Below are 107,523 nucleotides of genomic sequence, written 5' to 3'. Positions count from 1 at the left end.
TTATCATGGGCACCTTTTTGATGATCCTGTTTTTTGTGTTTTTTTTTGCCACAAAAAAGTCTTGAATAAATTTTTTACAGAGAATATATATTATTTTTACATGATTGTAAAGATTCCGAAATTGTGAAAATTCCTTAGATTCAACTATATTAAGTAAAATCTTTTGTTACATACATTATATTCATTTATGTTATCTACAGTAAAACCTTTCTAACTCGACAATTTGTGGACCCAGAGTTTGTTGAGTTATCCAGGACTTTGAGATGTGAATGCTGCGCAACGACTGGGCGGACGGCATGGTACTTCCACCATTCTCCACTGGTCTCATGGTCTCCGTCGAAGTCGGACTCACAGTTTTAGATCGCTGACTTTCCTATGGTCCGTGAGGTTGGCGAAGGACTCTGAAGGATTAACGTCCCTTCCACCAGCAGGGCCCTACCTACCCCATGGCGAGTGACCCATGTGTGTGTGTGTGTAGGTGTGTCTCTGTGTGTGAGGGCTGTAATCCCTTTATATATATATATTTTTACTAGCGGAGCACCCGTCCTTCGTACGGGGTTGGCATATAAGTATAAAATGCTTATTGCAGTTATACTCAAGCTTTGCGTTTGCAATGGGGGAGGACACAGTTTGATAAAATTTGATTCATAAATTTACGGTATGATATAGTGTAACACATCTACTATTGTCATAATGTTCTACTACTGCACCTTAACAATAGAAAAAATAAATTATCAAACATTCGCACAATATCACAAATTATTAATTAAATTAAAATCTCAAACCTAACTATAAACAATCCTACCTTGACAGTTCTCATTTTGTATCACAGCGTTTTGTTGCTGCTTAAGTTCAAATTAGCTGTTGTCATATAATATGCAAAAACAAAATAATAATAGTGCTGCACCCTGTTGTTAAACCTTATAACTTTTTAATTATTAAACTTTATTACTATTACTATTTACTATTATTTAACTTTTTAAATTATTGGTTTTGTCAATAAAATTTCAGTGATTGCTCTTCCACTCGGGCAGATAACATGTGCGTGACCAGAGTTTGCTATTGAATTGCAGTAATTTGACTACTAAAATGTTTCTCTATAACTTTCTCTCAAATCCACTAAATGGTACAGTAACTCTAATCTACTAATTTAAATGGTCTCTCGAGTCTCGATAATCTAGCTTGCCAGTTGCCGTTTAAGCCAGATTATCGAGATTCGACTGTGTCGTATGGCTTTTATAATTAGTTGCCAAGTAAGTAAAATACACCCCCGCCGCAGCAAACCTGCAGACTAAGAGAATTTTTATTTGCCTGATTGGATTTACACTAAAATGTCTCCTTAAAAACATCACATTTATTCCCTATTTAAATAACATTAGTTTAACGAGTACTTAGTGCTGCAATAGGGAGGGTAAAAAGGTGTTTTAGCGAATTTCCCATATAGGGAATAAGCTATTACCGTAGTACTCATGGTAAGACCTGGACGCGGGACCGATTTTTTTTTTTCATTTTGAGGTCCCTAGAGGCCAAAAACACCATCCGTTCAAATTCATATATATATATATATATATGTGTCCGTTAGCACGGTAACTCGAGCAAAAATGATCCGATTTTGATGAAATTTGGTACAAACGTGTAAACCTACGTTTATTCGAACGAGTTCGCGATCCAGCATGATCGGACCATGGGAACGGGGGTTTATGGGGGGTTTTATGGGGTAAAAATAGTTTTTTCCCATTTTTGACCCAAAAAACATAAAATTTAGCAATTTCTTTCCAAACCATTTTGTAGAGCTTAAAAAAACAAATAATTTAGTACATTGAAGCGTTATTATGCGCCTAATGGTTACGGAGAAAATTCCAAAAAATTGTAAATTTAAAATTCCCATGTTATTCTTATGGAGAATAAGTAAATTGTTGTAGTTTGCTTGTTTATGAACATATTTTGATCAAATTTGGAAAATGTTTTTATTTCTTACTAACTATTAACATTTTACAAAAAAACAGTTTTACCCTCCCTGATGCAGCAAACCTAAGTACTAGTTAAACTAATTCTATTTAAATAGAGAATAAATGTTATATTTTTAAGTAGACATTTCAGTGTAAATCCAATCAGTCAAATGGAAATTCGCTTAGTCTGCAGGTTTGCTGCGGCGGGGGTATTTTTTGTTTTTTTTGTAAAATGTTATAGTTTAGTATGAGACTAGAGAACCCGTGAGGCTCAATGAGCCGCATAGTATGAAACATAACGCCAAGAAAAACATTAAGCTTAAATTCGAATAGTTTTAGTTACATCTTAGAGTTGTTTGAAAACTTATTAGAAACTAATTTTAAATATCTCTATTTGCGTCGTCAAGGCTCACTTACATTACCGGTATTTCTGCTCTCAGTTTTAACTGATGACTTCTAATGAATGCTAAACTATCTGCTTCAATTCGAGGTAACATGCTGCAACAAAGTGTTTCCAGAATCGAGAACTTAAGAAAACCTTATATGCCTTACTGATAACCTGTGTTAAATAATTTAAGTCGAGTCATTTTATTTCTTTGATTTGAGACATACACCAACCTACTCAAACAAATTTTCTCCGTAGAGAATCCTGAAAAATGGGGTGATATCAACCATTTCATGTGCTACATGTTTTAACACAGAATACAGTACCTAATACAAAAAAATCACACTTATTTTAATAAGGAAATAAATTGAAAGAATAACAAACAAATAAGTACAGCTAAGGTATTTTTTTACATTAGGTATAAAAGTATATGGAAAGTTCGCTTTAGAAATGAATTACGACCTTAAAGGGCAATTTACGAAATAATGGATAGTTTAGATAGTAATGGAAGTTTGACAGTTTAACAGTTTGCTACAAACACTTGTTTGAAATGAAACATTTACTACATAGTCATAGTTTTTTTGTACATAGTTTGTACAGTAAATACTAAATAGCGTCATATTTAATACAATACTAAATCTAATTAAAATCTAATAATATTTACAATTTACCAAGCAAAAATGAAAAGTAATAACAACAATATTTATATCTACAGTAGGTTATATCTGGGAGGTGGAAAATTCTTCTATGGAGTAAGGGGCCAGTTGTATCAAATATTCTGTCAGCAATTTCCTGAACTTATTTAAATTATTTTCTCTCCTTTTGTTTTCTGGAATATATTTAAGAAAAGTATATCCCATGTAGGTTGGTTTCTTTTCAAAAAACTTTAATCTATGTGGCAGGATAACCTCATTTCTCTTTCTAGTATTATACGAATGAGCTGGGGACTTAAAATTGATAGTTGTACAATTCTTTGCAATGAGAGTAGTTTCATTAATATATTGCCCGTAAACAGTTAAAATATTTAGATTTTTGAAATGTTCTTTTGCTGATGCATCATACTCAAACTTAAGCATGATCCTTATTGCTCGTTTTTGCTGTTTTAATATTTTTTCTAAATTTAACTTTTTTGTTGAACCATACAGCGCTATGCAGAACAATATATGAGAGTGAACATGGGCAAAATAGATATTTTTTAATGTTTTCAGATCACAGTAATAAGACATTTTAGATAATGCGTGAATTCCTGAATTAATTTTAACCAAAATTTTATGCACATGTTCGTCCCAATTCAGATTCTGATCAACTGTCAGACCTAAAAAATTTATACTTTTTTCGTGTTCAATGTTATGGTTATCATGTATTATTAAAGGTTCTGGAAGTAGTTTACTTTGAGCTGTCTTGAACATTACAAATTTTGTTTTTTGTGGATTTAAAAGTAAATTGTGATTTATCAAATAGTTTCCAAGGTTTTCCAATTCAATGTAAGAACACACTTCAGTTTCTTCTTGTGAGGCAGTTGATAAAACGAGATTTGAATCATCAGCGTAAAGACACAACTTACTATTCAGCTTATAGATTAATGCGCTGTTTACTCCTCTCAGGTAGCAAAGAAAAAGCAAAGGCCCTAGAATTGATCCTTGAGGTACTCCAAACCTGATTGGCTTACAATTTGATGCTATTTTAGTAATTTTATATCTTTAGTTAAGTGGGAAATTTCTACATACTGCGATCTGTCATGGAGGTAAGAACTGAACCAATTTAAAGCATTTTGAGCTTAAAGCATTTAAAGCTACAAGTGTACATGTTGCTCGAAATCGAGCAATTGCGAAGAAGTAAAGTACGGTAGTTGTTTAAAAACAAATAACTTATTTAAAACCTAATAAAAGTCATAATTTCCAATGAGTTTAAAAGACTCAACTCATAAGGCCTGTTCACACCGGCGTAGCTAGACGTCTGCAGACGTATTCGGTGTATTAATACGTCGCCAGTGCACTGTTCACACCGCAGCTACGTCTGACGGCTGCGTAGCCGGTGAGCCGGCTGTCGTTTGTTTATTTTATTATATTATATCATATTTGTTTATACCCTATTTGTTAATTTATTGTTTATTTTTATTAGTGTTTCATGAATTTCAGTTAAGATTGCCACGGTTCAATTGCAGCTTTTATAGTACCCTGAAAAGTCTGTCGATTAATGTGTTAATGTTGACAAAAATATTTCACTCTAACTTTTAGGCCGTATATAGTAGACTATAAGATTTGCACTATATTATAATATAACAAAAAATTACCAGAAAACATGCAATAATTTTGCTCATCAATAAGGATTACATAATAAAATAGTCTATGGTGTAAGTAAAAAGACGTAGTAGGCCTATGTCTAGAAATAATTCATTAATTTTTCATAAATGTCAGCCCACTATATGAACCACAATAAACCATATTAAGAGAGAGACATTGTTTTTGATAAGGAGATTTGCAAGCATAAACAAAAAAATTTAGTGGACACTAGGTACTCTTATGATGAAGTATTATTATATTGATCATATAAAGTTGTCTTAAGATTGTTATGTTATAGTCTAATTTGAATGTGATAGATTAACGCGATTTAATGATTTTTTAAATTATAGTGAATTTTTGAGTAATAGTCCAACATTTACCACTTATAAATTAATTATGAGGTGGAGGGAGGGTGGCGGTGACATGGTGACAGCCCGGTGTGCTAGTGCGCATGCGCGTATTCGGCGATGCGAGCTACGCGTAGCTAGCCGGCGTAGCGGCAGCGCCGTAGCTTCCGTAGCTCACGTATTAATACGCCGGTGTGAACACTCCCTATGAATTACATTAGGAGCTACGTCAGCTACGTATTTCGAAAAAGTATTAATACGTCTGGCTACGCCGGTGTGAACAGTCCTATAGATCACGTACCTAACAGTTCCATGCAATAAACATTTCTTGTAAATATTTTATCATTTTACAAAAGCTGATCTAGTTTTTTAGTGTATTCTACAAATATTTCCCACTTATAGCCGCATTAGGTTGTCCATGTTGATCTTCGTCAATGATAATGTAGTCTGCATGGTACTGCCCATTGTTGCCAGTACGTTTACAAATTTCTGTAATTTTTTTACAACAAAAACATTTTGTTTACATTACTTAAGAACTGCCTGATTTTCTGCATAACCTCTCTATCACAATTGTATTTGCTTCAATTGGCAATAATTTGGCTAGTTACTGTTATAATGTATGTTATATAATTGAGTACACGTATATTCAATTATATTCGTGTATACTCAATGGATAAATTTACCTGAAAAAATGCAGGATTGAAAGGCCTAATATTGTTCAGATGGTTTTTTGTTTCCCTTAAATGTGAATAATGCGAATCCTTCAATAAAAGTTTTATTAAAGTTTTTTGGATGTAGTCATATTATTTTAAAATCTCTTGACTTTTAATAAAACATATATTTAATGTCCTTGCCGTAACAGTTTAATTCAGCCTTAGAGTGTTTTCCTTTGCCAATAATCATAAAGTTAAGTCCGTGTTTCCTACAAAATAGTAACACTTCGACTAACATCCTTGTTCATTTTTTGTGGGAATATTCATACTGTAGGTGTTCTTCATTATATAGGAGGTAAAATATATCAAATTGCCAAGGCTTTCTCGATTATTTAAATTGTAAACTAAAGTAGTACATTTATTTCGTTTCTATTCAAGCAAAATCAGTTAATGAACCCAATGCGTTTCGTTGAATTGAAAGATAAATAACAGCAATTAAATTATTCAGCTGATCAAAATGTAAACAATTATGTTCTTCATAAGGAAAACATGGGAACCTTTAAAGCCACTGGGGCAGAGCTTAAGGGACTTTTTCATAAATGTAAGGCCAGTTTGCAAATCTACTCGACACGCTCTTTCCAATGAGACGTCAATGGATAAAATCGGTTAAGAAATGGCGGAGGAGTTCAACCGACAATGTTTCATGTAGCGTATCTATATAAATAAAATTAGAGTTTTGTCTGTACATTGCTCAGAATCATAAACTTTTAGGTTATTTTTACGTGTTATACATTAGAGAAACCGAAACAAGTCTCATCTAAATTTCTGTCTGTCTTCCAGTCTGTTACGACCCAAGAGCCATTTTACGCGGCCTACTCCTGAAAAACGAGAGTACCTATCAAGTTCCAAATCATTTTAATGCATTCACTGGATTGGCGAGATTGTCTTTAGCCATTAAAATATGGCGTCACCACTTTGTAAACAAAATTACGGACGTTTAAAAACCCAATTTTGTGCGATTTTTGTAAAGTTTTCTCCCAATGTTTAGCACATATTCTTCTATGAAATAACGAACAGCTGTTCAAATCAAGATTATTTCTTCTAGCTGTCACTGATATGTTTACATTGAATGTTGTTTACAAATACCCATCACGTTTGTTGTTTACCATTTCCGATCACGTTTTGAAAGCAAATCCAAACCAATTAAGATTAAAAACGTTTTTCCTTACATAACGGATTTAATTAATCGCAAGTGCAATAATTTGTAGGGTAACAGTAAATGAAAATAGAGATTCTTTGTGCATAAAATTGTTCTTGAGTTTTGATAACCGGGAAATAGACCTTGAATCAGTGTTGTATATTGCTGGGAAACTTACATTTTTTAAATGAGCGTTTTCAGTCAAGACTCGGCACACGACCGACGCGCGTCTACTTGTCCATAGTAAAAATAAAAGTAGGCCTACCGTGTATTTATGTTTTATTCGTTATGTGTATAAGTGTACAGTTCGTGTATGTGTTTCAAAAACTCCAAGATGCACCTAATGGGGAAGCTCAAGACCTTATATTAGGACTGATGATGGCGATTTAATTTCGCCGAAATGCATCTCCTGTAATAGGATACATTAGGATCGACCGGCGGACACAGGTAATTTAGCCTTTTATTGATTGTCATACCGATCCGGAACAACAACAAACGACATAAAATGAAGTTATGTATAATAAATAGTTTGGCCAGCATATCTGAAAATATGCAAACCAACTACTGTTCTTTATATAAGAAGGTTTCAACTGATACTATAAGATCCCCGTGCGTAGAACGGGTACACAGCTAGTTAATTATAAAGATGAATGCATTTTTCAGATTTTATCAAAATATGTTCATAAACAAGCAAACAACAACAGTTGACTTATTCTCCATAAGAATAACATAGGAATTTTAAATTTACAGATTTTTGGAATTTTCTCCGTAACCATTTGGCGCATAAAAACGCTTCAATATACTAAATTATTTGTTTTTTTAAGCTCTACAAAATGGTTTGGAAAGAAATTGCTAAATTTTAAGTTTTTAGGGTAAAAAATGGGAAAAACCAATTTTTACCCCATAAATCCCCGTTCCCATGGTCCGATCATGCTGGTTCGCGAACTCGTTCGAATAAACGTAGGTTTACACGTTTGTACCAAATTTGATCAAAATCGGATGATTTTTGCTCAAGTTGTCGCGCTAACGGACACATATATAAATATATATATATATATATATAAAATCTTACTAATATTATAAATCTGAAAGTGTGTGTGTGTTGCTCAAACACCCATAAACTACTGGACGGATTGGGCTGAAATTTGGCATGATGATAGCTCATACATTCCCGATTAACATTAAGGCACATTCTTATCTCAAAAATCCTTTCGGGCTCCGCCCCAGTGGAAGAGCGATCACTGAAATTTTTTTGACAAAACCGATAATATTAAATAATTGGAGTTTAGGAGTGGGTGGTACAGTGACAGTTTTTTATTCTGACGCCACCTGTTACTACTGTAGGCCTAGTGTATTTTAACATTGCGTGTGATTTTGTTTAGGCTATGACTTTTTCTAAAATGGGATTGAGCCAGGATACTGGATGGTCCAGATTACAAAAGTATCACTAATCTCACAAACAAGTCTAATTGAGAAAAGAGTAGACTTCAAAGAAATAACAATAATTATTTATACATTTATTTGATATAGTACAGATAAATTACTTATACAGTTAAAAATCCTATCTCTTCATATAACGAAGATACCAGATGTAGGCTGTAAAGATGCTGAGAGAGTACCTAAAACAGACAAGGAAACATTATCACAACTAATGAAATACAAACTTAGTTTAAAAGTCAAGGTATCATCAAGCACATAATATTTATATATGTGCTCGATGCTTTGTATTTAATTGATGAATGAAAAGAAAACAAATCCAACTCCAGTTAACACATATAACATTTTCAATTCCATCAAAGGCCAATTCTAAAAATCATTTCCATCTTTTTATTGAATAGTTGCAAAAGCATAATACAATACAATACAATATTCTTTATTGTTAATTCGTCAAGAATTACAATAGTGTCAATACAATAGTGAATTGTACATGTTAATTTTCATAAAATTCCTTTATTGAGTAGAAGGGTCTTGCAATTAGCCACTTCTTCAGCTCCTGGTGTAGCTTGTTGCCAGTCAGGTCTCTCAGGTAGTCAGGTAGATGGTTCCTCAGCTTGCAGCCGGTGTAGGAAGGTTTTTTCTCCCAAAGAGTTGTTCAGTGAACTGGTAGTGCAAATTTGGAGCCATGACGGGTGTTGTAGTGGTGCAGGTCTTGGTTTCTTGGGGGGTTTATTTCATTCACATACTTAATGGTTTCAAGTATGTAGAGAGACACCACTGTGAGGATTCCTAGGTTTACGAATGCTAGTCTGCAAGTCTGTGGTGGTACAAGGTTGGCGAGGGCTCTTATGGCTTTCTTTTGAAGGACAAGAATTCGATTCATATTTTTTGTTGAAGTTCCTCCCCACACTGTCAAGCCATATCTAAGATGCGACTCTACCAGTGCGAAGTAAGCTGTTTTGGCCACAGAGAGTCCGCCTATGTAGTTTATCCTTCTGACGACATGTATTCCAGTACTGATTTTTTTGCTTAGGTGGTTGATGTGCTCTTTCCATGTCAGTTTGTTATCAAGGATAACACCGAGAAATTTTGTGTAGTTTTCTATTGTTACATCCTCTAATTGAGGGACTATGTCTTTTTTCTTACTGAAATTCAGAGTTGTAGTTTTTGTGGGGTTTATTGCTAAGTCATTGTTCTTTGAGTAGAGGATAGCTTTATTTAAGATCGATTTTGAATTAAGGTAAAGGCTTTGGGCTGTGTTGTCCTTGATCAAAATGGTTGTGTCATCTGCATACATGATTGCAACAGCATTTTCACTCTCAATTTGTTTGGGGAAGTCATTAGTCAATAAGATGAATAGAATCGGGCCTAATACAGAGCCTTGTGGAACTCCTCTTGTCAGCTTGCTTTTTGAAGATTTGAAAGTTTCTGTGACTTCTTTTGATGAGTTTTTCAGTTCCACGACTTGTGAACGTCCCGTTAGGTAGCTTTTGAACCATTCTAGCGCAGAGTTTCTACATAGCAAGAATCACCCTTATTGCAAAAATATATAAATACGAATCACTAAATGAAAGAGAACACTCAATAATAGTGAACTGTGCTAAAATTGCTACTGTATAGTGGTGAATGTGATTTCCTCATTAGAAGTAAACATATTTGTTAGAAATCAGGGCACTCTTGTCAGTGGCTCAATCCATATGGAAAATTTGGTTCTTTCTAGGAATTTCACCATTGAAGTGCCTAGAAAGAACCAAATTTTCCAAGGAATCAGTACAGACTTTTAAAAAGACAGACACATCCACACATCACTTATGCTCCACACAGTTAATTGTGACATTTGTGATTTCCCAATATTGGAACATAGTGGAAGTAAGTGAGTGTCAATGTCATAAGACTACTAACTTTACGTGGCCGTTGTAAACAGAATGATAAACAATACTAGACCCCGTAGTAATATACTACTGAGAATAGGATACCCTAATAATATTCTTGTAATGTTTCAGCTGGTAGAAAGAGTAAATGAAGTATAGCTGATCTAGATAGTAAATTACTAAGAATACTGTACGTCTGAACTGTTAGAACGATTATGTGAAATAACGCTTATTATATCTTCCAATTAACAGTGAGCATCACAAAATAGTAAGATTCTGTGCTAACTATTAACGGCATGAAATAACTGAATTTAGAATAACCCAGCAGTAGAAAGACCAGCTTTAACCTACTGGACAGGCAAGTAGGTGACAAAAATTACTTATTTTGCCTATTACCAAAAGGTTTAGAAACGTTTCTCACTATTTTTGCAAAATATGGTAAGAACTTTAAAACTCTTAACAATAAGAACTATAAATTTCATTTCCCATCCCTACTACATACCAGGTAATGATGTACGATAAATGTTCATTTCGTATCTTCATGATGGTCTGGCCTCCCCACAACTTTCCAGGGATGGAATGCTCTTCGGTAGCATCAATCCAGATTGGTAAACAATCCTTTTTGTTAGCTATATCTTTAATATCTCTACAACAAAGAAAAAATGTACAATACTCTTTATTCATCTTATTATTCAACTTTTAAAATATTTTATGTTTTTTATTGTTTAAGGGCATATTATAAAGTAATGTCCTCTGATCTGTTAGTACAAACAAATAGTGATTGATTTTTCTATCTGTGATATAGGGGCATGAATCACCAGCATCTTACAGTACATAGAGAGCAAAAAGGTCTGAAAAAAAACATGTCTAGTAACAGAACCACTTACCATCTTGTATAAGTATTTACTGTCTTGTGAGTCAACAGTATTAGTGTAAATATGTGTCAATATATTTATTTTGAAAAAAATTCAGGTAATTTAATGAACACGCAAATGCTGATCAAGATGTTATTTAGCAAAAAGGCTTAGCCAAGAGTATTGGCATGTACTCTGCTGATAAAAATAATAAATTATAGCTTTATACGTTATGCTTAATAATACATTTTCAAAGAGATCTTTCTCATTACACTGTTTAAGCTCAATACCGATAATGCCAGATGTCATATCTTTCGTCAGTACTGGGCCCAAAGCCTGCTGGTGGTTCTGAAAGTCTTATCACTCCAGTGAGGGTTAATTCTTCTCCCTTAGAGTTGCTCCACACTCGATCTTTCTTCTTGATAGTCTTTGTGCGGATCCATCCTCTATTGACGAGAATTCTATCACTGAAAAAGTTCAAATCAAGATTTATAAGATTCCTTGGTCCTAGTCAATGTTACTTATGTTGCAACTAAGTTACTCATTGTATGAGTGCTAGAAAAAGTAAGAATTTTTTTGGAATAAACAAAAAAATGTGTACAAGAAGAAATAATTACTATACAGGGTGTCCTGTAAGTAAACAGCCAAACTCCAGAAAATATTTTTATGGGTAAAAAAAATTAAAATCCAGAAATGTTTTTTAAAATGCCTTGTTAGCAAGATATCCAGCATTTTTTTTTAGTAGCCTATTTAGGAGTCATAAAAAACAAAGAAGAAAAACGAATTACCCCGTGTCGGAGAGTACGAAGGGTGTTACTAGGTTGTATCCCAGCGACTCTTGACCTGAAGGATGGATAACATCTCTCTTGACCTCACCATGTACAAAGCAAGGCTTGGGTCCGTAGAAGAGCTCCTCACTGTGGTCGAAGCGGCCCGTTACTGTCACCTTGCAAAATTCCATACCCGCGACTACTTCTGGACTTCACTTACCGAAAACAATTGTAAAACAGTTAAGGTAAAGAAAAGCGGTGAATATTTTTAACATGAATAATTTTGTTAAAATAAACATACAGAGGGTTACTTCTAAACCTTGTCCTACTTAACCGATTTATACGATAGAGTTGTAATTTTAAAGCTTATGGCTCCAGGGGAGGCAAAACAGTTTATAAAAAATTTAAGTTGAATATGCAACAATTATTGATAGAGGTACGCAATTTATACTCTTAGTATAAATAACTTGTTTTTGAATTTTCATGACATTACAGTTCAATAATAAGAATACAAAACTGAACAGCGTAAGGTGTTCCTTTGAAAATATTTTAACCATTAAGATATAGGCTAGTAGGCCTAAACAGTTAATTATGATGCAAAGCTAACATTTAGTTTAAGAGACATATTTCTTAAACTTAATATATTAGTCAACTCACTCTAACGGGAGCGGAACTGGATCTGATCGTTGTCTTTCTTCCATAGTTTTTATCAGCTCTTCTTTCCATTTCAACCGTTTAACTTGCCATGTCCCAAGACCAAATGTTATTGCTGGTATGATCTGGAAAAAATAGATTTCTTTTTATAAACCTCAAAGTTTGTAGAATATACATTGAAGGGAGGGTTAATATTTTTAATTCTTTAAATGATAAGTTGCATGACTTAGGTTTGGCTTAGAAAAAGTAACAAGGTAAAATTAACTTTTTACGTAGGTTTATTTAGTCTTTTGTCCCTATTTCCGAGAATGTTGCGGGTTTTAAAAAACATAACCCATAAACAATGTTAAGTTTCAGAAATTCAGAAAATCTTTCAATTATCCAAAAACTTGAATAGGGCAGAATAACTGAGTTATTTTTTTGATAGGTAGAGCTGTTCTTTCCATTTCAACCGTTTAAACTTGCCATGTGTCCCAAGACCAAATGTTATTACTGGTATGATCTGGAAATTAAAACAGTTCCTGGTCGATTAACCAAGTTTATACTCAACAAATTAGTAAGCTCTCCTTGTCCCTACAACCTTAAGGATATACTGAAACAATATACCAAGGCAGCTTATTATAACATGAAACAAACTCATGTTATCCTTATACCAACAGGAACCGGATGTTTTTCAAACTGATAGTATGCAACTCTGTCAAGAGGGGTGAGGAGTGTAATTTGTTGCTGTATATTAGGCTTTTTTATTATCATGGAGCATTAACACCGCATGTTTGCCTATAATGAGTATGTACAAAATGGCGAGCATTATAACAACGGCGCAGAGAGTTTTCTAGTTCCCTTTCATCTTAGACACGACCATATAGTTTTCAGCCGAAATATAATTCTCAAGTTGATTAGCAATTTGAGGAAAACAGGATACAGCCTATCCGAAAAAAGAAGATGCTTCGCCGAAAAATAACTGTTAGACCCTTGTTAGGTGCCATGGTTTTGTACATTTACACGAGATTTAGGGTCACCGATTTTCTTGAGTATAGGATTATAGCTATGGTACTTCCTCTAATTCCATAACCGTGTTTATGCACTCTTACCTCCAAACCATATGTATATGTGACACTGTATGCTTAACACCGTAAACCCCACCCCTAACCAACTAATATTTATTTACCAAAAGCAGTTAGGGGGTAAGCCCTAGTATATGAAACTAGTCCATCCTGATCCTCTGCCTTTAAATGTTCTTGTAATGTTTTCAAATGTTCTTCAAAACATTCATCCACAATTGATTTGATATCCGAGCAAACGTAATGGTTCAGCTTTTTGTTAAAAATCCTCTAGGCGATGTTTCATTTTGCATGTTTGTAAACATAGCACCAAAACTTTATAAAATGTAGGCTAATCTTTTAGCTAGCTTAATCCATGGCGAGTTTCTGCCATCTACATGATCCTCTTGACATTGACTGCCTTGGTAGTTCTGGGTGGGATTACTGGTTTGGTTAGGTAATTTTTATTCATTGATCACTTTGACGATTGCAAGACTCTGGCGTATAGGCCTATAGGCTACATTATAAAATGTCTATTAGCGACAACTGGTCAGTCAATATTTAGAATTAAGTAGGGCATATGTACTTACCAGTAGTAATTTACCTCCCTTGTTATATGTAAACTTGGGGTTTATATAAGGAATTGGATTCTTCACTTTTGGAGGAGATTCTGCTGGAGTACATTTGTGTCTCACTTGAATGGATTTAACCTCTCCTTCTCTTTTTATTGCCTGTGAGAAAAAAATTAGTAAAAACTAAATTGGTCAAAATGTTTAATAATCAAAGAAGCTAGCCTAAATGGAAGAGGAACTTCATTTTTTGAAGAGAGTTAAGAATTTATTTTGAACCTAAGTTTAAAACAATATATTTATGTCTAGGCCTATATTATTTTTTTCAAGCTTTCTCATAAAAGAAATAATGTCATGTTGGGTCCTTATATTTAAATATCACATCAGATTACATTCTATTTAGGCTAACTCTCCATGGTTGTATTTGGTTCAAAAACACGATCGGTTCGGTGACACAAGTTTTTTTTTTTTTTTAATTGAAACGTTAGACAAACAATGTTTTATAACTTAAATATTATATCAACAGAAAAAGGTATACAAACTAGTACAATCAATTTTTGAAACATTACTTATCGTGTTTAGCACTATTTCAAAAGTGCAAAAACAGTCTGGATTCATTAGTGTTCTCCCGATTTATTAGAACCAAAACTTCACCTTACTAATCCAACCTAACTTCAAAACACTTACACAGTCACGAATCCACATAACACCCCGACCTACCTACCTCACATGCCTAAATAAGAACTGATTAGTTCACAATAGGCCTAATCAACGTTTAGTTGGATTTACAAATGCTTCAACTGCATTGTCCTCTTTGTACAAACTTAATGTTAGTCATTATAGGTTTCTAGACGACCCTTTCAATTGTTCATGTTTGTATTAGTATCAAGGCGGCTCCAGACATGCGCCAATCGCCAAGCACCGAATCGAGAGTACAAGAGACTCCCTCTTAACCAGACTACTCGGGACCAAGGCCAGTCAGAATAACGGTTTTTTCCCAGTTAAGTTAAACCGAGTTCCCCAAAACTCGTAAAAATGGACTATTTAAATCCATACTGTAGGTCCTACAGAATTTGTCTTAAATTTAGGAGAGCATTGTATTTAGACACATAATCACTGGTCTCAAATCTTTCCAACGAGAACAGTCGTTTCAGTACCGCCCACTTCCTGCCGATCTAGTCCGGTTAAACCGATGTGCTGATATAGTATATTACGTTACTAGTCCTGAAAATAAGTGTTTACCGGACGAGTGTGGTCGTTCCCGTGCGAGACGAAGTCGAGTACGGGATTACCATACGAGTCCGGTACACACATTTTGGACGAGTTACGTACGATAGTTTACGCCATACTACTAAATCCGTACAAATCCTTATATATTTCCACCAACTAAAGGACTAAAAATCACTAGTCATAACCTCTAAGAGAGGTTATGTTTTTGTTTATAACCACTCACTGCCACCTAAATACAGTATAATCAGCTTCAGCTGATTGGTGTCCGGCAAAACTCATTGCAGCACAGTAGTACGCAATGAAACCCCATTTGAATAAGCTGGCGGCAAACAGCTGTTTTCTGGACTAAATCCTTGCGTGGGAAGTTCGTCAAAATAATGTAGTGTGGCGTAAAAAATTTTCTGGTTAAAGAGATGTCATTTCTGCCGAGTGTAAGGCTAGTCCGGTTAAACCGATGTCCGGTTAAAAGGTGTCCGGAAAAGAGGGAGTCTACTGTAGTGTGGATAGATGTTTGCCTATAAGTCATGTATGACAAGCAGCAAACATTCATGCTCGTGTTTTCCCATTCATTGTCCGGAAACAAATATTTTTGCAATTCCCGAAACAAACAGTTGCTCGGAAAACAATATGTGTGTTAAAGTCTAAGTTTAACTTACTCGTTAATCGGCGAATTGTAAGACAACTAAGTTAGGTCGCCGACCATAAAACTTAGTATTCCGTACTATGCGAATGGCGCATGTTTGGAGCCGGCTTTATCACAATAATGGTGACAGAGACAAGTAAAACAAGAAGCATTTACAGTAATAAAATTGACAAAGTTAGTTTATTCTGTGTTCGTGACAGCAGAAGAAAATATTGCACCATTGTTTTCAGGTAAAAATCTAGTTTATGATATATAAATTACTATAAGTTCCCTTGGTCACCTTTTTAATATGCATAATAAACGATAATTGTAGCCCCTATTAGGCTTAGGACACAGAGTTAAGTCGAGTTTATATAATTTTAAGCTGTTTTATTACTTACATTGTACATCCATGTATCTGGTAGGGATTTAAAAACTTTCTGACAGTTACGAATCCAACATTTCATACTCATAATACGATGGATTATAAAGAGATGAGATTGATAGTAAAATAATTACTTGCTATGCTAATACTAATACTAGTTAAAGAATTGAGGTTAAAAAAGCAGTAGCAGACATTGAGATAAGCTAAGCAAACTCAAATCAATCCAATCCAGTACTCAAACTGTTAATGTTCTATTTCTATGTTTGCTGGGCTCGGACTTTACAGCTAAAGCTTGTGATCTTGTGATGATATCGGGCTCGGGGTTTTTTTTAGTGTGGCCTTGGCTCGGGTCAAAAGCTATAAATAATAATTATATTATTTTACATCAAATATCAGAGGTTGGCGACATAGTATGGTTGCAACTTTTGCCATATAGGTATTTAATTAGACCGTGTATATGGTATATGGTATGGTAAGACCATAGACTAAGGGAGTATATTTTATCTATGGTAAGACTAAACGTTAATCTCTTTACAATTTTCATTCGTAGACTTAAGGCCGGTGTCATCAGCTTATTGCTGGATTTTTGAGAGAGCCGTGTCAAATCGGTAGTTACACTACTGTCCGCGAGAGTAAAGAAGTCCCTTGAGCCAGAGCGATACGCAGCTATGTTTGGAGGGTATCGCACACTATTTGCAGGCGCTAAGCATCTGGGTGCCTCGTCTCGATGTCTGTAAACAACTGTTGTAAACATAATTACTCATATCTTTGTTTTGGTAAGTGGATTATCATCATATGGTCACGCCATTTGATTCAGTGCAGTCTCGTATGATTGCGTATTGGAGTTCTGTTTTGTTTTGGACAGTCCTTGCAGCTATGGATTTATCAAAATGTGGTGCTACTATATATATATATAGTGGAGAGAGGGATTTAATTCGACGGGTGATCGAGTGTTGTGACAATGAATGTAAAGACAAAAAGTGATCAGTGCCGATAGAAAATGCAACAGAACATGCCGCAAACTATTGTAAAATGTCAGAATAAACTATTAAACGAATTAGAAAAACCTGCAAACAAACTCCGGATGTAAAACTCTGTACACTCGGGAAAAATTGCAAGAAGGCTGATCATTATTTATAGACCCACTTTCACTCGTGTTTTGAACGTTACTTTTCAGAAAATTTAAACAGTTGATAAAGCAATACCAAATATTTGTTTGTTTACGTCGGCAAAATCTAAAAAATACTTTTAACATTCTTTTGCCGTAGTAAATAATGTAATGATGGATTTTCGCAGGTGATAAACATGGAACAAAAACGTTATTTCACAGTAGTGAAGCGAAAAAAAACTATTATCTGTTTTGAGAGAAAGGATTAATTTTAAATGGATCGAATGGGCCCTTCGGCGTCTTTTCAAAGATATGGGGTTAAAGTGAAAGAAATGCGATTCCAAAAGAAAATGTTTGATTGAAAGGCCTGACATTATTAATTGGAGGTTTAAGTATTTGCGAGAGATGATAGGAAGCTAAGGGAACAGAATAAGAAAATTTTCTACCTGGACGAAACTTGGATGGGCAATAATTTAACGTTCCAGAAATGTTGGCAAAGTGTAGACGTGGATGGTGTGTTACCTGATATGAACGCGTCATACCGCGTGAAGAGTGAAGACGGCTCTAATTGTCCCGCGAAACGTTCAAGCGTAACGCCTTCAAACTGCGAATAGGCCGGAGCTTAGGGGACTTCTTTTCTCTCGCGGACAGTATATACATTACTTTCAGTGCCTGGTGGTTCACCCATTTTACGATGTGTCATCCTCAGTGGTAACTGGTAAAGCAAAGCTGAGACAGGAGCTTCAACTGAAAATGAGAAATGAGAATACTAATTTCAAGTGGTCTCCCCGGAAAACCAAAATTGTAGAGATATTCTCTTATACAAGTAATAGCTGCCCCCCCCCACACGAACGGGGTTGGGGGTTTCCTAATTTGTGTCACAGTCCGAAAACTGCAATTGGTTTCTCGATATTGTGGGAACTCGGTTTAGTTTCTGTGAATACTTATCATTCGATTAGACTCGATTTCTAATACAATTGCTAAATACATTTTTATTTAAGACTAATTAATTGTGATAACTTGGTTTAGGTTTCATTTACCCGTGAATACCCGGGTACTGATCGCTCAGAATTATTATCATAAATACTGTATTTAGTTAGATTAAATCTGATCAATCGCAATTTGAAGAATTCGGAAAAAAATCTACTCGGTATTACCATATTACACATTACAGGACGAGCCCACTTATTTCTCTTTTGGTCTTCCCCAATCGTTTGCTCAATGCTCGTAGTAGGTTCGTTTTGTTTTGTTCCTCCAGCTCCAGTCCAGTCCAGTCCAGTCAGGTCGTCGTCGTACTCCAACTCGTAAAGGCTGTCGTCTTGTCTTGTCTTGGTATTTGTGTTGTCGGTTACTGTCGTTGTCAGTTGAGCGTCATTTTATTAATCTTCTTGCATTTAGAATTGTTGTGAATTCTGACTTAGGTCCAAGTAAGTATGAAATTTAAATGAATCGAATAAGGAATTTGTATTTTAAATGTTCTTATAAATTGGATTTGATTATTTTAGGTAAGGTTGTGAATTGTGCTTAGCCAAGCCTGCTAGTTTCAATTAGGCCTAGGCCTACTTAGATTTATCCTAGGCCTAGGCTATAGTATGGTAGGCCTTTATAATGATTTATTGCAAACTCTCTGGAGCCTTCCTTCTCTAAGGATTAACTATTAAGTAATTCATTCATTGTTAAAATTTTGTTAAGTGTAAACCCTTTTGTCCTCAAGGATTATAAATGTTTAAGATTTTAGGAATTTAATTTCTGTTAGCCTATTTTTCCATACACAGAGGATACGCGTCCGATAACCGGACGTGGATTAGGCGTCCGGCAGTTACTGTTATAACCTAACCTAACCAATCAAACTTGCTGATAATGACAAAATCGAGTGAAGGTTAAATTCTTCATAAAATAAAATTATAAAAGTCAAAAATTCTAACAAAAGACGTATAGTTAAGAAGTAAAACATTCAAAGCAAAAACTTAAAGTTACCGATAGGATTCGAACCAGGGACCTCTTGCATATCCAGCCGAGCCCTCTATCCACTAGGCCTACACCACAAACTCCGATGGCTGAATAGCAAGTCGTTGTGGTAATGGCGTTCCGGGCCCCCACAACCCGGTGACGCCACTGCCGGACGCCCAATCCACGTCTGATTAACTTACCGGACGTGTAACTCATCCTCTGTGTTTTCCATATTCTATAGGTGAAAAAATAATTTCTTACTAAGCTAAAGAAGCTTAAAAGACTTAAAAGAAAGAGCTTAAAAGAAGCTTAGAAGATTTTACTGATCCTTAGAGAAAGTGTCCACCAGAGTGGACACTCTCTCTAAGGATCAGTAAAATGTTGCATAATTTTTCATCAAAGGCCCAGCTTTCAAAGGATCTTCCTGTGTTGTCCTAACTTATCCAAGCTTTTCACGGAAAATTATATGTGGTCCCCTATTTAAATCGCAGACAGATGAACCCACGAAATACTCTCGAAAAAGACAACCAAGGCGGATTGAAACAATTATAGGCTAACTTGGATACCTATTGTAAGTTAACTTGTATCTTTCTCTTAGCCACAGACTCAAGGCCCTAACTTAATCTTCTCGGGGCTTATCATAGCCTACATGGTAGTCAACCATACTAACAATAATAATAAATTGTGCTTTTAATTCTCTCATTTTATTAATTATTATTAGTTGGGGTACGGCCTAATATAGGTATAGGTAGTTAACTCATTTGTTTTGTTGTTTATTTAGTCACTAACATATTTTTACAATATTAACTTAAGAGTGCTCTCTACCTCAGCTCGGGCTTCAGTAGCTATGTTGCGCCATTGAACAGCACTGCGAGAAGCGCTTGCAGACGTTCACGGCAACTGCCTTAGTTTACAGAAGAAAAGTTTTAGAAGAAAGAACAATCTATGCGACCCTGGTTTTAGAATTTTGAAGTAATCATTCTATAGTTAAAGCAGTTTAAAATTAACGTTTTTTGTCTCAATAGAATTTAAGCTTTTTGTCGTAATAGAATAGCTGTAACATTACTGATATTAACAAAGGTTTATTGGTAAATTAGTGCCAGGACTTAAGATAAGTAACTTAAAAGTCAAGTTAATTCATTCGGTTAGTTTAGTAAGGCTATGCAAAATAAAGATAGATGAAATGGATCAAAAATAATGTCAGCATCATATTTTAAAATGCACTAAACAGTCATTTGTTACGTTTATTTAGATCTAAAATGTATCAAATATTGCCAAAATTAAATCAAATTTTTATTTTTACTAATGATCACAAGCGATACAAACTGCTCATAATTGCATCTACTCAGTGAGGAGCTCGGAAATATATTCAGAACTGAAATCCCTAATGGAGTGTTAGGAAGGATCGTGGAAGCTTTACTGTGAATGAAATCATCTTGTCTTTGACCAAGTGACCCGTTTGTATAGGAACGGTAATGAAAAAAAACTCACCATACAAACATGTAAATATGTACGGTACAGCTAAACTTACTTAAATGCAAAACCAGCAAGAGTTGAGCCTTGTCTAGGAGGTATCCATGTGGTGTGTTTGTAAACTATAAAGAGTTACCTATTTTGAATAGGTTAATTTGTACATGTATTGAAATTCGATATATTTACTTATAGTTCAAGATAAATATGACTCCTATAAACATGTCGCTCTCCCCATCTTTAAGAACTTTAAAATATGAAATGGTTATAAATATTTTTGTTATTGTTTACCGTACCCTAAAAGGCCTATATTTGTTATCTGTGTGCAGAGTAGGCCTACTGAAGTTGTAACCTTAACCATTCTTTGTTTAGGTATTAATGTCAAAGGTCACAGACGTTTTGGATTTTAAAGAACTTGAAAAGGAGTTGAAGGAAAGTATAAAAGAGGATGAAAAATATTGGAGGGAAAACGACGCCAAACTGCGAGCTGTGAATCAAAAAGTTGCTTCGTACGAAGAGTTTAGGTAAGATGATATTTTCAGACTCATTAGAGATTGCACTGAGTTCAGCTGTTATCCAAATTAAGTGCCTTTTTAGCAAACAGTAGGCTTGGCTTATTTTTTAAATTCCCATGGTATAATGGTTTAAGTTTGCTTAAATGGATATATGTATTTTGATTAAATGTATTGTATTATATTATAACTGCTGAAATGTATCTTAAATTGAAGAATTCGAAAATAAATCAAATTATGTTTTTTGGTAAAGTAATACAGAAGATAAATATATGCCGATGCTTGATGTGAAACCTGTGTGTGCATACCTTCAGTTTGAGACCTCAATCATAATAATCGGTTGGGTAGAAGAGCCGAACGAACTGGAAAAAGAAAAACCAAATTTAACTCTGCCCCTTAAACAATTATTATACATAGGGAGCAAATTTAATTTACATTTAAGCCGAGTGGGACTGAAGATAAATAGGTCTTTGGTATCATACGGAGGCCACCCTAAAACAGCGCGCTGCGGGGGTTATGTTAGGTTGGGTTATCATAAATGGATTTTCCTCGTTTCGTTATGAATCTAACAATACCAGATGGGTCATACTTTCACACGCCAATCCCCTCCAAGTAAGCCAAGGTCAGGTTGATGACCGGAGTGTGCGCATCACCTGTCACCGCTTGTATCTTGGGGTATTTGGGGGGAGAAAGTATGACTCATCTGGTATCGTTAGATTCATAACGAAACGAGGAAAGTCCATTTATGATAACCCAACCTAACATAACCGCCGCAAGGCGCTGCATACCTACTTGGCGGAGTATAGCGGCGGCGACTTATTCAACTCAATCCTCGCCATCATTGCTGCCTTCTGGGAAGCTGAACTCAAAGGCCGCTAATTGTAATCATGTCAAATTTGGACAGTAAGTCAATTTAAGTATGTTCTTTCCAATAAAGTAGTTATTTTTGGTCTCCAGTAAAAAAAATCCCTCTAAAATAAGTGGCCTCTGGATAATACCAAAGTACCGATAAATATATGTTGTTTTTGATGTGAAATCTGTGCTTGCATACCTTCAATTTGAGACCTCTATCATGAAAATCGGTCGGATAGAAGAGCCTTAAACGAATTCGGAAAAGAAAAACCAAATACTTATTTAAAAGATTTATTTTAAATAGGAAATAAATCAGACATGTTAAAGGAAATAGTTCATTAAAAATCCAATCAGGCAAATAGAAATTTGCACCTGCAGGTGTTGCTGATCTGAAAACATTTTAATGTTATTCTTATTGTCCAATAATATTTTTTCTGGTTGTTTTAGAGATATTGTGAAAGCTGCACACCTGAAACCGTTAGATAAATCAGATCGTCTCGGGCCAGACAGTAACTCCAAGGGCTGTATTTGGAATACCTTTGTAGAGAAAAAAACTGATTTATCACCTCTTCAAAACATGGAGGTTAGTTTGTTCAACCGACAGTTGTACCTAAAATAGTCCTATCATTTTTTAGTAGCCTATTTTGATTGAATGAATTAATTAAAAAACCTTTTTAGGTATTTAGAACAAATTGGTCGCTTCTTACACCTTGTAACTAGTTCAACTAATTCAAACAAATCCTTTAGTTTAACAGCAGCTTGGAGCTGATTACTGCAACTATTATAATAAGTAGGCTGTGATACAGATGACGACTTACCAGCGATTAACATTTCCAACTAATTAAACTAAATTCCATTTTTAGCCCTTGAACTGCTTAGTAAAGACTAAATTAAAACATACCTCGTCTTGCAATTCAAATAAGTGTTTTTTTTTATCCTCTACATGTTTCGCCATGTTGGCATTTTCATGTTATAAACAGAGTATGACCGACAAACTGGTTTCAAAATTAAATAATAAAACACAAAACCAAAAACTAAATGTTACTGGAAAATCTTAAAAGAAATTCATTTGCATTGATACAATTAGTGCAATTCAAATAGTGTTTTTTTTTTATCCACTACATGTTTCGCCATGTTGGCATTTTCATGTTATAAACAGAGTATGACCAACTAAACTGGTTTCAAAATTCAATAATAAAACACAAAACCAAAAACTGAATGTTACTGGAAAATCTGAAAAGAAATTCATTTGCATTGAATATAGCCAAACAGCCTAGAATGGACTCCACAAAATGCTGAAAAAACTCTGACTCCATCTGACCTTCAGAACAACAAATAAAACCAAACAGGCACTATCCCATAATACAAGTGAGAAGAATGAATTAGATAAATCGGGGGTATATAAATTAAATTGTATGGAATGCCCTAATTTTTATATTGGACAGACTAGCAGAACTTTTACTCAGCGCTTCAAGGAACACTACCCCGACCCCAAGACTAATTTAAAAAAACCAACGTTTGCCCAACACATAATAGATACTAATCATTTTGTAGACAAAATAGAAAACAGCTTACAAATTTTACACATTTGCAACAAAGGGAATAAGCTAGATTCTCTGGAACAGTTTGAAATATACAATAGCTACAATAACAAAGAAACAAAACAAAATATTTTAAATGAAAAATTAAATTTCAATTTCCATGCAATATTCAATACAATCATCTCACATAACTCTGGACACAAGCAAGTCAACCTTTGTACCCCTGAAAACAGAGAAGCCGAGACTTCTTTGTTTTCCTGCCACTTCTGTCTCTGTCAGTGCCGTGATCGGGTTGCAATAAGTGTTGTAGGCCAGAGGCCTACATGAAATGAAATGAAATATTCCTTTATTGTCACAATTCATTTCAAGTTTTCAGCAATGCTGATGAAACAGGTGACATTATCCATTATTAAAACTAGATGAAAATGTTTTGTTCGTGCGTGTTAAATGTATATACAGGTTTATGTTTGAATGTAAATTTCAACAACTTGACAAGTCCAATTCGGATAGTATAATGTTTCAATGTTTCTGTGTACCACTTGAAAATGCCAACATGGCAAAACATGTAGTGGATAAAAAAAAAAACACACTATTTGAACTGCAAGACGAGGTATGTTTTAATTTAGTCTAATCAAACTAATTATAACCTGGTAATAAATTGGACAGAATAATTAGATTAGGTGTTGACATATTGAAAACTTAATTGTTAATTTTTAACTTTTAACTTAGTTCCAGTTTGGGTTTATCGTTTATCTGTCCTCATCACACAGGCGTATGTTTTTTAAGAGCCACCTCCTTCCTTCTCATCAAGCTTTGATACTGATAGCACAAGTGTGTCAATTGGATGATTAGCCCATTGCTGTATGAATGGGCCTTTGATAGCGTTTCTTGGGGTATTTGTCACTTGTCCTAGCTTAGAATCAGCTGGAAAATGTCAATAAATAATAAATACTAACGTAAAAAATAATTTTAATATTCAAATATTTTTTCTACTAATTGTGATACACCGTTCTTGTATTTTGAATGGATATATCCCGAGTAATTTGTCAATGTACCTAAATATTTACGCTAAATTGGTGTTGTTTCTTGATCGATGAATAGTTTAAAACAATGTCTATAACCTAAAACACTTTAAAATGCATAGCCACCTGTTTGACATGAAACTAAAATCAATTCCAATGTTTCACAGATTGAAAACGTTTTGAATGAAATCAAGAACGATGATGAGTCGCTGACTGGATATCGATATGTGAGAAAGTTCAGCGTTCTTCGCACAAATGAGGAGCGATACAAACTGCTCATGAAAACCGGAAGTGAGGAGCTTGGGAATATATTCAAAACTGAAATCCCCACTGGAGTGTTAGGAAGGATCGTGGAAGCTTTGATGTGCTTCTCTCCGACTGTGAATGAAATCATCTTCGTCACTCAAGTCCTGGAAATACTAACCAAAACCAAGAGGTGAATACACACATTTATTAAATAAGTTAGTGGAAGTATGGAAAAGAAAACATGCGAGCTTGAGTAGTGGTTAGAGCGCGGGACTTCAGTCCTTGAGGTCCCAGGTTCGATCCTTGCCAAGTGACCAATAGATTTTATCTAAGTGATAATGCCACAACCCCTAGGTCTAGCCTGAAGTATGTGAAAAAACAATCCCTGGCTCGTGCCTAGCGTCCTAGGGGAACAATTTTTTTTTTTACCCAAGTCTGGGACTGTACTTTTCCATTATTTAAGGTCCCAAAAAAATAAAAAATAAGCAAAAAAAATTTTTGTCTAAATTACATGACCTATATTTTGCCCGTACATGGGGCTTCTTCAGCAGAAAGAAGTAGAATGGCAGTTGATAAACTGGCGAACATCAAGCAAGTTATTGTGTTGGGAAGTTTCTTTGTTCTTTCAACTAGCCTACCTGGTGGGACTTTTCTTAGGAAAGTTAGTTGTGTACCAATTCCTTTATCCTTAAAGTAGGTATTCCTAAGGAAAGTGGATTTTCCTCCAATAACCTAACCTGTTTGTATAAATTGCAATATTTATATGTCCGTAGGTCTGACAACTTTTGTGATAAGTCTCAGATTTTTTCTAACATAGTTGGTTTAAAGACAAGTAGTTATACCATTCTGCTAACAAGGTTAGTTTTGTTTAAGGAAAGGCTCTAGGCCAGGATTTTAAATGGTAGAAAAAGGAGGATAGCAGCTAGCTTACCTTGAAAGTGTGGGTAGGACATAGAACAAGTAAAAAAATATTTTGCACACAATATTTCGTCCCCTAAGGGACTTTGTCAAGTGTAGAGAGAGTTTATAAATTACAAGATGGCTGCTGTCATGGCTGATGGCTGTTGACATCAGCCATGACAACAGCCATCAGCCATGACAGCAGCCATCTTGTAATTTATAAACTCTCTCTACACTTGACAAAGTCCCTTAGGGGACGAAATATTGTGTGCAAAATATTTTTATACTTGTTCTATGGCCTACCCACACTTTCAAGGTAAGCTAGCTGCTATCCTCCTTTTTCTACCATTTAACATTCTGCTAACAAGTCTAGTTAGATTACAGATTTATTCTTGAATTCCAGATTCAACATAACACTAGACTTTTTAACCCGAGAAGAAAAGGATTTCTGCAGCAAAATTATGAAGAAGCTGGAAGAAAGTCTAAAAGACAAACAGCAAGATTTGGCAGAGCAAGGAGTAACAGAATGGACAATAACTACGCTTAGGTCCAAGTACAAGGTGTAACTTGGCTATGTAACATTCTTAATGTAACATTCCTGTTGTTGTTAATGTAATCTTATGTTTTTACTGTAAATAATTGCTTAACAGTTTTATTTTCACTTGTTAGCACAATAATACGTTTTACTAATTATTGTAGTGCCATTGTGTTTATTCTGTGATTTTTTTGTGTACCTCTACATATTTTACTGTTTTTAATCCTCGCTTTTATGTTTTCTCAAATTTTAGTCAATGTATATTTTATAATTATGCTCGTTTGCTTATTTTGTATGTCTAAGAGTTCAGCTCAATACAGAAAATGTGGATCGCTGTGATTTTAACTTTAATTTAACTTTTTTCAGCTGACTTGTAGATTTAGCTCAGAGAGGAAGCTATGTTTTTCATTCAAGTACAATTATCTATTAAGTACTCGATCCATGGAACTGAATTATTTGATTGGAGTACATACATTTTTTATTTTATCGCCTCCACGTTACTAGTGAATACATACATTAAAACCCTACTAATAGGGATATTCAATAATCTGACATTGGTCGAAGGAAATTTGTTAAAACTGAACAAGCCTTCTGGGTGCTTTCAGCTGTGAGAACTGAGGTGAACTTGCTCGAAAACTCCTTGATACCTATTAACACTTTTTACCTTTGACTATTTCAATGCTATTCCATTATCTTTGCAATTTCGGCACTTTATGCTGGACTCAGTGTAATTTGACAGTTTCCGTCATCCCCAGCGCTGTGTTATAACCAAGCGTGCTCTTGATTAGCGAGGGTCTACTGTGAGTACGGCAAATAACTGTTTGGTAAACATTTAAGGAAACTTTCAGTTTGAGATAATCCAACATCATTGTTCCCTTACCAACATATTATTTCTAAAAAACTGTCAATATTTATATTTAAGAGTCCTTGGAGGCTAGCGGCTATCTTGGATGATTTCAAACAACTGCCGAAGAGTTATTTATCATCCAATAATATTATTTCAAACACTAAAGTGGTTATAATTTAAATATCTAGGACACTGTGTGATTATAAATGTTCGATGTAGTTTTAAAAGGTTTTCTATGGAAAGTAACGGCCCTCTTGGATTTGCCCGCCATCAATGTTAATTTTGTCAATTTTAAACGGCCCCTGAAGAGTTATTTACCATATCAAAACATTTTTTTCAAATACCAAAGTGATTGCAATTAAAATATCTAGTGCACTCGCTCTGTTGGATAGAAATTTTCTTTGTAGTTTTTTAATAGTTTTATGAGTTAGAGCGCCTAGGCTCCAAGGACTCTATAGAGTATTGGAAACTAAATAGGCGTTCAAATACCTAGGAAATTTAATAAATGTAGTAGGTTTTATTTTTTAACAATTTCAGTGGTAAATGACAATCTACATGTTGATTTAAGACACTGCTGATCTGTGTCTCGTGTAGTTAATAAATGTTAGTAAAATTGTATTGTATACATATCAGAATAATTTAAATACCATTAAAATCAGAAAAGATTGTAATTACTCGTTTGAATGATTTTTTTTCTCATTCAATTGGGCAACTGAACAAATCCAGGTTATAAAAATCATTCCACTAGGAATTAGTTGTGAACAAAAAAGGTTTATGAGAGAAAAAAATCCTTGTATATATGTTTCTAATATTTTATATTTAAAAATAATTTTGCCAGTAAACATGTATTTTTATCAGAACAATAAGACGATTTACCTTAGTTAAATATTAAAAGACTGATGTATTGATTCGTAAGTATAAATATAGTAAATTGTAATTTGTAAGTGTGTTGTAAATTGTAAATTAAAGAGTTCTGACTCAATTAATACATTTACTGTGGTTTTAACTTACAATGATTATAGATCATCTTTGCTATTCACGTTTTTAAGTTATTTCGCATTTAGGGAATAAGCTATTACTGTAGGTCTCATGGTAAGACCTGGGCCCGGACCCATTAACTTTTTTGTTTTGATGTTCCCAGAGGCCAAAACCACAATCCGTTCAAATTCATATTTATGTATTGTTAGCACAATGACCTGAGTAAAAACTTAAAATGATCCGATTTCGATGAAATCAACTAAAAGCATATGTGCCTATTTAATTTTATATAAACCTTACAATTTTAAGGAAATATTTTGATAAAAATCCTATCAGGGAAATTCCCTTAGTCTGCAGGTTTTCTGCATCGGCAATATTATTGTAGTTTTTTATCAATTGTAAAGTTTTTTTTTGTTATATATTTAACACAAAACGAATTTGTTTATATTTCTTCCTGATTATCACATCTATTATTATTAGGAGCGTTTGATTGCATACACTATTTGATGTTTAAAAATTTAAAACTAAATCAAGTATGTATTACCACAGTAAATGTGTAAAAAGCTTCTGCTTTTTTAAAGATTAAAATATCTTTCCTCAAGAAGAAATACTAATTGCTCAGTTAATGCATACTTTAAGTTGAATGTTTAGGTATGAGACATAAAATATTCTCTTAACGTTAACGTATTTAACATTCCTAATTTTCTGTTATTTTTTATGATAGAAATGTTTTATTAATATAATATAGTTGTTGTTTGATTGTAATAAACACTTTAAAAGTCTTTTTTCTAATTTATTTCTCCATATTGTTAACATGAAATTTAATTTAGATAATTGGGATAAGCGATAAGCTAGCCCTGATGACTACGTCACATGTAAGTATTGGAATTCCCGTTCTGACTTAACCGACAAAACTATATCAAATAGGGAGGAAAATGACTCATGGTACAGTAAAACTTTCGTTAAAAAAAGGACAAGAAAGTTTAGCAAATAATTACACACTAATTCAAGACCTAATTTATTTTGAGTAATTTTTATTCTCACCATTATTTCTTGTTTATATAATCTGAAATGGAAATCATAATATTTTTAGGGGTACCTATGTGCATTACTTAACCACTTTACCCTTTGAAATTCATTTTTTGTTGGTTTTACATGCGTGTATTTGTCCAGAAAAATTCTAAAAGTTACTTAAAACACTACTTACTTTTGGCAACATTTACTGATTGCATATTATTATTAGATATAAAGTATTATTATTATAATAGGTTTATTCAACAACAACGTAATCCGGCTAGCAACTTGATCCCATGGTAGCCAAATACGAGGGGTTCTACTGTAATCAGTTCTTTTTAACAGCATGCCATGTGCGTAAAACTACAGCTATCAGAATTTTTCTTTTGTTTAAAATTTGTTTACCAGCATGATTTATTCATAAGATACAAATACATGTATACATATGTTTATAATGTACACAATTTTTTACTTAAAAATTTACTGTTCTTTAAAATCTGCATTTCTACAAGATAATGTACGTAGGCTAAAAGGCCAAACCTCGTCTAAATTATTATAAGTATATTTTTTTCAATACATTATTTCATTGAGGCCATGCGTTTCTAAACTTCAAATTTTTAGTTTATGAATTTTAAATTTAGTTTAAAACTTTACAAATTGACTAAGAATAATTGATTCAATATTTCAAACACACGCCATAAATCAAATGGATTTCACTGGTTGCAATTGTACTGGCATTTTGGTTTGGACAAGAAATGGGAATGAAACACCTGGTTTAAGTTAAGAGCTAAAATTAGAAAAGAATAGCCAAGGTGCCTAGGCCAATGGCTGGGCTCGTGCCAGTGAGTCCATTGTACCAGGCCTAGGTCAGTGATGGCCAGCATCCGGGAAGCAATAAACCAGCTTTTCAAGCAAGGTTTGTTATTCACTACTTTTATAATTGATTTTGATTTAAAATAGGATCATAAATTGTATTAATTGCATTATCAATTTAAAAACCCTAAACTATTTAAGGTACCTATGTTACTAATTTACTGTGGAGGAAAAAAACATGGAAGAACACTTTGAACATGTTTTTTTTTTAAAGTTGGAAAAAATGTGGATATAGTTTTGTAAACTTATAAAACAACAACCAAAACAATAGTCACAAGGGGATTTTCTTATTACCGTTACCAATAGGAGTTAATGCACACAATATATTTTAGATGATTTTAATATTGTTTGCAGGCCAAAAAATGTTTTTGAAAATTAGAAGATTTCTCTGTAATATTAAAACTGTATTTTCTCTATGTCTGTAACCTATTAATTCTAAAAATATTTTATAAAATGTATTTCCATGTTTGTTATTTCTACAATGAAATAGCTTCATAACTCAATTATAAAACAGCCAAAGCCAACATACAGTACTTGGTATCCAATGGATGGCACAACATTTGTTTCTTAAACATATGGTTACTTGTTGAAAGCTTAACACGTGATTTAAATAAATTAAGAGTTGCCAAAAATAGCAATTTCTGGTCCATCCTAAAAAAAGCGTCTTTAAATCATCAATTGACAGTAAAAAAATGTTCGTTTGGCTAAAAAACCGCATCTAAAATTATAAAAGGCAAAGCCCTCACTGACTCACTCACTCATCACTAATTCTCCCACTTCCCATTTACCTAGGAGGCTGAAATTCGGTACACCGATTCTTTGGGCATTAAATAGGAAAACTAAGTAGTTTTTATTCTCATCGGGCTTTCGGGCTCCGCCCCAGTGGCTCTGGAGTTTCCCATGTTAATCTTATGATTTTTCATATTTAAAAGGAATTAATGAATCTTAACAGCTGTCTCAATTAAACAAGTTGGTTCTGTTCTATATGTTCAATAGCATTAAAGTTACAAGGATTACCAACAGGGTGCAGCACTATTATTTTTTTTATTTATGACAACAGCTAATTTGCAACCATATAAGGTGAGTGAGCGTAGCGAACGAACTTCAACCTGGAGGCGAGTTAGCGTAGCGAAAGAACTAACCTGAAGGCAGCGAACGAGCTCCAACCTAAAGGTGAGTGAGCGTAGTGAACGAAGTTCAACCAGGTCGTGATTGAGCCATGCAAATACTTAAGGAGTTAAACGGGGCAAAGCCCGCGGGTACAGCTAGTATATTTTATAAAAGTATTTTTTTACAAGAGTAGAACTCCTATCCATAGAGTGGTATAAATTACTTCTAGGTAGTTATTTCCCGTGTTGATTCACTACTAAACAATATACAATAATATTTTAAAATCAAGTTCTAAAAAAAGTTTATCCAGGCATATCCGTATAAACTCTGTCCATCCAAATCATTAACCATCCATAGAGTAAGTTTTATGTAGCCAATGTGAATATGAAATTATATTGTCAGGAGACTGGCAGACAGCACTTGATGTACAAACTACCTCTGATGACTACAACACAGTATTATGGATACGTCCCACGTTGGCAGACTTGCACTTTATCTATGCAGCTATGAAGTCCCGCGGACTCAACCTTCTGATCAGCATTGGCTGTGGTAGCGGATTCCTGGAATGGGTGCTAGCCTCGGCTACAGGTTAGATGATGTAGGGATAGCCTTAAAGATTTGTTTTTAAAATAATTAATATATTACCACTTTACTAGCTGGTACAGTTTATGAACTGGACTTCCCCACATTGATTGATGGGGGGAAGGGAATTAGATTTATTAGTTTAGGTTGTAGTCTTTAGTAGAAAATTTAAACTGTTGTAAATAAAAAGTCTAAAGCACAACACCTACATAATCTGAGTCCATTGAATACCTAAGTTAAAATTCTTGCAACCCTTATTAGGTATTTCCTAAAGTTAAACGTACTTATTTGGAGTTAGGATGTGGCACCTATAAAATTATTTTTCAATTTTTTTGTAGCCAAGTGCAGAAATAAGCAAAAAATCTGTACAAAAAGCATTCAAAGATAATAACACGTTTTCTCCAATACAATCTAGTTTCAAACAAATTAAACATTTTTTTGTAATCTAGCTTGGCTGCTTGTTTCTATTCCTTGGGTTTTGAAAAAATAATACAGTAACTATCACCTGCGGTAACGAGATTGTGGCGGTTAACTGAATATACTGATAACAGAAATTCCTTATAAATTACTAAATCAATTAGAACCGTTACAGTGATTTTGGAAAGAAATAACGTAGCGTACATTAGAATTACACATACTATTTTACCTACAGTAGGCCTTTAAATACATGCTTATATGAGGTACTGAATATTATTAAGAAGGCCCTACAGAAAAACTTAAAGTAGTGAATACACACTTTTAGGTGATAGATAACTGAGATTGAAAGTTAACTGAAGTTGTACTATGTGTATCTTGATCTCGCAATTATTGTAGCCTAATTTTCAGAGATTGTCGTCTGCATGTAAAGTTCTTCTGGATATTCATCATTCATGTTTTTGTCTTAGGTTTACAGGTGGTAGGTGTTGAACAGGACCCGAACTGGTGGACTTCTCCCTACATCCAGACCTACATTCCTCACATTTACACGGGAGATCCACACTGTTCTTCTGTCTTGCGCCGTCCTCAATCTGCTGTCATGTTTTGTTATTTCAACAATGGCAAAGCATTTCACGATTACTTGACAACATTTGCCGGAAAGTGTGTAATAATTATTGGACCTAAAAGTCACCGGCACACAAATCCACATCCATTCCAACCCTTGTTTGAAAATGACCAATGGATTTTAAAGGAGTACAAACAAATTGGTGATAGCTTTGATTATATTGTGGTCTACGATAAAGTAGATAACTAAGCTAAAGTAGTTATCTACAAAAGCTGGTATTATTTTTCAACAAAACCACAAGGTATATAGGGTAATTTAAGATTGAAGTGTTAGGATTTAAGTCGCTCATAATTCTATTGGGATTTTATTTATTTCATCCGGTTTAGCAATTGTAGACTATTATCTTATTTATGGTAAAATAAGATATTTTTGATTAATTTAGTTTATTTATGCAACAATATTACTGTGCATTTAGCAAGATATTATTTGTAGGATAGTAAAATAAATAAAGCTTTTTTTTATTAATCGTCTAATTTTATACTAATTTACCTCCACACTAATTGATAAACATTAAAAATACCCCCGCTGCAGCAAACCTGCAGACTAAGCGGATTTCCATATACACAGCTGGAATTCCACTAAATTGTTCCCTTAAAATTGTCAGATTTATTTCCTACTAGTGTACCTGTTGCTCGAATTCGAGCAATTGCGAAGCATTACAGGCGACTCAAAGATTATGGAAATACTCACGATCTACACAACAGTTAGATATAATCAATATCTTTTGTAAATATCTTATCTTTTTTCAAAAAGCTTATCTTGTTTTTTAGTGTTTTCTAAAAATTTTCCCCTCTCATAGCCGCATTAGGTTGTCTATGACAACGATTATAAATGAAAAAAAAAATTATTTCTATTTCTTCTTCTTGGTTGTGTTCTATGACTTTTTCCATGTTTCCATTGTTTGCAAATTGATTATTTTGATGATTGCTCAAGAAATGTAGAACAGTGTTAATTCAGTTTTATTTTTAGCCTATATCAAATTGGCCAGGATTTCTCGCTCTTTTCCATTGTAATAATTACACCAACCCAAGTTTCGTCTACAGATGCAATATGCCAACGAATATCACCTACGTACAATCACCAAGAAGTGGTAAAAAAGGCAGAAACCAACCCATACAATAGATATAAGTTAACTCCAAAAGGAATAATTTTAAGAGTTACTGTGATATTAGGATTTTCCACTGATTTGGTAATAGAACATTATATTGCAAAACATGAATCGATGCAGAAGAAAATCCAATTTAAAATCAGAAAAACCCATTGCAAATAGGCTACTGTACTTCATTTTGACAAATTCAATAAATCACAATTTAAATATTAACAGCTGTTTCATTAAAAAGTAATGTAGAATTATGCATATGGCCGTAATGTAAACAAATCTTAAGAGGCAACTTTAAAGGCTTCTGGGGCAGAGCCTCAAGGGAATTTACCTCGTTCCTCTTTTGATGGCTCATCTACAGACCAAGACCTTTCTTTAGATACCCCTACAAAGTTTCTACGCCCAGCCGTTCTCTCAAATTAGCTATGACAAAAACCCCGTTTTCCTCCAAAAGAATAACATGGGATAGGAATTTAAAGGCCACTGGGGCAGAGCCCCAAGGGAATTCACCATGTTTCTCTTTTGATGGCTCATCTACAGACGAAGGCCTTTCTTTAGACACCTCTACCGAGTTTCTACACCCAGCCGTTCTCTCAAAATAGCTATGACAAAGAAAAACAGTTTCAAATTAATATATAGATTTAAACATCATTAATATTAATGAGTACTTAGGTTTGCTGCTACAGGGAAGAAAATAGGGGGGTTTTATTGAAATATTAATAGCTCAGTATGAAGTAAACAAAATTTCATTAATATATGTCCATACACAAGCAAGCTACAACACTGTATTTATTCTCCATAAGAATAACATGGTAATTTTAAATTTACATTATTTTGCGATTTTTCTGTAACCGTTAGGCATGCAACAATGCTTCAATATACTAAATTATTCGTTTTTTTGAGCTCTACAAAATGGTTTAGAAAGAAATTGCAAAATTTTATGTTTTCAGGGTGAAAAATTAGAAAAACCCATTTTTACCCCATAAACCCCTGTTCCCATAGTCCGATCATGCTGGTTCGTGAACTCGTTTGAATAAATGTAGGTTTACATGTTTATACCAAATTTCATCAAAATCGGATCATTTTTGCTCGAGTTATCGCGCTAACGGACACATATATAAATATATATATATAAATAAATATATATATATATGAATTTGAACGGATGGTGTTTTTGGCCTCTGGGGACCTCAAAACGAAAAACTAAATCGGTCCCGGGTCCAGGTCTCACCATGAGACCTACGGTAATAGCTTATTCCCTATATGGGAAATTCGCTAAAACTATTATGCCCAAGGATTTGGGAATGTATTTTGAATAAAAAACTCTCAAGTGTTTATCTTGATATGAAGTACTGGAACCAGCCACAGTGAAAATAATAATAAACTCTTAAAAAGCTAATAAACGGTGTATTTACAATTTTTAAGAACAACTAGGCACAATCAGATTGTGCTGATTGATAAAAATAATTATCTAACCAATCAGAGACATGTCAATATGATCAAAAAGACATGAAACTATTGACAGTAAAAGTATTGCTCTATCACGCACAGGTCATTGTGACTCATGTGATATTTTTATTTGCTACATGATATGCTGCAATAGTTATTTGTGTAACTTAGTGGGCAAAGTGGCACTTTGCTGCACACGAGAGCAATGTTTACAATGATGATCTCGAGTGCATCAAAGGCCTTTTGCACTCGTGTTACACATTATTTTTCCTACAGTCACTATAAAGCATATAAATAATTAGTCTTTCAAACACTATACAAAACGTTTTTAGGTTCAGCTGACAACACAAATAGGTGCCCTAGAGAAAGTAGTACCCGGTCCGTATCACTCCGCTATTTTTCCTCGGCAAGAAATGTGCTCCGCGACTTGAGAATATAGTTCCGTATGTTTTTGTAATTTGAAGTGGTTTCCGCGCCTAAAAAAAATGGTTTAAAGGTATTTTCTTGTTTATTAAGATTGTAGGAATGTTTTAATAAAAGAAAAGTCCATAAAGTTCAGAAATACCGAAACTATAAACACGAAATGACAGGTTAAATCGTAGTTATAATAGTCAATCAGCTGCTCATAGTATTATTATCTTTAAGTGTTGCCAACCTATTTCCAAGCGTACACGGATTACATGCATAATAGAACCACGCTGTTTTGTGTTTCGTTGGAATCCTGATGTGCGCCAAAGTATAAACCGTACGACAAAGTATAAATATGCAGCAATTAGCAGCTTTCTGTACTATAAACAGTATAAGGAAGCCAACTTTGTCGGGTGACTGTAGGAAAAATAATTTGTTGTAAATAAAGAATTTCTCTCTCTCTCTATCTATTGTAACATAGCTATTTCTTTAGTTAGTTAGTTATTAGTCATTATTAGTCATTAGTTATTTTTGGAAGTTGGTAAAATGATTAAATCAGGTGTCCCATAATATAAATTTAATCTTAATAATTAATTAACAAAACAAAATAATATACACCACTTCACACTATTAAATACTGTAGTGCAAGTCCAAAGCAAAAGGATTGCACTAATATTTAGATATCCAAATCTCACTTCTTTGGTTTACTTATACCATTAAAAATTTAACATCACATGGTTTTGAGTCCATTTTCGTAAGAAGTTACTTGTGGCTAGCCGAAAAAAGCCAACAAAAAAATACAGTCCAACCTCAGTATAACGAATCTGAAGGGACCGAACTGAATATTCGTTATATCAAGGATTTCGTTAAAACGAGGTTCGTTATATAGAGGTTAGGTTTGCAGGAATTTCCGCTAAGTCGAGGTTCAGAATTAGCGTCGGTCAACATCGATGGTCAATATAGGTCGGGATTTGACCTCATTAAAATACAGTACAATTAAAGTAGCATAGGCTACACTACTTTACAGTACAGTGTTTACATTGTACAGTAGAACCTAAATTATCCGGCATAATAAAGGGGAGGGATCTTGAATATTGCACAATCATGACAATGGCATTGACCTTGGTACAGGTAAAAAATTGTAAGTTTAAAATCACAGCTTGTTCTAATCCTCCTAAAACCTAGCCAAACACTGTATTGTGTAGTCATAAACCATGTAAAGAACAAAACAAACAGTAGAAAGCTTTGTAAGCTACTGCTCGCGATAGGCCGGTAGGCTACTTACAGTACGGTACTGATTTATTACAACAGAGGAATGTCAATAATAATCAGCATTGGTGTTGCTAGTTGAAACAAATCGTATTGAAAACAATAAATTATTAGATAAGTCATTATAAAAGTGTATAATCATAGCCAACTTTAGGATAATAAAAAAACTCGTAAAAGAAATGTTAAAATAACGATGTAGCTATTCTTTCTCTTTGCTTTTGTGTTTATATTCTTTCTTAGGTTTCTCTTTATCCAAAAATTGTACAATTCCCCATAGTTATCCCATATCGCCCAATCACAGCTTACTAAACATTACGTCGTCATCAGTGAATGAAATCAGTTCTCAGTTGCAACATAGCGCGCGCAGCGACAGCAGACAGAGATGTGTAAAACGGAGCAGACGAATGTTAGCGCAAGCGATGACGTGACCTTTCCATTTCATTTGATAAAGACACAGTTTTTCCCAAAACAATAATTGGGTGGGGGATTTGTTATATCGAGGGAAAGACATAGACAATTCGTTATGCAGAGGTTAAATTCGCTATGTAGAGGTTCTGACAATGATAAATTCGTTATATTGAGGTGTCTTATTTTAGCCGAAATCACGAAAAATTCGTTAAATCAAGGTGGTTGTTATGGTTTGTTCGTTATGTAGAGGTAAAATATACATTGTGTCTTATGGAGAGTTCTAGGGGATTAAAAAAAATTCGTTATATCAAGGAATTCGTTATATCAAGGTTCGTTATATCAAGGTTAGACTGTAGTAATATACAATTTGAAATCACACTTACACATTTTATATCTTTGTGAATCTAAAGACTGACAGTTGCTCACCCCTAACTTTTCGGAACTTCAGCTGTTTTCCAGTGAACCCTTTTTCCATCATATTAACAAGAACTTCTTCAGGATTATTTTCTTTTATAAGTACAAGGTAAAAAAACGATTTTGGAGAAAGGTGTGGATTCATCTGTTCAATCAATCTGAAACATGAGAACGAAAATCAAGGGCCTGAATTATTTAAAGAACACACAATATAAAAAGCCAAGAATCATCTTTTTTGTTTGTTTGGAAATTGGACAGTTGTAAGTTAGATAGCCATAAGTATATGCTCCCACCGTATAGCCACCATCGGCTGAGTTATTATATCACAGAGCACACTAAGGCCTAAAATGGTGCTGACAATTTAACTTTGGTACTCAGAACCGTACTTTTCCCTAAAACCGGTAATGAGAATTTCCTTTCAGGCACCGACGCATCACAAGGTGCACCTAATGAACAATTTTTAAACAAATATTTTGGTAGGCCCAGGCCTACTTTATTTTTTAGCATGGCCATAAGAACACTCGGACCTTATGATGCACCACAGTTGCTCAATCAAATGTGTCAGCTGAAAAAATTAACCTATTGCTATTGGCACCCTTAAGGCGCGTTTACACCAATGTTGACAACTAAAAGTTGACAACCAAAAGTTTAAAACTAAATGTTACTCTTAACAAATTTGAGAAACTAGTGGAAGATTTTTTGTGGAAAACCAACAGTTACTCCTCTTTAATTTAGAGCAACTAGTGGAAAACTTGTAGCCAAAGAATTAGTGCAAAATAGTCAGTAGAGTAAAGGGTGTCGGAGCCCTTTATGAGAATGACCAGTAGTGATTTTGAATATTTCATTTCAATGATCGGACATAAAGTCAAGAAACGTGACACAAACTACAGGAAAGCCATACCTGTCCAAGAAACTTGCCGCAACTAGTGGAAAACTAAGAGGAACACTTTGATGTATGATAGCAAACAAACAGGATAAAATATTTTCCTTGAATAACTACAGCCATTCTTGCGTACACGCAACAGTTGAATATGTATTTACCTGTCAATGACCAGTCTCCCGTTAGCTCCACCTGCCCAAGATCTCTGGATAGAACCTGCTATCTCGTCATCGGGTGTGACAACGTACGGAGGGTTGAATATCAACACATCAATCACACCACACGCCTTGACACAGCTTAACAGATCTCCTTGCACCACGTCTACCTGCAGATGAGTCAACTTGCATTACTTAATATTTGATTGCTTTTTAAAACAATAAAACCTGAAAGGAATACATTTTTAAAAACTAGGCCTACCTGAGATTAGGTTAATGCAAAACATAACATGATCTATTTTACTAATTTATTTTAATAATGAAATATGGTCAACCAATGGAAAATGCAGAACAAAATAATTACAAGAAAAGTAACAGCATGTCGTAAACAGCAACAATTGTTTATGATGCAGGAACTTACCTACGGATAGATTCTTAAATATTCGCCAATCCTAAACTACGTACAACAGGTTATAAAAAATTCAAAAATTATAAAAGAATTAACCGTGCAGCAAAAACAGAAAAAAGTCTAAGAGTGTATAAAAAACAAAAAAAATATTAATTTGATTTTAAAAGGAAACAAAGCTTACTGATCAAATAACCTACAGAACAATTAAATCACAAATCAAACTAGAAAGTATCTCAACTAAATATCTCAAATATTTAATTAACAGAAAAGATAAATCGGTTGCATGGTTCAGAGAATTTGGTTTCAAAATTATTACTTAGCTTTAAATATTCATCTTACCTCAACAGAATTCAATGTTGATGTTTCCTTTGTAACCGCACAGGCGCTGTTGTTTATATCGATGGCGAGGCAGAAGGCAGAGGTTCTCAAAACGTTGGCTAAAGCAGTGATTATAACACCAGAACCACTTCCGATCTCCACAATGACTTTAGGACAGAGTTCGCGAATGTTATGAAGGTCTTCCTCCAGGGCATCCAGCAGCAGGAAACTGTCTTCGGCCGGTTCATAAACATCTGATGTACTTTCAAAGTTCCACTTGGGTGTTTCCATTGCTTGCTGTAAGTGTAACGGATGGTGTAGTTAATTATTTATAAATAAATCACAATTATTATGTTTTGAAAATTGTAGCCTATTAACAAAATTGGGATCAAAATTAGAAAACATGTATCTAATCTATTTAAGGGAATATCTTTGTTAGAATGGATACCATGAGTTTACATAACAGGTTCCTCAAGCAAGGTGTTTGAGCATGTAAACATTTTTTGTCAGCTATCCAGTTCATACTATTTAATTTGGACCTGTCTCGTTATTAATTAACTACTAATTTATTTATAATTCTTAAAAATCAAAATGTTGGTGTGCCTAGGTACCAAATTTCCATTCACATGATACCTTCAAATTAAGGGTCTGACTTACGGGAGGTATAAATGAGGCATATTAGTTCAAAATTCCTACAAAACAGCGCTGTAGTAGAGAGCACTTGGCTATAATGAAGGTTTATTAATCGAAAAAATAGTTCATTTCATAAAATAAAATTATAAATGCCTCAATTCAATTTTATAATCTTTTTATTATAAAATTAAACTGTCATAACCTTTTCATAATAATAAAAAAAAATTGTTCTGTTCATAAAATAAAACTAGAAATGGCTCAAATTCAATTTGATAATGTTTTAATTATAAATTAAACTGTCATAACCTAACCAAACTTGCTGATAATGAAAAAAATATTCGACAGAATTTTTAATGCTACCGATGGAATTCGAACCTGGGACCTTCAGCTTATCAGCCCGGCACGCTATCCATTGGACCACCGAGGCCGATGGCTCCACACCGTATCGTTGTGGTAATGGTGTTCCCTCAGCTAATCAGAAGCCCACAGCTGTCATCGTAGGCTCATATATACCTCCCTTGAGTAAACACCTCAAATTAAAGAAGTGGTACGTGATACGGTAGGTTAGGTTGGTTTAATTAGTCAGACGAAGCACATGGTAATGTACCACTTTACTATTACATATGGGCGTGGTATACCAAAGCTGGAGTATATATATAAAGATGTTTGTTTTTGTTAACTTTCTTCAATAGTTTCAAAAAGTCTTATCATTTAACTCAAAGCCATAACAAACTGTCATGCCCATGAACCAATCTTGTAAATCTAGGTGGAATTTTATGTGGGTGTGTTGCTAGCCTGACGGTTAGTGTCTCGGACTTTGGATGCGGAACTTTGTGCACGACCCCCAGCACGTCCACAAAACTTTAATGGGTTTGGTTGGACCGCTTTCCAAGTGCAAAATCCTTTGAAACCAATTGTTTGCTTTGAATTGACTTAAAAATGCCACTGACGTCGAAAAAATGTCTTAGTTGGAAAACTAATACTTACGGGGCTTGTTCTGAAATTATAGTGTTTCTCCAGAACTAGGTTTGGATGTAGGTTCCATTAATGTCTTAAGCCGATCAGCTTCCTGCTTACTGTGTTGCTGGATTTTATGTAGTCTTTCCTATAACAAAATCAGAAGTTTATAATTCACCCTTTACAGCTTCAATACAAAAAATGATGTCAATTATGTTTTTGTTTGCATGTAGGCCTAGATGAAAAAAATAAACACGCAATTACAACAAACTGTTCTGAGAACTATTAAGTGGAAATAAACGGTATCAGCAATTCGACATATACTTTCTCCCATTAGTTTATCAACAACCCTTTTGGTTAAGCGGTGGGAGTAACTATGATATTTATAGGGAGAATCACTGAAGTTGCAATAACTCTTAAATTGCAATTTTTACAGCACTGTTTTGTTCAGAGTTAAAAGGACCATATTGTTAAGGACTAAATTGTTAAAGCCGTTTTTGTGAAAATCCACCTTTTATATTATTTTATTCAAAAAACCCCCAGAAGACACCACTACCAACATACCAAATTTCATCAGTCTGTAGCTCTGAATGTGACAAGTGCCGCTATAAGTACACTGGCGCTTGCAGGTGAGATTTAACAAACTAATGTCCCTAGCCTACCCGGGCATAGAAGTGTTAAAATAATTCCTAACAGAGAATACAGAGAATACAAAGAAAGCAAAACGTTTTCCTATTCTCCAGAAAATAAAAACAAAACAGCCTATATGCTTGTCAAATCTGTTAGGCAACAATTCGGTACCGTAGTTTATGTTTTAGACACAAAAGTTTTAAATTCAATTCTTCAAAATTAGCAGCTAACTTTGTAGGTATTTAATAAATTAAATATCAAGATCAAAAAGGTATACATTAGGCAACTAAAAATGGTATGAACCTTAAATTTCAACAAATCTAAACATTTTAACATTTTAACATTTGTGAAACTAATGGCTGGATATACTTGTATTTAGTTCACTCACAGGTTTTCTAAGCGGTTCATGTCAGTCAAAGCTAAGCCAATAAAAAACTAATGTAATAGGCTTCAGACCATTTACCTGAGCAGTCTGCAAAATGTTGCTTATGACAGTTATCTTATGACGAGTGCTATTAAGTTTATTAGTATACGCTTCTAGAGCAAGAGGGCAGCTTTGCTCTGCTGAAATATTTTTCAACTCTTCAGAAAGATCATCAATCTGTTGCTTTAACTCCAGCTGACTTACTCTGTAACAAAGTAACACATGTTATATCCTGTTTGGAAGTAAGATTATAATCCTATAATAGCTGGGTATGAACATAGACAAAAAGAAATAAATATAGACTGTCAGCTGTGCTGCGGTTAGCGTATATTCCGGCGCCGACCGCTAGGGGTAATACACCGCTGCAGCATCAAGCGCTAGCGACCGTTTCCATAACAACTTGGTAGTTGGGAGTAGTGTTGCCAACTTTGGAGGAATTCCCCGGAATTAGAATTTACTGACTTATTTAATATTTAATATAGTAATTTATTGTATTTTTTTAAACGTATATTTGTTATACTTTTGTAGTTTCATTACAATGATTCAAAGTTTTTCTTTATTAATCCATAATATTTATTAGGAAGTGGTTTATTGGAAGATTTTGTTTTATATTTGCAAGGTCAAAAACTAATTAACTAGGGTGTCTAGTAGTCGGGGAAAACGGGAAAGTCAGGTATTAGTTTTGAATTTCAAAATGGTCTTGAAAAGTTGGGATTTAGTCTTTATTTTGATATCAAAGTCGGGAAATTTAATGATTATATCGCGATCGTGCTGGACAACGATCACGTTTCCGTGATGGCGCAAGACGATGATGGTGTCTACACGACCGCGGGAGATGTTCTTAAACTGCGACTGTGCTAGACGTTTTTGTGACCGCGGTAAAAAATGATCGCTTTTCTACGATCGCGCAAGACGATAATGTCTACAGTACACGGCCGCTGAAGATGTTCTCAATTTTGCCGCAATCGTGGACGATGATGACGTTTCAGGACCACGGCATTCAATGATGTCTACACAGCCGCGGAGGATGTTCATGATTTTGACACGATTGCAGAAGACGATACTAGCGATAGCCTATAGTAAGCATTTAGTTTGCAAGAGTGGTAGTGCTAGTTAACAGCTGGCAACGATGAAACCAAATAGAATACCGATAACCGATATCGAACGGCGATAACGCTCTAGCGGCAGATCGCAAAACCTTTCTTTGACAGTCTATATTTACTCTATTGTCTATGGTATGAAGTAGCCTATAATAGCATCGCCCAATCTGTTATTTGTGAAGAAGGCGATAGATTCATTCTGACAAAACAAGACTGATAAAGCAAGGACTAATTAATAGGAATGTTGAAAGAAAAATGTTGCTCAACCTATTTAAAGTTTAATTAACATTACTGGAGCTATCAGCTTTAAGATTGATTATTTTATTCTTCCCCATTGTACATAGGTACATACAACAAAATGTTCAAAGTAACTAAGTTAAGTTATTTAAGTTAATTTAAACTCATCACCATAAGAGTAAAATAACAAAGATGAAGGGCTTCACCATTTTTAAATTAACGCAAGTATCGGTACTTGTAAATGCACAGTACAAACCTGGTAGCACGAACCCTCTCATCTAGCTGGTCGATTGTAGGTTTCAGGAGACACATCAAACCTTCTGCCAAAGTGTCCCGTATGGGGTTTTCACAAAAATCCTCAGTTTTGTCATCAACAGATGTGTTGGTGCTGATTGTTTCCCCATCCATTTGTTAAAATTAAATTACTGAAGTGGGTTTTCTGCAACAAAAGTTGCGGCCTGGAGTTAAAGGTGGCCGTGACATAACGGTGAAATGTTTATAGCCAAATCGCACTATATCTTTCTCTATTCATTATTCTCTTAAATTCTTTTAACAGAAACAGTACCGGTACCAGGAGGAATTAGGATTCCTGCTTCCTTTTTTATTTTCAGCGGTGACAAACTTCAGGCATTTGCAGTTAGCCTGCATAATTTTACATTAGGCCTAGGCCTACCGGTATCTTATTAAATCATTTTTTAAATCCATGCACTTAAAGAGTACCTAACTTAAGTTATTTAATTTACTAGATTTAAATAAATGGGATGTAATAAAACTAGGCTAATGTGTACTGCAGACTTAACTTTAAGTTTTGTTCTAAAATATCAGAATCAACGCAAACATACACAATGAAGATGTGTTAGCTATTTGGGTTATAGCCTAAAAATAAAAACGTACGGTAAATTCTCTTCCGACATGAATAGGATATGTCCAGGTTGGTAAACAGAAAAGTTGGACAATACATTTATAAACATGGTAAAAATCGGCTGCACTTTAGTATCTGTTCCAACTTCCCTGCTCATTTGAATAAAAAATATCGTTGTTCAGATTATTCGATAACTTATATCTATCGATAAGTAGGCTATATTAATTTGAATCAGTGTAGGACAGATACTTAAGTGCAGACTAAAAATAAATAAATAGTCTCAGTGTTGCAGCCACTCAGACACAGGTCTTTGTAGAGAGGTAAATTTAGCAAAAAATGTATTTCTTATGCAAGTAGCTTCAACTGTATGAGGAATTTGGCAGACTAAATTATGAGGTATGCAACGTGCTAAAACAAATCCAGAAATCACAGTCAACCGAACGTAGGGAACATGAACACATGCAGATTGTTAAATGTGGTAACTTAAAAATTGTTTTGGTTTTTTTAGGTGCCCAAAGCACAGCGTGGATCTTGTACTAAGTTAGTAAAGACAAGCGAGGCAAGATCTTGCTAGTGTTCCGAGTTCCTCCCTACCTCCTACAAATGATCAAGTCCTAGGCTACCTCTAGAACCATTTAACTTATTGCTTATTGACACCACCAAGGATCAGCATCCCTATATAACTTCTCCGGTATGCACAGGGATAGATCCTAGTCTCCGATCTTTGGAACGTGCCTTACGACAGTCTGCTAAGACTCGAAATGCCAGATGAGACCCACCTCGTTGGTTACGCCAACGACAAACCATAGACTAACACCAAAAGCATAACCTTACGAAGCTAACATTATCAACTTTTAGTTTTGAATAGGCTATGAAGGCCGTAGGGTAGGCTATTCAAGATTTAATTTTATGGTTAACTATCTTCAAATAAGTTAGGTAGGCTAAGTGTATTAATATAAAAAGTTCTAAAAAGCCTTGGCTCAACACAACCTAATATAATGATCATTAATTAATTCACAATTATTGAGAGTTTAAGTTATAGGCCTAAATTATTTAGCAATTAATTAATGTACCAGTATTGAAACAAATATATAGACATGGTGGCTAATGGTTTTTTTTACGTTTGAAACAAAACTCCCACCGATAAAACATCTAAAACTAAAGTAAGTAATTGTTTAATGGCAAGCGAATAAAATGAACATTTCACCTCACCTTCACGTTCACATCACACAAGACGCAACACAACACAACATGACAACTGACAACTAGAACTAACAGACAACAAAGAACAAAACAAACAAAAAACTCGAATCGAAATTTGTTGTAGGTAACGAGGTAACCCGACCAGTCGGCTTGTTCCCATTGGTTATAATCTGATCATCACGTTCCGTTATGCTGCAGCCCACAGTCGGCGCAGTCATCATTCATCAAGGGCGGGTGTCCACGTCCACAGACCACAATCACAGAAGGGAGTTACCACTATTCTTGGAATTGTCGACGGGGAATCGCAGCTCCTGGTAAGTCCATTTGAAACAATGGCACTATGGCAGTCGCGCCTATCGGTGTCCACGGACCACGTGTTAAATTGAAAAATTTATTTTCAATTTAAATATTGTTTTGGTTTTCAATTCTATAGCCTATGTTTTATTTTCAATCTTTCGATGAATTTATGTTCATAAATTTTAATTTAAATAAATAATACGCGAAATAATGAGCTGGTAACGGCTAAAATACGGCTGTCGGCATGTTATCTTATGGGACATATGGTGCTAGAGAGCATGTTTGATCAATCCTATTATGATATTGATATTACCATAAACATAGTCCATAGACTATGTACTAACCAGTGTAACCAACTCAACCCTCCTACAGGCTATACTTAGCCATAGATGAACTAACATATCAGTTTATTTATTTATTGCTATTTTTATTTATTACTATTGTTATTTATTACTATTATTATTCAACACCTAGTTCAACAAATTGCCATGGCCATACAGAAAGGAAATGTTGCCAGCATCATTGGTTCCACACCCACAGACGACGACCTTTCATCAATATTTTATTTGTAAAATTAATGTAAGAATTAAATTTTGTCTATTTCTCTATTTCCAAAAATAATACAATATGGAATTAAGGACAGTTACACTATTAAACACTCAATTAAATGTTATATAACGGAAATTAACCCTTCCAGGGCTAAATTAAATGAAGGGCTGGAGCTTAATTATTATTATTCAATACTGCCATATTATTCATTACTATTGTTATTTATTATTGTTATTGTATTTATTACTATTGTTAATAATAATTACTGTTATTATTATTTTTGTTATTTTTTATTATTGACTACACAACTATATTCAATGTTAACTATTTGCAAAGATTTTTCATTATTATTTGCTCAGTTTTTTGTGTTTTCGTTTGTTCTTGTTGTCAAGTTATTCCTATTATACTGGTTATAGCTATCAAGGAAGAAGTAAAAGGAGAAAATCAAACGAAACGAATTCAAAATGTTGTTGTGGCTTCTTCTGGCTTGGCATTCTTGGCTTGGCAATGTGGTTGTGATTTTCAATTCAAAACAAAATAAGTGGATTTTGTAAAAAGATATTTTTTACGTTAAACAAGGTAGACCTACCTATATATCTAAGTCCTAAAAGTAACTTAGGTACTATTTTACATCACTGATAAGAATCCTGAGACACATTAAAATGGAATTTGGAGATTACCAAGGTAATAATTTTAAGCCTTAGCTTTTGTATTGGCTTAAGTTAGTTGTGGTAATAGGCCTAGTAAAATATAGGTCGTGTAAAAGAGTATCTGAAAGAGCTTTAGAGAGACAAATTTAGAGATATATTCCTTGGCAAACATATAAGTTAATAAAGCTATATTAAGTTGAATTGACCAAAATATGCAGCTCAAGGCTCATTCTACGTGAATTTCGCGAGGGGACCTTCGTGTGTCTGCGCCAACATTTTGTGCAAATTACAAACCTGTCAGGCAAGGTGGTTCAGACACGGGATGGACACGGTGGAGCTCGGTTGTATAGCTGGGGTTGTCCAAATCCAGCTATTCGAACTGCTGAGAAAGAAACATAAGAAACCTCTAGGCCTAATCGCCTCGATAGTGGACACATCCGACGTTATCAAACAGACTGACAAGAGAGACATTCAATGTCATCTTTAATGACCATCGGAGGTACAGTAGGCTACCCGGACAAGTTTTTCTAGTTTTGGTGAAAACCTCCCAGTCTTCGCTTTGCCAATTTCATTCCAATATTTTGGCCTTTATCTCTTGATTTGAATAATCGTCAGTCTTGACACTACCTACGAGTATACAGTGCAGGCTAAGCCTCTACTGTATCTCACAAATAAACTTCTCTGTGTCGAACATCACACTGCACCTTCCCAACTGGACAATAATTAAGATATAAATTTGAGCTGCCACCTCCAGTAACTTAACATGAACATCGCTAGATGTAGAATGGCTGGGTGGGATTCACCCAGGTTTGAGACAGTCGTAAATGTCAACTGCATGACCCTGCCTCCATTCCCCACTTGCGTCATGAATCCCGCTTGTATAGACACGCCAATTTAATGCGATGATCCCTGTCAAGCGCGAGGGCCCCTACATGGGAATCCCGATATTTCAAATATTGGATGAATCTTTAAAATATAACACAAACCTAGTTAACCTAGGTCAACCTAGTTTTCAATCAAAGGAACTACCACACCCTTCAAAAGCAACTTTAAAAAATTCTAATTTTTTCAGATCCTAATGAGCAAAATCCTGTTTTACTATTTCAACCTTTTGCATCAAAGCAAATTTTGCTACCAGATGAAGTCAACTGCATGTTTGTTAAAACACTTCTCAGGATGTGCAAAGTGAACTATGAAGTGAAAGAAACATTGAATGCTGAAGATATGTCACCTTCAAGTACTATAGGTAAGCACTTATGGATATTGCAATGTGCTCAAAGGAGCAATCCAACCGAAAAGTGTCCAATAGATTCAGAGCTGTAATACGATAATTTGTTATTGGATTTTAGTATTGGCTCTTATACTGAAATACAAGCAGTAGGCCGACGGTAACGTTTACCAACCTTTAAATGTGAAATAGTAAATAATATTTTTTTCAATCATCTACAAAATGAATAACTACAATAGGGATGGCAATTAATTTTTGTTTTTGTCACTTGTTATTGCTCAACAATATACTTTGGTTGAAATAACAGTATGCAGAACAATTGCTTAGGGTTGTAGTACCCTAGTAGTAGTTTTATCAATCTATAGTTGGGTTGAAATTAAAAACTTCAGAAATGAGAGAACATTTTTGAGTCCTGTGTTGTATTGATAAATAATTTTCAAATGTGATACACATAACTTAAAGTTAAAGCCGGCTCCAGACATGTGCCATTTGCAAAGCACGAAATATTTCATGTTTGGCAATCTAGTTGTCTTGCAATTCGCCGATTAACGAGCAGACGTCTACATACATGTGTTGTATGTTTTCCAAGCAACTGTTTGTTTACTTTGATGTGTGCAAAAATACCAACAGTGAACAGGAAAACACGAGCATGATGAGCATTTGCTGCTTGCCTAATAGACAAACACCACACTATAGTAATACCATAAACAAAAGAACCCTGGGCCGTTTCGAGCCGCGCAGGTTTGAATGGTACGCCACACCTACCTGCGCGAACCATGTGATCTTTTCGTTTCTGCGCAGGTTGTTTTGTTCTTGGGATATCTATACTCACGATTTGGCGAGTCGCTGCTTGGTGCTTGGCGAATGGCGCAAGTCTGGAGTCGGCTTTTTACTGAAATGTTAGGTAAATGAAAGATTTTAAATTAACTTTTTAAATATTTTTTAGGAAAAGTTCCATTTATTAAGTGTGGTACTATTCTAGTATCAGATGTGGAAACGATAACAAGATTCTTTCAGGTAAGTTGATTTAATTTGTTTTAATGTATTCCTGTATTGATCGCATAAGTATTTCCTAATTTCTATTTTCAACAGAGATTTTCATGCATATATTTTATCATAGGCTATGGATTTTGTTATTCCAATCAATAGCTCTGTGTGTTTTTTTTTAACAGGAATTATTTCTGAAATCATGGACCCTTAGTGTTTAATATTTGATTGTAAATAATTAGGATTGAATCAAATATATCTGCTACCACGGTACTTGGGTTGAAATAAGCACCTAGGTGGTGCACCCATCTCAAATAAATAATTTATAATAATTTGTCAAATTAATGTTTAAACACAGATTAAAACCCAGAATACAGATTAATAACTGTGGAATTTCATTACCTACTCCTATGCTGGTAGAAAGTACTATGTTGATAGACAAGATCGGCTTCTACATATTTTTTTTATGATCTTGGTGGAATCAGTGGTTACAAATAAAATCTCGATGATTAATAAGTTTTGCATTAATATTAACCAATTAAATAAATTCAGCCAGTAACTGATATAAGACTATATATATTGACATCTTTGTTTTAAATTAGTTTAAAAAAGTATGCTAACTAATAGTTGAAAGTACAGTTTGTGAAATAACACGCAGTATTGAAACCAAAGAAATAATTATAATACACTCTTACTGTTTGTTTTGGTACACACTATATGTAATGCAGATGGGCAACTTGACTTCTGCACCGTTTTCATAGCAAGTTACAATGAAGCCATATGTATGTATTGTAAGTTTATTTGATTTGAAACTTTGAAAGTCCAGTCTTCCTGAATATTGCACTCAGCATTGAGGCTGAAAAGTCAGTAAATAGACCAACACAGAGAGTGTGTCAGTAGAGTGTTTTGACATTTGAGAAACGGCCTACTATAAGATTTGTTTGTTGAAGGGAAAATCACCGTCAAGACACTTGGACGTTTCCTCACTCAATGACATGAAGGTGTACACTTCTCTGTTGACAAAGCTCTTTAATGCTGAGGTAGGTTTTTCAGTAGAACCTTTAGTGTCACAGTCACATAAAACCTGTGCAATAAAAAAAGCCAATTTGCTTGAAGTTGGAAAGTAAGATTCTATCTGGAGTATTTGCAGTGATGGAAAGTTTGTTTGGTTGCCTTGAACACATGCAACATACGGGATGCTTCTAGGTTGCCAGAGCTGTTCTGGCAAACAATCAAACATACATCTCTATAACTGGAGGGTGTTGATTGTTGTACATTCTGGGTTCTTAAAAGTAAATACCTTTACATCCTAAACAAAATTACTATTTTACTAGTGGCTTGTATGGGCAATAGCCCCTATTATTCTAGTTAGTATTTTGTACAAATTATTAGTCTCATGGGTTATCCTCTACCTTGAATTATTGTTTAACATTTTTATTTGTTATAACATGTAAGATAGTTAGTCATTACATAGCTGCATAAAGCGTTTTGATGTCTGTTTTGTTTAAAATAAAAATTCCAAAGGACGTCAACTTTTGTGAAGGTGTACTTTTGTGAATTTCCCTCAAAATTCACGTCAAGACCTTTAAAATAAGACCCCTCCCATCCTTCTACGGCCATCCAGTCACTCACAATTTCTTTACAAAAATTTGACTTACGGAATTATATATATTGATATCAGTACTCAGGGTGTTAATTAGGCCTCGCGCTTTATTTATAGTAACAGCGATTTTTTTAGAGAAAATTTAAACTCGGATTGGTTGATATTAGTTTTATTTTTGGCGTGAAAAATATGTTCCCTTTGCCTACTCTAGTAATTCATTCTAACTTTACACTATTTTCGGACATGCCTAACACAACCAATCGTTCTCCATTAACTAATCCAGACCCTTAAAAACGGGAAAAAGTATATTTAAGCTGTATACGCAGTAAAAAAAAACAATAACAATCAAATTAAAACAAATACATACTAATTTGACAGCTACAATCAGGTGGGTGATCTTTTGTTTGCAATCCGCGTGACGTCAGAATATGACGGGAATAGCACACCTATGTTTTTTTCCTTCCACCATGCACAGTACATATTACAAATTACCATATGCTTTGAATAAAGTTAAACCACATGTTTTAAAGTAAACAAAGCAGACATGGCTTAGATTCCCGTGCTATTCAAATGTGAATTAATTTATTCCGTAATAACCTTTTGGTGCATAATTAAGAAAAATGAATAGTTTTCCCTCAAAATTCACGTCAAGACCTTTAAAATAAGACCCCTCCCATCCTTCTACGGCCATCCAGTCACTCACAATTTCTTTACAAAAATTTGACTTACGGAATTATATATATTGATATCAGTACTCAGGGTGTTAATTGCTTCAGAGGTCTCCATAGCTTGACTGAAATAAATGCTACCGTATGTGTTTAAGAACAATCTCCGCATGTTTTAACAGTGTATTTTTAAACCTTTGTTGTCGTTGCATACGTTCTTGAGTATGTACAATCTTTGTGTCACCCTTTTTTTCCTTTTCACCATTTTGTGTTGCATCTTCAGGGTATCTTAATTAATCTTTTTATCAATAACACTATTTATAGTACCTACAACATTTACGTAGGGTTGATCAGACAACACGACGAGGTACATGCAGTGGTCTCACGGTGGGAGGTCTTTCTTTCTTCCTTCTTGACTAAGGTAGTTGGTTTTGGGCTGTGTGTCAAGTTAAGGGCAGAACTTCCCTGGTTGATGGTCTGGCGGGTGCTTTGATCTTTCAAGTGTTGCTAGTTTGTCAATGTGTTTTCGTGTTGTTTTGTTAGTTTCAATGTTGTGTATTAAGTTGAAAATTTTAGAGCTCGGGTAGTCACAGCAAATTTCTCTATGTAAGTAGCTATTAGTGATGGTCAAAACCAGACATTTTGAATCTCAAAACCGAAACCGAAACTTTAAAAAATCTAATCCCGAATCTTGAATTGAACCTAAATGCGAAACTCTTTTACTTGTTAATGTAATGTAATGTGTAGGTAAAGGTGCTACAAAGGTTAATGTTACCAAAAATACAGGTAATGATAAAATTCAAAACAATATATTTTTTTATAAACAACTAACATAAACATGGATATTAAATTAATTGGAACATTTAGGGGTCAATATTTCTTTGAGTTTAGTTAACATTATTATGAAACAGAATTTATGTTCTTCCAGTTATTGAATTTAAAATTCCTTTTGAAGTTCAGAATACAATTTACTGTTTTCATCACTGTTAATGGTAAATCTATTTGCTCTATTGCTACCAGCTTATGTGGAGTCAGTGTTAAAAACAATAATAATGATGCAAATTCCTGTGTATTTTTGTTTAGGCGGGTGTTCAATCAATGCATAGGGTGACACAGACATCTTACCTACTCTAGAACACAGGCAACGACAATATAATCTAATATAAACATAGTTTTGATGTAACCTAGTTAAACGTGGATTCTGTTGCAGCTGTACCTATGCTGGATGGATGAAAGAATCTTCACAACTTACACCAAGGTGAGGAGTGGCTTCAAGCGGCCTTTTCCTCTAGACTGGGTGCTCACCTCACGGAAGTATAAGCAAGTCTCCAAATATCTCGACCGCTTTCATTTAACCACCGGAGAGGTTTGTACATACTACTGGGTTGCGGCCTGGTCTGTGCCACGGTTTGCATGTGACTGTATGGGCGTATGGGCGTGAGAGTTAGTTGCGCCCTCCTCTGCCTTCCGTTAGGGTGACTAGGCCTGGTATAATAGTAAGAAAATTTATCTCTTGGCTAAAATATTGCCAACACTATTGTTTTTTTTACAGATAAATTAAAAGGTGTCTTCCCCTCAATACTACTCAATATATTAATTTAGCCCACACTTAATTCCTTATCTATTTACAAGAGAGTATCCTAAATGTGCCGTTGCCGGATGATTCGATCAGGAAGTCTTGCCATGACTCTGCCGCGTGTCCACTGTAGTTTTGTCCCATCGACCCAACTGCGATACTAGTGACGGTACAAGTGTAAATATTTTTGTTAATGCAATACTATAATGTCAGTGATACGTATGAGTAAGAAGACCCCTGAAGATGCCACACAAGGTGGAGAAATTCATAGGGTGTGCCAAAGGCATGGATTTAATAAATTATTAATAAATGGTAGCTGATTGAATTTGATTTTTGTTTTGGACTCATAATTGTTACAATAGAATAAAAAAGTGTATGAAATAGTATATTACGTTACTAGTCCTGAAAATAAGTGTTTACCGGACGTCGAGTACGGGATTACCATACGAGTCCGGTAAACACATTTTGGACGAGTGACGTACGATAGTTTACGCTATACTACTAAATCCGTTCAAATCTTTATATATTATTACCACCAACTAAAGGACTAACAATCACTAGTCATAACCTCTAAGAGAGGTTATGTTTTTTTTATAACCACTCATTGCCACCCAAATATAGTATAATCAGCTGATTGGTGTCCGATAAAACTCATTACAGTACAGTAGTACGCAATGAAACCCCATTTGATTAAGCTGGCAACAAACAGCTGTTTTCTGGACTAAATCCTTGCATGGGAAGTTCGTCAAAATAGTGTAGTGTGGCGTAAAAAAAAAAAAATTAAACTAAGTTATTTTAGTTTTATCAAACTTAAACTCGCAAACTTAACAAACTTTACTAACACCAACTTCGATCTTCCTAATCAACATATTGTGATTATAAACATCTTACAAAGAAGCCACAACAAAGGTAAATCTAATACTAGTTCATTTATTTTATTCCACTTACATTACTATACAAGTGCGGATTGCTATACCTTTTTTGTTTCTCACACGGGTATCGTAATCTTAAGCTGAAACCCAAAGTCGTGTTACTCTTGAAGGTTATCTAAATTATTTAACCTTAATTTCTAGGCGGTTTTTCAAGTGGATAAATGCTGCAAAACACTTTCAACTAGACTTGGCGACGAAAAGTATTTCTTCAGAGACCAGTAAGTAATAAAATAGTAACAACCATTTACCCAGAGATATAAAACCTGACTGCCACAGAAAAACTTTCTGACAACCATGAATTCTGCGCTTAAGGAAGTAAATATCAATGGAGGTGTAACTCAGAATTCTTAGTGGTATCAGTACTCAATATTACAAATGTAAATGTTTGGATGAATATTATTCAATCACACCAGTTTTTTTTTTTTTTTTTTTTTTTTTTTAATAAAACATTTATTTACCTTTTGAGAGTCTAAGACATAAAGGTCAAGAATAGACTATGTATCATGCATAGTTTTTCAGAGTGTTCCATCTTTTGTTAATAAAACTGGTAGATACGATCGTTATAACTCTATGTCTACAATTAATTGTCTATGTACGTAAAATGTTGATGTTTTCAGGGCTACAGAGTTGGATGCGTTGGTTTTTGCTCATGTCCACACAATTCTGTCCTCCACTCCTACCTTCAGTAAGATTGCTGATGTCGTCAAAACCTACCCCAATCTTGTTGACCACTCGTTAAGAATTCATGAAGAATTTTTTAGTGGAGCCAATACCAATACCACCTCACTCAAAGTTGTTACAAAACTGATTTGAAATTTCTAATAAACAACCAAATACTCGTTGTTATTTACATTTCTTTATTTCCAATCAAATTTGAGATTCTGTAATAATGTAAGATTATATTATCCTGTCAAGCAGCTCAACGTTAAGTTGTTATTACCAAGATATAGTGATACTAATCAAAAGTCGATTAGGATGATATGTAGGGAAGGAGGAGGGAAAGTCTAACAATACAGAGAGTCACATCAGACACTGGTGGTATTTAAATAATCCAACAACAATTAATTGTTGATAACGTACAAAACAAAACGGTAATGGAGGTGGAAGGGTCTCGCTCACCACTAATTGACAACATCTATAACAACTAATTCTATATTATACTAATTGTTTGATTGAGTAACTTAAAACAGTCTTTTTTGCAGTCATAAATAAGCAAAATGCCCATAGCTAAATTCATATTATCTTGCCTTTATTGGTAGCCTTGACGGTGAAGTATTAGTCTTACCACAAATATTAAAAAAGATTTCCCAACGTAACAAGCACTGGTCTTATCGGACGATATGGTGAGCATCAAGCTAGATTACAACACAAATTTGTTTGCATCAGTTTATATTTATTTTTACTGAGCCCTGTTACAATATGGAGTAAAAACTAATACTGATAATAAATTCAGACACAACATTTTAGTTCTTGTAACAGAATAATACCACAAAATGAGTGAGAGTGTAATTTGATAGTATCTCGTTTAAACTCTTATATAGCTAATGTGCTTAGCACAATATAAAATTCATAAAATAAATCTACGCAATCAAAAAATAATAACAATGTGGCACAAATAACATGTTGCGGCAGTTTTCATTCCAGATGAAAACGCCAGCAAATACACTTTATTATGTATAATATTTATACTTTAGTGGTTTCGGAATCTATACGTTTATACGACAGTGATGGTCCAAGTCTGTGGTTCAGGTTCGGATGAAGAGTCACACATACAGAATGAAACTTTGGGCTTATGGGTTTTTACAGATTATTGGAAACACCTTGTTTGCTTTTGTAACTACGATTAAGTTTCAGTGTAATTTTACACTTTAGCCTTGGGCATTCCCGAGAATACATGTTTTTCACTGTTCAAATATGTAATTTGTAAATTTAATTTATTTATAATAACTTTGTTAGGAAAAGTCTTTGAAAACACAGATGAATTCTGTGATGCCACCTAAATAGGGCCTTATATAGAAGTTGATTGGGCGCCAGGAAATTAGTTAATAACTTAATGATAAAGTTCAACCCTTGGTGTAATTTGGATCAACTATAGATTACATTATTAATTTCACATCAGATAGGTAGAAATAAAAAAATACAGGGTTATTCTCATGACCAACATCTTACTTCATTGCAATTAAATTAAAGGATTAGATTAAAACCAAATAACTTGGAAAAGGAGGTATTGAAAATATTTTAATTTGGTTATGAAATTTCTGGTGGAATAGCTACTTGTTAGTAAACAAATCTAACTTACCTAATTAAAGATCGAGACTTGTAAAATGAACTGCAAAGGGAAAATATAAAGCTATGTCAAAATTTTACCAAAAGCGCCTTCATAAAAATGAGATGTCGAGCAAAACAATCAAGAGAGCATGAAACATGCATACCTACCAGTACTTTGGTAAAAATTAATTTAGTACTAAACTTCACTCATGTTCACAGGTAATATCAAACATTGATTATCTTATAGCTGTGCACAATTAAAATATAGTGCTGCATTAATTGTGACCAGGGTGCTTCAGTCGTTTGCTGGGAAGTTTACAAACTTAAGTTCAAATAAAATATAATTTAGTCAAGGTTCAGGGTTTTCTCCACCCTAAAATGTAGTGTGAATAAGGTGTGAGCTCAGAACTGGAATACAAAACAACACTGTATCATTGCTCAACACCTAGGATTTTGGCCAAATTGAAAAACTACAAAAGTAGCCACCCACGACAATACGCAATTTACCACCGTGTCTTTCCAGGTTTGTACTCCCAGGGCACTTACACTAGATAGGCGGACCCACGAGTAACCCACATTACAATTTTGGTTGAGGAAGCAACAAGGTGTTTTTTACCGTATCGACGACTAACAGTGAAAGGAAACGAACATAATGGCAGTTAACACAGGCCCGGAGCCCTAGACCAGCTGGGGCGGGGCCGGTGATTAGTGGGGACGAGAGGGGAAGGTCACCTCTCCGTCAGGTCAAACGTGAGACCGTTGTTGTCCGCTAGTCCGTACACAGGCGGGGGCTCGGGGCCGGGGCTATCTGACGACAGCTGGAGAGTGGTTAGTGTGCGTGAGCCTTCCATTGCCAACACTACACGCTTGCCCCCGGCCGTCACCTCACAGGCGGTGATGGGACGTTTGGGAGTCCACACTGCACTCAGCTCACCTGCAGATTAAGAATATCACTTGATTCTTCTATACTCCAATTCAAAGGTAGGTAATCATTTGCGTTAAGGAGATTTAGGTTATTGAAGCAGAATTAGCCGGCACACTAGTATTTAAGACTTTATCATAGCAATTTACCGGTAACCCAGCAGAGTTGTATGTATCCGTTGACTATAGAGCTAGACATTCCATCCCCTTGTTAAAGTTGTCACCAGTTTTTAAATCAAAATGAAATTAGTTGAAGTGAGTCACCAACAAGCTGTGCTGGACTGATGTAAATTACAGATTTCTCTTGAATGTACAGACTTTTTAACCATTTTTCAACACAAAACCTTAACTAAACAGTAAAACAGTTCAATTTTAGTAGTTTTAAATGAATCAGAAATGGTTTGAAAATAATTATAAAATATTTCAAAATAATTTTTAAGTAGATATTAGCTTCTTGGATACTTAAAGGTTCTCCGCTGTCTAGCATTGGTAACGATTTAATTGCGTCTATTTTATATTAACATTTTACTAGTTTCTTCTTGACAAAGTATTGACTGACTTCAATCCACTTGCTTTGTTGTCGTTGTAATTTATTAATATGTACAACATAAGAATAATTTAAGTTATTGAATTTTGCAAGAAAAGTGTTGCTATTCCATACAAAAATACTTAACAACAATCTAAGTAGGGACTTAAAACATGACAAAATTGATTCACACTAAATAAACGCAAAAAATGTATAACACGAGAAAAAAACAAGAAATTAAATATCCCAGACGATAATTATCTGCGGAAACAGACCCTTAAGTAAAAGAAATAAATATCTGTGTGACGACTCATACACCTAGCGAGCAACATTTCGGAGGGGTTGACTGACCTGCGACGAGGTTCCACAGCCGCAGTGATCGGTCGCGGCACTCAGCGTCCAGCGAGAGAAAGCAACCTCCACATGGGTCCAGCCTGAGACTGGTGACCGGAGCACTGTGGCCACTCAGGCGCCATCTGCAGTTGCCTACAAACATCAATCAAACAGCTCTGTCAACATTTCACTTGAGCAATTAAGTAAGTGAGACGTGAATAAATAAAAATGTATTGAGGCGTTTCTCTGGTATAGATAGTGTCAATAGAGCGACAAGAACCCTTCCACAACCAATGTCGCTTTTGCTATTTTGTACAATCATATCAACAATTAATGGCTGTTGGATTTATCTATAGCGTCTACTTTCGGTACTTGCATCTGCATGCCCTTGCCTTCTCTCTCCCAAACACCATCATAATTAATAGACACAATCTAAATCCACACCAGATTTTCAAAACAATTGTTGACAAAACGTTAAACACTGAAAATAAAAATTTGCTATCAAAATCTCTTTTTAATATTGGTTTAAATTAGACAGAGCTCAGAATGGAGAATACTGTCATGGCTTTACGTTTGTTAGTGTTATATGACTAGATATTGGGAAACACTGCAGAAGCTGCATTCGATTTTTAAAACAACCCCAGATGAGCAAATAGCAATGTGGTTGATGTTGATGGATCTAGATATGTGGTCTACCTTAAAAATCAACCCCCAAATTTTATGCAGCATCAACTATCACAGGAACAAAAACTAATTGTGGAAAAGATGATCTAAGACTGAAGCACTACGGTACACTCTGTGAATAAACTGTGTTTTTTTATAAACAAATTGACTACAGCTGGTCCACCTCAGTATCCAAAAGTCAATAGTTTTACTGACCTGTTATCAAGTCCCACACCAGTATCTTGCCATCCTCCAGACCGCTGAGCACACAGCCGTCCTTGGATGAGATGTCCAGAGATACGGTGTTGACAGAAGGCTTCCACTTCTTGAACAGAGTCCCTGACTGGAGATCATAGACGACGATGAAGTTGGGGCTGGGTTCATCCACCTCCTACAATGTTAAGTTTTGATAAAAATTATGTTGATGATCCTGACAATCCGCAGTTAAAATACTAAACCTGATTAACAATGATTGGACATTACAGAGTACGTACAGCTGGACTTATGATATTGGACAAGCAATAATTTTTTTAAATGGTTGCAATAAATATTTAGATTAAACAATTTTTAATGTGGGTTAAACAAGGAATACAATAACAACTATATCCCCTTACATTAAACGAACCGAAACATACTAAACAATCTTTTTCAACTTATCCGTCAACATTATAATTCCTTAGCGGTACGTTTAATCAATGTTTTACATGTTGAGAAAATTCGCCGTTTAGTCTTAAACTCTTAATCGTTACACATTTATACAAATCGACAACTGACGATTCTGACAATAGGAATAATCAATAAAAATGTACATTTTTTTGTAACTTAATACATAAACTATAACCTTATTATGAAGGTTGTTAACTAGCTAATGAGAAAAGTATGTGTCAGTTTGCTGATACCGTTTTTTATGTATATATATATTTATGTCACTAGTCTATTTTTCTCATATAAAACTAGGATAGTTTACTGGGTACCATACCTTGGCTACACAGCACACATAGTGTCCTTCGTATGTAATGGCCGCTAGGGTGGTGATGAAATCGTGATGGGGAATGCGCAAGTCGTACAACAGCTTACGAGAGGCTAGGTTCCACACCAGCAATGGGAATGGCTTTTGAGTCTCGTCCCCACAGACTAAGACCCTAAGAGACAAATTTGAAACCTCTTATCAAATTGCCTAAATAAAGGCAAACATTTTGAACTTTTTAATAATAATTTTACCGTGTAGTAAAATCTTCTAGTAGGTAGGCTCTTTTTTTGTGTCCTGAAATTCTATATTTTTATTATTAAAGTTGTTGCTTGTTATCCAGCTTGTACAGGACTTTGGCAGTTATTGAAAACACCAGGTTACCGGTGCTTTATGCCTTCTTATAAAGCTGTTGTTATGAGATAAGCAGAAGTATTGCTGATGAGTAATTTTAGAGTGTCAAAATAAATTTGTTGGTCTGTGGGCCATTGTAACTTTGCCGATTGCTACTGACGAGTCAATCGCTCCCATCTGCCAATAGCACCCGACTCTACTGAAAGCGCTTATATGGTTTAAAAGTTTAAAACAGCATTACAATTTCTTTTTAGATCTTTAGACCTACTGTATGTCAGATCATTGAAGGTATCGGGCGATTGGATGCTCTAGGTGGCCGTCCAAACTAAACATGAGGTTGTCTACTATATTTTTTATATTATATATTTTTTTATTATAAGGCCCAATATCAAAAGGCCTATATATAAAAACATGTTTATATCATACTCCAACACTCACCTCCCATCGCCAGAAACCAGCAAGGAGTTGAGAAACCGGTCTTCTCCGGCTTTGAACGTTGTCACAAGATCTCCGGTTTCCAGGTTCATCAAGTTGACATACATCCGGTTGCGAGACAAAGCCACCAGGTGATTCGAGTCATGCAAACCAAAGTACGGCATCTTCTGGTTCATAACACCTGCAAATACAGGGTCTTACAATGTATTTGCAGATGGAAACATGCATGTAAAACATTTGCTGGAATGTTGATAAGGTAATTTTGTAATTGCAAATGCAAAAGAAATTCATAATCTTGATAGTGCTGAAAAGGTTCAGTGATGAATTTGCGGAATTTAACATATAAAATAGAAGAAATTGTTACGTCTAAACCTGAAATTGAAATACCTGTATTTTCTGTCATGGGGTGGAAATGCTGAAAAAATCGAGATGAACTAACATAATTTATTCTTTTTACACTGCTTATCCAGTACAAAATGCTCTCAAGCAAAGGACGTTAATAAGGTTATAACTAGTGCATAAAACCGTTGAATTTTGGATACAAAATTGTGTCAAGTACAACCTCCTGTTTATTCTCCGAGTTTGTGAATGCTAATACAATATCATTTAAATCCTACCTTTCAACTTAGTCAAGAGAGTTCCAGTATTCAAATTGTATGTGCGAAGTTCTCTTTTACACAACACTACACATCGAAAGTCATCTATCATTTCTAGGTTGATAGGCTGTGGAACTCCTTTTAACGTTCTGACTCTGACGCACCTGAAATATAAATTACTTGAGTAAATATTTATGTATTGAGATAGTAGTACAGTAAACATTACTCTCTTTGTAATGGTGTGCAAATAAGTAAAGTGTCTTTTAAACAGTATGAACGTCCCATACATTTGAAAAACAACATAAGCTTGAACAAATTAAGTTTTTGACAAATAGGTCGGTTCTGATATTTTTCTTAGACGACTTACGTGTCAACATCCCAAACTGATATCTCTTCTTTCTCCGTTGCTATGGTAACTATAAAGTTTGGGTTTTTTGGTAATCGGATGATCATGTCTAGACATTTGTCAGTGTCTAAAATCTCATTCCCCTCATCTGTAAAAAACAAAATATTTTATTCAGCTACAGGAAATTTTATGTTGTTATTTAATTTTTTGGGGGTTTTAGAGGTTTAAGAAGTCCTTTTTCTATGTCAAGAATCAAGAAAAAAAGCTTAAAACTTATATTTTTTATTTTTTGTTGTGAATGATAATCTTAAATTGAAAACCAAGGCATCTGTATTTTACAACTTTATTGATTTCAGAAGCTCTTACGTCTTAACCATAGTCAATGGTCTTAACCTCACCCACCTGTTATTTCTTCTCGCACAACAGCCACAAGTGAAAGGATTGGTGGCTTTTCTATAACACTTTTCCAATTCTTGTAAAGCCCAACTGTAGAAGTGATATCACTAAGAAGACTGTACAGCTGTCTCCCATCATACGCTAATGATCTCGCGTTGTCTTCCAAAAAGCTTCGCAGCCACTTCAGGTCTTCTTTGTGTTGACTACTTTTTTCCTCCAAAATGATGTCCTCCAAAACCTGACGACAGATTTTTGATCAAGTTTACAAACTCTGTAGTGCTTGCAAAATCGATTAAGCTGATTGGTTAGTGAACAAATGTCGGAAAACATCTGAGGAGAAACTTGGCAAAGAGCAGATGAGGGGAATTAGAGTAAAGAGTAGTTGAAAAGAAACTTGGTAACAGAAAGAGAGGGAGATAGGAAGTGTGCTAAACTCACCTGGTATACAGAAACTCCACATATTTTGCTGTAGAGCCACTCATGATCCTCCAGATACGACCACAGAGTTCCTGACGAGTGAAACTCCTGGAATGGCAACTCCTCTAGTTTACGGGTATTGTACCTGCAAAATAGGAAATTAGTTAAAGGAAAAGGCATTCAGATGTATAATAACACGAATAACTTTTACCATATTACAAGTCCTGGTATTGTCAATGCCTCACTAGATTTCTGATGATTTTATTATTTTTTTCCCTAGGACGCTAGGCACGAGCCTGGGATTGTTTTTCACATTACTTGAGGCTAGACCTAGGGGTTGCGGCATTATCACTTAGATAAAATCCATTGGTGACTTGGCGGGGATCGAACCCGTGACCTCAGGGACTGAAGCCCCGTGCTCTAACCACTACACCAGCTCGCTCCCCAGATTTCTGATAACTGTATTGTCCATACCAGGTGCTAAACTAATGTTAAAATTTATCACCATTTCCTATTCCTATTTCCCTGTGTTATTTCCTTAAATTCTTATTAATTTAAATTAAAATGACAAAGATAGTATAGAATAACACAGCTACTTTAACATAGCTTACCCGTTCCCAATTTTAACAGCCTGAGTATAATGCCTTGCAGAAAACTTGTCCTCCTTCTGCTTTGACATTTCGGTCTGAAAGAATATTTAAGGTGATTAATTGTTTATGGTAATTTTTTAGCAATCCATTCATGTACATTTGCAAGAAAAGAGAGAATTTGAAAGGAAAATGTGAGAGGAAGACTAAAGAGTAGATGAAGAGGGATGCAGAGAAGAAAGGAGTGTAATAAGGAGCTGTCTAGTCTAGTTGCAAGATGCAAGAGTGATTGAAATGGAAGAGAAGAGAATATGGCCGTGGGAATATACTATATAAATGAACACAATAAAGAAATCTTAGGTTTGCAGAAAAAGAGTCTGTTACAGTAGCTGGTTGTCATAAATTGCCATTGAGTGCCATTCTAAATAAGAGTTACAAATTATACAGTTTTTTGCAGAGAATGACTGCAGGTTCCACTGTCTATATGTTGTGAAAATAAAACGAATATGAGAAAGCTATAAAATCAATTATTATCAATTATCAATTATTGAGATGGGGACGCCACCTAGGTGCGTATTTTCAAGGTATAACAAACTGTGATAACCTGTCCCAAAATTAGGTCTAAACTTTGTTAACTTACTTACTGATCAGAAATCTTTTAGATGTACAAAATTTGAAGTGTCAAAACCACTATGAGGATAATTTATTACCTGATTGAAATTAGCAAGTGTCTTTTAATAACTCTAATTAAAAAAGATATCTTGATTCTTTATCACAGTTTTACAGTAAATCTGTATGTCAGCAGCCTTATTACAACGATGCAAGATGTTACATACCTTATAATACTGAATGAGCATGTTGCGCGCGTGAGGGAGGTTTGCGTTGTAGCGCTGAGAGATGTGGTTGCGTACAGTCGCTGTGCGCCACTGTAGCACACATGTGTCCTGGACAGGGACCCACTGTAGGAACGGACTCAACTGCTTGTTGAGACGAGCCCAGAACAGACAGGCTGGCGCCCACGCCACTGTACCAACAATGATTGCTTGAATATTTTCAACATTTAAATTTGTAAATACTGTAGTTAAATTATAAATGCAAAAAATAATTTATTTCAATTCAAACATTACACTGATATTTTGTCATTTTGACATTTGAATTTTAAATATTCAAATGTTCATGTGCTGTGATTCTTTTAAAGTTTTGCCTATTTTGGATCTTTTACAACTTAATTTTATACTTTTTCAACACACAAACAAAACATCCATAATTTGTTTGGTGGGTTTTCTTTTAAATGAATCTTACCATAAGTGTCTTTGCTGTGGAACACCTCAGTAAAGGCAAGAAGGTCGAGCATTTCTGAATCTGTCAGTCCATATTTTGCTGAGGACAGGAGACCGATAGCCAATGAGACCTGAGAACAACAAAATCCATTGACAAATAAAGCAGGGTAAAATAAAATGTCATGCAGGTTTTGACTTTAAGATTATGACAAGTGCTTCAGAGATTTCCAAAGACTGAAGATAATTTAATTTTCATGATTGGCATATATGATATTCTCACTTATAGTTGGTTTTTTAATCCAATTTGTATGATTGTCAACTAAAACAGTAAAAGCGACTGCCACATAAAATTACCAACTATAGTGCAGTAAGATTAGTTTTTACGTAAATGTAGATCTCTCACCATCAAGACATTGTTTCTCAACATAGTCATTTTAATATTATTCCGTAAACAAATTTTAAAACATATAAAAATTTGCAAGCCACAAAATGCTTGTACAATTGACATAATTCACACAGTTCCCGTTGTGTGGGCAATCCGTAGGGCCACACTAAAGACCCCCAAGAGATTGGCTTCAATCCAATCTTGGGATTTTGGGATTTGTCCTAGCCGATCCTGGGATCCCGAGATTGAGACCCCAAGTTTGCTAAATTTCTCCTCACCTGCTCTTTGCCTAGCTTCTCCTCCAGCTGAGACAGCATGACTGACAGTTGCTTGTCAACCTTCCCCTGAGGTTCTATGTTGTGTTCCGTGTCACACCAAGATGTCTGCCACGCCAACACCTGAACACCATAAATAAATGCAACTGTAGTATAATTCAATCTAACCAGATTTAAAAATGCACCTGAGGTGTACTTTGACACTTACCGCAGATAGTGATTCATTTCAGCTTTGAGATACTTCTGTGGTAACCCATGTGCACTAGGTGATTTGAACACAGAAATTGACTGAGCTTATGACTGAGAATTTTGCAAACATCATCGTCGTCTCCAGCGATTGCAAGAAATAAAAAAAAAATCTTGAATATCTTCAGCAGTCTTGTATACATCATTATCGTATCCTGCAGTCAGAGTACCACCTTCGTTTCCCGCGACAGCGGCAAAATCTTGAACATCTCCTGTGTCTTTTAGATAATATAATCGTCTCCTGCGGTCACGAAATCATCATGGTCCTCCACAATCATGGCAAAAGCGTGAATTTTTCAATCACAACATATTTGCACTCTGCCATCGGGATTGTAAAAACTCGGCTTTGACTTGGCCTATATTATATAAAATACCCTCTAATTCAGAAAAATTCAACTACAGTATCTAAATTTTAGATCATCTGAATGTAGTTTGGTCTCTATTGATAACTGGAATTCTACCGTAGTAACAATAACCAATCTCTAGGAGGATCTACCTTGACGTAGAGTGGAAGAGTGCAAGCTTTGACAGAAGTGACAACACACTCCTGAACGTGACTGTTGACACTGTGGTTATACTCCATCACCGAAGATAACAGAATACTCTCCGCCTCCGCCTTGTCCAGATCAGGAATCTACAACAGTGATAATCACAATAATGGTTTACTTTACATTATAATGAAAACGTTGAAAAGTAATTCTTGACAATGAAATTGTAGCTAAGCACCCTAAAGCCAGATCCTATTCCAAGATCAATCACACATTATCCCACAGTGAGATATGTTTGGCAGCAATCGATAGAACCTCACAATGAAAATAACCAAAGAACACTATTAGTAAACAGACAGAACGTCATAAGTGGTTTCAACTTATCTGGTGAGTGAAACAAGTAAAGTACATATGATTACACTAAAAAATATGTTCACACGAAAGTAAAATATAGTTGTGGCTTTCTTTCTGTTGTAACTGTACACAAAAACTACTACATTGTCGAGATAATTTATCGTAACTATCAGACTATACTATGACTATGACTATATATCTACAGTAGAATGGACATTGCTCTACAATCATGAAAAATCCCTTATATAAACTGAAAAATAAAAATATTGTTTTGTGCATAAAAAAAAACACTTATGGTAATCAGTAAATTATTTTGTAAGATAAGTTAACTTATAGCATTATAGCCACTAAAATTATACATTTTTCATTATATTATTCCATCAATACATTGACAAAAATATTGTGTATTTAAACCTGAATAATGAGTAAAGGATGTGTCTAAAATGAAGTGAGATTAAAGCTTCGTAACTAACTATTGCCATGGCCATTTGTCAAAGGCCTAATAGCCAAAGGATAGATGGGTCCAGTTTTAAACCCCAAAAGAAGCTACTAACTACTCTTGGGATAAAGTAGGCATCTCTGATTACTGCTATGGAGGGCTGGATAGTGCATACATCTAGTATGTTGTACAACACATTCATAAATTCAATACCTGAATGAAAACTCCAGAAATTCCGAGTCTGGTCTTCATTTTTTGCAGCAATGCAATATCCTGAGAGATAGAGAGGATAATTTTCACGTTTTGTGGCAATGGAGAAGGCAGCCAATCAACTCCAACTGTTCCGTACTCTTGAAGCTGAAACAAAATACAGAATAAAAACTCTATAGTGGCAGTATGGAAAACAAATTATAAACTCAGGAGCTTAAATGATTTTCTGTCAGTGGTAAAAATGTGAAGGTGGTTGAAACAACTGCATCGAAAAAAACAAAATTTCTAAAGGGCCATGGTTAGAAAATATTTTTCAACAGCTGAAGGGATTGTGAAGTAGAAACTGGTAGAGTAGAAGCAAATTTTGATAGGATGCATTGGTGGAAATTTGTCGATGAAGTTAAAAACTCCCTTGCGGTTTGTCTATTTACTTAGTAAGTTACCACTTGTAAGTGAAGCTGATAGGTAAACAATAAGGTTATGAAGTTAGATTGACATATCTAATTTTAAATGTGATTCCATTACAAAATAAAAATAGGTGTAAAGAATATTTAGGTCATAGTGTTGGGACAGAGAACATGATGTACTGGAAAGAGAATTTGAAGTAACCATGATTAGAATAAATTAAAAGTTTCCATCACCTATATTATATACTGTACATACAAATGTAAGAATATATACCTGGTCAACACCATCAACAATGATAATGATTGTGCGTTGTAGCGATGCCGTCTCCAAAATCTTTGGTAAATGTTCTGCGTAGGTTTCAACATTCTGAAATTCAACATTTCAAATTAAAATAAAGTCTAAAGGCATTTTAGTAATAAGATTAATGATTCAAACAGAGATTAAACAGACTTGGTAGCTTTTTATGGCAAAAGTAGGATGTGTGATGTTCACTCATGAAATCCAATGGTTATTGGCATGACTTCAATCTGGAACTTAAGGACCAAAGCCAGCGGTTTACCGCTAGACCTGTTCACTCCTTACGATCAGACTTTTGATATCCATGGAAGCAGACTAGACTGCTTTAATGCAAAATCTAAAAGGGGTTTGAGCAACATACTGTCAGGTACTCACATGCCTAAGCCACACTTGTGAACCGGTGCTCAGGATGGAACACTGTATGGTGATTGTGCGCAGAAGCTGTTCTAGCGTGGAGCTCTGCGGAGAGATGTTGGCCGTCCTGACCACTACTGCGCAGTCTGGCAACCAAGAGTGGCAACACTGCGCAGCCCGGGCTAACAGAGTCGTCTTACCACAACCCGGGACTCCATGCAGCACTACGGTCTTACCGTTTGATGTTTCTCCCAGAACATAGCTAGAACAGTCAATACACAACTATCACTATCACTACACACTTGGGAATCAATAGTTGGGAAACAATAGTAAAATTGAGTTATAAGTTATGAGTCTTTTCAGATATGTTTAGTATTTCCCTTCTATTTCGACATAAGGCAAGGAACTTTGCCTTCTTTGCTTTAACCTTTAAAATTTCATAAGTTGTGGGACTGAGTGGTTATCATATAAAGCTGAGTGGTTCTAGTGCTCGCCTACTAATTTAGAAGGTTGCCGGTTCGATGCTGGGTTAGGTTTTTTTTATTGGGTCAAAACTAGACCCAGCTGTCATGGATCCTTGGATTGTTAAGGAGTCTTCACTAAAAACCATTTTAGTAAAACAGGCATCATCTCTTCCATAACACTCAGTATGGTGTGGATATCATGCAATTCTAATCTAATAGCAAGCAGTGATCCACCAATAACAAGGTCACCAGCTCAATCTTTAGGGAAATTTTTTTAGGTGGTTACAAAGTATTTTTGACTATTGATAGAAGTGGACATTTCATCTCAAATGGACGTAGTTTAAGTGAGCCACCGACAGATTGCGCTGATGTAAATTACAGATTTTTGTCAAATATGAACATTTTGCCCAAGTAAAATTGATAGGACGACTTATTGTTAGCCTTAGCATAATTTATGTCATGTCTACTACCTCAGCAACATTTCGTATCAACTTTTTAAACTTCAAAAAAGAATACTTAGAATTATGACTTTTAAACCCGTAAAACATTCTTGCAAACAACTTTTTAAAGAACTAAAGATTCTAACCTTCCCTAATTTGTATATTCTTAAATGTTTATTGTATGTGAAATAAAATTTTGAAAAACTCCACAGTGAAAATAATCGGCACAATTATAACACTAGATTTCATACAGATTTTCAATATCCTATATTACAGATTAAATCTTGTGGAAAGGACACCTTCTTATATGGGTAAAAGATTTTTTAACAATTTGCCTGGGTACTACAAATCTATAATAGGATTAGTATCTTTTAAAGAAAAAATTTTGGAATTTTTGTTGGAAAAGAATTATTATAGTATAGATCACTTTCTCGAAGACAAATCAATGTGAATTGTTTGTTTTGTTACTATGTATTTATTTTTACCAATAAGCTAGTTTATTTTAGTATAGTTTGACGTCACCTGTTTTGTCTGGCTGTGCCAGAGCATTAAAAAAAAAACGTTTTGTGACAATAAAGATGACTTTGACTTTAACAAAAATTGAGGTAGAAAATAGAACTTTAGACACTAACTTGCACTGAACGTTCAATACCTTCTTAGTTCTCGCAAGATGGCTTCCCTGTTAACACTGCACTGGGCTGCCCTCTGAGTGAAGTGGGTTTGGATCATTAACTCTTGGAGGAGCTCACTTTCAATTCCTTGGCTTGATTTTATCACAGTCTGTGAACAAATCATAACAGGAGTTTTAACCACAGAGATAAACATTTCCAGAGTATCCCATATTATTGTCACGAAGAAAAATGTATGACTAGGAAAAATTATAGCAAACTCATAAAGTAAATTACACTAACCTTGTTTTGATCTTCTTCTATTATACTATCTATGGTGGTGGACAACCGCTGGGTGAGACTGGCAGTGACTTCAGCCACGTATTGTGCGTGTTCCGTGTTGTCAGTGTTGAGTCCTCCATCTTGCCACTTGACTGTCAGTCGCAGGATGTGTTGCTCAATCAGCTGATTCTATAAAAAAAATTATCTGTCTACCTAGGTTTTCAAAAATGTTTTAAACCCATGTTGGAAATGAAATTTTAGCAATTTCTTTTTTTAATATAGCCTATAGAACTAAAGTACATTTTCTTCTTGTTCCGATCTGTTACATGTATCGTACATTGAATGGTTCAAACAGCCACATGTGATTGACTTAAACAGTTGCATCATTCTGTTCTTAGCTGTGAAAATAAACATAGCATGTGACTGTACATTACTAATTTTGTACATATAATGTGAGGTTTTCCTAAAGTATCCATTAATTTTTGATTAAATTTAAATGGTTAGGATAGGACAAGAGTTCATAGGTGTCCAGTTGAGGAGTCAACAACTAAATTCCGAAACAATAAAATTATGTAAATAGATTTTTATTTACACATGTTATCGTTACCAGGAACTACTTGTAGTTATTTTTAAGTATATCAACACTAATAGATTTCAACACTCAATTTACTAATTTAAAATTTGAAAAATAACTATATTTTAGTGTAGGATTATTATCTACAAGGATAGGGATCAGCTTGCTTACCTGGTAGACAGAGTCCAGATTAGGCTTACCAAAGCTAATCTGGACTCTGTCTACCAGGTAAGCTAGTTGATTCCTATGCTTGTACATAATAATTCTAATCAGCCAATTGTCCTTTCCTTAACTTCTATATTTTAGTGTAGTGATTTAAGATGAATATCCTACTTTGAGCGCTTTTTGTAGAGTCTCCAGCCGTCTCTTGAGCTCGGCGTCGGCGGGGGAGAGCGTGACTCTCGGGTCCTCCGTTGTGTGGGTGAAGACCCGACAAAGCCACAAGCAACGACGTGCCATCTCCTGGCTCATCAGAACTGTGTTGTGAACCTCCTGCTCAGAAATTAACAGATTGTTTTTTAAAAATATCTTGCATTGAGCTCTACAAGGTGGCTTGGTGAGAGACTAATTATTTTGTAAACATGTTACAAACTGTTCTCATCAGTGTTTTAAACAGTGGAATTTTGTATACGACATACATTATAACATTATATACAGTATACACACTTTGCTTCAGTCTTGTACATCTAAGAGAAGTCTGTCTTCAACAACCTCCCAGCAAACATGAACCAGCTATTACACTTTAAGAAATCCCTCAAAACTTGGACGAAGGAAAGACGTTACTACACTTAAAAAGACTTCTTTGTCAAATCAATTTTAACCAACCCTTAAAACAATAAAGAAAAGAAGTTGAGAGTGAATACAGTACCTGCTCAACTACAGTCGTGAGATACGTGTCTCGAAGCTCTTGAGGGAATGCTGCCAACATAACAGACAGTATCCTCTCAATCTCTGACGACCAAACTGCAAGAGCCTTTTCTTTTTCTTCCACACATTGCTCCTGAAACACCAAAGTATTTATCTGTTACAGATATTGAAGATTATTTTGGTATTGACACAATTACTCATGGGGAAGTCAAGACGATTCGTCATGATCTACTCCTGTTGGGTTTGTTTGTTTGAGGTTTTTGCCGAAGCAATCTCGACACCTAGAAACGTTGGTCCACCCGATTGGATCCAAAAAAGATAGCTATAGATCTTGTAAATTAGGATGACGCGAGGGGGGAAGAGGGATAGGCTCCCAACATCATTGAGAGTCACAACACAAGCACTAGGTATTAGATTAATCCTACGAAAATTAATTGTTGAGATAAATGTACGAAATTACAAATGCGATAGTTGCGGAAAAGGGTTCTTGTGCACATACGCATCATGTTCATCACTCTAACACGATTTTTCTTGTTAACTTTTGACACGGCAATACCAGCTATTTAGGGTCGGTATTTTCAAATTTGAGTGTGAGAACATGCGTATGGAGCGAGATGATCTGTGTAGCTTTATTACTAAGATGAGCTGTTTGCAATCACCTTGAAGCCAGGTATGTGCCTGGCGATGGGCTGCAGCCTGTAGCACGGCGGCTGAGCGTGACTGTCGAGTTGGTACCACTTGGTCAACAGAGCCTTGTTGTCCGCCTGACTCAGAGCCATCTCAAAGTCCTGTGTCTCGATAGTCTTGGGCAGCAGCGGAGTGCCAAGAGAGTTGCTCAGGAACAGCACAGGGATGACGTAGCCCGTGTCCGATTGCCCTGGGGACGAAATGTAAATTGAAAAATGTTGCTTAATTAAGGGATCATATGTTTCTTAAATTGAAAAAAAAATACTCTTATAAAATCTAAAAATAATCTGGTGGTATTTTCTGTGGTTAAACATTGTAATCGGATTTTCTCACTGAGTACACAACGGAGAGATTCATCCATTTCTTTGTTGAAGATGTAGCGAGATGCTATGGACACATTGCCCTGATAAATTACTGAGTTTTGACAAAAACACTAATTTGTTAGCCAAGCCTAACTGAAAGAACAGCTAATTATGTAAGCAGCAGCATCTGTTATGACACATCAACATGATGAAATTTAATCTAATGAAGAATAGAATTTTAGACTCTAGCTGTGGCTCATTAAACTATGCTGATTTTTAATAATTTGGTTACAGATAGTCTATACTTAGATAGGATAACTACTTCAAAATCCAAAAGTCAATAGAACAGAATCCAATCCTTATAAAAAACAGTGTTTACCGTAGAATTTAAATTATTTACCATCACAGTTAAACTTGATAAGACATTGACATGGATATGGAGGAAAGTTTGTCTAAATATCTTGAACAAGATATGGATAAAAAATAAATTAACATAAAACAGAGATTAAGGAAAAGAATAGGCAATGCCTTTAAGAGTTATTCAAATCTTTTGCCATGAACATAATTGTATTAGTTTTATATCTAGTTTGTGTTTGACATAAAGGAGGATAAACTAACAAAATATAATGTTAAGTAAAACTTACTCGCAAGCTCTTCAAGACAAAGCTCTGGAAACTCATGGTCTTGCTGCTTCTCCAACCCGGTTTTCCAATGAAGATCAACAATATGAAGTTCATAACCCCTCCCGGCTGCCTTTTCTCGTAACGAAGGATAGATTTTGTTATGAAGCACCCCTTTCTCAATGCAGCAATCTGTAAAAATGTAGTGATGATAAATCATGCCAAATTTAGTCTAAAAACATACTAAAGCACTGTTCTTTTCTACCTATTAGGTCTTCTAGTAGTTGATGATTCTGAAAGCAGTGTGTTGGCGAGGTGAAGTGCCTTGTAGTGTACCAAGAGCCACATCAGAAAGTAAGTACAGTAAATACAAACTCTGAAGATATAATAAATAGACGAATCAGTTAGTTTAAAGGTCACACCACAGAGAGTCTAAATAATTATCAACTATATGGTTCATTTATTTCAAAATGAAAGGGTTGTTTCAGGTACCAGTTAGTTGTGTTTGTTATAGTTTACTAACGCCTGTGCAACGGCATAGCCTCCTCTGGTACAAGGCCGCGGTATTGGTAAGTAGCCCAGTGCCATCGTGATAACAGAAATAACAAACGTGAAAACGAATAATTGTTCAGACACTCTATTAGTGCAACAGCTGTTTTGGTTTGCCGCCATAGCATGTTGTCACTTTATCTCGCCACCTGAAGTTAGAGGTGGCAACGGTCATCAAAGTACACGTTTATCACAATTTTTTACGAAAAGCAGGTCTTACCTTGTGAGTCAGCAGCACAGATGTAGATGACAATCTTGCGAGCGCGAGTGTTGGTCCGGGCGGCTGCGGTCGCACCTAGCAGCAGGTGTTGACTGTTGTCTGACAGGCGACGCACCAGTGGAGGCAAACGGGACTTGTCTACCTCCCTGGGACTCAACACTCCGGGCGGAGAGTTGGGAGACACTGAGTCAGCTGTGACAAGTATAATATGTAGCGGTTGTGTCGTTAAATACTGATTTGCACCTAAAATATGATTAAAGCTTATATTTAATGTCAAATATGTTTACCAAATATTGTCTATAAACTGGTAAAATACATTTTACCAGTTTTTACGTTCTCCCCCTACACATGGTATAGGAAGAAGCTATGGTTTTTTGTCTAAATTTTTTTCTTTTGCGTTCTGGAGAGAAACATATTCCCCCCCCCTTTGAACATATTCAATTCATTTTTGAAGAAATGTCTGTATGTGTGGATGTGAGCAAAGCTACAGACTACACCTGTGGTCCAATTTTGATGAATATTTATTTGGTACGTAGATATCTCTCCCTCCAGGTATTTATAATTTTGTTGAAATTTTTTATTTTGATGGAGATTTTCCTACAAAGCACCATAAAAAAGTGGAAAAATAAGATTTTCACAAAACGGCTCAAACAATTTTCATAAAAATGTTGTATGTTATAGTCCTTTTAACACCTAACCAAATGGTACAACCCCAAATGCTGTGTACAAATTACTGTTTAAATAAAGTTGAATATTTGTGATTTTACCTATAAAATATCACAGTTTACTTCCACCGCTCACCGCTTACCTATTATAACGGTTGTTGACAAGCTAATGGGGAAAGTATGTAACAGTTTGCTTGGTAGACCTAAGAATTGACAGAATACCACAAAGAGCCTGAAAATAAGTGGTAATGAATATAAAAAAAATAGGTTTTGGTACACACACAATCCATTCCTTCTATTGCTATGACACAATAATATTGTAGTAATACAATAGTTAAATTTTATTTAGCTAATGTTTGGTAATTTTTTTTCCATTTATGTCCAGCCTTTATAACTTCAGAATGGATTATAAGGAACAAAAATCAACTGTTTGTCAGATATGTGCTATATATTTATAAAATCAATATTTTGTGACCGTATGACGTTGGTTTAAAATTACCGTAAATTTTTGTAAATGTACCGTAGCTGAAATGGAAATACTTAAAATAAGGTAAAGAATTCAAAGAATTTGAACCATTTCGTGGCAGGAAATAATGTTGATGGAGTTGAGAGCAGTGAGTTTATTCTTGGCCATCTTATTTTGCAGTGAAGATTAAATTAAAATTTGTGAGTGGCAGCAACATCCGCTAGAATGTTTTTAATTTGAACTGAACTCTAAGAGCAGAAAATGTGGATAGACGTACCTACTAAAATACTTTTCAAATTTATAACGTTGAGTTTTATAATAATTATGTAGGCAACTAAAATTTCAGAAAAAATATTACAGTAGTAAGTAAATTTCCTTTTTATTAAGGAGACTACCTATGATATTATTATTATTTTAGGTAATCGTTACTTACTTAATTTTGTTCCTGAAGAGACTCAAAGTTGAAATACCCAAGGTTTCATGTTATGTTAAAAATCTCTTTTTTAGAGCACAGATGCAAGTTTGGACTCCATCAGAACTTTGAAATTTATGGGGCCATATTGCACAATCTTACTTAGGCCTAGATAAGCTGTAACACTTTACAGGGTGCACATAGAGGAAAATTGATAAGAGGAGCAATAAATGTGTGATATTATATCAAACAAATTATCATATAGCCTAGCTTTAAGAGGGGGAGTCCAATGCATAAAAAGGTTACTCATTGGTAGGATTTGAACCCAAACCCCCAGAGGATAGGAGTGTAACGCATCAACCACTAGATAGCCATACGGTACCTCATCTATATATACATATACTTTTTAAGGAAAACATTCAATCACAAACAGTTGGCTAGTCTGTAGTAGCGTGTAGTATGAGAATCCAGTTATGCAAAAAACTCCCTAAAAATCTATCCTCTTTTGAACATATGGAATTTAGTGTCACAGTACTACAGGTAAGGGTCGGTGTAGTAAATGTGCCTGGGCCCAGGGACGCAAAAGGTTTTAGGTTTGTGGGTGTTGTAAGGAAGAGAACAATACCCCGCAAAGGACGGGAGGGAAGGCACAATTTTTCTCAGGTTCATAGCGCATTACATTATAACCGCAAGCTTGCTTCAGGACAGATCAACATAAGATCTAAGATTTCAGGGCTTGCCCCTTGTCACATGTCAAATTTATGTTTTACCTAGGCGACAATCTGGTCCGTATAAATCATTTTGTTCCAAAGAATACCGCGTAAAACCTCAATAAAAAGGTAAATAATGTGTCATGACCATCATAAAGTGTTGTAAATGAGGAGGCAGTAATGGAAATCATCTTAGTTATGATTTGCCTCATAAATATTATATTCCTAGATTGATTACTCACTGGAGTAGCTAGAGGTCGCTATGCTCCGGAAGGGCTTGGGACCCTTGTTGCCTCCCACTGTGACAGCAGGGGCTGGAGCTGGAACACTGGGAGCCTGACGGGCCACTGACTCCACAGTAGCCGGCTCCAACACAACCCCACTCTGCACTGTGGGAGCCACAGCTGTCTTCTGGTCTGACTCTGGCTTGTTCTTGCATACTTGGTAACTGGGAGATCTGCAAATAAAAGTAACTTGGTTAATTCACACATTATTTTCAATCGTAGAGTGGTAGATCATGTTTAGATGGTTTGTAAGCCTTTCAATACTACGAGGGCGGCTTTTTTTAAGTAAGGGCTGATTTTGCGTATTGCGAGGCTCCTCGCTACTACTGGCCTCATTTATTAACAGAATGACACCATTTACAGCTTTGTACCTGGCATGTACACTTTGCTGTGTGTTTTTAAAAGTTTTAAACTTTTGAATCTCCCATTGTATGCGAGATATGGTCAGTGATACGTTTTTTACCACAAGAAACATATCAGATGCTGAATTTATCGCCAGATGACTGAAGTTTATGACCCTGACAGTCGAGCAAGAGCAGAAATAGGCTAAGGAGTTGAAAAATGGCCATGAATAAAATGTTCACTTCGGAAGGAATCGTGTTTTTGGTCGATACCCAGAATTCTCACAGAAGACCACCAAGGAAAAAGGATTCCCCGGCCATTTTTACACTCCATAACCCATTCCCAAACTTTTCTCTCGAGGCTATTCTCTTGTATTACAAGTTAATGGACGAAAATGAACGCCCCAAAGGCCCCACAATCTCAGACTGCATCTTAATGAATTAAGTGATATAACAATATCCCAATCTTAACATAACCCTAATTTGTTGCTGGGTCAACAAGGGAATTAATAAAAAACTAGGCATAACAGCAATTGCTGCCCTTCACCTTGTAATTTGGCTTTACCATCCCCTATGATGTGCACCATTCCTAAACTCTCCTACGTAGTCGTGGTCTTCCCCTAAACAATACATTTCAATGCTGCATAACCATTCTAAAAACAGAAAACTAAAATCAATAAACAAACAAATGAGCAATGTTTGCATCAGCTGGTATAATTGAAACAGCTTATAGAAACACTGTGGCAGTAATTCCATTAGAGACTTGATCTTTAGCATGACAACCTTTTAACTCGTAGCCTTTTAAGTACAACAATGTAGCAACATCGCAAGTAGGGTTGTATCAGCAATCAGCTGTTTTGTTTGGAGGCGGCTAATGGTATTTGTGTATTTAAAAAATAAATACAAAAGCTTGGTTACTGGTCTATGAAAATATTTACTCCAATTTAATGTACAAAAATAGTAATTTTAATAAATTTATGTTTAATTTAAATTTAAATGAATAATACGTGAATTAATGAGCTGGTGTCACATGTCTGCAATGTTATCTTATGGGACGTCTGGCGCTAGACAACACTACTTGCAACGTTGCCGATTCTACCAGGCCGCGGCCTGGAGCACGGCCACCTTTAACTACAGGCCGCGGCCTGGTAGAATTGATCCACCAGCTCATTATTTCGCGTATTATTCATTAAAATTAAAATTTATTAACATAAAATTTGTTGAACGATTGAAAATAAAACATGTAGAACTGAAAACAAAAACAATATTTAAATTGAAAATCAATTTTTGTACTTTTAAAGTGGAGTCAATATTTTCATAGCACAGCAACCAAGCTTTCGTGTTCTAAAAAAAAAATACACAAATTACCATTAGCTGCATCCAAACAAATCAGCTGTTACAGCCCTACTTGCGATGTTGCTACTTCAAAGGCTCGGCCTGGAGTTAAAGGTGGTCGTGCCTGGAGTTAAACGTGACCATGTTTGACAGCCTGTGGGGCAGAGTAAGGGTAATTTTTGTTATTTCTGATGTGTTTCCCACCGTCCTTGGACTTAAAGCTTTAAAATTAATCCTCAACAGCCATGTTACCTTTTTCCTAGCTCGAGATAACTCGTGGGGACCGTTTCGCCTACGGAGTTAAATATATAGATAATTTGGAAGTGAACTAAGGAATAAGGACGGAAACATGTAATTTAAAAACGTGAAGTATATATAAATCAATAAACGATTGAACTGATAATAGCTTCCCGCATTTACGGGCACATATTCTATGCAATAAGCGAGGCCTGAATCTTTTACATCCCCTGATTACAGTTCCAATATCGGAGGAAATAGAAGCGCCGCTGCAGCACGGGTCCTTAGTGGAGTTCATTAGAGGCCCAGGGGATCAGCGTCAGTTGCTGATGCGATCTAGACGTCAGCAAGAGACCCGGGCGTCGGTCTGCGTCAGCGGTGACGTCAGCAGCGGGGTCGATAGTCCACCCCCTCCACCTGCACGCACGTAGTATACGCATACCCCCACCCCGCCACGTCGTAGTCTCCTCATTGGGCCGGTGGCTTGTTGGTAAACTTAGATGTGGATTGATTCAAAATACAGTTTAGCACTACCGTAGGTGGTGAGGGAGAATTGTATGTATCTGAAAATAACGACTGGTTAAAAATTACAAGGGGAGCATTATTAGTGGTGTGAGATAAATTGCGAGCAAGTTATATCTGGGTTCGTGATTCTGTAATATGTCGCATTTTGAATGTGTATGAAACCATAGGCTTAGATAGATATCATAAAACGGTATCAAGATAAACAGGATACAGTCACACATAAAAAATGTCCAAATTTAAATGTTTACCCAAACTTAAGTAGTAACAATGTTAACACGATAGTGCCGGTACATCCATAGTTGAAGCTATGATACTTTACAAATTTAAATGGTTACATAAAAACCTCGAAATTCATTAGAGTTACGTTTCTAATTGGCCAGTAAAGGCGGTTTTATAATTTTAATTACAGTTATGAGTAGTAACTACTGTATCTAATAATTAGTACTAACCGTTATACCCGTGCTTGGCAACCCGGGAGGACTTGAAATAATCTGTATGAATGTTTACACATCCTTAATTGATATTAGGAACAATATTTAGAATATAATCGTATCGCATAGTTTTTCCTCAAATTTAAAGTAGTACACACTTATATAAGACTATCTGGTACGACGTGAGTGCCGCTGATATATGTCTTTACTGTACATCTTAAAACACGCTTACCTAAAAGTAAAAGTGTATACTTGTAAATCCTACCAATATATAAAGTGAGCCGACAGTTATGGGGAAGCAAAACCCCCAATACAGCCAGTCAGATAACTTAAACAAAAAATGAAAATCATGGCCTCGACATTCCTTCATTTCAAAATGGGTTTTCCTTTAAAAGAAAAATCGTGAAACCTCATGAAGTGTGTGTGATCACGTTTATGCTTACCAATACAAAGGGTCACATTTACGTGGCGAAATAAACTAATCAATACAGTTTTAGTTTATGAAAACTGCTTCGTTTTAAATACTTAAATTATTCCAAAGTGATTAATACCGGTTATAAATAAAAAAAATCTACAGTTCGGTATGTATAACTTGTGGTCATACTTGAAAAGCATGCGATGGCGAAGGAATTCAGCTATCAAACCTCTAGCAGTGGTTTACAAAAAAAAAAAAAAAAACTCTTTCTGAGGACCCACCAACATTCAGGATATTTTTCTCTAGCAGTGGTTTACAAAAAAAAAAAAAAAACTCTTTCTGAGGACCCACCAACATTCAGGATATTTTTTCGAAAACTGTATAAAAAATATCACTCCCTGTTACTGGCCCGAAAGTAAACATTATTTAACATTGCTTAAATTGAACTATCTAAACCATGTTCGGGCCAGTTACGTCCATCGATGTATAATAACTCTACGTTACGTCATTTGTTTATGTTTATTATCCATACAGGTTTCGGTTCTAATATTCATGATATCACTTAACTTATAGGTAATTTACGAGGTACCCGCGCGCATATTGCGCAATTTAATAGGGTTCAAAACTAGTATCCGAGGCAAAAAGTACCCAATTAAATTAAAAACTAAAATCGTTTAAGTATAGAGTAATTCAAAAATCATCAATAGGCTTGTGTTTCTTTCGTATCCAAAATATTTTAACTTTTGGCTGAAACGTCTGCAAATTCAATCTAAAGATGCCAAATTCAATAAACTTTAAGACATAACCTTTTATTATGGTAGAGTTCCAAGGTTTTCTAGGAAACCACCTCACATCCAAAAACGATACCAAAGTCATTGCTGTAAAATCGGTTGAAAAAGTTGTTCCAGCAAAAACTATTACGTCTTGAATCCTCACAATATTTTCACACTTGTTTACTTATGCCATTCGTAATTAAGGAGTCATGGTTGACTATATAATGCTGTCATTGTTAAATATTAGGCATGACGTGATTAAAGCATTGTAGAGAACGTGACGTAACCTGTACAGTACGTAGCACTTGTAACAACAAACACGCAAAACACATTCATTCATGCCTTGTGCTCTAGTATACATCTACACAACTTAAACATAAATTTGATAGAGTCTCGTCCATACAAGAAGCCTAGATAGAAATAGAAAATTTTTTGCTAAGAAAAAGGACGTAGTTGTGTGAGCCAGACACAGAATGCGCTAGTGACGAAAACTCTATTTCCTACCTTAATTCTTGTTGTTGACATAGTTGATGGGTCATAACTACAGTTGCTATAGCTCACAATAAGTCATTCCATTAGTTTGAATTGGTAAAAACGATTGTGTATTCCATAGAAGTCAGTGATTTAGATCAGCACAATCTGTCGGTGGCTCACATCAACTACGACGATTTTGGTTAAAAATACCCCCGCCGCAGCAAACCTGCCGACTAAGCGAATTTCCATTTGTCTGAATTGATTTTCAATTAAATATATTTTAATAACATTAGGTTTAACGAGTACCTAGGTTTGCTGCTACAAGGAAACTAATAAAATGTGTTTTTTTAGTAAAATATTGATAGCTTAGTACAAAATAAATAAATTTGCCAAGTTTGATCAAAATATAGGCCTATCCATAAACAAGCAAACTACAACATTTGACAATATTCTCCATAAGAATAACATGGGAATTATAAATTTACAATTTTTTAAATTTTCTCCGTTACTAATAACCGAACAAAAATACTTTTATATACTAAATTATTTGTTTTTTAAGCTCTTTAAAAAGGTCTAAAGAGAAATTGGGAAATTTTGTGTTTTGAGGGTCAAAAGTGAGAAAAACCAATTTTTACCCCATAAAACCCCCCGTAAAGCCCCGTTCCCATGGTCCGATCATGCTGGTTCGCGAACTCATTCAAGTTTATCCCGCTTTACACCTTTGAACCAAATTTCATCAAAATCGGACAAAAATTACTCAAGTTATCGCGTTCACGGACGTATATATATATACATATATACAAATTTGAACGAATGGTGTTTTTGGCCTCTGGGGACATCAAAATGAAAAAGTAAATCGGTCCCGGGTCTAGGTCTTACCGTGCCACCTACGGTAATAGCTACTTCCCTATAGGGAAATTCGCTAAAAACTAGCTACAAGTTGTATTAGATACGTCACTCATGACTAGGAAATAGTGTTATTCAGTATAACACGGCAATTTGTTCATGATAGTTGCTCGCTGCAATCTACCATGGTCGTAAGTCATTTACATATACGATAGTGAAACATACTTTGTCGCACTTCTAATCAGTTTCACAAACAGCTGGACGGAGCATAGGATTTGTTTTCATTCTGTACACGCAGACATCGTAAATGTTAGAATATTAACGGTTGACAAGCGTTCGTTGATAGGTTTGTATTGTTGTATTGAACATAGCTTAGTGTGTGCTGAAGAAATGATTTAAAAGTAATCTCAAAACAAAACAATTATCTAATATACGGTTTAAAGTCAAGTTTCTTTTGCCCTGAGTGGCACGCGGTGGTGGCGTCCGTTTTTCGTTACCATTACTGCTAAGTCAACATTCCGTCTAGAAGAGGTAGTAAAGGAGAATTTGGAAGTGGAACTGAAGTTATATCTAGTCAATTCCCAGAAAGACGCGGGTGAGGTACCTACCTCGGTCGTGACTTTTATGACTGCTGACAGGAACACAATAATATTTTAGCTGTATAAAATATTATAGAACTAGTTAACAGCCCGTGCTCCGCCACGGGAATATTGTCAGCAATAAAGAAATAATAATTAACAAATACTGTTTATCTTTGTATTTTATTTAGGGGTTGTTTAATTTTTTTACATGAAATAGAACTGATAGTTTGCCTGTATAAACTATTTTATGTTAATCAAACCGATGTATTATTTTAACGTTTTTATTATTTTAATGTTTTTTAATTCGAGTTTCATTTGAAAAATAAATAGTATACAAACTGGGCAATGCTGATAACCTAATAAGCAGCTATTTATGATATTTAGATAATTTGCTCAAGTATATTCCTAAATTCGTCTTTTTTCATTACATTTGTTGTATGGAATAAAGATAGTCACTTAGCCTACATGTAAATCACGCATCAGCAGTTGGTCGCATTTCACGAATCTTTGACCCATACTGTGAGTAAAAGCTGTGTTTACGTCGTATATATAAAGTTGGGCATACTTTGTTCAATGTTAGAGGGTATTAACTGTCCAATTTGATGGAAAAGGAGTCGTGGATTTTAAAACTATGTATACTACCACTACCAGAAAGATGTTGATTCAAGTGAGACTTAGAACTGGCCATTTCAAATGCAGATTTGTATTATATTTTACTCAAATCGTTTTTTGTCTCTTTTGACCCTTAATACTTTTTTTATAGTCGCTGTTGATAAGATTTTCCATAAACTCAAAATGTTGATAAGGAGTTCATTTTACCTTCCCCTTGTGACAACATAAGGAAAAATATTTGTGTCCCAGTTAGTCTGTTCTGACTCAAAATTCATAGATTTGCAGTACTGACAAATCCAATCTAACGACCCCCATTTTAAAAAAAATTGGCATTTTTTAGTAGGGACTCCCAGAGCACATTTAACACCAACACTGCTCTTTACGTTTTTAGTTCGATGGTTCTCTACATGTTTTTTCGTTCTGTATGTCTCTTTACGCCCGGTTAATGATTACCTTTTCTTTTTCTTTTTGTACTTTTCACATCATGGGGTTAATGATAAAGTTTTATACCGCTATAATGACCTGAGTCAACATTGCCATTAAACATCAAGTCAGATACTTCTTCGCCAGAACCGAAATCGTAAGTCACAGTTTCTCAAGCAACTTCCCTGTGTAGGCCTACTCGAACAAATATAGTTAGGGTAGGGCCTATAGTTCACTGATAAATTGTAGTTCCAAATATCCCAGCGTACTCGCCATCTCGAGAAGGTAAATTTTGGACGTCGAACACTGATCTTGAGTAAGATTAATCACTTACGATAAAATGTTTGTATGTTTACCAATCATTAGCAATTATCTGTACAACTTGCAAGCGGATTTCCCTATGATTGTTCTGGTGGCTATAGAGAATAAATTATATTTATCAAAACAATAAGTTTCCGTCCCCTACTATGGGTATTATTTCACATTCCATACTCAAACTTAAACTCAATTACCACTTTCCTTTAGATCACTTTGCAGGAAAACTAAAACATTTTTGTGTCCCAGTTAGTCTGTTCTGACTCAAATTCATAGATTTGAAGTAGGCCTAGTGACTGACAAATCCAATCTAACGACCCCAATTCAAAAGAGTTGGTGTTGATATTTTTTGTAGGGTCTTCCAGAGCACATTTAACACCAACACTGCTCTTTGCCTTTTTAGTTCGATGGTTCTCTACATTTTTTTTCGTTCGGTATGTCTCTTTACGCCCGGTTAATGAGTACCTTTTCTTTTTCTTTGTGTACTTTTCACACCCTGGGGTTAATGATAAAGTTTTATAACGCTATAATGACCCGAGTCAACATTGCCATTAAACATCAAGTCACATACCGGTACCTCTTCACCAGAACCGAATGGTAAGTCACAGTTTCTCAAGCAACTTCCCTGTGTACTTGAAAAAAGAAAATCACTGATATATTGTAGTTCCACGTATCCCAGCGTACTTGCCATCTCGAGAAGGTAAAGTTTGGTACCACTGAACGTCTAAGATCTTGAGTAAGATTCGTCACCTACTATAAAATGTTTGTATGTTTCCCACTCATTAGCAATTATATGTACAACTTGCAAGCGGATTTCCCCATGATTATTCTGGTGGCCGTAGAGAATAAATTATATTGATAAAAACAATAAGTTTCCGTTCCCTACTATGGGTATTATTTCACATTCCATACTCAAACTTAAACTCAATTACCACTTTCCTTCAGATCACTTTGCAGGAAAACTAAAACATTTCAAAAATAAGTTAACAAATACACTTTCCTTGATCAAAATCGTGTGTTTATAAACAGAAACTCCATGTTTAATAATTGCATACTGAAAGTGAGGTTATAAAAATAATAACAAATGTCTGACAAACATTAAACAGCTGACGAATAATTTATAAACTGTGTATTATATTCTTCAAAAAGAATTGTATTGACTCGACCTTTAAAGGGCTGTAGATCGTAGCCCTTAGAAAAAACGTATAAATTCTAAGGAAGTTCGGCAAATCTACACACTATCCCCTTTAATTTGAGACATAAATCTTGTAGATCGGTCCAGTAATTACTGAGAAAACAGTGTTACAACTGTGTATTAAATATATAGATACATTATAGAACAAGCACCCGGGGTAAAACTGCGTGATATCATCTTTCAAGACTGAACACGGCCCAACATTTAGGGAGAAGCGTCAACTAAAGTAGTTCGCGACAAGGGTTAGGAACGTCAGCTGTTCAGCTGCTCTCGCCCTTAACGAACTTCTAGCACCAATAATGTAGGTATCACGAATAGGCCTACTAGAAAAGCAACTGAATGGTTCATTAACTAATAAGATTACTGGCCCGAAAGTAAACTTTATTTCAATAATGGAACTGTCTAAACCACATGTTAACTAATGTTATTGGTATGGGATTCTGACCAGTTACGCCATTTGCTTATGTTTACGATCCATACAGCTTTCTGTTCTAATATTGGTGTGTATGTATATGTGTGTAGTATGGTCAATCTCGAATAAAGTGTTCTACCTGGCCACGTCACGGTCTGTGTGTCTCGTTTTTGGAACGTCAAGACGAGTCGTACTCATCGAAGTTGTGTTATATACTTCGATGGTCGTACTGTACCGAACTATATACAATCACTTTCGATAAGGTACTTACTACATTGACTTGGTATGCTATAAGTAGAATTAATGCCTATGTAATGTACTTTAAGTTAAGGAGTCAACTTACTGTTGGAATAAATCAACAATAAACAATAAGTGTCAAAAATACCTAATGCTTCCTATATGCGGACAAAAGGAAAATAAATATTCTTATTCGAACCTGAAATTGTTATCATCTGACTCAAAGATGATAAATCTATAGGGACTGATGTTTAATAATGTACTAAACTACACCTACGTCCCAACTAACTCCTACAAAACTGTCCATAATAAAATTAGGAAACACTGCGGGATCCTGTGGGATATCAAATTTATAGTAAAGACCCTACTAGTATATAGTAACTAAATAATAAAACAGGTTGAGACTTGTATTAGCTTGTTAAAAGTGTTACTTTATAGGGAAGCAGCTATTACCGTAGGTCTCATGGTAAGACCTAGGCCCGGGACCGATTTACTTTTTCATTTTGATGTCCCCAGAGGTCAAAAACACCATTCGTTCAAATATATATCCATCAGCACGCTAACTTGAGTAATTCTTGTCCGATTTTGATAAAATTTGGTTTGAAGGTGTAAGGCGGTATAAACTTGAATGAGTTCGCGAACCTGTATAATCGGACCATGGGAACGGGGTTTAACGGGGGTTTTATGGAGTAAAAATGGGTTTTTCTCATTCCCCCCCCCTGAAAACACAAAATCTATCAATTTTTCTCCAGAGCTTTTGTAAAGAGTTTAAAAAAACAAATAATTTAGTATATCAAAGTGTTTTTGTACGATGATTGGTTACGGAGAAAATTCAAAAAATTGTTAATTTAAAATTCCCATGTTATTATCATGGATAATATTATAATATGTTGTAGTTGGCTTGTTTGTGGATATATTTTGATCAAACTTGGCGGATATATTCATTACATACTAAGCTATTGATATTTTAATAAAAAACACACTTTATTAGTTTCCCTGTAGCAGCTAACCTAGGTAGCCTACTCGTTAAACATAAATGTTTAATTTAATAGATTAATTAAAAATCAATCCAGGGAAATGGAAATTCGCTAAGTCGGCAGGTTTGCTGCAGCGGGGGTATTATATCTTAGCGCGGCATTGAATCACCAAGTAAACTAAGATTTTGAATGCATATTGTTATAGTACTCCAATTGAATTTTATGTTATATGTTAATATGTTGTACGGTGTTATGCCCATATTTCATGTAGCTTTTCTTGTTCCTGAGCAATTTGAAACTTGTGTACAATTAATTGGCTATTGACCTTTAAATATATTTTTTGTGTTGAATTATAGACGTACTAGACGAAAAAATAAGTTATAAGACTGTTTAAAGAATTTTTGCAAGGTGTCCATAAGTGAAAAGGTTCCTGTGCCGATTTCTATCAAATTACGGATTTTGCACTTACTATTTTTTTTTTTTTTTTGCATTTACGTGTTCTATCGGATAGTATACTAAGTTAGAATATGTTAGTTGGTTTATGTTTATATTTTATATGAAAAGATTAATCAAAACTGTTACATTCACAAGAGTGATTTCATTGTAAACGTTGAAATAAAATTAAATTTAAGTAGAGAGAAAACATTTAAACATTTCTGATTTTTACATTTTACAGATTTTGGAAACCCCTCAACATTTTTGTCCCCACGCGCTATTTGATAATTTCGAGTATCACGTATGTAGAAAAACTTTTTTTCAAATTGGATATATTCCCGCCAAAACCTATATATGACACGCGGACGCGGCTATCCATCAGGCAATTAGCTAGACAGTCTGGATTGGCAAATTAGTCTGTACTCACTCATCGGAGCGCTGAGAAGTTGTATCCTTGTCTTTATGAGCTTGTCCAGATGAACAACTACTGCCCATCTCTCCCAGCCGTCAACGCAGCATATCAACACGACACTCAACGTAACCACTCAACACAGCTAGGTTGACATTCTGCGTCAGCCCGCCTACGCTGTCACTGCCTATTTTTAACCTTAGCCTATTTAGAGCGGCGGATTATTACATTGACAAATTCCCGTCCAGCGTTACGAGGCGGCCAATTTTAGTTATTACTGGAAAAAAACACTTATCTAAACCAATTTCCCGATTCGCAAAACCCTATAGATCGTTTTTTGCAGATTTTATCATCGGATGATATCAACTGGAGGTAGTTTGAACACATGTTTACACTGCACTAGGTAACACTGGAATATGTACAAGTTGAAACGTATTATCACTGACTTTTCGGGCGGCAGCCGTTTCGTCGCTGTCTTAACACAGTGAGCTGTGTCGTCTGCACGCCCCTCGCCATAGCTGCCAGTGCTGCCAACCCAGCGGGCGCTCAGCCAGGAAAATAAATTTCCCTTTTGATTCCCACCTCAGGTAAGCGTGGGATTTTGGACGGGTGGGAAAGACAATATTTTGGTATTTCGTTGGAAATTTTTACTAATCATCAACATTTCTCGAAATAACGCCACGATTCAACGTAAAGATCCACAAATTTACATGTAAATACTGGTCAAAATAAAACAGGCTTATTCAAGACTCTATTACAGCTTCTTTCCATAATCTTGCAAGACTATAATTATTCCCCTACATTTTTACTTAGTAAAGTTTTTCTACGTCCATTGCGTTGATTGTTTTACTAAAGAATTCAAATTAAACTCATTTGCAACACTTTTATTTTAATTTTTATGTAACCTACCCAGGCATCTACATCTGTGGCTTTTAGTGAGCAAGGAAAATAAAATAAAAACTGTCAAAACCGACCAAACCCCTCAATTTTTTAAAATTCTACGGGGAATCGAACCCATCCTCCTGCGTTGAAGTCAGAAACGCTACTATTTCATTAGGCAACACATGTTTTATCTATGACAACACCCTCACTTTGGATATGTTCGGACGATTGTGTATGTTGCTTTTATTACTACGACGTTCAAACTGTACAACATACCTATACCAACAGGAAATTAATAATTAATGCAGGTTGATTCTGTATAATAATTTGCACTAAAAATTGCTTCGTCGAAATTCGCTGAAAATCTATATCAACAGGTATATACCAACTGGAATGATAAACAACAAATTAAATTCTGTACTGCAAATAAAGTTAACATGTGAAACTCAAAGCGGAAGAAAAATGTATGGCTCAATTCAATAAATTTTCCTTGAGCCCAATTCACACTTAAACCTTTTTGCATTTTTAAAAACTATGAAAAAAATTGCAAAACTAATTAAAACTATTTTAAGGGTACACGGTGTTCACATTTTTGTAAATCGTTGGAATCGATGCCAACTTTAACTGGCAAGTGTTTTATAGGCGTATTAGCTTGCACTTTTCGAAGAGGTTTGATAGTATTTGTAAACTTTTTTAATTGATTAAGGAAAAAGTACTGGGAAAACACATGACCATCTGTGATAAAGTTTGCCGCTCTTCTGTCTGACAGGCGCTACAGTAATCGATCGAGTAAAAGTGCTATCAGTATTACCAACTGTGCGTTATAGACACACTTGTTAAGGGACTTTATCATCTGCGAGAGACAGCCTGCATCCGCAAGTGGTACCAACGTAACCGTTGATACCTCTATATTTTTATTACGTTTGGCAGGATTCCTTGTTTTTTATTTCTAGTTCTAGGTTCACATGAAATAAGCTTTAGCTGATTTTAACGGAATATATCATTATTTTAGTTTTGAAATATATATAAAAAAAAAATAATAATAATAACTATTTCATGATAGAAAATTGGATCGAAGAAGGGGGGGGGCTGTTTAGTTTGAAGGATAGTTTTTCTTAAAACATAATATGTATTCTTATAGTAAAATGAATCCATACTGGGACGGGTGGCGTCGTCCTGTAATCCAGCTACTAGGAGGTCACGAATTGTGGATATTTATAGGCATAAACTGTGGAAGCGATGCTCCCTGGTGTGGATTAACGTCCGCACGAGTGAGTACTTGACTATCCGCAGTACTATCCTGATAATTAGACAAATTCGTTAAATACCAAGGGGAAAATGTGGTTCGGATTCCACTCTAAACTGTAGGTCCCTTAGTTGCCATTAGCTATAAGGGCTATTAATTATCAGCTGTGTCTAAGGAACATGTCGGCCTTAGTCACTAACAAGACTACAAGATCGCGCCACTCATCCTACACTCATCCATCACTCATATTTGGGTTAAAATACGCACATAGTGGCGTCCCCATCTTAAATAATTTATAATTAATACAAATTAAACAAATTGGCTCTAGACATTTTTTATCGTTAATAGATGAGGAAACAAATTAAAACTATGCGTATTTATTATTCACTGAGCTTAGTTTTATAGAGATTAAGTAACTTATAATATATGTGTAGCATAGTTATTGTATAAAACATTTTAACTAATTAATTATTTTTTCAAGTCGTTTAGTTTGCGACTAGCAGGGTAAAATACAATGATTTTGGTGTTGCCTTCTACGACCATTGATAATGGGAGCTTTATTCTAACATTTTAAGATCGACATAGTGTTTGGTTTTCAATCCGACGATGCCATCGTCAATTAAAATGACACTGATGACTGATGCTCTATAATCAAAGGCACTAGTTGGCTTCGAAACTATCTTCACTCGCTCTAGTCAGCTGAACCGAACCTTTTTCTTTCAAACCCAGCTCCTCCAGCTGTTCGACAAATTTGGCCAATGGCCAATGAGGTTTTGTATTCATTTACGCTGTCTAATCCTAATGTCATTTAATAAGTTTTCTAGGTTATTTATAAATAATGTTTATTTAAAATTGAAAATATTGTATAGCCTATAGCCTATCTTGTGATCGTTTAGTAATTTATCATTATAGTCCTAATGTATAATTGGTTTTAATTTGCGTAAAAAATCGTATTAATGAGAAACGTGTATAGTTAATGTAAATAAGACTCAATATTTTTCGGTGTTGTATAAGTTAGCCTATTACTGTTAAAAATGTACAAGTTTTTCAGCAATATTCTTTACTACATTGAGAAATATTGTGGTAAGCTGAGGCTAACTTAGTTTAGGCTTAGATAATTAATTTCAGAAGTAAACAGACAATAAGATCTTATTACCTTGGACCAAGCTTTAACTTAGTGCAAGGTGTGGGTACTTAGGCAACAACTAAGTTTTTTTTCTAACTTCCACTGTGTAATCACTTGCACAACTAGAAATAAAGGTGAGTCGAGTGAAGTATAGCCATAGAGCGGCTGCCGTAATTCCCAAACTGCATGGGATATTATTGACATTGTGAAATAGGTTTGGCAAATTCATCTTGATATTACCTAACACCTAACCAGACGTTAATACTGCATTTGATGTTAGGGAATGCCCCTTAAAAAACTTTCAAGGTCTTTTTTTGAACCCACTAAAGATACAGTTTCTTAACTGGGCTACGCTAATATTGATTGAAACTATCGAATTGAAAATATTGATTAGCCTAATAATCGATCATTTATAATATATCTATTGAAAATTAAAGTATCATAACTTAACCTAACCAACCAAACTTGCTGATGGTGAAAAAATCTCATGAAGGTTTACTAATCGGATCGATAGTTTCAACCAATATTAGCGTAGCCCAGTTAAGAAACTACCCTCCACTATAATTTTAAAGTACAACACGGTCCCTACGAGTTCATACGCCAGCCGGCAGTTGATGTGGAAAGTCTGATCCCTAGCCAATTATGTAAAGCTTTAAAACTTAGTTTGCTTCTGTGAAAGGTCTTTAATTTTTTTCATACACTTATTGTACCTATTAACTTACTAATAACCTTGTATTAGGTGTATGATAAGGTTAAGTTTACCTCTGCGTTTGCAAATATTTAGGCCTAGTAAAAAAAAATTTCAAAAACGAGCTAAGCAATATGGAATTGATTGCACTCTACGGACTTAGACTTTGGAGTTATTGCACCAAATTCAATTCCAGGCATTTTTGTCACGGTAAATAGATACTGGTTAAGACAGGCCCGCTTTGTCCACATGACTGTGGGAAAAGATCAAATTTAGCCACATTCACGGAAGATAATGATCAGTGGAAGATGAAATTACAATTTTGCCGCAATCGCGGGAGACGATTACGATGTCCACACGGTCGCGAGGGATTATCAGAAGTTTACAGCGATCGCATGCAATTACAACAACCATTTTTTTCCAAATTTTGGCGTCCCACAAAAAAGCCAGTTGTCCTGCACCCTAGGCACGTGCCTATTCGGTAAATCGGCCCTGGGTACAGGTGATTATTTCTGTCAGGGTGCAGTGGTAGCTTCTACGGTGTGTCTGACTGATCTAATGTGAAATTGTTTCTAGTGTAGAGTTTTCCATTATTGAACCAATTTAATTTGGTGTTTTACTGACACATAAAGTAAGCTTAGTAAATAGTTTATCATAATTTCTATTTATAATCTGTTTCCCATTAAGTTAATGCTCCAGATACATTAATAGTAAACTATAATAGTCAGTAACATAGTTAAGGGTCTGAAAGTATTTAATAAGTGAAATTCAATTATTTCTGTTTCAGTGGATTACATTGATGTGGACTACTCACTGTGGGTTTCCTGGCTACTTTTACCTCTGATTGTCTCATTTATGCTTCCATTGTTTATTGTTTTACTTTTATACATGAATGCAGTGATACTGTACATATACAAACTCCATAGGTATGCAAACATTTACCTTCATGCGTGGATCAAATCTTTTTGTCTGGGTTTAATATTTCTTTCTCTAACATCCTTTAACATATTTTGGACAGTTAAGGCTTAGTTACTAAGGTTAAGTTTAGGCTTACAAACTATTAGGCCTCCCCAGGGTGCAGAATAGCAGGCTTGTCAATGGCATAGAGGTGGGGCGTTATTTAACACAATTGGATACCCTCTACCGCAGCAAACCTGCTAGCCTATTAGGCCAACTGAATGTTTTTTTTCACCCTGGTAATAGATTTCTGAGAATATCCTATTATTTTAGGAACACCGTCTGGACTGTTTAAAGGGATAAATGAAATAACTATTTTGCTGATTGTGTGTTTCTAATAACAGCGAGCATCACAAAATAATAATACCTTGGTAAATTGAAAATGCATTTTTTTTTGTTATGTCATCTAACTGTTAGAACGAGCAAGTGGAATAGTGACGATCACGTTTTTCTATTAATGCCAAGCATATAAAAAAATAATATAGTAGCTTACTTTGGTACCTTATACGATTATTTCTGTAACTGTAATGTTGTCTACTGTTAGAACGAGCCAGTGAAATAAAGTTGATTGTGACTTCCTATTGACAGCGAGTATTACGAAATAATATAGTAGCCTACTGGTACTTTGGTAGTGAAATTATTTGTTGTAATGTAGGCTAGCTGAACTTTTTGAATGAGCAAGTGAAATAATGTCCTTCTCTTCTTACTTAAGGTGACCGGCTGTAATGTTTGACGAGGAATTAATTTGGAGCCAAAATTATTGTATTATTTAACTAATCACCGAAAAGCTATGAAACTTTCCTCACGATTATTGCAAAGTAACGGTATTTTCCATCTCTAGTATGACCTAGAGATCCTACTAAAACCAATTCCTTAGACATATCAAAACTAATCCTATCCGATGCTTGTGAGTACACTCTGGATAGTTTTACAATCTAGTCCACTCGAAATCTGGTTTGAGACAGGAAATTTGCCAGTACAATAGACTTTTTCCGTAGTTTTTTTTAGCAGCTATTGGACAAATGCAAAGAGTGCGCCACCTAATACGGTAAAAAGGACAATAGAAAAACTTATTTACCACCCATCTTTACACTTACTATTTGCTATATCTTGCGTTTCAGGTACAGATTAAGAGATGCCTTTGAGACAGATATTTATGACGGTGCAAGAAAACTTATAGCTGCAATTTGGGACGCACATGGATATATTTGGCATGGTAAGAGAAAGTTAATTTAGTTTTATATACGTCCTCTAAATAATTTTGTCAGTTACCCTAAATCATATATCACATATTGCAGCTTCCCTAAAGGTGTCGGTTCGATCCTGGAAAAAGTGTAGCTTTTTGAGGTTTCAAAACTGGACCCAGCTGTCTTTGATCATCCGACTCTCAGTAAATAGTCTTGACTAATGAAACAGCTGGTCTTAGTCAGTAAGAAAGCTTCACAATATACTCAATTCTACACTCATCCTTCACTCATATTTAAGTTAAAATATGCACAGGTGGCGTCACCATCGCATATGAATATAAATATTCTAATAGGTAAGACAATAGTAGGTACTAGTAGGTAGCTAAAAGTTAGTAGCTTGAGTACGTTATTATGAAAATGTTTGAATAAGGTCTTCTGGACCTTGGTCACTAGTCATGCTTGGTCATAAGCTTGCCTGAATCAAGTGAGATATGGTAGGTACTGATGTTCTTGAGATTTTACAGACCTTTAAACTCAGAGTCAACGTTAACCCCAGTTACTATGCAGTCTGAGAACAAAGGTTATTTATTTTTTTACTTGATTACATTTAGAGTCTTTTTGAGCCACAATATTTTCTATAGACATTAATTACTGCAATAGGGTAGATGTAAACACACATTTCAGGAAGTATTTTTACACTGACATGTTGGGTAATTTATCTTGTAGGCCTATGTTATCATACTTTCTCTTCCTTTGTTGGTTTCCAAATAAAACAATTCACTCCAGACCGATTTTATTACATTAATTTCTTACCAATCGAATTTGAAAGAAACACCCTTTTGATTTGTTGGTTTTAGGTTATGAGGTGAAAGGTCTTGAGAACATTCCCGAGAGTACACCAGCATTGTTCATTTACTACCACGGTGCCATTCCTATAGACTTGTATTATTTTTTATCAAGAGTATATCTACTTAAAAATCGTCTAATCCATTCTGTTGGTGACAGATTCCTGTTCAAAATACCAGGTAAGTTAAAATATTTTACATTCACACGTACTGTATAGTAAACTGATATTAACTTGAGAAGTGTTTAAACAAGTGCACAAACATGCCCGGCTGGCAAAAGTATTAACAGCATTTCAGGGATGAACATTGATAGTGGATGTTTTCGAAACATAGATGGTAGGTTAGCGATGTTTTTGATAGCCTACATCAATGTTCTCAACGGAAATCAATGTTTTTGGCCAACAATTCAAATATAATACTAATGAAAATTTGAATGTAGTCTTGGAAAGAAGTTAAGTTTTTGTATTTAATCTATTTTGGTGGAATAGCCTATTGAGTCCAAAAGTATTTAGTCAAGAGTAGATTGAGAGTGAGATAACTGTATCTCGTTGAGGTGCTTGTTCTAAATCCTGCCAAAGACAGTTCAAAAATCAAATTTCAAATTTTGATTTTATGCCCAACAAATATATAGTGCTTCAAAAGTTAGAAATTTTGATAATTTTTATTTATATATTTTGTTTTTTAGTGCACACTTTTAGCACCTTATTCAAGTTCAGGTTCTTCTGAAGGGATTGGGTTTCATTTTAATATTTAAAGATGTATAGAATCGGAGATATTTGATAAAACACAGAGCCCTGTAATCGCTGAAAATGCCAAATGGGCACTCCAACGTCAGAAAAATGGCTGCCATAGGTGGATAAATTTAAATAAGGAATATTTGCACTTCCAATGACATGTGCTTTTGGCTAAAAAATATGAAAACAAAAATCTTGAAGCAACCAAATATTTCTTTTCTGGACCATTTTATGGATTGACACCTAACTAAATGTTCTCTTCCTCCTAGGTTGGGCCATCATTGCGGAAGCTCTCAAAGTGATTCCAGGAACGATACAGTCGTGTTCGGCCATCCTCAAGGAGAACAATCTCCTGGCCATCTCTCCGGGCGGAGTGTACGAAGCTCAGTTCTCTGACTCGTACTACAGGCTCATGTGGAAGAAGAGGCTAGGTTTTGCTCGGGTGGCACTTGATGCCCAAGTCGTAGGTTTCAATTTCTTTCTTCGTTAATGTAAAATATAGCCTACTCGTTTTAGATAGGCTCTTTGTACTCTTGCTAGTTTACCTTTGTATGTAGGGCATTATTTTACTGTAGTAAAAGATCCCAAATTAATATCTGTGTACGGTATAATCATTTATGTAGTGAGTTACTGTTAATTCTTTGAGAACCAGGGCTAAAATTGAAGGGGGAATGTGTTCCGGGACATTATTTTCTAGAGAAAATATTTAAAGTTTTGAACAACTTAACAAATAATAATACTGCATAATGTTTGACTGCTTTTGTAGTGCCTTGACACAATTTGGGGGGAGGGGGGGAGGATAATGAAATGAATGTTAAAGGATGGGTCTTTGCTTCCACTAGGTTTCATTATACCTCAAATTGTTGAAATCAAGCATAGGTGGAAACTGGTCTTAAATTACTGACAGCTTCAGTCTATTTTAGCGAAGAAAAATGGGTTCTTGAGTATTAAACGGAGGCCACCTAACCTACAGTTTCTTAACTTAGCTATGATAATACTGATTATTAGTAAACCTTCATTCGATGTTTTCACTATCAGCAAGTTTGGTTGGTTAGGTTAGGTTATGATAGTTTAATTTTATAACTGATATAGCTGACCAGACACAGTGACAGGCGATGACAGGTAATGGCGCGCGCTCCGGTCAACGACCCTGACCTTGGCCTACTTGGAGGGGATTCTGCGAGTAGACACATGACTCATCTGATAACGCTCAACTCACAACAATACTAGAATAGTTCTACTACAACATCTATAACAATTTAACCCTCTATAAGTGCCGCGGCGTGTTTCGTAATGGTGGCCTCCGTTTAATACTCAAGTACCGAAAAATGTTTTATTTACTAAATCACACCAAACTTAGAAAGACCATTGAAATTTTTACATATGTAGCATTTGTATGGTAGGAGTATATTCTTTTATTTAAGAGGAACCAACGTGTTAAATAGTACAGATAATTTTATACCATGGATTACCATACATCTTGTAAGACCCGACCATTTGCTAGGCCTAATCCTTTTTTCTATATTAAGTTATGTGGGTAGGCCCAGTGTGTATGCTAACAAAATATACGTATATGGAATGTTAACCAAATTTATTTATAATGTTATAATCACAGTTTCATATTTTTGTACAATGAAAATCACTGTTTCAACATTGGTCCTGTATATCTGACATTTTCACTTTGTTTTCAGCCAATAATCCCCATATTCACCCAGAATGTGCGGGAGTCATTCAGATCAGTCGGGTTCTTTCGCAGAGTTTGGCTCAAGCTGTACCAGTGGACCAAGTTTCCTCTGGTGCCCATTTACGGCGGATTCCCTGTGAAGCTGAGGACTCATGTCGGAACTCCAATCCCTTACGATGGCTCACTGTCACCCGAGGACTTGGCAGTTATTGTAAGTAGCACAATTGTGTTCTTTTTATCGTACTACTTTCAATTTAAATCCATTAAAACTATTGGTTTAAACAACAATGGTAAAAGTCAGTTTTTTTGTGATTTTACTTCAACTATAATCTGCTAAGCCTTTTCTATTCTCGTCTCTCCAGGTAAAGCTTCTCTTTTACGTACTGTTGGAGGTCTATTTTCACAATTCATTTTAATTCTAGGGGTCAATGTGCCATACATTTACTTTGGGTTAGGCCGTGTCCAGTCAAAATGTTAACGATTCTCAGACATAAATCAGATCCAGTCAAAATCGGGTTGCTTTGGAAAGTATTGATAAGTTTAAAATTAATTGTTATTGTTATACTACAATTACTTTGTACGTCTTCTGGGATCACAGCGAAATTGTGCACATTTCCTGTGGTTGCAGCGAAATTGTGAATTCCTTGTGGACTAAATTGTGTGACTATTGTATTTGTTGAGTAAGTTTCTGTACGTATGACATAATGGATAGAAAGTATGAGTGTGCGTCAAAAATTGATTTAAAATCAGCTTTTAATTTAATATTCATATAAGACTACTAACTTGGTGGGAAAAATGCAGCTGCTTTATTTATTTTGTTCGTGACTTCTAGTGCAACAGTGCCATGTTTGTTACTATATACCATCTAGGTAAATAAAATATTCTACATTTTTTGGAGTACCAGTATGTGGTTTTATAATTTTAAGGTGACAGGATTTATGTCACTTACATTATTTTAATTTTATTCAAAATTTCCAACTTTTCTTGTACTTTTGTGTATTGTACTACATTGTGTTTTTCTGCATGGCATTTTCCAGGTAGGAAGTGCTCTTGAGGAGCTTATCGCCAACAACCAGAGAATCCCAGGAAGTATCCTGCGTGCATTGATGGAGAGGTTTTACGAACCAAAAAGCAGCGTGAAGAACAAATGATGCAAGGTTGTATGAGTGTTGTAGAACACTTTGGACTATAGAACACTTCAGGGTAGTTAGTTGTATACCAAGCCATGGTGAGGCAGGGAAGGCTACATACAATCAAAATACGGTGTTCACTTAGTGTATTAACGTTACATTAAACTTACGACTTGAAATCATAACTCAATGCTATTGAGAAAATCAGTACAAGTATTTGATTTATTTTTATTAGATATATTTACGTTGTTGACACAAACATGATTCTCGTGAGATATGTTTTTTGGATTTTTAAATCTTTGGTTTATGATTTTGAGATTTTAATTTGACCTAAAACACTCAGCTGTGTTGCTAGTTGAACTTTGCTTTATGTTTGGTTGTGATTTAGTTTGGTTTTCTTATGGATCTCGATAAGTGCTCCCATGGATTTTATTTAATTTCATGATGAATGATTTTATTTAAATATTACTTAAGTTAAGGACTTCAGCGTTCCATAACCTCTCTCTATTAAATGTTTAAGTAAAACTGAATTTGGGTACGGTTTTATTATTTGATGTGCTATAGCACAATTTTACTGTGTAGGGAAGGAAACTAAAGGATTGTTATGGATGGATAGGGATGGTAAAATCATCCAGCAGATACCTCATATTCCTTTTAGCGAATTTCCCATATAGGGAATAAGCTATTACCGTAGTACTCATGGTAAGACCTGGACCCGGGACCGATTTTTTTTTTCGTTTTGAGGTCCCTAGAGGCCAAAAACAGCAACCGTTCAAATTCATATATATATATATATTTATATATATATTTATATATATATTTATATATATATATATATATGTGTCCGTTAGCGCGATAACTCGAGCAAAAATGATCCGATTTTGATGAAATTTGGTACAAACGTGTAAACCTACGTTTATTCAAACGAGTTCGCGAACCAGCATGATCGGGCTATGGGAACGGGGGTTAATGGGGGCTTTTATGGGGTAAAAATGGGTTTTTCCCATTTTTGACCCAAAAAACTTAAATTTTTGCAATTTCTTTCCAAACTATTTTGTAGAGCTTAAAAAAACATATAATTTAATATATTGAAGCGTTATAATACGCCTAATGGTTACGGAGAAAATTCAAAAAAATTGTAAATTTAAAATTCCCATGTTATTCTTATGGAGGATAAGTAAACTGTTGTAGTTTGCTTATTTATTAACATATTTTGCCCAAATTTGGAAAATGTTTTTATTTCTTACTAACTATTAACATTTTACATAAAAACACTTTAACCCTCCCTGTTGCAGCAAACCTAAGTATGTGTTAAACTGATTCGATTTAAATAGGGAATAAATGTGATATTTTTAAGGAGACATTTTAGTGTAAATCCAATCAGGCAAATGGAAATTCGCTTAGTCTGCAGGTTTGCTGCGGCGGGGGTATTTTCTTAGTTGCTTTCTAAAAGTAACTAAAAATCAGATAACCTCATATACTGGTATTTTGTGAGTATTTAAATAATAGGCTGTGTGTTAATTATCTTCCCATATTAGTTAACGCCATTCGTAAAATATCTAAAACAAATAGGTTTGTTATTTACATGTAAGTCATGTTATATTTTATGAAGACCTAATTACTTCTGTTAATTAGTTAAGGATAACAATGCTAATACCTGGACAGTCAGACTAGTACTGTATAATAAACTAGTCATGATTTAAGAAAACCGGAATCCTAAAAATTCCTTACCAAAATAAAACTTAAAAATGTAACAGTATTTCTGAAATATTGAAACACTGCAATATTTTAGCTACAAACTATGGATATTGTCAACCTTTTTATAAGGACTTATTTCGTTCCCATCGTATGAATGACCAAATTGTAGTCTTGAAATAACGTGTTGGAGGGTTTGTTATTTCTGTAGCAGGCGTTATTTCATCAGGTGCCACCCCCATTTTCTCTCATACCCCTACATAATCTTCCTATAAGGTACTTAAAACGGTTAAAAAATAAAGAGATTTCTTCACATAAATGGTATGTGGTAAATCACAGACGGTAACAGGCTCTACTCATAGAAGTGGAGATAGAGTTGACAAATTTGTGTTTTTCTGTCTTCCTTTAATTTCCTATCTTATTTTTGCCAATGACTTCTGAAAATTTTTTTTACATTGCAAATAAAAATTTAATTTATGTAACACGGCAATGGCAGGTGGTTGGTAATAATGGGTATGGCCGAATGAATACACTTTTATTACGGTACTCGAAAATGTGTGCCAAGTTTGGCTAACCAACATTTTTGGTCGGAAAGGTGCCCTAAACAATTTCTATTAATCCAAATAAATAAATATTTAAGATAATTTAAATAGCTGAGAATTTTCAGAACTTGTGTTGAATACAATAAAGGCGATGTCTGTATTTTTACATTTAGGCCTAAAACCCCCTTATTTTGTGCAATTCTTTTAGAGTTGATCGGTGCTAATTGACCTTGAGTATATTTAGGTATTGATGCCAATAATTGTGTATTAGTTTAGTATTATTGTGGTGTAAGGTGGTACATTCCTCGTCAAGTGTTAACGGTTTTAACAAATTATACGTTTGTGGCCATTATACTTATGTATCTGTGTTATACTTTAATTTTATACTCTGTGTATTTTGTACTTAACTTAGTGAATCCGGTCAAACATATTTATAGCTACTGTTTATTTGAATTGTTATGTTATTTATGACAAAGTATAATGATTGTACTGAAAAAATGTATATGTAAATATACTGTTGTATGTTAATAATTCTTTTCATTTATTTTCCACTCGTTTCATTGATGTTTTATGCTCGTTTTGTCTGGACAAACTCCCCTGCCACCCTCTTTCACTACCCTTTAAAGTAATATTTTTTTTTCTGTAATAACCTTCAAAATTTGCTATCTTCAAAAATGTGCATGAACACGTTCTGTTCATTTTACCCAGATAGTTGAGTTACAAAATAAGTAAAACCTACTTAAACATTAAATTACATCTCTTAATAACAATCACATTACCTAATATTAATATTGAAGTAATAATTTAAAATGAAAACAAATCCAATTATATATGACAGGTTGCCGAATGAAACAACAAACTTTGCAACAAATTAATAAAATAATGTAACTTTTGACTTGGTGTATTAACAAATTTATGAACACAAAATTCTAGCTTAAGAGAAAATACAATTCCGAACTAGAATCCGCGCTAAGTTATAGGCCTACAATAACAAGATAAAGATTGACATGATTAATTCCATTTTAGAAAGAGGGGGGAAAGGCGACGCGGAACTAAAGGCGACAGACCGAAATGAATTTAGAATTTTGACTAACTTTAGCTGAGTGCCTTCCGTCCGTAGCCAAGTTGGCCGTGGAGGAGCATCAGCCAATGACGTTAGTTCACTGCTGTATAGTGCTGCTGCCTAACGATCACTTGGGGTGTTAGACAAACTGTAGTTGCGCAGTTACCGGGTTCAGCGAGGAATTTGCTGAGAAGAGCTCAGCGAATTCCAGCCATGTGCATGACACTTCTTGAAACATTGGCCAGGCCTGACCGAATATTATGGTTGCCGGAATATGCCATGGTGAGGCAACTGGGCTGACGCAGAAGTTAGGAGGTTAAAAAAGTTCAATATTACAGACCCTCCTTTAATATTTGAAATAAAGCAAAGATTTTGTGATGGTATTGACAGGGTTTCTTGAGGGTGTAGCAAAAAAACCTCTCCAGCTGATATGTAATGGGTCTGGGAATTTTTGGAGCCGTCACATATACATTTGACCTAAACATAGTTAAGTGATAATGATTATTTACATTTTAGGCTGATGTTGGCTAAAGTTTAATGCTCAGTTGACCTTCCACCATTGAATTTGGGAAATCGAAGTAGACATTCCATGGTGTGGCTATTCTCAATTTTTCGCTTAAAAATATAACATTCTTTAACCACTCACATAGTGTGCTGTAAAAATTGTATTTTCTCTGATAATTTTGGTACTACGGTAAATTAATGTCACTTAGAAGATACTATAGCATCAAGTAGTCCTTTCATTTTGGCTTGGTTAAAAAGTTTGATTAGACAATCGGTAATCGGTGCTCTCTGTTGGCGATTCAATTCAACTACGTCGATTCTCATTCTAGAATTGGTAACATCTAACATGGTAATGGAATGCAAACTACTCTACGAAGTCAAATCTTCTGCTCACCGGAAAATTTCAGAAAGAAGGTCGTTTGTAGTTTATGACTTTGACTTTCATTCTTGAGCTCCTAAGGGAGAGAGGGCAAAGAGCCTCGACAGTCACTATCATAAAGTCCCTCTGGTCAGCCAACTTGTTTTGCTGTAGCGCTTTTGGTGACATTGTTTTCTCCAACCCTTTTTCCACAGTCCACCTATGGTTCTTAATTTTTCTATTTAGAATTCCATTCCGAGGTCTCATCTCTTCAACTGTCTTACAACAGGTTCTTGGTGGATTTTAGAACTGACTGTATGAAAGGTGTTCAAAAAAGGCAGGGACATAACTTACCTAGTAATTCCTTGGGTTTAAATAAATAAAACAGTTATAACATAATTTTTCGATTAGCGTCTATCTTTATGTGTTTACAGCAAAAACATTCACTACTCCTTAACGGTTTGAGCTACAGCGTTGAGATTCTGCAAAAGATTTTTGTCTTGTTGACCGGTTATTTTGTGTAAAATGAGAATAAAACCCTTTATTTGTTTCAAAATAGTGGGTATTTTAAATATTTGATGCCAACATTAAAAAAAAAAAACTGTTTTCCTACAGTTACCTAACAATGTACATGTTCTCTCACTGATTTGAGAAAACAAAGTGGCCAATTCGCTCATCAGTGAGACAATGTTAACATTGTCTCACTCTAATTACTTTGTCTCACTCCAGATTTGCAACGTGAAGGCTTGAAATAGTGAGCGCGTAACATGCAGGCAACGTCGTATGCGCGCGAAATACGTTGGCAGCACTGGCTGTAAATCAGCTGGTCAGCTGTTGTACTGTTGTATTTGTCACTTCACGTTAAATGTTATATTAAAAGTTCACTTCTGTGTAAAAATAGGTTATGTTTCTTCACCAATTTATTTGTTTTATGGTAACTGTAGGAAAAGTATAATGTGCAACTCGAGTTCAAAGTACAATTGCCTCACTCGAGAAACCATTCCTCACTCGCCTACGGCTCGTGAGTAAGGATTTCTCTCGAGTGAGTAAATTGCTCACTTTTCGCACTAGTTGCACAAATAACTATAGTTTTACCAAAGTATTTCAAGATACATAGCATTTAGGAAGTTTTATGGAGATTTCAAAGATATCTTATTAAGCTTAGTTCAGTTGAGAACAGTTGTGTAGCAAAAAAGTCTCTCACTATGAGTGTCCTTGCTATATTGTATTTAGATTTCAGTTTGGAGCTATTTAAAACCTCTTGAGGTTGCCTCATCTTCTTGCGTTTTATTGTACCAACGAATTGTTATTTGTTAACCCAAATAAGGCGCTAAAACATCACCAAGCAAAGCTTATCATTTGGTGACCTTTTTATCTAGACTTAGGAGTGAAAGGAAAGAAATTCTTAGTCTCTAATATAGAATTTATTTATAACTATTTAAATATTATATTGTATTTAAAATTTTAAAAACTGCCTAACAAGTAATATGTATTTTACATAGTATACAGGTAGTATTTGTAAGAATTTACATAGGTTAGTAAGCGTAAAGAAACTAAAACTATACAGTGTTATCTTACAATAGTTTGCTGCCAGTAAAATGAAAAGTAAGAGTCTTTAATTAAAATATGCGATGCAATTTGTGTAAATTTACTTATTAAATCCAGCATAATTGATGGTTAATGATTACTTTGATAAAATAGAAAGTCAAAAAACAACCCCTATTGCAGGAAACATACAGGCAGTTAATATACAGTTGCTTTTTTGTGTTTTTAATTAAAAATGCCATAAACTTGTTTAAAAATCAATAATATTTCTTTTTTTGTATTTTTTGTACCAATTAAATTGTTAGAATATTTCCTCTTTTGCAAGCAACAAAAACCAGCATTGTTAAATATAATGACACATTATTAGAAATCATATCCATCATATCCATACTAAATTCAACTATTGACTTAAATGGAGTTTATTTCTTTTACAGTATATTCAAGATATTTTATGGTTGTCTGTTAGAAGGTTTTTTTATTGTTTGGCCAAGCTAATTTTACAAAAGATATTTAGGAATGTTTATCAAATTACAACACTGTTTAACAAAATCTTGTTTGTTTGTATACGTACAATGTTTTATTTTAATTCTTGAACATTTTATCTTAAACTTTAGACAAATATAATAAATTGTATGTAATTATAAAAATCAAATAAATATCTCAGAAGTATTGTGGAATTGTTTTGGTTCAATATGGGAACTTAAGGAAAATGGAGCATTTACGTTTGGTGCTCGGCAGAAAATTATTTAACAATAAACAAACTATTCCTACTACACAATTTCCTGTAATATATACAACAGAAAGAAACAGGAAGAAATAACCAAGTCAGGTCATTTAGTTCTACAATCTTATGAGGTATCTATTATTTCTACTGTACTGATAACTCTGGATATCTAATTAATATTGAAAGACTTAGTGTATAATTCTACTGCTAAAAAGAATTGTTAAATGCTAGAAAGATCTATCAAAAAATTAATACTTTAATTACATTAGCTATTTGACTATTTTATAAAAGTTATGTACAAGTATCAATCACATATTTTATCCATATATTTACCAAAATCCATGTTATGTGTTTGATGATAGCCTGTTCTTACAGTTGGTTATGAAAATACGTTCTTGTGATGGAAATATTTCATAAAGTTATCTGAATTTCACAGCTATTTTGACTATTTTGAGTTAAGTTTACAGTATGAAAACAAAAAAAAAAAAATACAATGCATATTGATTTTATATAACTCAATACAGGAAACTTGGATTTCAAATTCTTCATTTCCATTTCAAAATGCCTTTTAGATAGTTCTGAATGGTTTTACATTATGGTTTTGAACTCGTTTGTTTTATAATAATTTCAATTATATTCCTAAATCCTATCACTTTAACTTTGACTAGTCAAAGCAATGAATTTGAAATTTCATTTTCTGTCCGGACAGATACTGTATTAAAACCCAATTGATGAATATTTAATGTACACAATTTAGTAGGTTGGTCATTATATTTATAATTGCGCTTAACTTTGATAATGGAATATGAAGCATAAAAGGAAGCAAATTTGAGTTTTTGACTGATAATTAACATATCTGATTCTGGTGGGAACAGTGAAATAAAACAATGAAAACAGTGATGGAGGATAGTGTTGGGAACCACACGTAAATATTTGGGTGCCCAGAATAACAACAAATCTTAGAAAATATCAAAATTATCATACACAACTATAACCGTTATTCTTTAAAGCGTTTAAACCCATTCTATTATTGGTTTAAAAGTTCTAAATCCCACTATACATTTCAAGACTTAGTTCGTGGGTTTAATTAAAATGTGGGGTGGAATTAAAATGTTTATCTAATTACTTTTTCCAAAATATAAAAATTGTCAAACTTCAATTTTCATTTCCAAACTCGGTTTAAATCTCACAAATTGTACTGTTGTGATTTTGCCATAAATCTGTTAACTACCTTTATTAGTGGAAACGGTGAAAGTAATTATTCTAGAAAAAACTTGGTAGTGACCATCTCAATTTCCCAATCATACTGTTTTTCATAAGCATGTGACATATAACTTCCTCCAACAAACACACTGTTTAAACAATTTATTTTCTGATGATTAACTAAACAAAACATTAAATTATTGAATCTAAAATTTGTAAAACTATCTCGATACAAAAGTAGATCGTTTTGCACAGGGTGAGTACAACAGAAAGTTATAAATCAATGTGGCAGCCCCTAGCTCATAGTTTTAAAGGGTTTTTACATGAAGGAGCGAAAGACCTACTTGCCCAGCAAAAAGTCAGACTAATTGCGACAGCAATTATAAAACTTGAGAGTTAATACATACTCTGTTGAGTCAACTTAACACTTTACCTTCTGTTTTAGTCAACCTGTGTAAACCAAGAAACATTTAAACAAACACATCTCGAAAATTCTTTGATAGTTAATGTTTTCAATCAACAAACTTAACTGCTAAGTGATTGTCAAAATATAAAAGTACTACACTAATTGCATATTGGAAGAGGATAATCGGAACAAAATTATTTGTTTATTGAATTGTACAGTAGATGAAACAGTTAATGAAAGATGGTTGAATCCTAGAATTTTCTTAAGTACACGAAGATTATGCGTAAAGGTAATTTACAATATTGTTTTTAATCATTATAAAGTATTCGGTCTTTGTGGAATCTTTAAAAAGATTTTTCCTAAAATTTTTAAATAATTTATAAATAAATAATCTTATAAACTAAAAGAGGTTAATTAATCAAAATTATATCTATCATATTTAATGACACATGTCTTAATACTTTGCAATATTGTCATGGAGGTGGGATGCTACAATAACCCCTTATTGTATTAATACTGACATTAGAACAGGTAAAAGTGGAATGAAATGTTAAAATATGAAGGCAATATTTACTATTCCTTTAGGTAAATGATATTCATATTGTAACTTGAATATTTCAACAAGCTTTCGTAAATATTTACACTGAATGATCCATTATGTATTCCGTTATAAGTTTTAAGATTCTAATACTCGTAACCTACTTCTCATCATGTGCCTACTTCTCTCTTATTGACAAAGCGAGGAAATATTTTCTGCAGTTAAGAAATATATTTTTATTAATAAGTACCATTACAGTACTTTAAACATTTACAACTAGTATAGAATAAATCATAGTTTGGGGTTAATATTTTTAATTTTTTAGTAAAACCCGATTATTGACACACCGCTAGGAAAACACATACTAAACAAATAAAAACCGTACAAAAATATTTTAATACTATCTACATCAATAAATTAAGCTGTTTTTGTGTATCGTTTTAATATTATTTTATCTTTGAGAACTTGATTATAATTTTAATATAGATAGATTTATAGATAATTTTAATATATAAGAGATATTAGAATCGTTGATGGATAAGATGTTTTTGGTAATAATCATCAACAGAAACTATTTTGTGTAAATAAAAAAAAAATCATATTGTAATTCAATTCTAGTTGTACAGTCAACTAAAACTAAGCTTCCATGGATGCCCAACAATCTAGGAGGGACTTGAGCCCACCCTAAAAGACCGTTAATAAAATATTTTTAGATTGTGCAGTAAAAACAAAAAGTTAATAATTCAGGCATATGACCGAGGAGTGTAAGAAATACGTAACACAGACATTTTATACCTAAATTTAAACTATTTCTCGGGGGAGGCCTCCTGGACCCCCCTCTTTACTGGGAGTTATTCGGGACTCCTCAGACCCTCAAAGCCCCCATAATGGAACAGTTAAATGGACGCCCTGCGGCTAATCCTTAAGTATTCGAAATGGTGAACTAATAGGGTGAAAATGTAGAAGCCTTCGTAAATAGCCGACTTTTTTGATACATTGTCCCTTCATATCCAGCAATTTTTCTAGTCAATGCTGCAGGAAGATGAAAATAGATTTAACCGTGTAGTAGTTCAAACAAGCACATGATGTGAAGTAGGAGAGCGGCCCGTGAAATATGTTGGATTTCCAAGGCAAAGACCTACCATCTACCCACCAAGCTTCTACACTAGCTAGACCTAGCCAGATCAATCTGATCATTTCTGTGGCCTTGGCTCTGAGCAAGTCAGGTGTCTTTGAGCCTTTTCATTTGCTTTTCACTTGAGCTTTTTGTCAGTTATATTATACTCTTAATATTATACCAAACTCGATCGTTATACGTTCTGGATTAAACCGTATTAACTTTAGTAACGGTTACGCGAATCTCGGATAGCAAATTCCAAAAACATTTACCCTACCTAGCTATACTTTGAATTTAGACTTACCAAGTGCATTTAATGAAGTGCACTTATTGTTTTTTTTGTAGTTTAAAAATGTGGATGAATTAGATATGCAGTTATGTACAAACTTAAGTTAAGATGGACCACTCTAATTGGGTTTGAAAACTAGAATCTACTAACATGTTTTGTTGATGTCAGAACTCAAGATAATGCAAAATAATACACACAATTTTGTTTTAAAAGAGAATCAGT

General features: G+C 34.8%; 8 protein-coding genes across 10 annotated transcripts; 4 read left to right on the top strand and 4 right to left on the bottom strand.

Moving 5' to 3' along the window:
- Positions 1 to 8,328: 8,328 nt before the first annotated feature.
- On the bottom strand, positions 8,329 to 16,411 carry LOC129005433 (surfeit locus protein 1-like). Its single transcript, XM_054434322.1, has 7 exons — positions 16,263 to 16,411; positions 14,031 to 14,171; positions 12,404 to 12,525; positions 11,765 to 11,956; positions 11,267 to 11,443; positions 10,625 to 10,768; positions 8,329 to 8,433 (listed from the first exon to the last, which is right to left on the bottom strand). The coding sequence occupies exons 1-7, from the start codon at positions 16,332 to 16,334 to the stop codon at positions 8,376 to 8,378; spliced, it is 906 nt and encodes a 301-aa protein (XP_054290297.1). The 5' UTR covers positions 16,335 to 16,411; the 3' UTR covers positions 8,329 to 8,375.
- A 2,305-nt stretch (positions 16,412 to 18,716) lies between these two features.
- Positions 18,717 to 28,886, top strand: LOC129005473 (coiled-coil domain-containing protein 103-like). Its single transcript, XM_054434368.1, has 5 exons — positions 18,717 to 18,781; positions 21,147 to 21,298; positions 22,586 to 22,721; positions 24,869 to 25,137; positions 26,251 to 28,886. The coding sequence occupies exons 2-5, from the start codon at positions 21,153 to 21,155 to the stop codon at positions 26,411 to 26,413; spliced, it is 714 nt and encodes a 237-aa protein (XP_054290343.1). The 5' UTR covers positions 18,717 to 18,781; positions 21,147 to 21,152; the 3' UTR covers positions 26,414 to 28,886.
- A 1,172-nt stretch (positions 28,887 to 30,058) lies between these two features.
- LOC129005466 (uncharacterized) lies at positions 30,059 to 33,273 on the top strand. The gene is made up of 3 exons (XM_054434358.1): positions 30,059 to 30,137; positions 31,607 to 31,792; positions 32,671 to 33,273. The coding sequence occupies exons 1-3, from the start codon at positions 30,095 to 30,097 to the stop codon at positions 33,015 to 33,017; spliced, it is 576 nt and encodes a 191-aa protein (XP_054290333.1). The 5' UTR covers positions 30,059 to 30,094; the 3' UTR covers positions 33,018 to 33,273.
- Positions 33,274 to 36,423: 3,150 nt separating this feature from the next.
- Positions 36,424 to 41,355, bottom strand: LOC129005426 (methyltransferase N6AMT1-like). 2 transcript variants are annotated; one of them, XM_054434313.1, is made up of 4 exons: positions 41,258 to 41,355; positions 39,659 to 39,934; positions 38,917 to 39,080; positions 36,424 to 38,033 (listed from the first exon to the last, which is right to left on the bottom strand). In XM_054434313.1, the coding sequence occupies exons 2-4, from the start codon at positions 39,926 to 39,928 to the stop codon at positions 37,850 to 37,852; spliced, it is 618 nt and encodes a 205-aa protein (XP_054290288.1). In that variant the 5' UTR covers positions 39,929 to 39,934; positions 41,258 to 41,355; the 3' UTR covers positions 36,424 to 37,849. The 2 variants fall into 2 exon arrangements, with proteins under 2 accessions (XP_054290288.1, XP_054290289.1); XM_054434314.1 differs by lacking the exon at positions 41,258 to 41,355 and adding an exon at positions 40,646 to 40,935.
- Positions 41,274 to 44,026, bottom strand: LOC129005444 (SNAPIN protein homolog). The gene is made up of 3 exons (XM_054434332.1): positions 43,875 to 44,026; positions 42,321 to 42,486; positions 41,274 to 41,375 (listed from the first exon to the last, which is right to left on the bottom strand). Exons 1-3 carry the CDS (start codon positions 44,024 to 44,026, stop codon positions 41,274 to 41,276), a joined length of 420 nt encoding a protein of 139 aa, XP_054290307.1.
- Positions 44,027 to 48,270: 4,244 nt separating this feature from the next.
- On the top strand, positions 48,271 to 55,016 carry LOC129005471 (metaxin-2-like). 2 transcript variants are annotated; one of them, XM_054434366.1, is made up of 6 exons: positions 48,271 to 48,425; positions 49,354 to 49,424; positions 50,345 to 50,434; positions 52,873 to 53,028; positions 54,312 to 54,388; positions 54,788 to 55,016. In XM_054434366.1, exons 1-6 carry the CDS (start codon positions 48,332 to 48,334, stop codon positions 54,981 to 54,983), a joined length of 684 nt encoding a protein of 227 aa, XP_054290341.1. In that variant the 5' UTR covers positions 48,271 to 48,331; the 3' UTR covers positions 54,984 to 55,016. The 2 variants fall into 2 exon arrangements, with proteins under 2 accessions (XP_054290341.1, XP_054290342.1); XM_054434367.1 differs by lacking the exon at positions 54,312 to 54,388.
- A 532-nt stretch (positions 55,017 to 55,548) lies between these two features.
- Positions 55,549 to 87,317, bottom strand: LOC129005443 (NACHT and WD repeat domain-containing protein 2-like). The gene is made up of 26 exons (XM_054434331.1): positions 86,857 to 87,317; positions 75,824 to 76,038; positions 73,329 to 73,520; positions 72,584 to 72,751; positions 71,610 to 71,827; positions 70,952 to 71,083; positions 70,417 to 70,575; positions 69,531 to 69,698; positions 69,272 to 69,399; positions 67,737 to 67,977; positions 67,338 to 67,430; positions 66,660 to 66,803; positions 65,662 to 65,799; positions 64,923 to 65,042; positions 64,282 to 64,390; positions 63,816 to 64,003; positions 63,004 to 63,077; positions 62,414 to 62,537; positions 61,982 to 62,213; positions 61,601 to 61,727; positions 61,255 to 61,397; positions 60,641 to 60,818; positions 59,861 to 60,023; positions 59,098 to 59,272; positions 58,237 to 58,371; positions 55,549 to 57,372 (listed from the first exon to the last, which is right to left on the bottom strand). Exons 1-26 carry the CDS (start codon positions 86,922 to 86,924, stop codon positions 57,167 to 57,169), a joined length of 4,038 nt encoding a protein of 1,345 aa, XP_054290306.1. The 5' UTR covers positions 86,925 to 87,317; the 3' UTR covers positions 55,549 to 57,166.
- A 2,553-nt stretch (positions 87,318 to 89,870) lies between these two features.
- LOC129005436 (transmembrane protein 68-like) lies at positions 89,871 to 97,963 on the top strand. The gene is made up of 7 exons (XM_054434324.1): positions 89,871 to 90,049; positions 91,568 to 91,706; positions 92,859 to 92,953; positions 93,782 to 93,949; positions 94,773 to 94,966; positions 96,195 to 96,398; positions 97,225 to 97,963. The coding sequence occupies exons 1-7, from the start codon at positions 90,001 to 90,003 to the stop codon at positions 97,336 to 97,338; spliced, it is 963 nt and encodes a 320-aa protein (XP_054290299.1). The 5' UTR covers positions 89,871 to 90,000; the 3' UTR covers positions 97,339 to 97,963.
- Positions 97,964 to 107,523: the final 9,560 nt, after the last annotated feature.

This window comes from Macrosteles quadrilineatus, unplaced genomic scaffold (genome assembly GCF_028750875.1).
Source record: "Macrosteles quadrilineatus isolate MER2022 unplaced genomic scaffold, UCM_ALF_1.0 Scaffold_21__1_contigs__length_2333173, whole genome shotgun sequence".
Lineage (NCBI taxonomy): Eukaryota > Metazoa > Arthropoda > Insecta > Hemiptera > Cicadellidae > Macrosteles > Macrosteles quadrilineatus.
This window is presented reverse-complemented; position numbering and strand designations above follow the sequence as displayed.

Bases quoted from the DNA above. Each gene is read 5' to 3' on its own strand.
- LOC129005444 (XM_054434332.1), bottom strand. From the start codon at position 44,026: ATGGATGGGGAAACAATCAGCACCAACACATCTGTTGATGACAAAACT. The intron at 42,487-43,874 runs GTTTGTACTGTG...ACTTTGTTACAG, and splicing joins GAGAGGGTTCGTGCTACCAG to AGTAAGTCAGCTGGAGTTAA. The intron at 41,376-42,320 runs GTAAATGGTCTG...ATTTTGTTATAG, and splicing joins ACATTTTGCAGACTGCTCAG to GAAAGACTACATAAAATCCA.
- LOC129005433 (XM_054434322.1), bottom strand. From the start codon at position 16,334: ATGAGTATGAAATGTTGGATTCGTAACTGTCAGAAAGTTTTTAAATCC. The intron at 12,526-14,030 runs GTAAGTACATAT...TATTTTTTCCAG, and splicing joins AGGGAGGTAAATTACTACTG to ATCATACCAGCAATAACATT. The intron at 11,957-12,403 runs GTGAGTTGACTA...CGGTAAGTGAAG, and splicing joins CCAGTTCCGCTCCCGTTAGA to TCCAGAAGTAGTCGCGGGTA.
- LOC129005473 (XM_054434368.1), top strand. From the start codon at position 21,153: ATGTCAAAGGTCACAGACGTTTTGGATTTTAAAGAACTTGAAAAGGAG. The intron at 21,299-22,585 runs GTAAGATGATAT...TGGTTGTTTTAG, and splicing joins GCTTCGTACGAAGAGTTTAG to AGATATTGTGAAAGCTGCAC. The intron at 22,722-24,868 runs GTTAGTTTGTTC...AATGTTTCACAG, and splicing joins CACCTCTTCAAAACATGGAG to ATTGAAAACGTTTTGAATGA.
- LOC129005426 (XM_054434313.1), bottom strand. From the start codon at position 39,928: ATGGAAACACCCAAGTGGAACTTTGAAAGTACATCAGATGTTTATGAA. The intron at 39,081-39,658 runs GTAAGATGAATA...ACTCATCTGCAG, and splicing joins CAACATTGAATTCTGTTGAG to GTAGACGTGGTGCAAGGAGA. The intron at 38,034-38,916 runs GTAAATACATAT...CTCATGTTTCAG, and splicing joins GGGAGACTGGTCATTGACAG to ATTGATTGAACAGATGAATC.
- LOC129005471 (XM_054434366.1), top strand. From the start codon at position 48,332: ATGTTTGTTAAAACACTTCTCAGGATGTGCAAAGTGAACTATGAAGTG. The intron at 53,029-54,311 runs GTTTGTACATAC...CTTAATTTCTAG, and splicing joins TTCATTTAACCACCGGAGAG to GCGGTTTTTCAAGTGGATAA. The intron at 54,389-54,787 runs GTAAGTAATAAA...TGATGTTTTCAG, and splicing joins AAGTATTTCTTCAGAGACCA to GGCTACAGAGTTGGATGCGT.
- LOC129005436 (XM_054434324.1), top strand. From the start codon at position 90,001: ATGTACAAGTTTTTCAGCAATATTCTTTACTACATTGAGAAATATTGT. The intron at 92,954-93,781 runs GTAAGAGAAAGT...TGTTGGTTTTAG, and splicing joins ACATGGATATATTTGGCATG to GTTATGAGGTGAAAGGTCTT. The intron at 93,950-94,772 runs GTAAGTTAAAAT...TCTTCCTCCTAG, and splicing joins ATTCCTGTTCAAAATACCAG to GTTGGGCCATCATTGCGGAA.
- LOC129005443 (XM_054434331.1), bottom strand. From the start codon at position 86,924: ATGGGCAGTAGTTGTTCATCTGGACAAGCTCATAAAGACAAGGATACA. The intron at 71,084-71,609 runs GTGATTGCAAAC...TTGGTGTTTCAG, and splicing joins GGCACATACCTGGCTTCAAG to GAGCAATGTGTGGAAGAAAA. The intron at 67,431-67,736 runs GTGAGTACCTGA...GTTGAATTTCAG, and splicing joins CACAAGTGTGGCTTAGGCAT to AATGTTGAAACCTACGCAGA.
- LOC129005466 (XM_054434358.1), top strand. From the start codon at position 30,095: ATGGCCAGCATCCGGGAAGCAATAAACCAGCTTTTCAAGCAAG. The intron at 30,138-31,606 runs GTTTGTTATTCA...TTATATTGTCAG, and splicing joins AAACCAGCTTTTCAAGCAAG to GAGACTGGCAGACAGCACTT. The intron at 31,793-32,670 runs GTTAGATGATGT...TTTTTGTCTTAG, and splicing joins GGTGCTAGCCTCGGCTACAG to GTTTACAGGTGGTAGGTGTT.